We start from the raw sequence: 115,231 nt of genomic DNA on the forward strand, positions 1-115,231 counted from the left end.
CTCCTTTCAACCAAGGAGAACATGGATTAGGGCTCAAGCCTTGAGGAAATAAACGATTAAGTAAAAGGTATTTAAAAACAAAACAAAACAACAACAACAACAAAAAAACACAATCTGATCTTGCAATGAAAAGCTCTAGGTGGTAGTTTAGGACGGGTGAAGCAGGTGGGTGAGGTAGGTGTGCCTGTGTAGCAGACAGAAGGCATTGCACAGTGCTTGCCCACGAGGAGCTGCTCAGCCCAACAGCGTCAGGCCACGTTTAATACAGCTAAAACCTGTACAGCCTGTGCCAAAGGGAAATTAAGCATTCTCCTGCAGTCTGCTGTCTCCTGCACCCAGCTGAGCTGGGCTGTGTAAACAGAGTGAGTAGAATGCAGTACGGACGTCTCAGGCGGTTACCTGACTTATTAACAAATGACACTAATTGCCTTCAGAACCTGTTTCTGAGGGCTTCTCCCCACCTCAAAGCAAGGAAGAAAGCAGCACTAGAAAAGGTTCAGTACAGGTTCAGGCAAGTACAATGACTGGTGTCAAGTATGGAAATACTTCTGTGTAGTATATGGAGAAGTTAAACTGGCTAGGATCTCCAGTTTGGAAAAGAGGCAGCCAGAGAAGCACTAAGGATAAAAACATGACATTAATATTTCCAGAGAAATATTTCTAGGATAATTTCTAGAAATGGCACAGAGGAAACGAACAATGTGTAATCACACCTTGGAACTGCTTTTTGTAAGAGAAAAAAGTTGAGGACACACAACTAACGTCTTAGGAGCATTAAAGACAAAATAGACCTTTTCCACATAGCATGTAATTAAATTACGCAACTCACTGCTGCAGGGTTTCATGGACACCAAAAATATAAATGGGTTAAAAACGACATTTAAAGGAATTCACAGAAATCCAAAGGCGAGAATCAAACCCACAGGCACTGGTTAAGCTCCATCTCAAGAGGTCTCCAAACTGCACGTTGCCGTAAGTGAGGAGGTATACTGGAATCTCACTGTCCGTGTGGGCTGCTGCTGGTATTTTTTGCATGTGTCCACCACCAGTCACTGTCAGAGACCTTTCTTGAATCAGCAGATCATTCACCTGGCCTAGGATCAGCGTCTGTTCATGAAGCATAGCGCTTCTTTTTTTTTTTAAGTTAGTGTCTTTTGAATGCAAAAACCCCATGAAGTACACCTGTCCACATAGGGTTTCCTTAATCACACTGCTCCTTCCAGTTGCTTGAGATAGGCAGAGGATTATCTAGGATGTTGTAACTAAATTGGCAATGTAATGTTTCTGTTGTCAAGATGAGTCACGTTTTCATGCACAGATCTGATTCCAGAGACACAGTTGCAAAGGCATCTTTTCAAACTGTTCTCCTTAACACTGAATTCAATTTTTCATCTGAGCTAAGCTGTCAGCAAAAACTGCTCCGCAGTGAGTGGCAATCAATACAGTCTTGTCTCTCAACAAGTTAAGAGTTTTGATATAGCGTGGTTCTCACATAGAGGTTTCCTTGTGAAAAGGACTTTTAAATGCTTTTTAAAAGCATATTTATTTTTTTTTAAATTTAAAATCATCCACTTTTAGAAAGAAAAGCTCTATCTAAAAAAGTAGGCTGCTTGCCTCAGCACCTCTTGAAATGCCAGTAATATTGCCGTGGATGCCCTTGGGAAGACGCATTTCTTCAAGTTTCACTTGACATTTTTCACTCCCTACTGTAGAAAGAAGTGTCAGCCAGGAGTTGCCAGGAAATGTTTACTGATACATGGCATGCCGTCCCAGGGAAGCATTATTAGCTGTTCAGCAACTGGTTGCTTATCTCTTACATTGCTTGAACAACAATGATTATGAATGATTCAGCTGTGGTATGAAAGAGAAAAATACGATACATTTCACAGATTTCACAGAATTTAAAACAGTGGGCACAGAATAAAGGAATTACATGATGCAGAAGGGAAAAAAAAAAAAGAACAGGCTCAGTACAAAGAAAACATTTCCTAACAAAGATGTCTATTAAATGGCTGAAAAGTCCCTCAAGGGAAGTGGTGGAGGCCTTATCACTTGAGATATTTAAAACCAGACTAGAGAAAGCAGTCATCTCTACGGGGAGAGAGGAAATGGATAAAATGACTTCTTAGGCTTTTTTCTACCCATCTCTGATTTTTATGATTTAATATATTTTTAAATGCAAACCACATTCATATAACACAAGCAAGAGGCAGAAATACAATAAAATGATTTTAGTTGTAGCGTTGCCAAGAACAATGAAACTTGATTCAAAATGAAATTTATGCTACCCATTCAAGCTGCAAGATGACTTCCCTTTGTTTAAGGTCTAGCACTGAAAGCTTTGTTACTGCCACACACGTCTCCAGAAAGATGATTTAGCATCCCTGTACTGGGGATTTATCCTCTATGTCAGAACTCTTTAAACAGTGAAGCTTCAACTTTTGACAAGGCGGGCTGATGCAAAAGACAGAGAATGGTGCTGTGCAGGAAGCAGAGGTTTTGTGCCGAAGGTCTGACAGACTTAAAAACTCCATGAGGACTTTCCAGCATTAAATATTTACTGATGTCACTCAAAAGGATAACATCTAATCTGCTTGCGTGAAAGTAAAAGTTGACTCTCAGAAGTCTCTTTCCATCACTTTGAATGTCCTAAAATGATTTCACAATTCTCAGTTCTTCTTGCCCCATTTTTTTTCCTGCTTGAAGGCATTGCTCCATGTAAATAAACTGCACTGTCTTGCTTTTATAAAAACATGAAGAAATCCTGCAACAAAATCTGAGAAAGCTTAGGACGGTTAAAACAAGCCAGTCTGAGAGCAGAAGGCTGTGGACCTTTCACTATACCGGTCATCCACACAGGAAGATGAAATCATGACTTACACCTGCTGTACCAGAAATCAAGATCCACAACCGCAGTGAGCTGCCACAGAGGTAAGGCTGGGGAGGGTGCCAAGTTGTGGTGGTCCTCAGGCGTGGGGCAGCCTCGCAGTCATTTCGGACCAGCCAGGAGAAGGCAAGACGTAGCCATAGGTTTGGCCTGCTTTGACATCAAAATTGTTTCAACAATCTGCTGCCATTTCCCCTCTGCACCCCATTGACTCTCACATCCTGGCTGCAATTTGCCATCTCTTCACTCCTAATCTTTTTTTTGTTGTTGTTGCTGCTGTTTTTTTTGTTGGACTGAGCTATAAACTCAGTGCATTAGGAAAGGTTGTTTGATTTTGTTTGATTTCAAAACACTCTTTACCTACACGGTTCCACACCCTAATCACAAGGAGGTCCCTCAAACACATCAACTGCTCTCCTGTGAACCTTCTCAGTTCCCCTTCCTCTGGTTAGGGTGATCAATAGCCTTTTAGCTGGAATGCTGTGCTCTCCTCTTCTGTACTTGTCTATCTGGCTACGTGCTGCTGGACCCATTGCTGTCTTTAGATGATAAAGCCCATCGGGAAGAGTGTCTATTCTTGGATGCACCATAAAATGCTGGCAGCCCCACAGTTTGCCGATTGCATTATTTGGGTAAGATTTCACCTATTTTATTGTGTTTTATATTATCATATACAGCTTTGCAGGCATATAATCAAATGTAGTAGGACAAAGCTCACAATGCAACTAAACCAAAGACATCAGTCCTTATTTCGGTCAATCGTGTTCACAAGATCAAAGCTTTAAGTTGTTAACATCATAGAGGGACTGTGTCCAAATCTAAGGATATTTTTAACTACAAAGGCCAATACTTAGGCATTTGGAAAATGAAAATATTCAACTGGAGTAGCAGTACCAAATAGCTTCTGATTACCAAATGAACTCGAAAAATAAAAGGGTCAGTATGAAAAACTTTGAACTGCATTGGCAGTTCTCTCTCTAAATCCTTTAAAGCACATCCTCTGCCCAGGTACAGGTCCCTCTCTGCTTTGCACAGCTCCACAACCTCAGCCCTGGGACTCCACACCCTTGTCCCGCAGTCCCTCAATCTCCACAGTTGTCCCTAAACTCCCAGGCTGGACCCACAGCCCACTGCCCCGTAAGTCACAGCCCTGATGTTCCTGCACCGTCCCATTTGCTCCCTGCAGCCTGCTCCACGCGTAACACGCTTTCTGGTCACTGCTCTTCAGGCTCTGGGCTCAGGCCGTGCTTGCAGGAGAGCTTCGTTCCTCACGGGGTCCTGCTCAGAGGAAGGTCCACCTCAACATCCTCATGATAGTGTGTCCCGTGACTGCTTCTGCATCATTCAGCCCCAGCCCTCGGCGGACTCTGCTATATCGCACTGTAAACTAGCAGTCTGCATTCACAGGGTAAGATAAGTAGGAATTGAAAAACAAAACAAAACAAAAAACCACACACCTTTTAGGGTAAAATAATCCTGTGGTAATGAACACCTTATTTGGGGTAATAGAGTCCTGTAGTAATGAATTTATAACACTGTCCCTTGTTGAGTCATGTCTCTGGGCAAAGCAGGAACAGAATCCCACTCAAAGAGAATTCTCTTGGCATAAATGTAGCAGTATTTTACCATTACAGGAGACATAACTCTCCATGGAGAACAAAAGCCACAGAAAGGGAGGGAAACACTGGTGGGCAGGATTCGGTTCTAGCCCCGTTTATACAGACCTCAGCAGAGCTACTCCACCGCAGAGGACACAGGTCATGAGTTTTCAGTTCTGAGTCTTAAGGGTGATAGAGAATGCAAACAGTTAAATAGTATTAGCTGAAGTTCTTCTAGCCTCAACCTCACAGCAATATCTTCTCACGTGTTTTCTACAAATAATTGAGATTTAGACCTCCTGGCAATTCTCAATGGCCATATTATAAGTCATACAGGAATTTTATGAGACTGAAGCTTTAATAACGTGCTCTGGCTGAGCAAGGGAATAGCTACACAATCAGTATGTTTTCCTGCACTCACATTTTTGAGTGGATTAGTATTGCAGCACAGTCTAAAATAACAGCATAAATTTAACTGTGTGGCAGTCTTAAAAATAGTGAAGTATAATAACAAGTGTATTTATTTGTGCTGTGATATGTAACCAGTGCAATCCTGCCAAGATTAGGCTCTGTTTTAAAACAGAGTACAAAATAACTGATGATGGAGCTAAAATAATCATAATCAAATGGAATAAAAAAAAAAAAGGGAAAGACAACAGGTAGCACTGCAGACACATTGTACAGAGGTAAAACAGATACATCACACATTTGCAAAACCTACTTCCTGTATTAGCCAGCCCTTTATTAGAGATATTATATTCAGACAAATTGAACAAACCCTAAAATACATAAAGCCCTAACACTACAAATACATCTTCTCCCAAAGTTATGAAGTACTAGTAAATCACATAGATTTCTCTTTCTTGCTTTTTTTTTGACATGATTGTTATTGGATATTTAAAATGTATGAGTTCATAGATGAGTCAAACCTTGCAGTATACCTGGATTGGAGATGACAGCTCTTCTAACCATATGTGCTTTACAACAAACATTAAAAACAATTACTTCGGAATAGTCATTTCTAGGAATTCTGAAAGTATTTTAGTTCTAATTGTTATCAAGTTATTACAGAAAAGTCTGAAACATTTCCTTTCATCATTCAGTACACAGCTCTGTAACTCCACACACTTGAAAACTATTATTTTGCTATATATTTTCTTCTTACATATGTGTCTATATATACATACACACACATATATATGCACTATTATAAACTCGAGTGTCAAGAAAAGCAGGACCTTCACATTTTCACATTTTCCCCATGATTTCAATAGGAATTAAACCGTAGACACCACCTGTACCATCTACAAAAATTGGACCAACTTGACTTCAAATCCCATTGATAGACACAACAACCACTTATAATCTCCTTTTCCTGTTGGCATTTCTCATTCTTACCAAAGTCAGTTTGCTCTAAGAATATGTTGTTAGGCCATACATTCAGTCTTCACGCAGCCAACCCGTCTCCCTCTTACATTGCCTTGAGATTACTAAATCGTGCGCCTGATCCAAAAGCTGTGCTTGCACTGATCAACTGCTTCTTCTCAGTTTTCACCCTGCTGTGCTCAGAAAAATGAGGTTGCAGCTGTGGTGTTGACTAGACCTAGTTATACACACAAGCATTAAACATTTCTTATTTTTACGCTCTTCCAGTAGTTGGAAAAAGTAGCCTAAACCATGCAACGTAAAAGCAAACCTTACAGGGCCTGATTGTATTTGTGGAATGGTAAATCATCAGTAATTCTTCTGAACTCAACTAGTCCAGTCAGGCTAACTGCCATACCTAGGGTGCTGTCAACTCACAAGGGTGACAGAGGGAGTTCAGGGTATTAAACATTATGGACAACGCACTAAACAGAATCCTCCCCAAAGTCACACTACCTCCTTACAGTGCCTATTCTGTGAGCTCAGAAAGCAAACAAAACAACAAAAACAAATAAAAAGCCACGTTAACCATTTCAGATTTTTTCTGAAATGTGTATTAGTCATTGTAGGTTCATTTCCTAATGATGAGGAATAAAGATCTATCGTGACAGCTGAAGTCACATAAGGGAAATTTTCCACATTAACTACCCAAAAGTAGTTGCGCATGAAATTGGTCAGACAATCTATCACAAGGACTAAAGGGTTGGAAATGTTGTGTGGTGGTGGAAATGCTGGGAGGGAGGGTAATCATTATGGAACACAGATGGAGAAGCCTGCAGATCTCTGAACCCTCAAAGAAAAACTAAGGTGTATTCACACTTAAAAAGCACCCCTAGAAGAGAGCAAATGTGTGGCTGGGTCCCTAAAAGTACTCTTTATCAGGAGTTTCTCAGATGAAGCTGCAACTACAGTACAAGTAAAGTGGGCTTCTGTTTGAGCATGGGGGGAAAAAAGGTTCCTCATATATCAGAACACAAAAAATCTTTGACCACTGGGCATCCCACAAATATTTTTGCTATAACAAGAACTGGAAAAAGAAACGATAAGTTCTTCTTCTTCTATATTAACTAACAAAGTGACTTCATTTGCTACCAGAAATGACAGATATTCCAGAGCATGAGATGCTTTGCATTAAGAGATGCTGTACTCTGAACTGGAAGGTGCCTGTTGTACTAATTTCTTCTAGGGCAGATCCTACAGCCTTAACTTACATGATCAAGCCAATACAAAGCAAAGAGCTACTCATCCGAATAGTGGCAGCAGCAGCAGGCACCAAATTTCCTTTATGCCTTTCTACAACCCAGACCATTAAAATCAGCATGTAAATTTTATGCCCAACACTTAGCTAAAACATAAAACAAACAAAAAACATTAAATAATCAAATAAAAAAGGACCATGTAAAAAGGGTCACTGCTTCCATTTAGTGGGATGGACAACAATAAGAATAGATAAGAATACAGAGACAGGCTAAATCAACGATGCTACACGTGGCAATGCATCTTATTTCACTGTATTTGTTATCAAGAAGACATGCAGTCTAGAAATTCATGGCAAACACACTGGCAAAAGCCATAAACCATGAGAATAACAAGGCTCGAAGGAACAAGGCTTACAAAGACAACCCCAAGGGTGACTTTCTTAGATACCAGTAAGTAAATCCCTAAAGGCAAGGAACTAAAGTACAGCAAACCTAGCAACCAAACTAGCACCCGAATTGAGGTCTGGAAGAGCAAAGATGTGCAGTTCCACACTGTCCAGTTGTGGGACACGGTTGCAACAGAGTCAAAACTTGTAGGCCTGTAAAATTCCACCACAGGCGTTGAGTTCAGAGTCTGGGGACTTTCTCTTTGTACTTCCATGATTGTTATAACCAGGCAATTAGAAGAAGTGTGAGAAGGGCTGACCAGAGATGCCAACCTTTTGGGAGTCAGCAACAGTTCTGTTGGGTTGTCTGGTAGGCACTTCTTCCCCTTTCCCCCGCAAGCTAGATTCAGAAGGATGTTATTGTCATCAGGAAGACTACTAACCTCATCGTCTGGCAGGCACGTTTCAAACCTGCAAAAAGGGCACACTATGACTCCTTGAGGAGAATCACCAAAGTCTATGATCTTGCAAAGGCATTTGGCACACACTCTGTGACAACACTCCAGCACTTTTGGTTTTCTCTGTCGCAGGTTGTAGCGGTTGTAGCAGATCTTGCACTCAAGCTCATCTGAGCTCTGGGTTTCCACAGACTCCTCTGGTAGTTGACTGGTCATTTCTTCTGGTGATTTGTAGATTTGTGGAAAGAGGAGTCAAGGGATAAAGATGTCACTCAGGCTTATTTTAGAACTTTTTCCTGATGGTCGTATCACCCATCTCAAACAGGAAAAGAGGAGATGAAGCTATCAAAAAGCATCAGTAGAAGTCATCCATTTTCAGCTTCTGCTAGGGATTTTGTACTGTATGTCCTCTCTTAGCCAGTCATCCATTTGAAAAAGACAACATGGAATTTCTGTGGGAATAAAAAAGGGAAAAAGCAGGTGAAACAAGGGAGTTATACTTTTTATAAGCTTAGCTTCCTTTGCTAAATATACCTCCCCAGTCATTTTTTTCCATGGCATATGAGACCTATGTGGCAGTCATGCTGATAAAACTTCTTTGTGAGTAACTTAGATTCCCTCAGCCTACGAAATTCTCAGCAGAAGATGCAATCTAATTACGGACCTGTGACTGCTTGTTTAAACCCTGGTTTCCTAAGGAAATGAGATCTAGCCTCTGGTGCTTTTTGTCTTTCTCAATAACTTTTGAACCTGCTGTCCAATTTCAAACAAATTGGATGAGGTGCAGCAGTAGTGAAGATAATTAAGTTTCTAAAAAAGTAGTGAACACTAGAAGTTGGGTAGAGGAGGGAGGAGAGGTTCAGAACAATCACTCTTCCTGGAGGGCAATGGTCAATCAGCACACAGCCAGCTTCTGCTCTGAACAGGCCATGTGCTGCCTGATGTTCAAGTAGAGAGCACAACACAGGAGGAAACTGGTGATATTCTGGAGCAATGAGGAGTTTTAGGGGGAGAAGGGGACACAGAAAAAGACTGGAGCTACTGTAAGGAAGTATATGGGGAGATATGTCAAATTTGTAAACGATCAGGCTTTACTAATTTTGCTGCTTGAGGAACAACTCCTTTTTCTGTCTATTCACATAGCTGCTAAACACAGAGCTGATCATAGATCATGAAAACGCTAGGGTGAAGACTAACGTGTCTCTCAAGGGCATTTTCCAGATGTACTGGCTTCCAAGAGTTTTATGGCTGTGACAGCTGTTTCACACCTCTGCTAAGGAGTGGCCTGTGGCATGCTTGCTCTGCTGCACTCCCATCCTGTGCAGTGTTTTTGCCACCAGACACATCAGCCTCCCGTAACAAATGTTTTGTCATATTATGTAACCACACATTTTCGTGACTTCAGGAAATAATCCGTGTATTAAAAACAAAACATTAACCAGGGCTACAGGGAGCTATAATTACCAGCATTCACACAATGGCAATGTCTGCCAGAGGATTAAACTTCTCCCAGATTCAAGCAGATGCTTCCTCACAAAGACAGGTGTGGCACTGCAATTTTGCAGGCTTTCAAGCTCTCTCCTTCACTGCCAGGGTACTCTTTGTAGCAAGAAACTTGCCCTGGTAATGGGTCAGCACTTGGGTCCAACTGCCTCTTGTATTACCAGTAAACTGCAGGCACATGCAATATGAAAGAAGTGTCTCTCTTTCAATAAACTTGTTTCTTGACTCTTGGTTTTAGTAAATGGTTGGTTCCTTCCAGTATAATTTATGACCTCCTTAGTAAATTTTTACTCACTCCTACAAGGCAAAAAGTTCCCTCTTTCAAGCCATATGCTCTTTTCATCAATGCATTTTACCTGCCAACCACAATGTATAGTAAAATTTCTTTCATGGGCTTTTTGTTTTTACTGTGCTTGGAGTATTTGCCATTCTGTCTCTTAATGCTCTGCACAATATTAGGTCTATTAGTGACTGAATTTTTAAAACTCACTTCCTGGATTTTAAAACAAAGATGTTAACACTACAGACAATGCACTGATGAGAAGAAAAAAAAAAAGGACAACATAGTGAAGAAAAAACATATTTCTGTAAGAATTTATAACAGACATTGCCCCCATCCCATTCATTAAAAAAAAATCTGCCTCTTCCACCTTATTTTAGTGTTTTTAGTTTTCATCTCTACCTCACCATTGTTTTTATTATTCATACTGTGGCTATATTTGTAGTGTGCTCCACAAATTAGGCAATGCAAACATAAGAAGGTTGATCCATAACTTTCAGAGTGTAAATATCTTCTACAAGACAAAAAGTACGTCTCCTACTGTTCTTATAACCTACCCTTTATCCTTCGTTACACTACAGGATTCCTTCTTCATTCCACTACCCTTTTTATTTCATTCCAAATATCATCTTTTAGACAACTTTTCGGCATATATAAATGTCATCAGATACTAACATACCAAAGGATGAAAAAAAAAAAAAACAAACCACCACAAAACAGACCTAAGAAAATGAAATGCCAACCCACATGAAGGCAAGGTACTGCTGAAAAGTTAAGAAAAAAGCCAACAAACAAAGCTATAGTTTTGAACTTTCACATCATTATGTGTATGAGTATCATTAATTTTCTGTGCCTGAGGTGAACTCAGATCAGTAACATAGAATCATTTAGATTGGACAAGTCCCTTAAGATCAACTCCAACCATCAACCTGACCCATTGTGTCCCACTAATACACCATATCCCTAATTGCCATGTTCACACATTTCTTAAATACTTCCAGGGATGGCAACTCCACCACCTCCCTGAGCAGCCTATTCCAGGGCCTAACCGCCCTTTCAGTGAAGAAATTCTTCCTCATATCCAAAGCAAGCCTCACCTGACACAACTTGAGGCCCTTGCCTTGCCCCTTATCGCTTGGCATCTGAGGAAAGGGACCAACACCCTCCTTGCTGCAACCTCCTTTCAGGCAGCTGTAGAGAGCAATAAGGTCTCCCCTCAGCTTCCTCTTCTCCAGAATAAACTGTCCCGGTTCCCTCAGCCGCTCCTCCTATATGTTGCTTTCTAGTCCCTTCACCATCTTCTTGCTACTTTCTGAACACATTCCAGTAACTCAGCATCTTTCTTGCAGTGAGGGGCCCAAAACCAAACACAGCATTTGAGGTGCGGCCTCACCAGAGCCAAGTACAGAGGGACGATCACCTCCCTAGTCCTGATGGCCATACTATCAGCTGGCTGTTGACCAGTAACCCCTGGTCCTTTTCTTCCAGGCAACTTTTTCAGCCACTCTTCCTCATGTCTATATAGCTGCATGGGGTTGTTATGACCCAAGTGCAGCACCTGGCATTTAGCCTTGTTGAATGCCGTGCAACTAGATGTGGCCCATTGGTCCAGCCTATCCAGATCCCTCTGCAGGGCCTTCCTACCCAACTTGCTGTGCTCTGCAGACTTACTGAGGCTGCCTTCGATCCCTTCACCAAGATCATTAATAAAAATGTTAAACAAAACTGGCCCCAGTACTGAGCCCTGGGGGACACCACCTGTGACCAGCCTCCAACTGGATTCAACTCCATTCACCACGGCCCTTTGGGCCCCATGATCCAGCCTGGTTTTCACCCAACAAACAGCACATCAGCCCAAGCCATGAGCAGCCAGTTTCTCCAGGAGATGGCTGTGGGAAACAGCATCAAATGTTTTGCTCAAGTCCAAGTAAACAACATCCACAGCCTCTCTCTTGTCCACTAAGCAGATTATCTTATCACAGACGGAAATCAGGCTAGTCAAGCAGAACCTGCCTTTCATAAACCCATGCTGACTGGGTTATCTGATCACCTGGCTGTCCTGTACGTGCCTTGTGATGGCACTCAGGATTATCTGCCCCATGAGCTTCCCTGGCACTGAGGTCAGACTGACAGGCCTGGAATTCCCTGGATCCTCCTTCCTGCCCTTCCTATAGACTGGCACCACATTGCCAAATTTAGCATTAATAGAAAGAGTAACGACTCTGTTCCAAGTCCCAAATAGCAAATTAGGATCATTTCCTTCATTTCCAGACAACAACGATCCTCGTATTGTAGTTTCATTCACAAGCTATTCTACGAATTATTTTCAAACTTTTTACTGTATGTACTGTACAATAAAGAGATACTTTCAGCACACTTCTCTCTTCACAGCCTCTTCAAAACGTATTAACACATTAAAACATCATTGATCGTTTGCCTTTTTCTTTGATTTAGATGTTGCATTTTTCCTTATGTGTTCTAGTGTGATTTGCACTGACTACTACTTTGCATTTAAACATCCTTTCCTTTGAAAACAAAAATTTGTCCACTAATTGCTATTAATATTCAGACTTCTTTTCTTTTTACCCTCTCAGATCTGTTATGTTTAGATGCTGCTTCCGTCTTATTCTCTTACCTGATTTCTTAGGCAATTTTCTATTTTTTTTCCTCAATACCTACTTTCCCACTCATTTTTTCTATGTTGAAGACTGACACTTTTTTGAGCTTAATATGCCACATACCCTAAAAAGCTCTCCAACCAAAGACATGGAAAAATATTAGAAAACTGAAAAAATTAAATGAAATTTGACTTCAAATTGACCCAATTTCTTGAGAAAATTAGAAATTTCTTGAGAAATATGGCCAACTATTATTCCTTCAAGCAACTTCTATTCTGTTGTCTAAGATTTTCTGCCTTGTCTTTTAGATGTATCCCAGGTGAATATTTACTAGAAACTGGCAGAATAAGGAATTAAAATAGGGAACAGATCAACTGGTGCTCCTCTGAATTCCAGTTCCCCACCAAAAAGGTAGCAATTCACATACATCTGCTTGTTGCGTGTATTGAAAGCAAGAGAAGCTGCAGTAGTATGCAGAAAAAGGGAGCGTGTTTGTGTTTTGTCTTCCTCTTCTCTTTAAGACACTTTTTTATTATTATGATTATTCCATGATTCAATGTTCTGGTATCCTTAATTCACTTTATGTGGTCTGTATGAGCAGCTTTTTCCCTTTTTTGACTGCGGTATCAGGCCGACAGTTGCTTGTGTAGCTAAACATGTCTTGTAGATGATCACTCTTTCATTTTACATATGAATTCATTGCTATACGAAAGCCTAGATACCTTTTGCTATTCTGTCTTCCACAGAACATTTCTGATGGGATCAACACAGTCCAATTGCAGAACCTTTCATTCCTGTGGCTATTATGAACAGCAGCTTTCAGAGCAAAATATAAAAAAAGCTAGATGTGTTCAATGATAACAGCATCCATTGCACTTTACCCAAGAACAAGCAGATCTATTATTCTGTGACAAGCACTTGTCTTTTGTAAGAGTTCTGTCTTGGTATGGATTGCAGCAATGAATCCATCATTCCTGTTCACTTTAGTCCTGGTGCTACTCCAACTCCCTCTCTTCTCCATGCCACCTGGCCTGTACCTTGAAGTCTGATCTACTTGACCTTTTTATTAAAAAGGGAGAAAAGCTGAAGACAGAGAGGCAAGCCAACCAGATGGCAGAAGAATGACAGCAGCCTCTGCAGAGATCCAGCAGCCTGCTGGAGGGCTGTCCCAGAAGCAGGGGGAGTATCACCCCCTTAGAGCAAGAGAAGGCCACCCACAGAACCAGACTGAATAAAAACAGCACGTTTTTGTGTGCCACCCCAGACATGGCCAGACAGAGCGCAATGGACTACACCAGCCTGAACGAGCCGTTGTCCATCCGTCAGTTTGCTACTAATCATGGCTTGGAAGCAGGCTGCAGGGTTTCATTCCAGGTGTGGAGTGAGGTGAATGGGCTGTGCAGTGTGTTACAGCTGCTCTTTGCACTTGTCTATCAAACATTCTGCAGGCAAAATGTGCTTACGAAGGGCCAGAAACAATTAGTTGTAGATGAAACTCTCAATATCAAAGCTCAGTCATGCTGGCCTGGCAAAGAAAATGGGAAATTCGTGCTTCCCTTCTCTAATGAAAGATCATCCTTGCCCAGTTTATCAAGCCAACCTTTTATCCTTTATCTCTAACACTTCTTTTCTGTTAATGTAATCATAGGTTATATGTGAAATATTCGCAAATTAACACAAGGTCAAAGATTAACTTGCATATGATATCATCATCCATAGAGCTACCCAAAGTGATATTCTGAAAGGTTTTCAAAGTGTTTCTTCTAAATGCAAGCCAAGTGTATTTAGGGAACAGGAGAAGGAAAAAAGTACAGAGAGAGAAATAAATACATAGAGACTTACTTTCCAAGAAAAAGAAGTCCTTGCAAAGGTTCACTTGCAAGGAAATGTCTATTCTCCTCCACACAGGGAAAAACTGGTGGAAGGGAGGGAAACAAAATTAGTAGTAAAGCAGGAATACAGCTGGGTGACCTTTCAGTCTGATTCTGCTAAAAGAGAGGAAGTAGTCCAACTTCTCTGGTTTGGATGGAAATACCCATATGCTAAGATTTCTGTTTAGAGAAATATATTGGGTAAATCCCATTTACTAAAATTACTTCTGCTAAGTAATCCAGAGTTATCTTTACAGATCTGTTATTTTCTAGCCTCTTTCAATATTATGTGCTAAACACTCTGAAGTGCTATCTCTTCCAGCAACCACATATTCACAAATGTTAGAAATTCGCTTGGAAAGAAAATACAGCAAAGCAGCTAAAGAGAGAAACTGTGCTTTGAAAGAAGGGTTTTAGAAACATATCAAAATACTTTCCTTCAGAAAACTCAAAGAAGCTCTTTGATCACTTCTGGCTTCCCCAAACAAACTGCAATCTCTTCTCCAGCATAGACCAGGAAACAACCATCTCCAGTGGACCACTGCACTCACATTCAAACAGCTTTGCAGCATTCTGACTCAGCAGGAAATGACCATTGCACTAGATTTTTCCAGCTTGTGCTAAGCACAATGCAAAAAAAATCCCAAACAAACCAAAACAAAAAACCCAAACTGCTTTACTAATCTCACACTTGAATAGAGTACATTCAAAGTGCCAGCAGCTATCGCATGTCCAACCTGTTTCATGCCACATTTCTACTAACATTGGATGGGTTTTAACAATGGGCATTTCCCTGTCAGCGCTCATCAACGTGTGACTTTACACAAAAGCTACAGAATGTGGCATACTGAGCCACGTTTAGTTTATGGTCAGCTGTATAAACTGTTAGGAAAAATGTCTTTTCATGAAAGCAGTTTTTAATGGGATAGGCAATGAAGTAATTTCTCAGAGAAACCCCCAAAATACACAGAAGAGAGATTCTGCAATACACACAACAAATATTTCTATATTATTGACTGCTTCGCAAGTAACTAATATCAAATACAACTATTTTTATAAGAAGTTTTTGTTAAAACTTTTAGAGTCTTTGCCTGATCTCTTTTAATCCTCTACCATACTATAATATGAAAAAAATACCAAATCTGGGAGATCAGAGCTTTTCACGTTCAAAGCAGAGTTAATGGGGCTCTGATCATTTAGCATAAGAAGTCATGGAATATAAATGCATCATCTAAAATAGTAATAATAAAAATAAACAGTTAACGTGTTTGAGTTTTTTCTTCCTGCACCCCCACCAATCTGGAAAGTAAGCAGAGATATATTTTCAGCTAACACAGGGTTCACTCTGTTCTATATTGTGGTACTGGCTCTTAGAGTACCTTCTACAGCCTTTGCATGTACACATTCAATATCACCAGACTCCATTTCCTCTTAGCAATATCATTTGCAATACTTTTTTGTTATTCCAATAACTTGCATTATGGGTCAGGTAGTAGTGGAAAATGGTATGAATAAATGGCGAATGCCTTATTGAAACCACACTATTCCTGAATGACTTTCATTCTAGCTGGAGGCTGCTACAGTACCGATATGAATCTTAAAACTGACTATGATGTAGAAAAGAAATGCTTTATTAGTTAGGCTTGTAGACACAAGCAAAACCTCTTCCAATAATTCTTGGGATGTTTTTTTTCTCATATATAATTCATGAGCAATTTATATAGCAATATGCTGAATGACTACTTAATGTGACATACGGCTGTGGGTTGCTTTGTGGCCTCTTTAAGAATAAAACCACTAAAGGACAAAGGATCTGCTCTTTTAATAGCTGTCCATTTAAACAGACTTAATTATACTAAATGAAAAAGTAGAAAGAAAAGGCTTGAAATTTGTATCTAAAATTGTAACAAGTTTAATTCTAGAAATATGCTTGTTGAACAGGATTACTTTTTTAACATGTCTTAATTGATTCACAACTGCTTACTTGGGCTGGTCTAGCATTTTCTCTTGTACTGTTTTCTTACTGACAATTGCTTTTCCTTTATGACTCTGAAGCCAAGAAGTGATCCATTCCGATACGAAAATATTTCATGTCGCAACTCATTACCTTAAGATCATTAATTTAGAGAAAGGTTAGACATTCTCTACTTTGGTAGCAGGGGTGTTTTGGGGCAGTTTTCTCAAATAAGATGGAGTTCCAATTTTTTGTTTCAGTTTTTGTGTGTCCTTTAAAAGCTCTTCTGAGAATTGAAGAGCCTGTAGGACATAGATTGTAGAATATGACTTGAAAAGATACAAAATGATAAAGTAAAAAGCTTCCCTGTATTTCCCTGTATTTCTTATTATAAGCATATTTAAATATCTGACCTCCACATGTGTCTACGATTTATCTTTAAATTAGACATTATTAATAGACATTGCGATTTTATATTAGATTACAGAATATCTGGAAGTTTACCTCCTTGTTTTGCTTGCTATTGTATGTTTGAATGTAAGCAATTAAAAGAAGTCCAGAAGTACAAACGAATAACTTAAAAAAAAAAATACGGTTGCACTAGAAGATATTGAGTGACATACAAAATCCCTCAAATATGATTGAACTGGTTTTCTTCTCTTAGGGCATATTTTCTATGTTATATACTTTGGTAGCAACCAGGTGAGACAAAATCACAGAAAATTAATCTTGATTACATCATTCCATGAGAAATTCCTCTTCACACAGGGGAACCATTTTAATGCATTATATTAAGTTCCAATTAACCTTCAAAATAAGATTTAAATAGGAAATGTTACATTAGCTTTGTCTTAACGGAACTAAAAATAATCCCAGAATAGAACAAATCTGTACTTTTTTCTTCTTCTGTTGCCATTAAGAGCAATCTGCGCAACATTTAAGGATGTTTAAGTTGGTTCATTCTGTTTCAGACATTTTTGAGGATATGACTATATAAAAAGACTTTATTATTCTATTTTATCTAGATAGGCTATTATAAACAGAAAATAAAAAGGGTGGGGGATTATACAGGACAGTACTGACACTGAAGGTTACGTGTCACTTAAATATAATTAGTAACAAGTTTTTCTGCTTCAATTAGTTACTTCAATTAGTTTGAAAAACACAGGTCAAAATAATCCATATTCAACTGAGATTTACACTTATAAACAATTTTTCCAGGCCTAGTTCTCCACCAGCATTATAGATTGTTCCAATAGTTTGAAAAGAAAAGGGATGGGTCTCAGGAAACAATAATTTAACCTGGATATAGTGAATTGTTATTTTAGTATTTAATTTAGTTCACTTAAGGCACATATCTAAAAATAGGTATGGCTGGGATTAAAATTATTCTGGCAATATAGCAATAGTTGGCATGTCAAACAACGGCATATATTCTGTTTTCACTCAACAGCATTATGTAAGATTAGAATTGCAATGATATAACTAAGAAAAAATGTTTAAGAATACTATTTATATATTTTTTAAAAGAGCGAACACACAAAAATCCAGACATTATGAAAAAATACAGTATTAGTAGAGCTTTACCACTTGTCAACAAGATAAATTGTATGTCTTCATCTGCGTTCATGGAAACTGAATGATCCCAACATACAAGTGTCAATTGGGAACATTAGCTTTGACTATAACGTGTGTATCCCTCTTACTGAATATCTGCAGTAAAAGGGCCATTTGGCCTGATTTATGTACAAGGAAAACGATATTACAAATGTAATAAACTCCTTTTAACTGCCTATTTTTTCCAAGTACTTGATATTATTACCCTTTACCAAGCAGCCTTATTTTCAGCTAATTTTAAAAAACATTTTTCTTTGGTAATGAAAGTTCCCTGAAACAATAAAAAAGAAAAATTTCTTGTTATATTTTTATACTAACAGTAAGCAAATTACCATCTATGACCCGTATGGTCATAAGAAAATTATCTTTTTTTTTTTTCTCCTTTTTTTTTTTTAAAATCTGAGTGCTTCTGCTGAAAATGAAGAAGTATTACAGGAACTCCACTTCTGTCTAGCAGTGATTCACAGTTGCATGGTTACTGCATGTAAAGAAACTAGAAAAATACTCAGAAAAGTTACTGCATGCACGCCTGTAATTTTAGACACTGGTATATGAAAAAATAAAGAACCAACATATTTAAAAAACACAGATGAAAGGAGTTGAATTGATTTGTGTCAAATGATAGACACAGCTTTTATTTTATGCCACTGAGGGATATAGGAATCCTCTTAAGCAAACAACAGCAGCTTAGACTGTGCATCCCTCTCACGTGTTTCTGATCGGAATATACTGCCACAAAGGCAGCTAATCCAATCAAATCTAAATCTGATCAATTTGAATCTGCAAAGCAGTTGGAAAAAGTGTTTCAGCAAGAGTTGCCTAATTCTATTTTAGGACAAGGACAACCTGGGCTTTCCTAATTTTCCATCATCCAACAGAATTAGACTGGTCAATTTTCACTAAGTGAGTGGAGGGTATGAAATTGTCATTGCTTTGAGTAGAGCTCTATGGCATTTTGATCTTATTTGTAACTATATAACAGTTGAAATGTTGAACTAAATCAAAATGTTTGAATGGTGCCTACTGAGTAAATTTAAAGTGTAAAAATATAGAAAAGGAAAACATTGCTTCAGGAATTTTGGATGTAATCAAATCACACTCAGAAACATGGCTTGTCTGTTGAGCTAATTAGAAAGGAAATAAATAATAAAAGGGAATTATAAAGGTTTAAAAAACAAAAATAAAAAAGTCCATTGAGATTTACTACACTCAGCTATTTACCTGGTTTAGTGTGAATTAATGGCTGAGACCAGATCTTGGTGTTTTCTCAACTGCACATGATGAACGGAAATTTTAGTGCAAGTTCAAACTAGAAAATAGACCACAAATTCTGGATTTCCCTTAACATAATAAAAATCCCAGCAACAAAGCAGCTTTTTAGTCAGTATTCCCGAGGTTATCAGTTTTTCTAGTACTGTACCACAACTGAGCAGCTTGGCTGAGGCTTATGGAATAAAGCAGGAAATTAAAAACATTTCTTGCCTTCTACTAACTAAGAAAAAATATTTTTATAGAACAGAAACATTACCAAGAACATTTTTAAATACCAATTGCTTTAAATGACAACCTTTTTTTAAAATAATTGTATTAACGAAGCTCTTCTGCTCTCCTTTTACATAAGCAACTTGACCATTCAAGAGACTCCTATTTACTACATAGTCTCTTTTCCAAGAAAGGATACTAGAAGGATGAGTTAGTGACCTTATTTGCTAGATGTTACAGGATAACACATATTTCAATATGCCTTCATTTCCAGTGTGCTGAATTCATATAATTTGCAAGAAAGTGATGATTTAGAAAAAAAGAATACTGAAGCATAGTATCTATTTAGCAGGTGAGAAGCATTGGTTTTCATTTATGCTATTACTTTTCCACTGAAAGCTCCATATTTGAAGCACCAATATAGCATATTGCTGTTTGATAGCCTACTAGACCATGGCTGATAAGGTTATGAGTATTGCACTAATAATCAGTTCAAGAGGCAGCATAGCATCCACTGTGACACTATGACTTTCTCACATCTCTGCAAACATGGACCACAATTTATAGCAAGTTCAAGTACCTTTATCCTTGGGCTTGGCTTCTTGGCAGAAGGAGCTCAGCGAAATTGAGTAAGATCCAGTTCTGCTGTCTTCTCCAGAGTCAAATAATTATTACCTGAGGACATCTGAGCTTATATTTGTCCTTTACTTCTGTGCTTGTTATCTGTCCTTCTCTGCTTCTGGAGGGCACCCTCAGAAAGCACACCCTAAAGGACATTTCCCATTAATTGTGGTGGGCATATTTTGCAACAGCAGGTATATCTATGCTTCAAACTGCAGCGCGGTGTAGATATAACTGAGCCAGATCTGGTACTGGAAGTAACCTAGCTGTAACAACACACTGTCCTGCATGAGCTAAGTTAACTTGGTCCTTAGGAGATTCAGAATAACTCGGTGTGTTGGTGTGCTTCCCACACTCCCCACCCACCTTCAGTCTGGCCACTACCTGGCACAAACACTGGCTGTTGTACCCAAGGCCTTGCTGATGCAGAGACTGACTACAACATCAGCTTAAACTGGGTGCTGGCGAAACTGACAGACATCTTGCTTAGTAACTGAGGGCCAACAGAGCATGCACCAAAACCCAGTATGACTATCAGTCCATCATCATACCCCATAAATAGTGAGCAGGCCAAGAGCCCTTTGAGCTCTTCTGCATGGCAGCTGGCTGCACAATAGGATCTCCCCTTGAGCAGGGACGCCTCTCAAGGTCATGTCTGCTGCAGAGATCCCTTACTCCTCATGAGAGATTCCTTGCCACAACAGATCCTTGGTAAGTGATTGATATGGAGACTTTCATCTGCACTTACTCAAAACTTTATACTAACGTTGCTGTTCATATCATGTCTGGTGGTGTTCCTCCATTCAGATGCCAGATTTCTAAGTTTTGTCATGCTAATTAACGTCTTGCGTATTTGAAGAAACAAGGCTTGCAGTAGAAGGTTTGAGAAACTTTAACTGCTGCGATTTTTCCCAGACAAGATGCCGATTTCTGCAGGCCATTACAGAACACTGCTATATGGATGGATCACAAGACAAAAGGTGGATTGAGGGAGAAGCAGCTGCTCAGAGAGGGAACGTTAAGTGGATTCATCAGACCAAATGATTGCTGCAAAAAAACAATCACATGTCACACAGCAATGACCACAGCTTTATATGCCAGATCAGGACAAATGACTAAACTGATCTGTTGTAGTTATGGCTTTACAGGAGTAACTTTTCTTTGACAGGGTTATCTCTAAACAAGTTATCCAGTCTCCAGATTAGTTGAAAATGCCAAGTTATGTGTTTAAACAACAAAAAGTTCTACATACACATCTAAGATTGACTGCTGAGGAGAAAGCTGCTTTCTTGTTCTAAATGCAGTGCACGTATTCTGATATTTGAGTTATCTGCATGCAATTATATTTTTTTATATATGCACATTATGAAGTCTTGCAAACATCTGTGCTTTAAAGTATCTAAATCCGGCCAGGAAACATCTTCAGTAAAGAAATGTGATGTCATTTAGTAATTCATAAAAACTGGGGAATGCTGCTCCCTACCCAAAAAGATAAACCTGTTTTAATACACTGGGACACGCAGAAGGGAACAGACAAGATCTCACTGATGGTGTTTATGAATACACAAATTGTGGCAGCCTCACTGGCAGGATATCGAGTCTGAAGGACTTACTTCATTCACTTAATGTTCGATCAGTATTTGATGCACTCACACAGAACTGGTATCATGTCCAAATGAAACACTGGTCTCACTTGTCTCATATTCTGTGAATATACCAGGTGGAACCACTGTAGCACTACACCATTGGCTTTTGAAAGATCCTACTCATCAGCGGTAGCAATCCATAACCATTTCACCTCGTAAGCTTTTGGCTCATTTAAAAAAAGGAAACTAAGTATTATGCTTTACAACTGTCTTTAAAGATTGGACGACATCTTACAATGACACCTTAATAAGAACATCATTAAGCACTGAATTTAAATGGAACAAAAAAGGCCCTTCAAAGTAAATGTCCACTATTTTTTCTAACCACTCTACAGTAATTCTTACCCTTGCTTATACCTGTGCAAAGCCGTGGAACTCATTTCTATTGAGTAACTGATGCTGCATGTGTGCAACACCGAACAAAATACAATTTGCAAGATTGCTATCTCAGATTCTTGGGATCATAACAGAAGGGAGCCTTGAATCAAGATAAAACAGACAGCAGTGGTATGATAAATCTGAAAGAGGTTTATGTATAGAGTGGACAGAGGGAGGTAAGTGCAAGTAAAGAACATCTACAGAAATAAATTTCTAAATCAGCATGCTAAGGAGCAGAAGCCCATACAGTGAAAGAAGGCTTGAATGTAATAAAAGCAAGTTTGAGTTGATACACAAGATGAATTTATGGGGAGTTTTAAAGATTCAGGATTACATGGTTTAGGAAGATGGCCAGACAAGATAGAAGGGTTTTAGGTATGTGGAAGGGGAGCAATAAAAGTGTCAAGCCAGCTGGTAAAGAGTAGGTTACAGGTTCTGTGCTACAAGTTACAGGAGTCAAAGTAAAAAAATATTAAGCCATAGGCAGAGGTGGGAGATGAGGAAAATTTTGTGTGTTATACAAAAATTGGTAACAGGAAAATCTGGTACTGAACAACGTAAAAATAAATAGAGAAATCACATGGCTTATGTTGCCTACCATGCGGATGAGAATGAACATGATAAATAGCAACATAATGATAAAGCAGGAGAGGACATAGGAACAAAACCTAGAATTCATTTTGAAACTGGAAATACCAGTTGAAAAAAAAAAAGATACAGTGAAATGTTAGAAAACTAGCCAAAGTAAAATGCAGAATAAAGCTGTTTAGATTTCGTTGTATAACCAAATTCTCTCACCACCAAACCAAGCTCAATGACACAAAATAGTAGGTATAAAAAACAAAACAAAACAAAATAAAAAGCAGGAAAGACTAGGGGTGTAAGGGGAGTGATGCAGGGAAGAGACACATTCACAGCACTTACTCCCTGAGTTGTCAGGCCAACATGACAAATGGCTTGGTTCTCTTAACAGGAAATTCTATTAAGGGTGAGGAGTGGGCAAGGAGTGGATGATGGGATTCACAGCAAGACTTTTAGTGCTTGTAAAGAAACAGTATTTACTCAAACATCCAAACTAACAAGCACAACACCTGGGCTGCAGTGGAGCTGACAGACACGCATGATTCCGAATAACACGGGTCTATTACAGCATTACAGCAGAGACCAACAGTGGAGATAATTTGTGGCTCCAGCCTCAGAGTCAGCCCAGTACAATGAACAACAAGATGAGATGAAGCCTGCAAAGTGAGGAGTTCAATCTGGGCACCATATGAATATATATATATATATATATACACACATATAAAATATATATCATATATAATATTTTAAAGAGGCTACATAATCCTCATTGTTTATGACTGATCCCATCACAGGAGGCAATGACTGAGATAGCGTTTCAGTCCCAGCTCCCTGAACTTCAGAGGTTTACAGCTTTCTGATCAAAAAGACCCATTGAATGGAATTTTTTCAAGTCTTGAGATTATTTAACAGATGGTTAACACAACCCCTTTTGGGAAAATGAAACTGTAACTTTCATGCTCTGAAGATGCTTCAGGATTTTTCTTATACCTGCTTGACTCAAAAACATTTTTAAAAAAGAAAAACAAAAACTATAAGTGTTTCCAGTGAGGACACAAGTATTTGGAACAAAAGCAAAATCCCAAACGTGAGATTTAAGAAAGGACCATAAAGCTTTACTGATCTTACCTCCTGTGCTGTGGAGTCTGTGGAACACACTCCACTAATTCCTGCAGTTAAATCACAAAATGACAGAACAGTTTATATTGGAAGGAACCTCAGGAGGATATGTTGTCCAAACATAAAAAGTCTAGAAAACAATATTGCAATGCTGTGTAACAGTTGCACGAAGATGTATGTAACTAGGTAGTCTGCCCAACATTCAGCGTGAAGACGCATTCCTTGCAATGACATGGTGGACGAGGTATGCCAGCTATCCAGTCCTCATCCTATCTCCCAGTTTCTTTTCGATTGGCAACCTGCCAATCGCTGCTCTGGATGAGCATTTTGTCCTCTTTAGGCACCAACAGTGAGCAGCCTCTTTGCGGGGTCCCACCTCTGTGAGTCATCAGGATTTACTCACTGACTTTTGTCTCCTGATATGGGTGTCTGGAAAAACTGCACCTATGCAGATGTGTGCTGTGATCTTGATGATCTGCTAATCTGGGTGCCATCATCAGCTGTTCTTACAACTCCTGCTGTTCCTCCTGGTGCTTCCACGTCCCATTCATACCAATCAAGGTTCTCATTGCAATTCTCTACGGAAGTAGAGACAGTTCTCAAGGTGTATTTGCTCAGGGCCTTATCCATTTCAGTTTTGAATGTCTCCCGTGATAAGGTCCATAATCTATCCACAGCCCCGCTAGGCACACATTCCAAAGCCTGACTCACTGAAAAGAACCTGCTCATATCCCCACTAGCTCTTTCACTGATTCTGGGGGCAGATAAAAGGCAGCTCTCATGCCCACACAGCTACCTTTCACACAAAGGAAACAAGATGATGAGGAAGGTCTTAAAAGCCACACAAGGCTGTAAGACAGCAGGAAGTTGAATAGAGTATATGAGAAGTTTGACAGGTATTGACATCTGCCCCCTGTGGCCAGTACAGGTCACTTTGTGCTGTTCTGGAGAAACAAAGCTATCAGAAACAAAGCTATCTTAATTCACCCTCATCTTCAATAATCCCTAATTAAGAGCACACCAGCTTGGAAGTGTCTGCTACTGCTCCTAGATTTATTAAATACACCCCAAGTCCATCTGGCAGATGACATTTTCCCCTTTAACTATATGGAATTGCCAGCTGGGTCACTGCCACACTCAGGGATGATTAGACTCCAAGTTATCCATCTCCTTTCTACCTCTAAAATGAGGCTGGCCATTAAGGGAGTGCCCTCAGCTTTAGCAAAGATAGAGTTTTTGTATGCCTGTCTTTATCCATGGGCCTTTATTCATCACACATTCATGGTACTGTGAAAGAACATTACAAGATGCACACAAACAAGACTGAGCATTGATTATTTTTATTTGGATCATGCATGAACTGCACTATCAAATAAAGGTGTTTGTGTGTGTGTGCATGCATGTGTTTTACATGAATTCTCATATTTTCAGATATTTTTCTTTGTAGTATAGGACTTCTTTAATGATTCTGATTTTCAAAAGCAGATCTAACATACAATGCATTTACAGGTAGGGTTACAAATGAGGAAACATGTTACCTCCTACACTCTACACTTGTTTCTGATTACCTTACTGTATACTGGGGAAAACAGATATACAATACTCCAGGATAAAAACTGAGATTGTTATTTTCTCGTTGAAAATGAGTACTACCATCTCCTCATAAAAGAAATCACACCAGGTAGAATACTGTTGCTAATGCCCGCTGTTCAACTGGCATAAAACACAGCATTTCTGAAAATGCCAAAGTAACTTAATATATTTCTTTAAATGTTACCTTGATAAGCTAATGTTTTCATTTGCAAGTAGCATATAAAATTCTCTAGCTAAATGTTATTGTATCTGACATTTCATGAAAAGTATTTGGTCACAGTTGTGTACTACAATCAGTTCTCTGAAGGGATATTGAGGGAGACATGCACACAAATATAGAAACCCATCCCCTACCCAAACCCACTTCAGCCAGAGGACATGAGATGTCTCTATTTAAACGCTGATTCAAGACTGAAGAAAATAAAGATTTAACAGAATTATCAGGGAGTTACTTAAGTAACATAGAAGCTGAGTGTTAACAGTTTAAAGCTGGGATGCAATGTTGTTATCACAGTGCCTTGTGTTAACTATGATGATTGCTCTTTCCGGCCTGCCAGAGTGATGAACAATAATGATTGCACAACTCAAGATAACCACCATTTAGCTAATTCACTCAGTCTAGGTGGGGGAGATCAATGATGCCTCTCTGCTCCTCTCTTCCTTAACAACTGCCCTTATAGGCTCAAAAGGTAACTAAGAGAAACTCTAAAAGTGGTACAACCGGTGCATATATCTGCCTAGCGTGCCCCAGAGCCTAAAGGCCAGCTGCAGTAGCGCAATGGCCACAGCTTTCATCCCCAGTCTTCCCAGTGCATGCGGTGCTGCAGAGCAGTGCTATGCCACTGCAGCTCCCAGCTCCAGACCTCTGGCTCTCCACAGACCATCTCCAGCATGACAGTGGAAGTGCCCTTCTTTGCTACTGTGAAAGAAAAACTGGACAAAAACGGACAGCTTTGTGGACATCTGGAGCTGCAGGCAGGAAGGGAGCTCTGTCAGTGTCCTTGCTGGAACCACAGAGCTCAGCCGAACAGGCCTCGGGCCTTTGCCCATTTCCTACCAAGACAATTCCCTGTGGCTCACCCGTTATAGCTTTACCCATTGCTGAAGGCACACTGCTTGCTGTCTGCTGCCTGGCATGCTGAATTTCTTTTGCAGAGGGCTGAATACCCATTCACGTGTCTGACTGGAGCCTTTCTTTTGCTGGAGATAGGCTGCTGGGTTTGCGTGGGGCAGCTGCTCAGTATTTGCGCTCCAGTCTGAGTGGCCTTGTGTGGACAAATGACGCCATTTCTGGAGCAGGTTTTGCAGGAACTGTGCCACTGCTTAGTGCTATGAATGCTGATGAAATTGCTTTCCTAAGACATGTTTCTCCCCTCAGAACAATATGATCTTGCAGTCTATGGATTCACTTTGAATTTTTCAACAAGTCTTTCAGGCTTTGTCTATTATCTGAGAGCTCCACACTCCTTCAATGTATTCTCTACAAAATTTGTTATAATCATTGCAGTGTGTACTGGTTGTCCAAAGTTAGACGTTTTAACAGGCATACTGCCAGAACAGAAATTCATTCTCATCCACACAGCAGTCCAGAAATCCCTCTCCCCCTCTCCTCATCCATATTTTTCCCCCATAGACCCATTTCTTCCATCTTTCCTACAGAGAAAAAACCAAAAACACAAAAACAAGAACAAAATGCACAAAAAAAGAGAATACCGTTCCAATCAATTTCAACTAAAAAGTGACGCCAAATAACGTTAATCTTCTTTGCAACTTCTGACATATTCTACCTGCTGTACTTCTGTCTGTTTAGACCCTGAATTCTGTACAGCAAGGGCTATATGCACACACTCGAATTTTTAATTTTATGCCTGTACAGACATCAAAGCAAGGGTTCATTGAAGCTCTCTCTCACCCCAATTCTCCAAACTTTCCCATACAAATTTAACTGTTCAAATAGAGCTCTGGGCCAGAAGCAGTGGGGCAATGTTGACCTTACTTCTCAATACAGACAGTCATACACTGACCATTGTATATTTTCTTTCTGTCTTGGGAGTTACTATTGTCATAGCGTTATATTAGGTTTCTTTTTGCCCTTTATGAATGTTTTACTCAACTCTGTTAGTATGTGAGCAGCAAAATACAACATTTAAAAGAACTCTTGGAAAATCCTTTCCAAAAAAACCCTGTTTTCTAATGAGTTTGGCTTTCCTGCACTCACACAGACCACAAATGAAAAGAGTTGTGACAAAAGTAAGTTTAAAGACACAAAACTGCCATTGAAATACATGCAGAGTGAAGCAGTAAAGGAGGAGGTAGCAAATATGCAGCAGGATTGGATTATTGCTTGTTACAAGTTATTACTATTTTAAGGTCAGTGGGTAGACACTGTCTTTTGGACATCTACATAGAATTACATCCAAAGCCACTCATTACTGGTCATATTGTGTGAAACTGTTTCTCTGCCTTGAGCAACAAGTGTATCTGTGATGTCAATTGATACCCTTAGCCTATCTGGCAAATATAAATGTGTGCATACACACGCACTAGTATTTTAAATTGTGCAAATACAATAGATCTCTTGAGAGGGTAGCATATATAAATTTGTATGTACTTGTGTCTGTGTGGACTATAACTGCAGAAAAGCTACCTCGCCCTCTCAAGAGACCTACAGAACTTCAAATATACACAAACATATATATATACACACTCACAAGACATACAGCAAGTCAAGTATCGTGATATTAATGTTATTAAAACTGAAAAACAAATTACAAGACCTGTACTACTGACAAACCTTTTTTATGAATAATTTTACTTCACTGACACAGAAAAATAAGCAGAAGACTTGATTTTAACAGAATGAATTCAGAAGGCTGTTTAACTTTTTCATAGCCACGTCTGAATAAGCAAACTGCATGAAAAAGAATAACCCCAGGAAGTTTCTTTCTACTTATTATGATGACATGCTTCCCTCCTCCCTGTCTCCAAATCAATGAGAACTTGTATTTTAATAAGACTATATCAAGATGCATTACTGAAGCATTATATTTATACCGATAGAAACATTGAAAATTATCCTCAGTCCCTAACAAACACTCTTCAGCATAATTCAATTGTGTTGGCCACATTACAACAAATTCATAAAAATAATCTTTATAATGCAAACGTTGCTAAGTCCATAAGCACAGCATACCACTGCGGGACAAGTTGTCTTGGGAGTTACACCAAGGGAAGGATAGGGAAATAGCAATACACTCAATTTTTCTCCTTTCCAGGATTATAAAATGCTTTAACTTGCCTGTCAGGTGACATAGACAGGCAAAGCAGTCATGTAAGACAGATTCATTTATTCTTAACAGACAGATGACATAAGATTTACTAGAAACTTAATTCATCTAAGAATTTTGTGGGATCCATCAACACCCAATATTACTGTTCTGTTTTTATATCACCTGCATGCCATTAATTTTTCATTCAGCTTCACTCTTTTTAAGTCTTGTAAGAGTTGTTTCTCTATCTCCCCATCCAGAAAAGCATCCTTCTTCAGATTCTTGAACACATGTACAAGTATGCACGTGCTTACGTTCCACTAAAATTATGGAATTGTATGCTTAAGTATGATCTTATTTCCTGAAGAAGATGATTTGTATTCTAGGATACTATTTGGCAAAATATAACATATAAAATAGAGACATGATTCTTGAGAACACATTTTGGTGAGCTTCCAGGGACTTACCTACCAGATGCCGAGCTGGCTTACAGATCTGGCCTCTATCTATTCATCCATCCATCACCACATTGCCTGAATGACTGATAATAAAAACAGATGATTCATCCTTGGTATGTTCTCTGCTCTCTCTTTGTCCTGTGGAAGACATTAACACCTTAATCATAAACTGCCATATTTCAGGCTAAGGGAAACTTAGAGCATAAAGAGGGAAGTTTTTGTCTTAGTAGGTAGATGTTTATTCCTAATTTTTAGAAGGCAGAGATGGTTGGAAATGAAGTTTTCATCATTAGCTGATCTTTAAATGAGCAGGCATCCATGCTTATCTTCTCAAGTGTAAAATACCACCTGATGGCCAACGAAGAACATAAGCTATACAGTCAGAAGATGCTCTCCTTTTCTGTCTTTTTAAATAGATCAGACTAGAAAGATCATTTTTCATGTCCATGTACTTAACAACTGCTATTCAATGTGTCACTGTTAATAGCATAAACATCAAGGACTTATCTCAGACACCCACAGGGAGGATGGGACAACTTCAGGTCTACCATGGAAAAAACAGGAAGAAGATTTATTTCAAAATATTGAACAATGCTGAGGGACCTTATATCTAACTTTATGTATTGGATTTACACGACAAGGATTTGGTAGCAAGGGACTGCAGGGGTGGCCTCTGTGAGCAGAGCCCAGCAGCTGCCCCATGGCAGACCAGAGCCAGCTCCAGCCAGCTCCAAAAGGGACCTGTCGCTGGCCCAAGCTGGGCCAGGGAGCAACATTGTTTGTACCTCTGTGAGAACAGATTTAAGAACGGGAAAAAAATGGCTGGGCAACAAGCAACTGGGAGAGCGAGGAGTGAGAACCAGCCCTGCAGCCCCCAGGGTCAGCGCAGCAGGAGGGCAGGAGGTGCTCCAGGCAGGCAGCAGTAGTTCCCCTGCGGCCTGTGGAGAGGCCCCTGGTGGAGCAGGCTGTCCCCCTGCAGCCCATGGGTCCCACACGGAGCAGATCTCCACGCTGCAGCCCGTGGAGGAGCCCCCGGTGGAGCAGGTGGATGTGGCCTGGAGGAGGCTGCGGCCCATGGAGAGCCCCCGCAGGAGCAGGCCCCGGGCCGGAGCTGCAGCCCGTGGAGAGGAGCCCACGCAGGAGCAGGGGGCCTGGGGGGAGCTGCCGCCCACCCGTGGGGGACCCGTGCTGGAGCAGTTTGCTCCTGGGGGATGGACCCCGTGGGACGGAGCCGTGTGGGAGCAGTTCCTGAAGAGCTGCTGCCTGTGGGCAGCCCCTGCGGGATCAGTTCGGGAAGGACGGCATCCCGTGGGAGGGACCCCACGGGGAGCAGGGGCAGAGAGGGGCAGAGAGGGACCGTGAGGGAGCGGTGGAGGCGAAACATCAGGGACTGACCATAACCCCCATTTCCCTGTTACCTTGCGCTGCTCGGGGGAGGATGTGGAAGAAGGTAAATGGGGGAAAGGCGTTCTTAGTTTGCTTTTGATTTCTTACTGTTCTAGTCTGCTAGCGATAGGCAATAAATTACATCAGTTTCCCTACATTGAGTCTGTTTAGTCCACGATGATAATTGGTGAGTGATCTCCCTGTCCTCATCTCAACCCTTGAGTCCTTTCCATCATATTTTCTCCCCCCCCTTTTTTTTTTTAATTTGAGGAGGGGGAGTAAGAGAGCAGTTGTGGTGGAGTTCAGCAGCCCAGCAGAGTAAATCCACCACAATTTATAACAGCTTAGCTCTAGTGATGCTCCTGAGTGCAAGCAGATACAAAGTCTGGAATTATCAAACCAGTCCTTGAGCATGAGGGACTCTCTACTGGAAAGCAAATAATCCGAAAGTATATAGAAGTCACACAGGACAAATCACCAGATATGAGAGCTTAACAACAAGGATTCAGCAACATTGGATGGGTGAGGGGGAGCAAAAAACAGCTGCTTTTCCTCTAGATACAGTACCATTCATGCTTGGGTGAGGGTCAAACTAAGATATTTTGCACAGTTCTGTTGTTCACACACTTAAAAGGTTACTGAATGATTGGTCAGGAACAGTGAGATCAGTCACTAAAAATTATTCATGAGCTGAAAAAACCTCTTTTCAGTGAAGGCTTTAAGAGCTCAATCTGCTTAGCTTATCAGTGAATGAGAGGCAACTTGATTACAGGAACAAAGCATCAGGTACAAAAGCATTCCTTGATTTAGTGGACACAGTAAAATGGCTTTAATATTTAGCTGTGATTTGTAAAGCAGAGCCAAGTACTACTGAGTTACAAAACATCAGCTTTCTATTGAATGTATGCATTACGATAGTTTCAGTCACACAATCACACAACATTTTCTTCTAGAGGAGACTTCGCTGAGCGTGCAGGATAACTGGTGGTTGTTTGGTGAATGTTTTATTCTCTTTATTTGTGGCCCCACAACTCACTTGTTATACGCCATTTAAACCTAGCACCAAACATAACTCTGCTTCTTTCTGCATTGACTTTCATTTGGCTGTCACTTTAACAGCCTATGAATGTAATTCAATGAACTGAAAAAGATACAGGAAGATAAAAGCCCTCATAACACGCATGTTATACAACGCTTTACCTGGACAAAGGGCAATTCAAATCCTACCTATAATTTCTCCTTCAAGTGTTCATAAACTTCTAATTACCTAAGCTGAGCATTTTCTACTGTGGTAGAAGCACTGACAAGCCTTTTCAAGCTTTTCTGAGAGTTACTTTAAAAATTATTTTAAGAGTGAAAGGCCAAGATCATCTTTAGGTTTGAGTGGGTTTGTTTCCACCACATAATACTGTTGTGCAGATGATACTCCAGATCCCCCAGCACATCAGGAACCAAATGGCTTCGGCAGGTTCCTGGCAACCTCTTCCTCTCAGTACCTGCATTGTAGCTGCTGCAGGGTCTACCCATACTTTTACATGCAACTGTTCTACGCAATAGAAGCTCCAAGGTCAGATGCCTTTTCAAGGAGACTCTGATCAGGTCACTGCTTGTGAGTCACCAAGGGTGGAATATTTCCTCTCTGTTCATAGCAGCACATCTGCATGAGGTTTACAGATTGGCTATCCATATATCATCTGAAATGGGATTTTTGTCTCTTTGCTGTGAACTGCCTGCCAAAAATGGTTCCCCTGCCTGGAGCACCACCTGCCCTGAAACTATCACGGAAAGATTTGGGTTTTCTGACCAACACCTTTTGCTACAGATGTTACTTGAATGCTTGCAATGGGTTCCATAAAGACATCAGAAGCCTTCAGCCCCTAACCAGGCCACACACTGGGAAGAACTGGAGCACACAACCTCACACTCACGTTTTTTTCTGGCCAGGCCTCCACCAGCCTGCCCCTGATCCAGTACCACCTCAGCCTGACTCCTCACAGGTAGCTAGCTCTCTCCCACCATGCTCTGTGAGTCCAGGGCTATGTCTCCATCACAGGCTGCGCATCTAACCCTACCTTGCTCCTCACTAGAACCCCAAAACACCTTTTGCCTTTTTTCAGGTTTTTCTACAGCTGTTCTCAAACCTAGACTGTTACATCCCTTTCTTTCTGCCAGGTTGCCATTTCTCCCTACAACCTAAGCAACTCCCAGCTGAGGCAAGAAAGCTGAGATATCCATATGTGCCCCTTCCAATTTCAATTCCTGAACATGGCAGCACCAGTACTAGTAATCCTTATAGACATTGCTTTCAAAACAATACATGCCTACAAACCACTTGTGACCCTCTGAAAGTCTTAGGTTTGTAACTTTGCTACACTCCAGCTAAACTTCCCAGAAACTGCAGGAGACATCAGGAAAACCTGTAATGAATTTCAGGTCTCTGCTCAGCGCTTTGCAGATGCTGGAGCATCACAGGTTTTCATGCTACCTGGATGAAACTTACATTGCTGCTGAGCAATTTAAACTTTTACTGAATGTTTACATGGATCTTGTCTGGTGAGTTAGTAAAGATTTCTATCCATTTGCCAATTTACTGAAGGTAAACCTTCACATGAACAACTATCCACCACTCTCTGCAAAATAATTTAGCGTAAGCCCCACCAGACCTGAAAAAATAGATTAAACTGTGAAAGAGATGTGAAGAGACTGTGAAAGAGAGTGAAAAAGATAAAACGGAAAAAGGAAAGTTATGCTTAATGATGGCGGTTTTTGTGCCTAAACTGCTGTGCTGCATCTTCTCTGCAGGAAAAGAGTGAAACCACAAAGGATTTGGGTTAAAAAAATGTAGAGCTGCAGTAGGTTAAAAGCTGCACATCTTTGTGAAAAAAGCTTGTACTTTTTTTGTGTGTCATTGCAAATGAATTTGAAACCTAAGTTACATTTTCGGGAGGCCTTGGTTCTTTGCAGCTTACAACATCATTCTCACACTTGAAAATGTTTTCTTTATATTGGAAAGTCACAACTATTGTATGGTAATGTATCATGTACCTATGCTAAGGTACACATCTGCCAATATTCCATTACTGTTGGAACAGCATTTTATATCGGATATAAGTGTTTCAGCACACATTGCATGCGAAGGCCACAGGAGAATTTCCTGAGCTTTGCTCTCAGAGGATGCCTGGTACTCCTTAGCAACCTTGCTGGAAGGACTGAAATCACAACCCCCTAGGCAGCAGGTGATAAGTGTCTCTGTATACCTGAAATAGCTGCTGGCTACAGCAAGCATACATACATCTCCAGCAAATCCACTTAACATAGTCATCAAACCTAAAATATAGACGAACATATATTAAACTGAGACTGATTTAGGCAGGAGAAATAGTGGTGAGTACTGGTTCCTGCAGTGAGTGGCATTATATCACTGCTGGAGTGCAGAGTTTTAGAGGGCATTGTCATGACAATTTGAGAAGAGGATTCCTATAAACCTAGTTTGGATGGAGAGGCATCCGATCAGGAAGGTGTGAAATGACACAGTCTGAGACAGGATCTAAGTGCTAGAACTGCTCAGACCACTAGAAGCCCTTATACATGTTAGGCTACACTATGGGACACATCTACAGCGAGCTGTCTTGTTCCTTTCTGGTACTGCCTCAACTACTGTATTCCCCCACCCTAAACTTCATCAAGGGGAGTCTGCAGTTGTTCCACATGGAATAATTTCAGGACTGAAATGTCATGTAGCTGTGTAACCATAAATATTTTGCCTGTCGTTTTAGCTTTTAAAGCAGGATTGTATTGAGTTCTGATGTTTCTCTCACTCTCTGCCATGCAGCTAAGGGAATAGAAGTCCCCAAGTCTTTATTATACACAGCTGACCTTTTATTTCCTGCTAGGTGCATTCAATTTCAGATAGCCCAGGGTATGGTCTTGAAATACTATTTTCCATCATGCTAAACTAATCCGAGGTCTACATTTTTACACACTTAATAAACTCAAGAGTTTGCTTTTCAGTGTTGCATGAAAAGCAGAGGTCGTTCAGAAGGTTATAACTTTTTCCAACAAAACAACTGTCGTGACACTTCTGCAAGAAGCAAAGGAGAAACACTGATAAACACTGCGCAAGTCATTGCAATCCAAATAAATAAGAAACTCCAGAATTTTTCTTTTAAGAGATCTGAATTCTCAATATAAAATTTAAATGAGATATCATAGCAAATAGATACAGTAAAAACACTTAACCTTGATTAACCCTCATTTAAAACTTAATTTCAGTCATACATTTGCAAGAAAAGAAGGCTGAATTTTATATGTTGCTTGTGCTCACGATTGCTGAAGAGAGCTGTATCTTCTCTTTCTACCCAATAACATATTTTCACCTTGTTTACTGAAATGGTATTTGTAGCCCCACCTTTCATTCAATAGTCACTATTTTTTATGTCTCTCAAAAACTTCCTCCAGTTGATACTTACTTAGCTTTGGGGTTCCAATATCCTGATATTTACTTACATAGAGTTTTAAATCTCAAAGGATCTGATATTTAGATCACTTGTTACTTAAAATTTCAGTTCTCGTCTATCCATCAATAACTATGATGGACACACCCTCCTCAACTCACACACCGGTCCCAGTTTGTTTCTTGTTCACATCTCAAAGATCCTGTTCAGAGGGTCCTCCTGGCTGCATCCATGTTATGGTAGAACACTGCCCTGGACCATCCACTGGGTTATTTCCTAAATCACTCATCAGTGAACCACCATGGCTTCTCCTTAGGATCTTATCATGCAAGGATAGCCATTCTGTTATCATTGGGAAGTTGCTCTGAATTTCCAACTCCTGCTAAAATGCGTGTGCTACAGACGCATATATGTACAGACACTACAAGCACTGCTCAGGCAACCGTCCTGCTCATGACCTTCCCGTCGTCCCACTGACATTACTACCTCAAGAGCACAGAATGGCTAATTCTTGTCTAACTTTGGCTGTCCAAGAGAAGCAGACGTGATGTTTTGGCATCTCTACCATCTTACCTCAACTCGGTCTTCTAATGGGGATTGACTCTGAATGCTACAAACTCATCTGGCATAAAACCTTTTTGCTACAGTTACTCCTAAAACCAAGCAGCAATTTCATGATTACTCCTCAATATCAACGCTTTAGCTCTGTAACAAGTAACACATTGAAAAACTACCATCCTATTCCACATTACTTTATAAAGCCAAACAAATTAAACTTCGTGACCCCACGATTGCCAGGCGGGGGCAAAGCGTATTTTTTCAGGGTGGGTCACGGCAGCAGTAGTAGGAATTCTCTCGTCGCCAAGGGTAATCCTGGCAGGGCTGCCCTCAGGGAGGGGGTACAAAGCTGAGACCCCCGTTTGCAGAGCAGGGTGCTGAGCCCGGGGCGCTTCCCCGTGCGCCCCCCTCGGAGCCTCGGCCAGGACATCAGGTCAACCCGCCGCCCGACGGCACCCAGCGAGCCGCTTCCATGCCGCTTCCATGCCCCTCACCGCCGCCCCTCGGCCGCCGCCGCCCGGTCCCTCAGCCCGGCGACCCCCATGTGCCGGCCGGGGAGCGGGGCGCCCCTCGCTGCGTTACCTGCCTGGGTGCCGCGGCGGCGGGCGGCCTCGGGAGCCGCTTCCCCTGCGTGTCGGCGCGGCCGCGGGCAGCCGGCTTTGTTACTACTCGGAGGAGCGGCGGCTCGGCGCCGTCGCTATAGAAACTGGCTGCGCCTCGGAGCGGGGCCGGCGAGTGGCGGGCGGGAGGCGGGCAGCGGGCGGAGGTGTGGGGTGAGGAGGGAGGGAGACGTTCATTCAGGAATATCCTGGCCTCTTCCTCCTCCTCCTCCTCCTCCACCTCTTCCACCTCCTCCTCCTCCTCTACCACCACCACCCTGCAGCCAGGCACCGCCCCGGCCCGGCCTTCACCCTCACCTCAACGTGCCTCCCGGAGCCGGGAATAGGCTCTTCAGCCCGTTCCTCAGGGGAACAGTCACCCCAAAGCACGCCCGCACTCCCACCCGCCCGGGGAGCAGCCCCTCAGACACCCCGGGGCGGCGGGGGTGCTGGGCGGTGGGTGCCCGCGCCATGAAATGTCGGGGGTTGACCTGGACTCCCACCACCCGGCCTTCATGGCCCCTTTGGTCTGAGGCCTCCTAACTTATTTACATTTCATTTTATAAGTGATTTAGCTCCGAATCCTCTGCTTTTGGGCTCTGCTGGGACCCCTGAAGATCATCTCTCAGAAGTGAGAACTGAGGATGCAGTTTTTGTTCACTGCTGCCTGTTTCATCTGGTGGCCTAAGAGATGGGGAGGAGCAGGGCTGGCTGTCCTGGGTGCTGTGCAGGCAGGCAGCAGGAAGGGAAATGCGTGTGGTAGAAAGGAAAAGGAGGGAGAGGACAAGCATGCATCACGATAAAATGGATAGTGTTCATCTGCTTGGCCAGCGCAGCAGTGCCTGGGAAGGACAAGCTTGGAAACTTATGCAGCTGCCCCTTCTGGTAGGGGTCTTAACGTTTCCCTCATGGCCAGATGGATGGGAGGTATTGTCGGGTCCTGACACTCTGAGTTTTCAGGTCTCTTTTGTTTTACCTGGAGGACGGCATGCTTTCCCACAGCCTTCTCCGTGTCACAGACACCCATCTTCATGTCCTTTCTTTCTCCCTGCTTTGCACAACAGACAAAGGCTGAGGTAGTTCTTCCCTCTTTCATTCTTCCTTTCCTTCTCGCCTACCGAAGGCTCAGTGGTATTCGTTTGTTGAATCTATTTTCACACAATTTCTCTCAATAACAGTAAAGTTGATAAAACATCCTCCAAAGTGAAAGATGGATCTCTGGTTTATATAGATTAAATTGGTCTTCCAAGTTTACCAGACAGGAGAAACCCAACACGCGAGATGCAGATCAGAGACTGCATTATCAATCTCAGCTACTGCCACTGCTAAGCTACTGGGGATGACTATTAAGTATCAGCACTGCAAGTCACTGTGAGCTGATGAATCTGTGCCAAAAGCTGCTGGCACACTGCAGAAATACTCTTTAGGAAGAGTTTGCCAAAGACAAGAAAGACTCCTCCTCAGGAGCTCTTCACAAAACAAGGCGCTTACAGCAGAACTGCTGGCAGATCACAACACAGCCAAATGACAATGACAGCGCAAGTGAGGGAGACGGAAGGTTGGGTATAAAAGACAGGGGGGGTCACCACATTATTTATCTGTCTAATTTGCATGCTAAATACTAATTCTAGAGTTAAAAGAGATAAGTCCAGTCAGAGCCTAGCACAGCTGAATGAAATAATTTACCTTAGCAAATCCACTTTCTCTGAGGTGGAAGAAGCATTAGAGAAATAAAAGACCTGCCACATGCTGACTCCTGTAGTGTAAGAGATGTTCTGCTCTTCTTTCCTTTATATAAAATATTTTCATCCTTTTAATCACATGGGAGAGCACTATTGATAATGAATATGTTTCTTTAAAAAGCCTGAATTCTGGAAAGCAATTTATATTCTAAAACCTTTTGGAAAAGTAAGGATGCTATTTAACTTAACATGTATTTTGAAAAGAAAGAGTTTTATCAACACAAATGTCGCTGAAATAAATGGTCATTGTTTTGACAGCAAGAAACAGTGCCATTGATATGATGCCTATTCATTTTTCTTACAAAAGATTTTCATAGCACTTTCTTCCAGGTAGAAGCCCAGGAGAGGCTAGAAAAATGATAGGACAGACTTTCTCTCTGGTCTTCATTGATACAAAGCACCTAAATAGTGATACTATTTCACATGTTCTTGGGGCTTTTATTCTTCAGTGCAGTTTTACACGCATGCTTCTAAACAGGTTTCCTTCTCTGGGCTGAAAGTAATTAAAAAGATTTCCAGAAGGTGCATTTGAGACAATTGGGTGATATTTAAAGGACTTGCAAGCAGGCACAATCAGATGCATCTTATTCTTACTACCGTGCAGATATCTTTGCCTTCTAGATTAATTTTCATATCAAGTTTATGATGATATTTTACTGAAAGAGATGAGCTGTTTCTGTAGATGGATGTCACCTGTAGCTTTAGGACAGACCCTTAGTTAGCTCACCATTCTCGTTCTTGTAAAGTATTCAACTGTTCTTTAAAACTCTACTTGAAATGTATTTAATTTTAACTAGCTTTATGTCGTTTGGAACCTAACTTTTGGAACACATTAACAAGGTAGGGCACTAACTGCAGATAGGCCAGTTTGATACTCAAACTCTTTGCAGTCATGGTATTTCTATGGTTGGGGGGTTGCAACAGAAAAAAATACTAAATTCTTGCATTTCAGTAACTAATCACTATTGACGAACATCACAATTTTCTAACATTTTAACACTAAGCTATTGTGCATTTGTGTTTTAACATTTTGTTCCCATTTTTCCCAGTTTATGTTGAAGATAATACTTTTAAGTCAACAACTGGAATGCCTTCTGGCAACATTTTTTAGAGAGTGTATACTTCCATGGGGGAGGGCAAAAAAAAAAAAGAACATTTGAAAAAAAAAGTGTGCTGATATGTCCACTGCCAACTTCTGACTCAGTAGTGACATGTGCGTCTTTCTCAGCGTGGAGGATTTTTTCCAGTAACGCAGTGTACTGAAGGAGTTCATCGTGGAACATTGAACAAGCGTTAACATTCACAGAAGAACAGCTTTTGATGGTGTCCCCTCTCTCTTGCCATTTGTCCTCTCTCTGAACACCATTCATCCCACCAAATACTTATTCCATTGGACTATTTGTTCCCTGTAAGCAGAGCAAAGTATTCCTAGCACAGCGCTAAAACAAATAAAGAATTCTTCAACCAAAAGAATTACATATGATCTTAGGACACTATACCAAAAAAAAAAAAAAAAAAAAGGTTGGTAAGATGTGGTAGAATTGAAATAACAATATTTAATACTTATATTAATTACCATTACTTATATTTTTATTAGGATTGTGGTGCAGCTGCACTGGTGAAGGACCCCAGTGCCATTGTATTCCCACAGAACAAAAATGTACATATTTTCTGCCCCAAGGAGTTTACATTAGAATTAAGTGTTTTTCCCGAGGGCCTGGAATACCATTTGTTACACATTTGTATAGTGGCTAGCACAATGGGGCCTAATCTAATTGTGGCCTTTTAGACATGTATAATGTAAATTTTAAATAATGTAATAATTGTAATAATAATTCTGTCAGGAGACAATGAAAAGCCATTTTCCTGTGTCTATTGGCTGGCAGTCCTCTTGGAAATTAGAGACTTCAGTCCCTGGAAAATGAGTTGAATTGATAATTGAAGGAAGTAATAAAACATGAATATGCTATGATAGGGGATGAACCCCTAGGCTCCGGCTTTGTAAAAGAAAAATTTCCTTTCTGCAGGGCTACGTTACATTTTTTTACTATATTGAGGAAATACTGGCATAAGGAAAATGAGGTATCTGTAAATGCATTCAGACTTTCAGCAGATCCTTTAAAAAATAATTATCAGAGGTTTATAAAGGCGCCTTGTGGTGGGAGAGAAGGTACTGCTGAGCATTCAAAACTGCTGGAAAGCAAATATTAGTACTATTTGGTTGACTTTCAACATGACTAGGCTCATGTCTGCCCTTCACAATGTAGTGCCATGCTGAGATACCGAAGCGACTCTAAACAAGGCAGCCAGGTCGCCCGCTGAGAAGCAGGCAGGGTATGAGTTGAAGTGTGGTGCTATACCATTACAGGCATGCTTGGCTGCGTTTGCACTCACTGTGGGGGGCAGCATAGATATGTCCCAAGGGTATGCACATACAGGCTGCCTGTGACAACCTGGCATCTTGAGGAAATGTGTGAGTTAAAAGAATATGTTAAAAATATTATTGGTTTGGGAAGGGGTAAAATGATATGGTAAAATGATACAGAACACATGCCGTAGTTTAATTTCACTTGGTGTGAAAGAGGCTCAGAGATAGTGAACAAAGACCTCACCTAAGAAGCTGAAAAAACACCACAGCAGCTAAAGGGATTAATGGTTGGAAAACTTAAATCAGGCTGGAATATTTTGTGTTATTCACACAGCCTACTGGGATCTTAATTGAGCGCAACTGCTCAGAAAAAGTGATCCTGGCATTACTGTGGAAAGCTCAATGGACAGCAGTGTTTAGAAAGTGAAGAAAATGGTAGTGGGGAAAAAATCAGACTGGAAATATTATAATTCCCACAGATCAGTTATCTGCTACATCTTGAATTCTTTGTTCAGTTCTGGGAACTCAACAGCAAAATAGATTTTTGCAGATACTGAAAGTATCTAGAGACAGGATATGAAAATGATTAGAAGCTAACAGAGAAGATTTTGTATATGGAGAAACTGAAAAGATTAAACCTGTTTAGGGATGGCATGAATAAGAGAGGACATGGCAGAACTTTATAAAAAATAATGAATGGCAGGGAGAAGATAAAAGCTGCATTTCTAGTTCCATTTTTTTCATAATTTAAGAACAAGAGTTCATCTGGTGGAATTAAAATGATACAAATTTTAAAACGATGAAAGGAAATATTAGCTATTAAAGTGAAAGCATTCAGCTACATGAGATAGAATTTAAAGAAAGGATTAGATTATATAAAACATGTATAAAGAAGGGATAGAAACCTTCACGAGGCCTGTAATTAAGCCAGAGGTACGAGGGACAGGGGAAGGAGCATTAACAGAAACTCCTCTTGGGCAAATTACTGAATTTCTTGAAAATTCTTCTGAATTATCTGCTGCTGGCCATTAGTGGGAGAAGATACAACAAATTGGCTCTCATCTGATATGCAGATTCACTTTCTCATCCAGGAGGGATTAACATTCCCCCCAAAAACAGGCACACATTTGTGCCTATGTGAATATCCTCTCTGGCTGCACAGATCATAGATCATCGACGTAGACTACACATATCCCAAGATGTTTAGACAGCTGAAAACTACTTATACCTCACACAGACATTACTTATAGATGAACTTGAATAATGCTTAAATTTGATGGTGAATTAATGATGCCAGTGCTGCAGAGCACTACTTCACCTATTACTCTCTTATTTATAAACTACATCATTAAAACAAGTCCTCAGACTGAAACTATCTGTTCAGTACACAGGAATCACTATTTTTCCATGCTATTTGTGTGATAAACCAGACTGAGATTGTTCGAGTAGATTGACCAACCTGTACTACATTTTAACAGATTCAAAATGTGCCCATCTTTTCTTGACTCACACAAAAAACCAATTACTGTCTCACAGCTGGAGTCTGTGCAGTAATTTGGTACCAGCAATAGCTGTTTCCCTTTGCATTTCCCATCCACATCATGAAAGATGATGGCACGCTAAAGCAACTGCAGAAAAGTGTAGCAATTGCATTTCAGTAGTCATTTGCCACCAACACTATCTATGTAATGTTTTGTTCTGATTTTCTAAACTAGGATGAATTTCCATAAAAATGTTCATGAACCATTACTCCCCACCCCTGAACCCAAATAAAAGTAAAGGAAAAATACCAGTCTAATGGAGCTCAACTTTTCCCTGGGTTGTGATTCTATAACTGTAAGTGGCATGAAATTTGTAGATTTCACATTATGAGCTACCATCTTAGTTTTCTGTAGGTATACTAGTTAAGAGAGGAAGAACATATTCTGTATTATGCAAAGGAGTTGGTAGGGTAGTGCTAATTACATTGTGAGAGTAACAAGAAGCCCTAATGTTTACAACCTGCATTAATCACATTTTGCTGCTTCTTAAGGTTAAAAAAAAAAAAAGCTGCAGCTTTGGGGTTTAAAATTCTAAACCCTGAAAAACAATCAAAGACACTTCAGCTTTTCCTGTCAACTTCGTCTTTACTTTGAATTCATTCTTTTCTTGTTCATTTGTTAACTGCACATCGAGGAGTTAATGATGTATATAGTAAGGCCACTGCAGGCAGAATAATATTGAATAAATGTTTCTGCATCACTGAGATCTGTAAGCCCCCAACAGTAATTTCAAAATTTGAATCAATGATTTGTCATTAATTAATTACTACTCTCCTTAAACTAGTTTTGCAATATAATAAATTTAACTCGTGTTAAATGTTGCTTGCCTTGTGGAAAAAAGTCCTTATGGTAATAGACTATTGGAGAACCAAAGTGAAAAGCAAAGACAAAATTTTTGAAGAGAGGCCATAATTCTATGATTTGAAGTGAATTTGAGGGTAGGGAAAGAGTTTCAGAAAATTAGGCATTGGTTAGGAAAACAAAACACAACTTTGTAGTACTATTTGTCTGTGAGAGAGTCAACTGGTGCACTCTAACTTTAAATGGGAGACATCCTGTACTCCACTTTTTTCATTTAAAGATTTACCTGATAAGTATAAATAAATAAATAGATAAATAAATAAATAAAAATAAATGAATAAAATAAATATAAAAATAAATTTAAAAACTAATATGGGGGGGCATAATCAATAAAATTCTTCTAAGGTTGTTTTCGGTATATACTGTCCTGTTCCACAGCTTGTGGAGAGAGTACCATATACATCCACTATTAGACTAAGAGAGGCTGTACTTTTCTACTCATATATACATCCACTATTAGACTAAGAGAGGCTGTACTTTTCTACTCATCTGAAATAACTAGGGTTGTATTTAGAACTGTAAATCACACTTAATTTGGAGGGAAGTATAGAGTACCTATTTGAAAGAGAATTATGTCCATGATGAGCAAACAGACAAATGCCTCCTTCTGGAGCTTGTGCCATTCCCACCAAAGGCTGTTGTATTCCATGATAATGGTGGTCTACCAAATTAAATATGGGTAACCCAGTAGCAGATCAAGAGCTCCTGAAAATGTGAAAACTGGTTTGCTGAACAAAACTTCTTTTGAAAAGGATACAGCTCTTGAGTGTAAACAAGGAATGAAGTGACTTTCTTTATGGGGACACATAGATGTTTGGTTTTATTTTAAATGTTATGTTATTCCATTTGTTGACTATCTGGGACTGCTGGAGCTGTAGAGAATGGCATTTCATATTACACCTAAACAGTGGCAAACTGTTTCATGGCAAACAGGAGACAGCTCCCTCTATAAAATAAGATACCTTAATCTGTACCACGTAATGTCTGACCTTATTAGAGTAATAATAATAATAATAACGTACTAAAAACTATTTTTAAAACATGATGCTTTATCTTCAAACATAACTTGGCATCTGACATCATTTATGGTTTTCATGTTTCAATGGCAGGTTGAAAAAAACAAAGCTATTTTATACAACTTCATGGCACCTTCAGCTTAGGTGTGATGTGGTAAGTTTTGGTTATGTGACCTATTCACACGTTTCAGGGAAAGTTGCAATCATCACTGGGAAAAGCTCATTGACATGGATGAAAGCTAGGGGGGGAGGGACCCAGAAAAGGTAAAGGGTGGTGGTAGAGACCCCATACAGTTTTATACTGAAGAGTTAAAGAATACATGATTTAGCAGTTATCAGTTCCCACAATTTTAATTCTCACTGTCTGTAGTCACGTTGATTTTGCCCATGTCAATACTGGATAAGACTGTGGTGAGCTGCTAGCATATGTCTTAACTATCTCTATCTGGAAACCTGTTGGCTTCCAGCAAGCAACACATTTCCCCACATTTGCATCAGAGACAGGTAGCATTTTCATTACATTTTGTTAAAGCTCTGTGGATCAAAGAACAAGCTGATGGCAGAAAAGCACATTACTCTCAATGCATTACTCATTTTAGCTTGGCTGTGTAACCCAGTTGTGTTCAAACTGTTGACACCTTGAAAGAGAAAGAAGAGAAAGGAATAAGAGATAGGAGGAAGGACAAAAATTAGAAGGGGACAGACAAAGCAAAGGGGGAAACCACAGCTTAAGTACAGTAGAGAAGGATCAGCAGAGCATTGATATGGAGAGGGGAAGAAGGCTACAGAAACTGGGTAGCAGGTTGATGGGAGAAGCCATCAGGGTGGTAAACCAGTGTAGAGATTATTAGCGCACACTCAGCTTTTTGGGAAAAGATGTGGAATGTGGCATGAAAATACTGCTTCTAAGGAGTGTGAGATGAGCCTACTCTGGCAGGAGAGTGGGAGAATGGGACACCTTGTGTGAGAAAATACAAACATGCACATACATGAGGGAAACGAAGGCTGCAAACATGTGAAAGTAGAGGTGACATATGGGATGCCCGTGAATAAAAGAACAGAAGTGAGAAGCCTTGTCTGGTGCAGATGCCTCAAGGTGAAGGACTCCTGGAAATAGCAATAGCGTGTAATGAAAGTGCCACTTGTTGCATTTGAGGGTTACCATGGATTAATGCGAGATAGGTGTTGCGATAGCTATACCCAATGATACTTTATCAAGAGCCTCCTCAAACTGTGTGGGAGACAAGCTGAGAAGCATCTCAGGGCCTGTCCAAAATGAGTCTTTAGTGCTGTTGCACTCAATACTTCAGGATGCAACACACCTCAGATCTTGGGGCGGTATCTGTGCCTCTGAGAAACAGCCCTAGGATCTTGATATGAAGTGTGGATTCCTCCAAAATAAATTGAAATCACCCACCATAATTAGCAGGGTTGTTTTCACACACACATAAAAAAGGTATATTATGATATGCATTTGGACAGTATGTCACAGATATAACCAGATTTTCCAACTGTGTTTCCCTTGCATTTGCTCTTATATCCCCACTTTTTGAAAAATGTATAGTGAAGCTACTGCCTAATTGAAAGGAAGAAAAACTAATAAGAATAAGCATTACACAAAGTAGCTTGACACTTAAAGGGTTAGTGAATTCTACTTCTCCTTTTCAAAGCACCCTTATCCCAGATAGGTTTACGTATTCCTAGCTATTCCTCAAATATTAAGTATCATGTTATTATTAGTGTGATATTTTCTCAAGTGACAGAAATAGAAGTTTCTATTACATCTCTATTATCCTCTCTTATAGGAAAAACAGTATTTATCCATTTTTAGTTCAAAAATGTTATATCTACTAAGTATTTATGCATAAGAATAATTTTCTGAAAACAATCAAGTCACTGGGTGGATGTAACAAACTGAACTTCGACTAAAGTAAAGAAGATTTTTAAACAAAGTAGGAAGAAATCCCAATTCATTTATACATATTTATTTAAAATATCAATCTACCAGGTTTGTGGAGGGTTGTAAGATATTGATTTTAAATACTGTAAATCTGGAAAGCTGACTCAGTCTCATTTAAAGGGAGTTTCCACACTTCAGTAAGAAAGGAAGAATTGCCTCCAGATGATGCATTTCTACATTTTGAAGGACAGTTCTTCTCTTTGAAAGCAGATTAGAGGTTTGCAATACTGGAAATGGACCCAGAGGAGATTAATCGAGAACAAGCAATTGAATGGGTCAATTATACAAAGCTCATTTAATCACAGGGTTTCACACTTTACCACTATGACAGAGAAGCTTATCATATCCTGTAGATGCCACCAGACACTTTGGCCTTACTACAAATATGATGTTATCACACTTGAAAGATTTTCTGTGGTCATTATTAGTATACAGTATGATTACATTGGCAGTTCTTTGCTGCAATGGGTAATGAAAACTATTATTATTTTTTTCTCTGCTTTCTCCCTGTGCCTGTGAACACATCGATAACAGATTTAAATATTTTAGGGGTCAGTGGAGCTAACAGTTAAGCTGACTTTTGAGAAAAATTCCAGAACACTGCAATTCATCATACTCAAAAATTTTTATAGAGTGCAAGTGTTTGCTTATCTACTGCTAAGCCCAGGAAGCTGGATACATAGTGAAGAGGGAATGAAATAGGGCATTACGAATCTCTTGGCAGATAATACTGCTTTACACAGAGGATGTGGCAAGCATTTCTGTAGGTATGTGTGTGGCTGTTTTTTGACGAGGTGATGAAGTGGGATTTCAAGAGCATCGCTGGTGAATGCTACACAACTGCATTTGTACATATCCATCTGTGCACTTTTACAGGCATCATTAAAAATCAGGATGCGCTTCCTGAGATTGCCCATCCAAGCGGGATAACCAAAAGAGAATAGTTTGCTAATTTTCCTCTGTACACCTGCAGTGTTATGTCTACAAAATGAAACATGCAGCATCTTATTCAAAATACATGTTGAAATACAGGGCCTCTGTTACAATGAAAACTCACAGAATCTGGAAATGTTTCTAGCAATTTGCAGCTGGTGCAGTCAGCTGGAAAATTTTCTAGAAGCGTTACTGAAAATGCTATATTTTTTTGCCTCTATGTAAGCAGCATTAATAGTCTCTGACTGACTAGGAAGGCTATGCAGCGTGTTGTTGCCACCTAGAGTTGGTTCATCAAAATAGAAATTCTGCATGTTATTCTTTTGCCTCCACTTAAAGTAAAAGGAATCCTCCAACATACCCAGACAGCTCCCATCCTGCCACTTAGCGTCAGTTTTTCCACTAGAAAAAAAAAAAAAAAAAAAAAAAGAGGTATATTTCCAACGTGTTATGTACCTCAAAGTGAATTTCTGGAGAATGCAAGCAGCCAGCGACCTTGTTTTCATTAGGGTCTGCAGATGGACCACTTGCCCCCATCAGTGATTTTGACCATCTTTTGACGGTGGAAGCACAGCTCTGTCTTTTCAACAAACTGAACTCACTCAGGAGTGGTAAGTGTGTGCAACACAGTGCCACAGTGCCAAGGCTAAGTTCATGGCTGCTGGGGTGTTTTGCTGGTAGGTAAAGCTGAATCTAGGGCCATGAAAAGAATGAGCAGGTGAAACATGAATGTCCAGCGTTGCCCTGTTCTGAAATGGACCACTGGGAAGCCTGGAGAAATGTAGCTCTCTCCGTGTCTGCTCCTGCCAGAATTCCCCCACTTCTCTCCTGACCCCATTTCCCTTTTCCTTCTTCAGATTGTTGCTGTTGTCCACACAGAGATTTTGGTGCACTGCAGACAGGGCTAGGAAGGCTGGTTGCTGTGTTAACTCACATGGAAAGGAAAACTGGTGGAAGGTAAAATCCCAGTGAGGATTCAACAACCAGTGCAGATTCACAACCCTTCTTTTCTGTAAATGTGGTATCCACTTCTACACTGGGCAATAAAGCACTGACTTCTGAAACAAAATTAGGTTATCCACTTATATATTTTTTCACATTTTATAACCAGAGTAATTGGAAAACAGTAACTGAAGAGAATTGCGTCTAAGATCCCAACATTGTTCTCACTGCTCTCCTCTCACATCAATTGCTAATAAAATCTGAGAAATGATTCATACTCAAATGTCACCTTGGGGAGTTCTAGAGCAACTACAACTGGTGAAATCTTCAGAAAAAAGGCAAAAAAAGCACAATCCAAACAAAAACAAAACCACAGTGATATTCATTCTGAAGTGCAACCATTCCTAAGGCAGAAAATAAGAGAGAAAAAGGAGATTAGAGGTATTTGGGCCCATTTCGCTGACTGGGCCCTCTCTCTTCTCCTGTCTCTATCAGATAAAGAGCATGAAACATGAGCTTTTGTAACCTATAGCTGCCCAACCAGGCAATTCACAAAGATAACTTACTTGATTCAAAACTTTAGAGTGGCAAAATATCTGGACAAATATGTAACAAGGGTGAAGTGGTGGTTGAAAAAGTTAGGAAGTCATCTCAGGAGAAATTCAGATCTTTCAAATGCTTGGGAAAAATATTACAGACCTGTATTTAGAAACTGCAGATGAAAGGAGAAAACCAAGGGCTTCTGAAAAATATCAGTTCCATCAATTTCTTCAGGCTCAGTATGCCTTTCAAAATGGGTTTAGAATTTCTCTAGCGTAGATTTTCCTCTAGTATCACTTGTTTTTGACATTCATCATTCAGCGCCATCAAGAATAATATATAATCTAAACATTCTGCTTTGACTGCCAGTAGGAAATGTCTCAGTCTGCATGGCATATGTAGCTAGGTACTGAAATTATTGTGGTATTTTAAAATTCATGTAATTCTGCTTTTTTGCTGAGGGAAGCTGACATTTTGGGTGGCCACTTTAGATAGATGTAAGACAAATGCTGTGCCATTTCCTGGGAACACGGCCAGACTTCCTGCGATTTGTTAAGCCCCACCTTCATTTAAGAAAATCACTCACACTGACCAGCTAACAGTTGCTCTGTCTTTGGATGAATGGCAATAACAAGCTCTTCATTGTAAAAAAAGTACCATCTCCCTTCATTCCTCAGCAAAACTGCTCTGACCATTCCCAAAGATAAATAAACCATATCCTTAGCTTAAGATACAGTTTACAGTTTAGAAGAAGCTCTAAGTAGAAATTATCATAAACAAATGACACATCCACTGCTTGTTTGACATTTTAAATGCTCATGCAACATTGATTTCTCTTCTGCTTTTGAAATACACAGCCTAAATTGTAATACCCACGTGGATTCAAAGGGTGAGGAAGGAACACAGTGAGCTTTTCAGTAATTCGTCCCAGCCGTACATGGTGACAGATCACTGTTTTTATTTCACCAACACGTTTTTACTACTCTGCTTGGGGCCAGCATGGAGCATTTTGAAGAGATGATTTTCCCTGACGTAATTGGCACAACTCTCTCTGGAGTAACCAAGCCTCCCATGGAAGAAATGGAGTGCTTGTCCTAGGCATGAACACCATCATTTTTAAAGCCAATGGCAATGAGATTAATTAAATGAGGTGCTTTACAATAAGAGCACAGTGGCCCAAAGATATGGCAAAGCCATTTCAGACTTTAATTGGAAAGAAGCTCAAGTCTTTAGAGAAATAGGCTTCTCAGAAAGGCAGAACTGTAGGCACAACTGGTACTGGAAATGACTCAACTTGTAAATCTGCTGTGAAAGCTGCCAGACCAATTTATTGGAAGACTTGGAATTTTCCAAATTAAATAATACAGTAGGTAGAAAAACAGATGTTATCCTCTTTTGGGCCACTAAAGAAAAAAAAAATTCCAAACATATATTTCAGTAGTTTGTAAAAGTTTACATAAAAATAAATAAAACATAATTTCTTTACAATCTACTTTACAAGCCTTCATTACCAAATTGAAAAACCACGGAGCAGTTCATAGCTGGCTGTCATGCTGAGAAAGCTTGACCTTTGGTTCAGGTGTGCTCTCTAGAGTGTGTTTAATCTGCCTCAAAGGAAACACACAAACAGCATCTGTTCTTTTTCAAAAAGAAGTAAACCAAAGTTCAAATCAATATCAAATGTAGTTCTCATTCTATTTTAAGTATTCCTAAGCAGCAATTACTCACAAATTTTATATCTAAAGCTTGAACTTCTCTGAGAAACAAATACCCACAAAAAGCAACACAGCTTTTTAGCTAATGAGAAGCTTAGCATCAGTAAAATAACCTCTGCCCGTCAAGTCTCAAGGTACAAGAAGGTAAAATCTAGCACGGAAAATGGTGAGTTCGATTGCGGGTTTAATTTATAAAAGGGGGCCAGGGGGGAAGATGATCACTGCAGCTTTGAAGATGATCACTGCAACTTTGAAATATCTGGAATCAAATGTACATAGCCAAACTTTTAGTGTCTGAAAAATATTTATACAAACTCTCCTGCTGAGTCCTGGCCATGCAATCACTCCTTCCCAGAGAAGGCCATCAAAGCATAAAGTCTAAGCAAAGAAGAAATGGCCACTTTCTAAGTTTGTTTAGCTCTCAAGCCATTAGGGAGGAAGACTTGTGTAGGAATGCAACATAATCCTCAAAGTAGTAGCTGTCTGCTGGATGTTAACGTGGTTTAAAAATCTATGTTGCTATAAACTTGAGTGCTTTCCTAATACATTAATGCTTTGTGTCTGTCTCTGTCAACATCTGCACAACCATCTAGCTATTCCTAATAACTTGAATCCATTGGGCAATTTCAGGTAGTATTAGTAGAGGAAGAGAGGTTTCAAAAATACTAAATTCCTACCAGTTTTGTGAAAATAAATAGCTAAGGAGAGTAAAAATAATGCATTAATGTTCCCCACGGAAGTAAAGAGGTGGAAGCTCACCCTTTATTAAATGGTTGATTATCTAACTGAGCAGGAGCCATTAGCCATGACTCTCGTGGGACTACTTGCCATTTAGCAGCAGCTCCTCCTACCACATGCTGGTATAGCTGCAGTCAAAGCTAAAGCAAATCTCCAGAAGCAGAGCTGCCACCAACTGCAGGGCTGGCATCTTTTTGGCTTCTAAGTGGGAATTTGCACTGAGCAAGGTTGTTTACAGTGGATTCAGCTTAGTTATGCTACTCACCTGTTTTCTGGAACAGGTTTTTCTCTGTAATTCTCCATACAAGCAGAGATGATCAAAAGGGCCAATCTTGGTCAATGCTATTGCCATTGCCTTGAGGGTACCACCAGCTCCAATACCCCTGACCACTCCAAGGAGCTCCCCACACCCTGCCCGTGCCCCTGGACCACATTTCAACCCCTGGGGCCATCAGCTCCTGCCCCAGTGATGTCGCAGCGGGGCTGGCCTCCAGATCCTCATGGCCTTGTCCCACTCATGGACAATGTGGTGGGATGGGCCCTGCTCCTGGGCCAGGCCCTGCTGGCCTGGGGTTGCTGCCCAGCTCTGAAGGAGCTGCTGGCCTTCACTGCACTAGTGCTCTTCTCCAAATCATATCAAGGGGTTATATCCTGCCTGCACTACTCAGCATGAAAACAAAAGACTACAGAATCAAACCCAAACTTACAGGGCTTTTGTAAACCTTCCACAATGCCTTCTGCAAGCAAGAGTGACAGATGAGTTTGTGAAAAGTACAGGAAAGGAGACCTAAAACCAAGCAAATTGGCTAAAATGGTGTCCAGGCTCTTCTAGTTCTCTCTTGGCAAATCTTGGCACTTGTCTGGTTAGGCTGTGATGGCTCAGGAGGTTCCTGACCTCAGCTGGTGACCTGTTGCACTAAATCTGACAGGGATCAGCAAGAGCCCTTGGCCACCACAGTCCTCATCTTAGTGAACTGAATTAGCTACAGCCACCTCAGCTTGTGTCAATATATCAGTCTGGTGCCTACAGCATGGGTGCACTGCCATTTCTGATGAGACAGTGACACGGCAATAATCTGTGGCAACGAATGGGCAACTTGGACAAGAAGCATCTTAAAATCACCTCCGCATGAACCCCCAGAGCTTAAGAGTCTCAGGACATAGGTCAGTTTAGTATCTTCAAATGTATGTATGTCACTCCTTCCTCTTTCAAAAGGCCACGAGATTGTGTCTGCCCACTTTGCCGTCTTGTTCCATTACACTTAGATGAGCCTATATTTGTCACAGCTCTAGTGAAAACTTTCTATTTTTCATTTCTCCATTTCTCAGTGCTCATCCTCCCACCATGCGTCACCTGTTTCCTTAACCTCCCACTCAAGAAACAGTGCTTCCCCTTTCCATCTTACATGCATCATCGTTGTTATTAACAGTTTTGCTGACGACAGCTCATATGCAGAGCCTTGGGCTGAAGGAAAGGGGGAGGCTGTCTGAGCTGAGGTGTTGGAGAGCCTGATATCCTACTAGGGCAAAGGGGTTCTTAGGGATTTCATAGGAATGCAGATGAGCAGGCTCCCTTATCTAGTTTTCCTTGTCCTTCATCTCCAGACAAGCTGGGCTCCATCCTAGGACACCTCCAATGAAGTTGCTGTTCCACTGAGAACAACTACATATCTGGCAGTTCACAGTCCTTGTAGCATGATGACGTTTTGCTGTTGCCGTCTCAATCTTGTTGTCTGCCACAGGTGTGGAGCTCTCAGGCCTCAGGGAGCAGGTCTTTGCTTTAAAAGCTAAAGCAGAATGAAGGACCAAGTGTCACCATACAGAAGAAGTGTAAGCAAAGAGACTGAATACATTTAAACCCCTAAAATGCTGTTAGCATAAGGTCTCATATTTTCAGGTCCTAATTTCTGACTCCTATGGAATGTCTCTGTTCAAAGCAGTTGAACCGAAACATCAGTAAAATGTCTTTCCAATCTAAAAAATGGAAGATCTGAAGCATACCTGAGGGCAAAACAATGTAACAGTATGCATTTACAAATGGCCATTTCCATCAGCATTCCTGAGAGGGCTTCTGGAGGCAAAATACATACAGTCAGATAGTTAGCTGGATGCCAGGAGCTCCATAGCAGATTCAGCTGGGATGCCTCCCATATGATGAGCAGGGCTGAACTGGAGGAAACAGATTCTCAGTGAGTGGTTGAAGACAAAGTATCTGAACTCGTTAGAAAATGGGAAAACTTTCAGAACACATGTAGTTGGATTCAAGTAAACTAAAGCAAAAGCAGTGATGGCAGTTAAAAAGGTGTTAGGATTTTTATTTTTTTTTAATTGAAGAAAGGGAGAATCTGACAATCGCTAAAACATGATTCAGAATGGCAGATACCGAGTGAAGGAAGTCAGGGAAGCTTTATCCTCCAGTGAATAACAACAGTTTTGTGAAACAGGAGACAACAGCAGAAGAGAAATAGTAATGTATATTAGAGAAAACTTTATGCCAAATGAAAGTAATAAACTAATTGTGTTTACAAGCAGCAGAGAATCTATATAGTCTGACAGCCCAGGCCTAAGAAACACTATTCCAAGGTTAGATCAAATGTCTGTATCTATTACATACTGATGGAGATCAGAATTGCTGAAAGGGCTAGAAACGTAACAGTGGCAGGAGATACTAATTTTCCAAGTGCTTATTAGGCAAGCGTCACATCAGGGATTGATGTTGCTGAAGAAAAAAAAAAAAAGTGTTGCTACATGAAAGAGCCTACAAAAGACAAAACTTTTATACCAGCCCTGAACAACATGCAGAACCTGTTTCAGAATGGTTCTGCTCAAGAGACTCTTTGTAACAGTGACCATGCTTAGATTCAATAGTCTTGCCTATGGAACTAAAGCCAGAAAAACAACTACAATGGAATTACATAGGAACAGAAAGACTTGTTAAAAAGAAACTAAAATGGATGCCTGAAGACTAGAATGTTTGCATGGTGACTATTTCAACATGACATGTAGGCGTACATTTGCTCTGAGGCTTTGTGTATGGACAAAACCATTGGAAAGACCAAAAGGGAAAGCTGACATGTCTAACAGCAGAATAAAGGAATTTATTAGAAGTGGAAGACTTTCTTCAGAAAATACAAACCATGTCCAAGAATGGATAATAGAGAGGATCATAAACTCTGGCAAGTTAAATGAAAACCACAACAAGGTCAGCCATTTAGAATCGCAGCAAAAATTTTCAAAGACATAAAGGTCCATCACTGATGGCTCTGAAAGAAATTAAGACACTATGGGACACAAGGAAAAGTCTTCATGTGAATAACCTATTAAAAGAGGAGGATAAATGGTCAGTTTTTACATTTGAGGGAGGTCTCCAGTGATGTTCCATAGGGTTATGTTCCTGGTCTCCTACTGTTGAACCTGTTTATAAATGAGCCAGAAAAGTAGGCATATGGTGAGAAGACAACTGGGTGAAGTCACAAAATTGTTATGCACAGTAGGGGTGAGATGCCTTAAATCTGTTCATGCTAGGCCAGTGTTCTGTTAAAGTATATGCTTGCACTGATCTTATGTTCTTTGAAAGACCCTGAGAAAGCCGAATGGGGACAACAATGAGGAGAAGAGAGGAAGATCAAGGTCAAAGGGTCAGAAATGTACTGATGGAAAGCCAGAGGAGGATGCAAGGCACGCCACCCTGAAGATATCTGAGGAGCCAGTGCTCAGTGGTGATGTGCTGGGAGACCTGAGAGTAAAAGGGAATGGATACAGGCCTGCAGTCACCAGGGTCCCCGCCACCAGGCTTCCTCTTTCTGCTGCTGGGGATGGTGGGGGAAGTTATCAGGAAGTCCCATGACTCAGTGGGACCTCAAAGGGGGTAGATATAAAGAAAAAAAAAGAAAAACACACACACACAAAAACAACAACAAAAAAAACCCAAGAGGTTCTGGAGGCAGCAGGAGAGGGCCTGCACAAGTGGTCTGTGTGCATGGTCAGGTCCCTGTTTGCCACCCAGTGATCAGGGCCCCCTGTGAAACACCCGTGCCCCTGCTCCCAGGAGGATTTCCTGATCTATGCACCTGGGGGGCCATGGGATCAGCTAGGAGTGACCCACTAGTATCCTTCATTTTCTTCTGATGTAAGAAGTCCCATAGCATGTATGTCCAGGCAGGACATACAGGGAAAGGAAAAGAGAGAGGAGTACCAGCAGGAGTAGGTATTTCAACAGCATGATTCGGGGACAAATCAGTTGAATGTTAGATCTCTGCTAGAACAGTGCATGGCCAGGAGTGGTAAGGAGATGAAAAGTCCAAGAAGGAGCTCTGCAAGGCTGGGATTGTGCGGGGAAAACTCTTGCAAGATTCACTAGAGACAGCAGGTGGAAATCTGTTCCTTACCTCCTGGGGCAGGCGGCCAGAATGACCCCATCTGGAAGTTAAGCAATGGAGGGTCCACCCAGATCTGCAAACCGTGGTCCAAGATGTCCCTAGTCCCAGCGACACAGGCACCATCTGGCACACTGATGATAAAAGAGAAACCAGGGATGTGTCAGAAATGAAATTTCAGTGCACACTGCCAGTGGACACTGCAGTTTGAATGCAGCAGCTTGGCCTGCTCGGCCACCCAGTAGCTCTCTGCCTCTGCTGGACACAAGATGCCAGACGAGGTGGGACTTCAGTACAGCCTTACTCCAATTCTTACTCTCTTCTGTCTCAGAAGAGTGGCCATTTGTGTATAATTAATTAGGTGTTATTTATTCAAGTGGCATCAGAAGATAGTCTGTAGTACAGAGCCTGAGCTGCACAGCAGATCACAGGGCCAGTTTTTTAGGTTTTAGTATTGCTGGATTGCCACTGTTTAAACAGCAACGACAGAGCCTGAATCACCATCTGCCATGAAGGGGCAGAGAAGGGAACTTTGTCCTTAAAATTTTCTGACTCCAGTTTATGAATAATCTGCCTACCTCTCATTAGCTGCAACCTGGAAACTCTCAGTTGATTTTAATTGTTGGCATGGTCAGTGTCAAGTTCCCAGTAAGAAAGAAAAGTGTCTGCATCTCTGCTGGGCCCCTCAAAGCTCATGACTGCTCTTCATTTGTTGCTCTGCATTCTTTTGTCACCTTTCTTTTGACTGACAGCACCTAGGATCTGACCTTACGCACAGTATATTATTTAAAAAAACAGTTGTCTGCTGAAACATAAAACCAAAGCCTTCCTGTTTTTTGTCGGTTGAACTGATACAGTTTTTATTGCTGCACAGGAGATCGATAATAATAAAAATAAACAACCCCCTCCTCCTCAGTAGCTACATAACAAAGGTGAGGCACATGGACGAATCACGTTCAAAACAGGAACCTAACTGCAGTGGAACAGCAGAACTTTGATTATCATATCTAATGCAGAAAAATCTGTGCCTTGCCAGAAATGCTAAATGCTGTTTTGACATCTCTGCCTTAACCTTTGGTGCTTCTCTGTGGAGAGCTCTGGGCACCTTGTGGAGACGTAAGGTTTTTGTTTATTTGTTTAAGAGATAAGGGAATATCCAGCATATTTAACTCTCCAGGAGAACACTCTTTTCCTCCTGATGGACACTGGCAATGAGGGACAAATGTATGGAATAAGAAAGACCTTTTGCAGCCAGGCACTGGAATAAAAAATAAGACTGACCCACTATCTAAGTATCTGAGGGAGCCAGAACCTATCTGGTTCACAGAAAAAGGATACGATTCCACAAACAGCATTCTCAGGACTCCAGCAACACTGGGAAAAATATTGAGCCTTGACTTTTTAACCTTGTCCCATGAATCCATCCTACATCCTTGTGCTTCTAGCCTCATTTCCCACAGAGAATGAAATTTCTGTGATCATGCCATCTGGCTGTCTATCAGCCAGTATGTTCCGAACCTGCTTTCTATCAAGCTGACAGAGGGATAGGGGCTCAAAGAGAATTAAGTGCCTATGAAATTCATGAAAATCAGCAGCTGGGTCAAAGACAGAGACCCAAAGGAGCGCCCTTGCTAAAGGAAAGGTAGGCATAACGCACCCGCTTCACACGCTGCTTGCTAATGTCAGTCATCACGTGCAGGGCTCTGGACTCACCAGAGCAGATGGTGCTCCTTGCTCAGTGAGATCCAGGGCTTCCCGTTGGTGTAGGGAGCAATACGGAGAGGAAAGGGGAGGAAGATGCAATAGGGCACATCTGTAGGAAAGCAGATCTCATTAGGCCCACAGAACGACATGCTTAACAATAAACTTCCACTTACACAGCCATGCAGCCCCTGCAGTTTCTGAGGGCCCTGCAAAGATCACAGATGTGGATCTATTTCTCACAGAGAAGCCTGACAGGCAGTCATTACCTCCTCCCTCCCACACCCACACCAGTCCCATGCTTTCCACTGAACTCCAGTGGAGAGAAGCTCAGGGTAGCTTCCAGGGCTCTGGAAATCACAGGCATGCTCTCTGAAACCACATGAGTTATTTGAAGTTAGAACGGAAAGTACAGCCCAGTTCAAAGTTTCCCTAAAGAAAAATCCCAGCCAGGGAAAGTTTAGAAGTGAAATGGTTTCTCCTCCCCCAGCAAAGGGAGTTTCAGTTTTTGTTTTTCGTGTGTTGCTCTCTAGCTTCACATGTTTTTCTTTGGAACAGCAGCTGAGCTCAGAAAGACTTTTGGAGGAAAAGGGCTGTTTTGCTTGAAGCTGTGCCTGTCCTAGAGGGAAAAACCATGTGTTTTAAAAGTCCTAACTCCTGTATTTTAGCAGAGAAATAATGTAGTTTAACATCACCTTGGCAAGTGCATGTGGCATGTACATTTCCCAGATCAAACCGTAGCTTGCCCCTTTATGCTTCCCTGTTATTGTAATTCTGTGTGGGCACATTTGTGACCTCAGATTTAAGCATGCCACAGACCCTCTAGACTACATCTGGTCAGGTCATTTTCAGAAAGATTACCCTGGGCTGACCCACAGCAGGGGCGGCAGCTCGCTGTGGTTTGCTCAGCATGGGTTTCCCCACAGTGGAAGGGGAGGTAGAGGAGGTCTTTGCCTCTAGCTTGGTTTGTGAAGGGTAAACATGCAGCTCTGCAGGACTGACAGAACGAGGCACTTGGATGAAAGCTGAGTGCCCTTCTCAGAGGTAGGCTTGATGTGACTAACTCATGGGGGCAGAAGAGCCATTATTTTAGCGAAGGATGGATGTGAAATATATTAACTGGAGCCCTCTTCTCTCCAAGATTTTCTTTAGCAAAAAAATCCCACCCCTCACTTCTGTCTTCTCCTCAAGGGCTCTAGTGTTTCACACAGGAGAAAGCAGCGAGGGCTCAGGATTTTCTCTCCCTCTAGAGAGATACACTGGGATTTACATTTCACTTGTATCTATCTTGTGGCATGAGGTCCTTGAAACTGGGAAGCACTAACAGAAGAATAAAGCTCAGAGCCTGTTATATTTACCACGTTGGCCAGTGAAGACAGAAGCCTTAAAAATAAGTAGGCTGCTTCAGCAGCGAGGCCCCCAGTGAGATTGCTGCCTGACTTCACTCACAGAGCAGACCGGAGTTTCCCAAAGCATTACCCACCCACGGAGCTCACCAGTCTGAGATGGACTTCTGCAAGCTGAGGACACCTCAAACACACTTGTCCTCACAAAGCTTTCTGGAGGTGATTTTGCTTTAGGATGCAAAGCCTGATGTGTCTTCCAGGAACCTGGTTTTCAAAGGGGGATGACCGTACATTGTCCACCCATCAAATCTAATCAAAAAGCTTGTAAATGACTACTCATCACCAGTAGCCTAAAGACAGCAGCCAGAACTATTTTCCAAAAATAACACGTCAGCAGCTTTCAGAGTTTCGTGATTTGTAAATGCTTCTGCGATCAACCTCAGACTTCCTCAAAAATTCTCCAGGGGGAAACAGCTCTGACAGATCACAAGGAAAGGGCTTTTTTTTCTTTTTTTTTTTTTCTTTCTTTCAGATATCAAGAGGGGATGTCCAAGCAGTTCCTCTGCTGGGAGCTGCCTGTTTTTCTTTTCATAAGGAAATTTTTCAGCATATAAGTTGGAATTATGTCACTCTAGCTGCCCCTGTTTGTTTTTACAGTGACAGAATACACTGGAAGAGATGCTTCTGCTAAATCATGAGTACCTACGCGAATGCTGTAAGTTCCCGATTAGCCCTAAGAGTCGAGTCACTGTGCCCTCCTGGTGTTATGAGCTAAGGGTTTACATGTGGTTTCAGAAATGCCACCGCATATGGCCAACCTTTGCACAAACACTCTCCTGTTAGACACACATTAAAAAGGCTGAGAGGGGATTTCAGGAGGCTGGCATTTCACCAGTCAAGAGGGAGGTTCTTCCAGTGCCAATTTTTGGTGCCCTTCACGCTGACCCACAGCACCCCATGATCAACAATATCTCTGTTGAGATCAACGCAGGAGGGGGGGAAATAATAATAAAAGGGAGGGGAGGTGCTACCAGTGCAGGCGGTTAGAGAAATGGGAGGGACCCGACTGATGTGATGGGAGGAGCACTGGCTCCTACACGTAGGGATTTTCCCTGTGACATGGGGCACCTCGAGATAAGTTCTGTGGGGGATTCCCCAGCCCGTCTCCAGAAATATCACTCTCGAAGCAGTAGCAGTTTCACTCTGCTCTCACAGTCCATCCTGTGAAGAGGCACAGTGCTGCTGCTCTCTAATTTGAAGCAACAAAAGCCATGTCTACAGCAGCCTACGCTGTGCTCATCACCCTGTGCAATGGTAAGTGGGGAGCATCACACTTCTCATTATGTTTTTTCTTCTTTTTTTTCCACACTTACTCTGTGGGGTTATGTTTTGGGACGACGGGAAGCATTACATAGGCAATCACTTTTAAATGCAATGTGTACCTGTGCTTTGCAGTGTGGTGCTTGGTCCATGGGGCTGCTGTAGCTGGCCCAGACGTTGCTGTGAGATGTGCTGAAGAAGCGCTGCTGCCCTGTAAAGTTCTTCAGGACTCCTTTATCACCTACCAGACAGTGTCTTGGTACAAAGTAAGAAAAATCCTAAGTTACTTGAGCGGTCTGCTTCGCTTTCCTACCTGATACTGGCTTCTCTTGTACAAAATGGGTTATTTTATGAAGTGGCATCCTCCTGTCAGTGCAGCAGAGATAAGGCAGCAATGAGAGCATTTGAGCTGATCACGGGGAACAGGAGTTTTCCATGTCATTGTAGACAGACTGAGCGTGATCCTTGAATTGCTCCTGGCCTGCTTTTCTATCTAACTATTGCTAACCTGCAGGGATCAGAATTCAGGGGATGTCCCATGTACAGCCTGCCAAATACGACTCCAAAGAGGAGTCTTTCCAGGATTTTTCTTGAAACCTTACAACATTATTGATATTGTCGCTTGGTTAATCTTCCCCCAAACAGGAGATTATTTTTTTCTTTCCAATGGAAGAACTAAACAAATAACTGCATTTCTTTAGAAAGATTTAGCTAGTTGGTATGGGCATAATGGAAGAAAATGCAGAACGTAGACAGACAGCAAGAAATTCTCTGTTATCTGCTTGTAGTCACAAAGTAAAAGTCACATCTCAGCTGCCCTGGCTCAGAATCTCCATCTCCAATGCAGGAGTACCCTGCTTGCCATTTATTTGTGGGAAAGCTACAAGGATCCATCGGCTAATGAGCAGAAAACACTGTTTACCACTTTCAAGATGAAATTTCTTATAGAAACTAATTTGTCCACTGGTTGAACAAGCGGTAGCTGACTTGCTGCACAGCACTGTGTGCTTGCATCTCAGTGCATAGTTTCAGTTTACAGTGTGCCAAATTAGCACGCAAAAAGGATAGCTTTGCTGTGCCCCATTCCTCACTCCCAGCCATGCATTCCTGCTGCTTACTGTGGGCTAGCCCTGATGGTCCTCTGGTTGCCTGCTAATCCAGCTCGCTGTTGATTGTTGTAATAGTGGAAGATCTATTTGGGAATTTAAAATGGTGTAGTTACAGAGTTAAGTTATTTTCCCATCTGATGGGAGAGCAGTGGAAGGGAGGAAGGGGGAAATTATCCCCCCCTCCCCTCCCCTCCCCCCCCCCCAGTAAATAAATAAGCTCTGTCATTAGGTGGGGATTCTGTGGCTGCAACTTGCAATGCATCTGAATTTCAGTGTTGTTACAACAATAAGCATCAGCCTAACAACTAGATGATACCTGCAACCCAAAGGTGCCTACCTCTGTCAGATCTGTTACAAACAAGTGTTGGTGAGCCCCTCAGCAACTGCAGCATCTATAGTCTCCTTTTTCCAAGATGCTGGGTTCAATGCAGGTGAGAGACATATAGGAGAGGACCTTTGGTTGAAAATCACTGTAGAAGCTGGGGCAGACATCAATTTATTCTTGTTTACCTTCTGCTTCAAAGGCTGGGTAAGGACGTGTATTTTCCATACCTCTCTGCTTGCCCCAGTTTGGCTGTGTGCTGTTGTCCCCATCCCAGATCTCACAAGGAGGTTAGAGGAATGACAGGGTTTGACTAGGCTACCCAACACAGAATTAATCTTTTATTTAAAAAACAACAACTGCAGGAATAATCAATAAACACCACATTTACCCCCAAAGGGCTAATTAAAAGGTAATTCTGACAAATAGTATGAAATTTCAGACAGTAAAGTTCAAACAGCTGTTAGAGTAAATCTTTTGTAAGAGGTCACTTTGAACTGTGCAGTAAATGCAAGTAATTAACCTTTGCTCCTGCTGCTTTAAAAAAATTATGGTGACAACATTACGGTGCTGCACATGCAGCTGTTTGCACAGGGTGAATACGTGGTAAAAAAAAACACTTTTTCCCCACTGGCACCTATGCATGCTCCAATCAATTCAGAGATACTTTTAAATAGCTTTATATGATATGCTTAAAAAAAAAAAAGAACAACAAACTGCCATTTTAAAGTACCTTCTTTTTCAGTTCTGTGTGAAGGAGTTAATACTCTGGTGTCAAAATCCAGCTGAAAGTAAAAAGGAAGCTTTACATTTAACAGTTCCTTTGCTGTTGCTAGCGCCGCGTACTGCAAATAGGCATGTATGTGTTTAACCTGTCAAACGCCCAGTATTCTTGGAGCCAGCAGGATTATTTGTAGGCACAAAATCAAGCGTGTGAGTAATCCTGTGCAGAATTAGGATCAAAGTCAGTCAAGCTCAGACAAAATGATTGTTACTTTGAAATATTTAAAGCAAGCATGCCTAGCGCACCAAGAAGGTAGAGAACCCAGTCCTCCTCCTCCTCTCCAGCCTGCTGCAGGTCTCACCCCATTCACTAAGTGGCCTTGAGAAAATTAGTGAGAAACTTCTCATAACGATGGTGCCCACCAAGGGTGGTCCATTCTTCGGGGCATGGAGCAACCCGTGTGCCATAAAACTATCAGCATTGCAGACATTTGCCAACTGAGAAATGAAAACTAGGGCATTTTTGCATAAGCACACAGGCATTGGCAATTGCATGTGGAAATACTGGTTTGAGTGTCTATGGCCCATCTATGAAACAAGAATCTGGGCAATGAAACTTTAGCTAGCTTTCTGCCTCACAGGGCTATTGGAAACTGAACAGTTTCTCTTTGTATAGTACATTGAAAATGAGAACCACTTCATAAAAATGTGTAATTATCACTTTATATCCAGTTCGAAAATCAAGTTGAAACACACAAATGAAGTCCCAGTGGATATTTAGCTATGTTGCTCATGTAATACTCAGAACAGTCTTAATTTAAAACAAATTTTGAGGAAGAGGATAGAAGACTGTACTACAGTGGAGAGAAGTCTGTTAACTTTATAACACTTCCCCGAAAAATATAAAATTGTGGCAAAATTAGAGGGGAAGTCATATTACAAAATGAAAAGAAACTTTATAGATGTTTAACATTAATCTCACCTTCCTTCAAAGGAAATTACTTTTGCAAAATGTGCATAGTTATTATCTATTAGCATAGGTAAATAGTTGTTAAATTACTTCAATCTATTTCGTAACATACCCAAAGAAACACAGTCAAATTCAGACATCTATCCAGCTTCAAGTGGTTCCTACATGTTCATGATTTAGGCAGGAAGAGAGCAGTGGAAGTGATTTCATGACCAAAACATTTCTGTTGCCTGACTTGAGCTACGGCATCCTACACAATAGAAAGGCTGTTTGCATGAGTCAGAGGGCTTTTCCAGAGGGGCTGGCTAATGCGGCACAAGCAGTTCCTTCACTGATGCTTTGGGTTTGGGTTTGTTTTGTTGTTGTTGTTTTCCCCTAAAGCACAGGCAGAATTCACTCACATGTGCCCAAAACTTATATCAATTTTAGAGAAAAAAACTTTTTTTCCTTCAAATTTAACGCTCATATCTCTACATGACAGCATATAGGAACCATATGGATACACCTTCAGCGCTAATCAAATGTGAAAGTGCTTTTGTGCTGCAAAACGTACCTATTAAGTGGTTTCAGCTCAGTTGCAATTCATTATATGTTGGCTATCAGGCGTTGCCAGAATTCTAGATATTTTACTTTCAGAAAATAAATTCCTTCTGGCTGCATATAGAGTTTTTAGATCTCTTTAGCAGTCAGAAATTTCAACTTGGCCTTTATTCATGGTAAATTTTAAACAAAACCATTTTTACAATCATCCCACCCTCAGAAAAAAAAAAAAAAAAGATTTCTGTTAATACATTCCACCTTTAAACTTACATCAGTTTTGGGCCTGGACCATTTTGCTTCAAATAAAAATTTGCTTTTATGGGAAAAGTGGATTGTATTGGCAGTTGATTTACCTGGGAGCCAAATAGCCACCTTAATCTGGGAAAAGTGTGATGAGAAAAGGTGTTTAATGAGAGCAGAGAACATGAATTGACTTAAAAACAGCTTGCTTTCACACATACATGGTAAAATTAAGATTTAATTGATTAGTTGGGTGCAAGTGCTACAGCATGGGTGAACTGCCTTTGTTTAGTGGCAAATCTTGGAGGCATTATTCTACTTATTTCTCAGAATTCATCCAGTCAGAAAACGGAAATATATCAGCTCAGCAGTATTTTCAGTCATACCTATCCCATTTTAATATCCACAGTATCACCACTCTTAACCAATACGTTCTGGGCCAGGAGAAACTTACAGGAATCAGTCAACTGGCTAGAGAATACATATAAGAAAATCATAACCTCTTTAGACCAAATGTTTCCAAGCTTTTGGGAAGTGGAAAATCTTTCCGTTAAACTCACAAAAATAAGCCAACTAGAGAAGGTTTCTCAGTTCCGTGTCCAGTTGTGTTTTGAATAAGTCCAAGGATGGAGACTCCAAAACCTGTGCCAGTTCCACCACCCTTACAGTAAAAAATGGCTTTCTCATGTTGAAGTTGAATGTCCCGAGTTTCAATTTATGCCCATTGCCTCTTGTCCTGTCATTGAAGGCCACTGAGAAGATTCTGGCTCTGGTTTCTTTATCCTCCCCTCTCCCCCTCAAGGGGTATTTATACATAGCAGGATGCCTCAAACCTTGTCTCCTCCAGGTTGAACAGTCCCCACTCTCTCAGCTTCAGTTTGTACATCAGATACTCCAAGTCCTCAATTAACTTTGAGGCCCTTTGCTGAACCTGCTCCAGCATGTCCTAGGGCGGCCCAGGAGGCTGTTCGCCTTCTTTGCCACAAGGGCTCATCACTGGCTCCTGGTCACCTTGGTGGCCACCAGGACTCTCAGGTCTTAATTCTGGTCCCTGCTTGCTTCCAGCCCCTGTATATGTGACAAAAACAAAACAACAGAAAAACCCCACATAAACTTGCATTTCTTTTTCTCTGTTTAATGTTCTCAGTGCAAATAAGTGGAGTGATAGTGCCTGCCTACAGGTCCTCGCTTCCCAGCAAAACTCGTGCTTCAGTCATCCCCAGCAGCCAACGTGATTTTGAGACTCTTTCAATGCAAATAGGTTCAGTAGTGTTCCTATGGGCCCCCACATGTCTCATGATTTGCCTTTTGGATTTTGGTAAAGCCACTAACAACGAAGGTGGCAGCAGGAAAAGACCAACTCCCCTTCCTCCTGCTGGAGGTGGTGAGCAGTGGGAGGCAGCGTGCTGTGGCTCGCTCGCCAGCACAGCAGAAGGGAAATGAAACACAGACATAGGCAGAAAGCATTTTGTCACTGATTAAAGGAGGGGATGGTCCCTATGCAAATGGATTGCTGTCACCAACAGCATTCGCTTCGATCCCTCTGAGCTCTTGGGGAATGAATCGGGTGAAACCCCTAGAAATTACCTCTGGCTGTTCCTTCACCTGGAGGAGACTTGGCATGAATTGGTGCTGGGTGTTCATAGGCACCTGAGCTGGGAAATGGTCTGTCTGGTGAGAGTCTGCCAAGTAATTTACAGGGGGTGGCAAACGCAGTGGCAGTTTTGTAATTTTAATTTGGTTTGGGGAAAAAGTAAGCTTCAACAGAGCGAGAGGCAGACTGCTGAATGTTTCTAGGACTTCCTTTTAAATGACTGAGCCATCCCGTGCAAACTTGCTGTTTCCTTGCTACCTGTGCAATTTAAAAGGGGAGGGCTTGATGCTTTTTGATGAGATAGCAGGAGATGAGATTGAAACGGAGAAAAGCTTGGTTCAAGTGTCAGAGCAAGGATCGCTGTGAACCTCTGAGTAGGGATGGATGCGCTGCATGTAGAGGCTGGGAAAATGCCACCAGATGTCTCTGTAGCCTCAGAAATGTAAGGGAGGCTGCAGGGCGCATGGTCAACACCAGGCCTGCTTGCCTTTGCTCCCCACTAAAGTGGAGATTTAATGGAGAACAAGCAGCACACAAACCCAGAATTAAACCTGCACTCATGAACCTCTCCTCCTCCATCCCGATGGCAAAGGTTTGTGAACATCCACATCCAGGTCACTCCTGATTTCTCCCCAAGTGAGGGAGCCAGATTAGGCCACACAGTAACTTTGTCTTCTATTTTGGGGAAAGGCATGTAGTTCACGCAGCCCTGAGAACGGTGCTTTGCCTTACACAGAGGGAATCCTTCTGGCTTGCCTGTCTCCATGGTGCTGTCACAGTACTTGTGACTGTAATTGTGCTTAAACCGAGCTCCTCAAAAAGCTTTGGAGGTAATAATCAAACCTCAGTGCCCCCATAAAAATAAGGAAGATAAATAATATACCAAAATCTCACTGGGAGTAAGTGCACGGTCAGGCATAGGATATGTGGACTTTGTTTACCTGTCCCTTATACCAGCAGTGGTGATTACAATTGCATACAGAAAGATCAATGTGTTTTCTGACTCCCAAGTCTCAGCCACAAGAAATCACTGCGTCATTTACCACCCAGGACAGCAATTATTTAAGCTATCAGTGTTTTTTTTTTGTTTTAATAAAACAAAAAAAGAAAACAAGCCAACAAACAAAAACCCAGGGCAGCCAGGCTGGTTCTCCTTATTGCCCTATGGGCAGTTTTATATTTCAGTGAGGAAGGGGATGGTAAAGGAAGTGAGAGTGGTGAAAATTAGATCTGAGGGAGGTCAACTCTATCCACTTAACTGCTATTGACCCACTTGTAACCAGAGCTGAACCCAGCACTAGGACTGCTCTGGCTGCAGCTCTGACAATGTGCAGGGCCTGAAGATATTTCAGTCCCTGTAACAAAGTGAAGTCCTGACAGCCTGAAAACCACCATAGGTACTGCTCGTCTCTTAGCTGCTTGGGGTTGAGCATAATAAGAAAGAGAAGCTGGGGTAAATTTATGGGGGGATTAAGAGGAAGAAGGTACTTTCTTCCCTCTTGCTGTATATAGTGTGGAAAGTCCCAGGGAATTACTGCTCCTTTTTTCAGTTGATGTGCTTCAAAAAAAAAAAAAAGACAAAAAAAACACACAAAATTTTCTGAGAAAGAACCTTAACAATCAGGAAAATCTTGTGCTTTTGTCCAATTCCCCAGTTCCTGAAAAGTTCCCCAACTTGTAGCTTATTTTACACCACTTTTGGTTTTCAAAGAACAAAAACATATGATAGAGCATCAGGCCCATATTTCTCTCCAGATTCCCAAGTATGCTTTCCTCGTGCAAACACATGAAAGAGAAACCAGATACTCCTAGCCTTGTGTTAATTTTAATAACTTGCAGTGTAACTGTTATACCCTGATGCAGTAGCTATAGCGGCAGTAAGTAAGCACTGACATGCAACCCAAAAATATGTATATTAAAATAAAAAAATAATAATAAAAAAGCTTTGGCTTATGTTAGTTATAGGTTTGGCTGAAAAGCTGAGCCTTGGACTGTATGAGCTAGCTCTGGCTCTGCTGGTCCACAGAAAGCCTGAATTCATTACCAGGAAACCTTCACAGAGGGCAGGCTGCCTCAAATCCCAGGGAGCAGCATCAATGAATAAGAATGGACACGGGCTAATTCAAACCCTTCTCCCATCTTTCAAATCAAGTTAGGGATTCCTCTCTCCTTAGTGGTTCCCAGCCAATTGTCATTTTCAGCGCATCCTATTGCCCCACAGTACAAGCTGTTCTGGGAATATGCTTCATTCCTCCAGCAGCCTCTCAGCAACGCCAAGGAATGTAGCTCTTCTGGTTACAATTAAGAAATTCAACATACAAATGCTCCCAAAGCACACCAAAAACCTGCTTGTGACCTTCACGCAACTGCATCCAAAGGAGTCAAAGCAATTTGTGCTCTGTGGTTTCAACAAAGAGCTGAGGGGAGAGGAGCACTCCCACCCCTCCGGAGAGGCACCGTGGTTTCAGGGGCCGGGGTCACAAAAACCAGTGTAAGGCAATGCAAACCCCAGGCCTGCACTCCCTGCCACCCTCTCCTGGAGAGGCCTGGTCCCTAAAGCCACCGCTCACAGCCGGGTAGGCGGCCTCCTTCTGCTGCGGCTCCCTCCCTGTGTGCTGTCTTTTACTCCTGGAACCATGCTGGGGCCTCTGCTCAGAGTCTTTGAGAGCAAGTTTCTACCACTGCCTTTCACCACGTTGCTTCTCGGCCAGCATTTTGTCCAAGTGAGGCAGGTTAAGAATAGTTCTGCAAGTGTTCTTAAGCACTCACTTTCTTAAATGCAGTGTTTATTTAAGCAAAAAAAATCAAATACTTTTTGGTTGGAATGTGAATGTATTGAATGCTTTTGAGCTTCTTTCCCCACCTCGCTTTAGCCTCTGCATTTTCAGGCATAAGCCAGCTTTAAAACCCTTTCTCCTAAAGCTCGGGATGACGTGGTTGCCCAAGACAAGAAACATATTTGTGTTTTCCAGATGGCTGGAGATGGTGACGGAGTAGCGTGGAAAATCCTTGATGTGGAATCTCATTATCCGAAAGGACTTGGAGGGTCCCTGGAGCTCACCAATGACACTTTTTCGCTGAGGATCAGAAACGCTACCAGCCAAAACAGTGGCACATACAAATGCACTTGGGGAGAACAGGGAGGAGAACACAATCTAAGTGGCACCGTCACACTAAAAGTAACAGGTATAGTTACGGTTCTTGGCTGATCCATGGTCTGCATGGCGTTTCACAAAGACAACAGTTCAAAAATATTTTACAGACACCAGAACAGTGTAACACCTTATTTTACATTTTAGGTTGCCCTGGAATAGAAGGCGAAAAACTGAAAAAATATAAAACTGAGCTTTTCATGCTGACTTGCCTCGGGATTTTTTACTTGCTGCTCATCTTTTTTACCTGTGTAAGTAATTCTCTCTGTCACAAATGTACCAACCAACCCAAACCACCAGAAATGCCCTGCTTGTTTTCTCTGCTCACACCACCTTAACAAAGCCAGCCAGAAGTTGGCCATCATACTTAATTTATGACCATATCCTTTAAATACTCACACAGTATTTTCGAGGCCAGACAGAAACTCAGGTGCACAAGTAACACAGGATGGAGCCCCAAAGAGATAAAACATTTCACTCCACCCTGAGCTAACTTAAAACAGACAGTTATTTTCCTGCACCCTGCTGCTCATTTCTGCTTCCAGTTACTCCAAGTGCAAGTTGTTCTCTAGTTTAAGAGCTAAGAGTTCAACAGCACTTCTGGTTTGGTACTTGGGAGCAGAATTTGCACAGACAGAGGCACAGATGTCTGGGATCCTCTCCCCACCTATGACACTGCTTTGTGTGACAACCTAGTGAACAAATTCAAGTCCATCTATTTTTTGCTTCAGCTCCTACACCTAAAATAGTGACAATCCCATGTCAGATGGGCATTTTTTATCAAGTTCTTTGTTCTTAAACTTTTGTTTGAGATCTTTCAGGGAGAATTAATCTGGAATTGTAAATTAACATTACAAGAAAAGGCAACCATTAATAGTTCAGCAAAGCATGCCATCCATGTCCTTAGATTCACTTGGCAAAAAGCTGATGAGTGTACTGAACAGAAAAGCACCAGTGTAGAATCATCAGAGGAATATATGGCAACATAAATACCCATTCCTTCTCTGAGGAGGTTTTATCTCTACCCTTAATTCTTACTGGTAGTTCTGGAGAAGGTTAGGAGAAGATGGACTATGGAATGCTAGTTCACAGAAGCAAACCCATGCCCTGTCTGTGATAACAGGGAAGTCCCCCCATCGTGCACAAAGCCTGGCAGGCCTGTGGTTTCTGACTTAGGGGCATCATGTGCCTCGGGTTTCAGTGCAGTGCAAAGACTAGCTCCATCTCTAAACAATGGGCTTGTTCTGCCTTCCCCTTCTTCTAGAATTGCTATGAGATGGAGTTACAGGTAGGCGTTATCAAAAGCAAAACAACACCAACATTTTGGGAGGCCAAATTTAACTTTTGTTACCTATTTCATATTTGTCTTATTGTTTTGTTCATCAGCAGATGAATCATAACTGTTGATTGGAGAATATCTAATTAGCTGCAGCTAAATGTAGCTTTTCATGTACCTTCAGGGAGCAATTAAATTTATGCCTGTCTCCTTTTTAGATTGACAATCCTGCCAGTAATTTGTGCCATTCAGACTAAAGTTTGACAAGATAAATCTTGTAGGAATTTGTTAGGATGAAAGTATGAAAGCAAGGATATCACTCAGAAAAAGACAGATGCCTCAGTTCTGCTCAGTGTCCTGAAAGAATTTCAGATCTCTAAAGAAATCTCCCATTCCCATAGATAAAAAAAAATGTCCAGCTTTAGTGGTGCCATTAAAAAAAAAAAAAAGCAGAGCCATATCAGAAGATAAGCATTCTGATGGGATTACCTGTAACTTACTCTTGGGTGAGAGTCCATTCTCAGGTGTCAACATAGCTTTCATCAATGTTTAATATTGCTCTGTTCTCACAAAGGAGCTTCATTATTTAAAACGTCTGTTAAGTTCTTACAGGTTGCCTTGTCCTCTCCATGTGCCTGATCTCCACTAAATTCAAAAGTGGCATTAAGTTTAAGATTGGTGGCAAGACTCAGGCTTCACCTTGACAACTTGATGAAAATACTTTGGAGACAGGCCTGTATTGAGGACAGGTGCAAACACACTTAACGCAAAACCTATTCATTTAAAAATATGAATTAAATAGAAATTGCCCTCTGTGACTAAGGGTTTTGCCCCATAAAGCTCACTCACTGCACAAGAAACAACAGCTTTTCTTTATAGTGGGTGCTTCTGTTGACAAATAAATTTAAAAGGTGTAATGAGCTATGGTTAGCAAGGAGAAAAAGCAAATTTTTTGAACTTGAAAATTTTGTGTTTCACAGGAACTCTAAATTTTAAGCTTTCTTTTCTGATTTTTGTTCTAGACATGCCTAAGAAAAGAGAGTATGTCTACCAGTTATAAGAACAGCAAAGATGAGAAACACGTGCTCACCCTCATCAACGCACAAGAAATGAAAACTTTCCAGGTTTTAAACGGTGACAGCATACGCAAAAATGGGGTTACTTCAAGTTCTGTCTAAGTTGATGTTGTTGACAGCACCGTGGACTCATCAGTAAAATATGACGTGAGATGGGTAGCTGGGTGGTACGGAGAGGAGAGAAACAATGACGTACGGCCTCTTCAGGACTGCCTGATGGCATGGGTAACCCATCAGTTATGTGCTTGTGCTGGACAAGCCTTCAAAAAGCACTGGTATGCACTACAGTAACTTTTGGTGCTAGGTGGCTAACAAAAGCCATTACAGCTACGCAATGGTATCATGATGCTGTTAAAGAAGCTGGTATCAACATTTCTCACTCTGCCATGCAGCCCTCTTGTTCTGAGCAAGATGGACTACTCCTGTGATATGAGGACCAGGTTGTAGGGACACCATGGCAGTGCAAAGCCTGGGTGTTAGGCCTGCCAATGAACTAATAGTCCTGCAAAGGCAAACACCGCAGCTGCTGCAGTATTTTCAGAAAAGCTAAGTGTGCAGGGCTTTCTCTGTTCCACACTACGAGACTGATCGTGGGAGGAGTTCCTTTACTGCAAATGAGATGCGACTTGTACGACATTCAACTGTGGTGAAGAGGTAGCTTCGTGCTGTTGTCCTGGATGATTCAAATCAACATGCATTTTTAAATCTTGGAGTGACAGACAGGCTGAAGCATAGGAAGGGAGAAAATATTCTGGGAATCTTTTTGGATTGAGAGGAACTTTTTATCTCTGCAAGAGAAGGGATGCACTTGCATAATGGGTCCATCAGTCGTTTCCTAGAGACATCTCTAGATAGGTTAATCCATAGGGAGCTTCAAGAAGACTGTTAACCTTAAGGAAACAAAAATAAGAGGGACGCAGCATGTGATGTTCAGGATACACAAAGACAACTAACTTTGTGGTTTATAAAATAAGAAGCCAAATACATGAAATGAAGCCTATGTCAGTCAAATTACACCAGTGGTGACCAAATTCACGGCTTGGAGGAAATCAACCGTGAGTATCTTTGGGATGATTTGGGTCAGCCACGAGATACAGGAAGAGAAGATGGGGCAAATGAACTCCAGATTTTGGTGCTGACAGTGTGTAGTTTATGTGAAACAAGGCTATGAGAGAAGCTGAACTCAGACACGCAATATAAGGGAGAGAAGACTTAATCTTTTGGGCTGAGGAGGACAAGAGACATTTTGGAGACTGAAATCAAGTACCCCTACTTCCTGTGCTGCCAGTGCAGAAGGCCAAGCAAGAAGGATCGAGAGTGACAGTGGGTGTTTATGCCACCACATGAGAATTTGTACCAAAACATCAGAATTTGCAGACACATGAGAACACAATACCTTCTACAAAACAAAGCAACCAAGAAAACAAAAACCCTTTGAAAGCTAAACTGCAGCTCTGGGATTTTTTTTTTTTTTATTGCAGTTTGGAATTCCTGGCTGTGACAAAGAGGCTCTTTCTATAATATTTCAACTAATTTTGAAGTGTTGATAGGAGGAAAGCACCGTGCATCACTAAGTAGCTTCTCTGTGAGAGGGGTAGATGTCTGTGTTGATGGAGTCCAAGGAGCTCCTGACCAGAAGAATGGTTACAAGGAATATGCAATTTACTTAGGGCATGGTGAATTAATGTCACATTTGCTTTTTTATAATCAATTTTTACATATAAATGTGTGTAACATACTTGAAATAAAAATTCAGAGGTAACCTACCATTTGTTTTTCTGTGCGCCACATATGGCAAATAATCCCAGCAGTACTCCGTATCAATTGCATTTTATTTTACAACCAACTTAATTACATCAAATAATGTAGATGCCTGATCCAGCCTCTTCTGTGGGAGATGGCATGCATGTGTGAATAATTGATTAAGCAATGGATAATTTTATGCATTTCTAAGGAATTAAGATCATTTGAATTTTCCTCAAAATTTCACTTTCTGTCAAAAGTACATTCAAAACCACCTGTCCCCTTCTGACAGGCAAAACATGAGGACTGTGCTCACTTTTTAACATGGGTCAGCATCATGGATGACCTGCATGTTTAGATGGCAATAGTACGAGCTGAATTATTGTGGATGTGTAATAACCCCCTAACTAATGTAGATAATTCATGATTCTCCATGTGGTCAGAAATGCATAATGACTGACAATCAGCTTTTTTACTCTTTTTTTTTTTAGGAGAGGGGACAAGGGGAAAGAAGGGGTAATTCACTTGAAAGGGGCTGATAATAGTTGTTTCAGCAACAAAGGCTGAAACACTTTTAAAATTGTTTCTACAGATGTATAAATAGGATCAGATCAGAAAGGACTGAATGAAAAATGAGACTTTGTGTAAACAACTATGCCCCCCCCTCTTTTTTTTTTTTTTCCTGAGCCAAACTGTCTGCAATACAGAAGATTGGTCCTGAGGCTAAACACTGGGAGTCAAATTTCAGGCTCAGAAGTTTCAGGCTGGTTGATTCTGGAGATTTGCTGTAGGCCCAGCTGTGCTGAAGAAGTGATAATGTTCAAGGCCACTTAAATGTGTTAAAAGAGTTTAGAAAGAGTAAGCAGTGATAAAGCCTTATGCTTGACTGAATCACAGAGCTGGAAAGAAACAGGCAGCTTCCTGAAGTGGTGAAGGTGCCTGGACATCTGGGATGTAAAGAATGTAAAGAAACTGTTAATGAATGTAAATGAAACAACGAATGTAAAGAAACTATTGAAACTATTAATTATGAGAAACAAACACCTGAAAGATAAAAGCTAGTATATTAGAGGGGCTTCAGTGCTAACACACACAAAAACCCAAATGCCATGCCTTGGCTGACAGTCTTACTGAGTCAGCTACACATTTCTCAGCATTCTATCTCAGAAGTGATGTTCTTTTCCTTGTAATGTGGACCTGTGAAGCTAAATAGCCTATTTCAAAGTTACTGACCCAGCTAGCCCAGCACATAGGCATGAGCACATGCACGCATTTTTCAGACTTTTAACACCCCAGTACAGCGCATCTGTCTGTTGCACAATCTAGAGGCTGTTTTGATTATACAGAATAATTGCTTTCTTGGACAGACACATTTGTTTTCTTCACCACCACTCTTTTTATTGATGCCTTTAGTTTTGTAGATACTATATTAACATACGTGCATGCCAGAACCATTCTTTGTACTACTTTCTTACAATACTCTTTAGATCAGGAAAAGATCTTCAGTTGATCTCAATAAACCCATGAGGTGGGAAATGCCATGATCTTTGTTTTTATAAATAAAAGCTAAAGACACCTAGAAATCAGAATGCTTACGAAGGTCTGAAGCACCCTGGGTCAGAATCCAGAAGCGATCTGAGATTGCCTGACTCTCCTGTGAGTGCCTTTGCCACAGAAGCTTTCTTGTTAATATTTCTTCCTGGTTTTATACCTTTTTCATTGATTTTATTATTCCCCACCCCCACCCCATAACCTGTATTTTTGTATTTTTTGTCCAAAGGTGAACCATCTGCATTCAAAGATAACAATAAGCATTATGCGTAAAATCACACATACTAAGCTAGTTTGTATGCCTGTGATTAAGGAATACGTAGAGAAACAGTGCACCACAAGGGGAAATTTACCCAAAGAGAAAGTGCATCAGTCGTACACTGAACCGAAATGAATATACAAAATGTCAATGAGGGAAAGCTAAAGGACATAATCCACAGAACGCCGGGTATAAGAATTATAGCCCTTAGCTAAGCCTGATTTGTGTGTCTGGCACTTACACAGCAGATAACCTAGGCTGACAGTGACCTTGAGCACTGCCACATTATTATTTGTGGTGAAGGACACACTGTGCACAGTTTTCCACCTATTTCTCCTGAGCAGGAGCTACAAGCGGGCTTGTGCTCAACCACGTGTGCCAAAGCAGTCCTTGGTACATGCCTGTGAACAGTACAGAGAGCATGGCGCTTTCTACATCTGAATGTCCCTGTCCCTCCTTTTTTTTTCCTGGGACAGCTTTGGAGAGCATGAAGATCATCTCCCTGGTGCCCATGGTCCCCCTGCTTCCCCATCCCAACGTGGAGCTGAGCAGCAGAGCTGCACAGGCAGGGTCTTGCTCCAAGTCTATTGAGCAGCCGAGGGTGTTCAGTGACCTTCCCAACCAACACGGCTGCACTTTGGGACCCGTGATTGATTTTTGTCATCCCTATACATGAAGACAACAACTCTACATTGTGCTACAGCTATGTAGTTAAAGGTAAAGTGAAGGTGCTTTCCCCCACATCTCCTTTTTAAGTGAGCATCAGCAAAACCCTAACTCTTAGTTATTTGTAGAACAGTCTACTGGGGAGGTTAAAGTGTTACAAACAAATGCGATATCAAGGTTTTTTTTGGTTAACGGTCTGTTCCCTCTCATTTCCCTGCCAAGACCTGTGTTTGCAGTTCTCAGCTTTTCGCTGACTACAGCTGATATTATTTCTGTGTAAAGCTGTGGGAAGAGTGCTGCTGGATCTCTAGAGCAATCACGTAAATCCTGAAAAATCCACCAAGGGAATGGGTGGTGTCGAGCCTGACATGGGTTGCTGCAAGGAGTGGTGGGTCTTCTGAAGGCTGCATCTCACATCCAAGCCCTGCAAGTCTTCCCACCCTTTGATGGAAAAAGCCAAGATAGATGTGCATCTTTTGTGCCATAAATGGACATTCTTTGCTGATTTTAAGCCTTCACTCTGTTACAATGCTTCCAGACAGATGTTACAGACAGTGCAAAATAAAACAAGTAGCCCACAGACAAGATTGAAGGCGAGGGGCAATGACTAAGAGGAGAGACAGGTCCTGAGGGAAGCACAGACTGCAAAAACCCAGCACAAACTTGGGATTTACTCCCTGCAGGTTTTCAGCTGCCTCTGTGAAGGGAGTAAAAATACACTATAACATTTTTGTTTGTTTTTTAAAATTTTGGATGGTGTGCCTCAGTTTACCTACCTACAAATGTGAGAGAATGAGCTGAAGTGTTGTCTCGTGCAAAGGGCAGGGAAACTGGCAATACTTACACCTTGTTGTCTACTTGGAGATGAAGGGAAGTTTATTCCCACATTGTCTTTCAGGTGAGAAGACAGGAGGCCTGAAAAACTGCATGTTGCATGAAGGAAAAAAGGTCCTGCTGATCAGAGAAATTGGAATAATGGAAACTCATAAGAATAAAAGGCAGGAGTGTCTGCAAATGCTGGGGTCTAGAACAAGCACCTGCAAAATAAACGTGTGACAGTTTCCACCCACTCCCTTTTGCTATTTTCATCCCATATGAATTCCAGCTCTGCCAATTCACTCTCACATCTGTTCTCAGACTTGGTATCAACACCAATTTAATCACATTCTTTCCATCTACCGAGCTGTTAGTGCAGGTTTACATGCAAGCCAGGAGAAATTAACCCTCTGTCTTTGTTAGCCCCAGATAACACTCCTCCCTTGCAATGTGGCTGCTGGTGGGGTTGAGGAGGGCAACTGAGCTGGTGGGGAAGCTCCAGCTCCCCTGATCGGTCAGTGTGCTGAGCACAGCACTGCTCAGATGTGTCTCATACGGGCTGTGCAGTCTCCATCCCTGAAGGTTTTAAAAGCCTAAGTGGATGAAGCCCTGAGCTACCTGGGCAGCACCACAGCTCACCCTGCTTTGAGCAGGAGGTTGGACTAGAGACTCCTGAGGTCTCCTCCCACCTCAGTTATTCCATAGGTCTATACTCTTCATGGTCAGAGGACCATTATTCATCACTACTTTGGGAGATTTCCATCAGGTATAGACCACTCCAAGACATCTGCTCGCTGCCACTAATGACCAAAGGTATCTCAAAATTGCGTAGACTACAGTACAAAGAGTAGCTGCAAGATAGAAAAATGAACAATAGACAATTTTGTGCCTCAAAAAAGGACAGCGAACCCTTGTCCATCAGTTAAAAACAAGTGAATGAAAATGCAGGTTAAAAATGCAGTATTGTTTACAATAAACTTGATTTTTAAACTCCACCTCTTTGCTCAAGGACAAACATACAAGAAGAAAAGGGACACTAGCAGAGGCACCTTTCTGTATTCGGTCTTTTTTCAATATGAAATACTCTTTTTGGTAGCCCTTGCAGAAATTCAGTCTCCAACATCTCTGCACTTGAATTTTGCAGGAGTTCATAATATGTAACACTTAATAAAGACATTTTTTCCTGCATCCCATCCCTAGATTTCAGAGCTGTACAATAGCAAAGGGCAAGAGGCTACAAACATATGCACTGGTTTATGCAACCAGGCGATTGCTGAGCCACACCAGTTTTTACATGTCGGTAAGAAAACCCACAACCTGTAGCTCAGGTGTGGTGAGTGAGCCTCCTGCTCACAAGCCAAGGACACTTTCCCTACACTTGTGGTGCTCTACATGGCCTTTGTCCTCATAGACATTTGTGCTCAGAGACCGCAGCCTAGTGGAGCAGTGCAGCAGGAGGTCACTGATGGAGCGGGACACAAACTGCTCTCATCTTTCTCTGTACTGCCTCACACAGCTCCCGTCCTATATGAACACCTGCTAAGTGTGCAGAGCAGTATCTACAAGCAAATCAGGTTGATGGACCCTTTGTCCTACTTACTATAGAAATACAGTGGAGGGAATCCAGGCTGTTGTGACCATCTCACTACCCTCTGCTTAAAAGGAGGCTAAGACACTGGTTGAAGTACTCCTTCCCTTGGAAAACAAAAAAAACCAACTCTCCCTCTCCACACAAGAAAAGCATCAGCCAAGACGACATGAAGCACTCCTACATTTACCACCTTTCCTAAAAAACAGAGTTTGACAAAGTTTGCAGTGACCCTTGAAGAAGAGTGTCTCCTCTTAATTCATGCTTCCTGTCACCTAAAGAGGTGTCAAATCTCCCGGGTTTGTCTTCTCACAGCTTCTTTCCATTTCACTTCATCTTAACAGCTGTAAACGTCTCTGGCAAATTATGCTAGTACATTTCCATTAACATTAGCAAAAGAAAAAAAGTCAACTCTGCTGACAACAATTGTCAGTGTATGAAGATTAATCTTTATATAGCACGCAGAGCGAGAGTCTGTTCTACATCTTCCAGCACAGCCCATACCTTGATTCTTCTCAACAATCACTTTCATGCGAGAGCCGCTGTATTTTAGCACTAATATGTTCACACCACTATTCTCTCAGGCTTCACAATTCATGTTGTGGTTGGCAAACTATTTCTCTTCTGGCTCGCAGCACAGAAGACAAATGAAGTTACCCAAATTCCTAGGAAGCAAAATACAGCTTTGTTCCATTTTGCAGCAATACTCACTGGCTCAGCCTATTTATGGCTAGTAGCACGGAAAGAGTTAAAGCTTTTGCTGTATTAAATAGCAACACACAACCGAACATGCAGGAGGCCTACCCTGACATAGATGCGATGGCATGGCAAGCGTTAAAGCTCTGTGTATGGTAAATTAGGGCTTTGAAAACCACCTCAGTTGGGAGCAATTTTGGTAAATTTTTAAACATGTATTACCAACTCTCCTTCTCCTCCCCCTTCAAAACAGTCTTTTAGGATTGGTCACTTTGGAGAAAAAAAATAAAATAAAGCGTTGACACTTGACATACTCGATCCGTCCATAAACGTAAACATGCCTGAACTGCAGTGGGATTTTTCTTTTACTAAAGAGCATGTGGAAGCAATTACCTGAATGTAAATGTGATAAAGAATGGATGAAATGCAAACCAAATGATGCCTTATTACTTAATATAAAGAGACTGTTCTGCGAGATCAAAGTTGTGCAGCACAAAATGTAATGGGCTTCACTAGAGAGAAAGGCTTCAGAGATTTGTTTAAAACATGGCTGCATTTTAATGAAATGCTAAGTAGACAAAACTGGGATAGGTTTAAGGAGTTTACCAGAACCTGACCTATGGTCTTCAATAACATCTTTTCTCTCCTCCTGCTTTCTCCCACTCCATGCAGTTCCCAGATGCTGCAAGCACAGCAACGAGAAACTTTCCTGGCTTCATCATGGTAGGGGATGCAAACCCCCCTATGCCAGGGCATGAAAGAAACCTCACCTCCAGCACCCCTTGGGCACACCAGCAAGGCAGAGACCCAAATCCTCCATGCGTTTCTACAGCATCCCTTGTGCTTGGAGGCCTGCATCCCCCAGTGACCACTCTGTGTCCAGGCACTGCCTCAGCACATATTTGTCCGTTGAATCACTAGAAATGAGGAAAAGCAGTGAGATAACTTCTCCCAGGAATAAAAGAACTGAAGCAGAGAAGAAACCTAGAGGGTCATTTCCAAAGGTTTTCCCACCTTATACCATTTAATAAAATAAATTCCCATCAAGAGCCTTTTAGAGAATAATCTCTACCACCTTCTCCAGCATTACTTTTACTTCCAGCCTCTTTGTACTTATTTATCTTTTTCAAAAGCTGTATGAAACAGGCAAGGAGAAGGGATACTAGGAAAATGGTGTGGTGGTTTCTGCAAAACTCCACCACAACAGCGGAACTTGTCCTCTTGGCATTTCCTCCCATGCCCCTCCCTGCCAGGGAGCTGCTGTTTATTGCTTTAGCCCAGCTGTTGTTTCCGATCATGTAGATTGGGCCATCATCTTTGTCAGAAGTCCACAGAGTACACAGCACAATGATTGATAATGCTGGGTCCTAGCAGAATATAAATCAATGAGCAATAAAGTTATGCATCCAAGTCACGCTTTGGGAAAGTGACCTGACATTGGACTGTAAGCATTAATTAAAAAAAAAGTATTAAGCTAGGAACATTGGGTCTTGATTTACTGAAAGGATTAAAAAATAATGCAAGTTAAAAAGAGCATGCACAGAATTAATGCTTCCTATCTCCCAAAGCATTAGCTCTTTCAAAGAAATTCTAAATGTTAAACTCCTGAAGGGACTACTTTCTTCTGTTTTTCAGTTACACACAATAGTAAGGACCATTTTGTGAATGAGTCTCGTGCTTACACTTCCTATAAAACCACAGTACTACACCTCATGCTAATTTAACAAGCTTGTAAAGAAAACACCCACCATAACAAAATCATGATTGAATCAGACATTTTCCTTTCTCGTCAGTTACAAATTATTAAGTATTGTTATTAAAAACTCCTTGTTATGCATTATTTTTGCAGCAGTCACAGAGTTCAAAGAAGCTTAGGGAGCAAATATGGAACATACTCTCCGTGTCAAAGGACACAGAGTTTAAGGTGGTTTTGATCCTGTGAACACTATTTCTTTCATTTTAGATTGGTTGTTCATGGGAATAAATATCAAAACGATACCAAGCACGTGCACGGTCAGAACATAATTAGATGTGAGCATGACAGGTTGCAAGACAAAAGAAAAGGGAGAAAAGAAAATGGAAAAATACAGCAATAGAGTACAGCTCACCTGGGTGAGTTACGTGCTCATCCTGATGCTCCGGCAGATTTTCTGGTTTCCCTTCTTCCCAGTTTGCCTGGGGCTAGAAGCAGCAGAGGGTTAGGAAAAATGGGATGGGGTAACTGGGCCAGGGCTGAACCAGCAGAGCAATTCAGGGTAACAGTGGTGTGGCAGACTATCAACTGAGAGACTTCCCCTCTTACAGCAGCAATCCAGCTTTCAAACACAGCCTTACATTTTTTAAGTGCTTATTCGCCCCATCCCACCATTGTTCACACCCCACAGGAAAGTTAACTTAGAACCAGACAAATGCAGGGCTCGGGGCTGCTCTCCCTCCAGCAGCTGAGCACCTCATCATCCTCTGCAACGTGAAGAGGGTTGGGCCATCTCCTACAGGAGACTGAAAGTTGGTCAGCAGCTCCTCATTACCTTGTTATCTTCATCACGTGGGGGGAATGGTCAAGGCAGAATAATTTGATAGTATGTGGGTCATACGCTTGGAAGCTCATTTTCGCATTCAGAGCATCAGCAGTCCATTATTTCACGGACTGCTCATTTTTAAAAATAAAACCTGTTACCACTGCCACACAAGCTAACTCTGAGAGACACAGCTGGTCCAAAGCATCCCACATGAACACCCTTGTAACAGCACAGTCCAGTCTCTTCCTCACTATGGTGCTGTATAAAAGTGGATTTTTATTTTTTTTAATTTTGGCATTTTTGTTATTTTCTCTAAGCTTTATTTATTTATTTATTTATGAGATAATGATTGGGCTGTGAGTTTTTTTTTTGCTCTTCTAAAACTTTTCTAGGAGTCTCACACACATGGCAGTGCTCTCAGTGAAAGGGTAAGATGCTAGCTGTGGGGATGGACTTCAGTTTAGGATGCTTGCTACATGCTTGGTGGATTTGTACTATTTTAGGTATATTCTAATTATTTTCTAGGGCAGGACAGATCCCTTGCTAAACAAGCCCATATAAACAGAGCCGCTTTTGTTATGCAATTCCCCTTCCACTTGCAATGATACAAACGTGTCTTCCTGCGGGATTAATTCACACCTTCAAATTCATAATGCCAGAGCCTACTCTGTGCCTGCAACACCCAGTAGCGCCGTTGATTTCACACAGCTGTAACTGTGAGCAGAATCTGGCCTTTGAATTTCTGATGTGTGCAGATGGGCAAGGGGACCAGGGCTGGACAGCGCTCTGGAGACAGGGTTTGACAGTTCTGCTCCCAGTTAAATAAGCAGCAGCAGGCTGCTGAGGCAGCTGGAGAAGGTTCTCTGTCCTCATCTGACACACACCGCTTGTTTCTGTTCTCAAGAAGGCCCCAGTGCCTGGCACAGCATTTGAGTCAGCTACTAGATCCACTTCTGCCACCAGCCACTCGTCAATCCCTAGTGTACAAAGGGGAGCTGTACTATCTGTCCTCCTCGGCCACGGACACACACTTGGATTGTGGAGAGGTGATCTTTAGACTCTTGAAATCCATGGTTTCATTTCCTTTTAAAAACATGTTCAGGATTTTTCTTTCCTTTTTTTTTTTTTTCTTTTTGGTGATGAGCACTTTCTTTAAACTAAAGTAAAATAGGTTCATCTCCAAGGAGACGTGGGAAGCTGTTTTTGGAAAAACTAATTTTGAGAAGAAGTCAAAGCTAACAACAGGAATGCATGAAAAAATGCTGTGGTGGCACATGTGTCATCTCTGGCTCTGACACCAACTCCCCCGAGACCTAAACAAAGAAAAAAAGCAGAAAAGTGGCCATCCACCCCTGTCATACAGCCTCGATTCCTTAGCAAGGACAACTTGCTTGGAAGTGCTCTTTGTCCTGCCCACACACATCACAGATGGTCTACTTCTGCAGAGCAGAAAACACACACCTGCTAGAGCACACTCAGGGCAAGGGTGTGTGGGAAGCCCAGGGCATGCACCCAGCTCCAGGGTTGCTCCAGGTGTCCTTTCAGGCCATCCGCTTCTCCCACCTGCTTTTATTTGTTTCAGAGAGTTGACTTTGCCCTTTTAAACAAAACCTGTGCTGCCTAATCACATGAGGACGTAACCTGGTGTCTGCAATATCGCAGCCACTTCCATGATGAATTGGATTTGTCAGCCTCTGGGCTGTGGTCTTATAATGTGCTATATTATTAAGTTTCTGTGCCTTAAGATGCCAGTTAATGGAATAACCTCTTTGTCTTTATTAGAAAGAGCCCACAGCTTTATTAAGTTACATAATTTACAACCAATAATGTAATCAATAAAACATTAACAAACATGTAACCTTAGACAAACCTCCCATATTGATTTATTTAAACATTCTCACAAAGCCTGCCTTTGGATGAAAAATAAACCATACAGACAGGTGGCAACCCCAAAAAACACTTGATGATTTAAGGTGTGGGCAGTGCAGGACAAAACGAATGGAATTGGAAATACACCTCGTCCTCCTCCGCTCTCCATGAACCCCCGTCAGAAGGGTCACTGTTTGCCACTTGTACACAGCAACAAAGCTGCAGGCTTTCCTGAAACCAGCCTGCAAACGTAACCCATCATACCATTTAACCCAGGGGGGTGGAGGCCCCAGGGGGTTGGGGGGAGAAGGAGGAGGTATCAGAGCCCCCCGAGGCAGTGCCCTGGTGCTGTCCCTCACGCAGGCTGGATGCAGCCTCTCCTTTGTTTCCTGCTCCTGCCCTTGAGGTTAGAGATAGACTTCCAAACTGAAATGCCCATGACAGGCACAGAGAATTTTCTTTGCATCTTTCAGTTTGGAAGGAAGCTCCACTTTGCTCTTTAGTGCCCCCGCTTTATGGGGAAAATAGTGCATGTTGCAAAACACAGCAGTCACCGCAAAGTTAAAAACGAATGAAAATATTCTCTCAACACAGACAAAAATGGATGCCTGAAAAGCTGTATTATTTGGTTGGGCTTGACCCTGGGGTTTCTCAGGCGATCTTTAACCAGCTGTGGTGTTATCAAACTTGACCTAGACCTGCGTCTGCATGAGGTAGTAAGTTGTATTTAACAGCAGGTAAGCAACTCATTTCTCTGCTGCAATACCTTATGTACATATATTTTCCAACCATGCAGAAAGCTTCTGATGTTTCATGAGCGCAGTTTAGTGGATGATACCTATATACCTGAAGTTATGGTTTTGATGCAATCAGGAGAGCTAGTATTTTATTATCCCTACCTCTCTATTTTCAAGACTGTGAAAAAAAAAAACATCAGACACTGTCTGCTAGGGAATCTATGTGCATTATAGCATGACAGAATTGCATCAATGATAATTTCACAGGTAATTTAGAACTAGGCTGGAGAAAGCAGCAGAAAAAGCATCATGGGGAACATTCCTGCACAGGAAAGGACAGAGAGCAGCCATGCATCTTCTCTATCTTCAGTTCCAGTGATTTTCTGAATGCATACACGTAATTTCTGGAACACCTAAATGCTTAATCTTTTTGTAACCTATATCCTTGAGTGGTACGTTTATATAAGAAAACTTTTAAGGACATTGCTTTAAACAACAGCAACAAAAACAACAACAGAAAAATGTATTCATTTTGAAAGACTTTGAAAGGTTTCCTTTTCAAAAGGGATGCAGTTGAGATGGAGCAATAAAGCTTCCCAGCAAATATTGGGGACTGGTGTGCAGAGTTCCCACATCCCCTTTGGAGACTTTATCATTTAACAGCCACAACTCCCCTTTATTAGATCACTATAAAACAAGTGCCTGGAGGGAGTCAGAAATGAATTGAATTTTGTAGATTTAAATGATTGTGTGGGACCTTTTTGGTTTAATATATACCCTGGAGAGGTTTGCTACTAGAACTTGGGAACTTTATAATAAGAATAATTCCTTAGCTAGAGATCTTTATCTTGTTACATTAATGATTCACTGGGGGGTTCTACTGCAAAATGAAGGGAAAATTTTAAAAAGGCTATTAGATCAAATGTTCTTATGGAGACGTGTGCAGGGATGGTCAACAAAGATTTATAGGCTGGTGAGATAAGGAGTTTACTGTCCTTGTGCTGTATGTACAGGACAGCTTGCGGCTTCAGCATTTGGTCCTCTCTGCACTGTTACTGTCAGTGCTGTCTCCAGCTCACAACCAGCACGTAGCAAAGTAGAGCTTTGCAGATTGCCTCCCACTTGTGCACTGCAAAGTTTGCGTGTAACAAGGAATTCACATAACAGTAGTTGTAACTACCTTAGCTTCAACAATACAGACCAAATTCTGCATCTGGACCAATTTTTTTTTTACATCTTTCCCTTTATCCCAGAGGTTTTGCAGTACTAGCACTCAGCCCTGCCACATCAGTTCCAGCATGTACTATTTATAGTGCCTGCAGTTCCTGCTGGGTTTGGTGACTGTTCAAGGTCTCTAAATAGCAACTGTGAGGTCTCCCAGGAGGTGCCATTTGGAGAATGCAGATTCTGATCGTACTTTGTCCATCCAAAACATTTGCCACATTTCAACCATTTATAGTTGTGACTGTAAAGGGCTTTGAAAGCCAGTTTCCTCTATCACACCTGCGATCACGGCCCACCAGTTTTAATAATAATATCAGAGAACTGCAGGATCAACTGCAATTCCCATGGCTGAAGCTAAGCACCCAAAAATAACAAGATGATTAGGAACACATGGAGTGAGACTTTAGGCCTGAGGAGGGTGATTTTTTCATCCAGAATGAATTCCCATTGACACTCAATGGAATTGAAAAACTGAACACCCCTGTAGCCATTGCAAGTACAAGCTCTTGAAACAAAAATGGAAAGAAATAGGGAACGCCGGAACATACATTTGCACTTTGCTATCAAGTCTCTACCAGTATCTGAGAAGAAATTGCCCATAATGGATATATTTACGGTCACAGCCAGCACCTGGAGCTTAAACCTGACAGTAGAGAAGGAGAAAGCAGGCTGGCTTTTAACTGATAGCGGCTGCAGAGACAGCTGCAACCATCAGAGATGTCCAAGGAGCCCAGCTTAGCCCATTCACTAACAGCATCTGCTCCTGCTTCTGGAAAAGTGTGGGTATCATCCCAGGTGCCGTATACCAAGCTCTCCTTCTCCCCTTCTTTGTTGTTGACACCTCGTCCTATTGTCCATGATGGCTGAAGGTTATTTCCCGTGGCCACTTCCTCTCTCCTTTGCCCAAATGTCCCAAGGTAGCTGTTAAGCTGCATGTAAGAACCTCAGGAGGGTGGAGGAGAAGGGACCAAGGCTAAACTCCACTGCAATAGATATGAGGACAAAAAAAATCTGTAATGCTCCTTTGAAGCTCAACGGGAGCTGCAGAAATCCTATACCTCTTGGGATCAAATCTCCTGAGAAAGATTTTGAGTTAATCCTGGACAAAGAGCCCTCTACACTCAACGTTTTTATGAAGGCTGAATGAGACAGCATTGTGAAGAGTGTAACGTGCACTTTACTCAGTATAGATTTGGAAAAAAATGTCAAAGGAAGTGAATTTAAATTCCTCTAAATGCAATTAGAGTTGACAAGATTTCTCATGGCGAGAGACTGCGTTAAAGCAGGAGCTGAAAGTTCCCATCCAGTTCATAAAGCCTTAGGTAGCTATTGGTAATATGAATTAAATTAATCAAAATGGGTAAAAGCTAATGATCCTCTTGGGAACAAAATTAGCTCCTTAATGAAAGAAATGGAGTTCAGAAATTATAATAGAATATTAGCAGATGTGCCCTTTGGAAATTATAAATTTGCAAAATCCCCTTATGTAGATATTAGTTTGAGTCAAATTATCACTAAATCTGACCCTAGAGATGTGATGTGAATGTGCACACTACGGTCTGTCTGTTCAGGAGGGCTTGAAACCCTCTGTCAGCAGTTCTGCTGAGGTAGGCTGGGTGCCACAGGGCACTTTCCCAACTTAGTAAAAGGGCACAGTCAAAACCCAAACTTCTACTTGTAATCTGCTAAGCTCTTTCTGTGGAGCCCTACTGCCTCTTGTGGACTTGGGGTTGCTGAGAATAATTATCCCACAGGGGAGATTTTAAGGAAGAGTCACATCTCAGTATGACACAGGTGGTCCCTGTCCTTGGGGCCATCCCAGACAATGGAAGTTCTGCCCTCGATGTCTGTCTCTACCTTGACATTACAGCATGAAGGAGAGTTTATCTGCATGGGCTGTTGTAGTGAGGAACAAGAGGCTCATCAGGGATCCGAGACATAGCAAATCATAGCAAACAAACAAAATCCCAGAAAATAAACAAACAGAAATATGATGAATTACTAATGTTGAGACTACAAAGAATTTATTACATATTTTTATGGCTCTTTCCAGTCAAGAACTTTTCTCAGCCATTTATGGAAAACATAAAAGCCACTGGGAATTAAATAGGATAAAAACTAGATTTAAATCATCCTTACACATGCTGCTCACATCAGCATACAGCTGTTTTTCAGCATTTGGAGTCCTTGAAACTTTTAAGCCATTTAGAACAGCATGTGATTGGTATGAAAAATAGCACAGGCTTTCTTTTTATAAAAAGAAATCACGCTCCGGGGTGCTGGATACAGGGACTCCAGAAGCCAAGAAAGATGTTTGAAGTGCTTATTGGCATTCCAGGACCCAAAAAACTCTTCCTGCCTCACGCTATCTCATAGCAATCCTGATGCTTCCATCCTGGGAACAGAAGGAGGAAGAAATTCCCTCTGGTGCAGATGGCTAATGTACAGCACAAAGCATTCTTGAGTCTCTCTTTTGAGGACGTAATGTGCATAGTTTAGGGAATGAGGTCTTCCTTTTATTTTTGTACCGATGGCACAAGTGGCGGCACTGTCAGCTTCCTCATGCTGTCCTGCCAAAGTTGATTCAGCTCTGCTCAGGCTGCCAGGGGTTTGCACGCTCCCTTCAGTAAAGCACCAACCACAAAAGCATCTTGGACGAGGGAAAATCCAATGGCCCTCGGGAAAGTAACTCCCACCAAAAAAGGGAACAATTCCCAGCTTGCACAAATAAAAAGTCAAAACAAAAACAAGTACATTAGACAAATACAAAAAGAAAGGGAGAGGGCCCAAAATGTGTCAAAGGCAGTTCTCATAGAAGAAATATGCCCTATCATCTCATTCTTTTGAAGTCTGTGAACAAATGACTAAGGGAAAGAGCGGCACAGCTGAAAGCAGTGGGATTGGGATGGTGCCTGAGATCATGTAATGTTAACCCAAAACACAGAAATGTGTGATTTTTTGGTGCTCGGATGGAAAATGCTTTGCAAAGATGCATCCATGACACTATTCCCCCTTTCCAAAGAGGCAAATTGAAATATAAAGAAAATAGACTGACTTTGCCCAAGCTTTAAAGAACAGGAGTCCTGTTTTATAAAGGTTTTTCAGGTTTCAAAAGCTGACTTTATTCTGAATTGCAATCAGACCCCCAAAGTTTGCAATTCTCAGCAAAAGTGAATAAAAAAATTCAACATACTTCAGGTTGATTGACAGGTTTTGTTGTAATTGAAACTGAAACATTCAGTTTTGACTTCAACTTTTTAAAGTTAATATTATGTTGTAGCAAAAAAAGCTAATACAAAGTAAAAAATAAAATATAAAAAAAAAAACAACCAAAACAAAAACAAAGACAAAAACAAGGCAGAATGTTTCAATTCTAAATTATCAGTACTTTTTCTACTGATTTTCTTCCAGAAATCTGCTGAAAGCAATTCTCTTTTGTGAAGTATTTTGATTTCTGATGGCATATAGTTCTTTTGCAGTTTTTCTGACCAACTGTGCCAAGAACAAAACTCTGACAGCTCTCTTTGCCATCTAAGGACACATTTTAAGAATACTTTAAGACAAGAAATAATGTTTCATACCATTAGTAAAAAGATATTAACAGCGTGTTGAAACTACCATACTGAGTCTGTCCTGAAATGTGTTCACGCCCATGTGTCTCAGTCATTCATAGCCCTAAGTTGCCTGATCTGTTCTTGAACCTGTTTTTAGTTGGCATCTGCAATTTTTCTGTAGCAACAAGTCCCACAGTTTAAGAGTTTATATCACTATATGAAAAAAAAAACCACCTTTTGTTTGTTTCAGTCTTGCTGCTTCGTTGTTCCATTGGGTTCTTGTACTGACAGAAATAATGAATCATCATTCATCATTCATCTGCTCCACATCACTCTTCTGATTTTCTCCCTCAAATGTTGTTTCATATTTTGTTATTCCAAGTAATTTTGTCTTATTATTCTGAGCAATTTTGTCTTGTTTGCAAAATTGGCCACTTTGTGATTCACCACTTTTGCTGGATAACACACAGATATGTGGAGCAAGAGATTTGCTGCCCAGCAACTCCCCCTCCTCACGTCCCTTGCCTTGTAGACTCCACAACAGCCTTCCTTCCATAAAAAACGATGGTGAGAGATCTTGTCAAAATCATTGTAAAATATAAGTTCTCTATACCAATCAAATAAAATTTGTTAATGTGGCTACCAGCTCCACCAAGGCTCTCTGATATATTGTAAAGGTAAAACTTCCCTTTACAATGTCTGTGCAGTCCCGTGTATTTATTTTTGTGTCTGAGAATTCTGATAATGATTGTTTCTACAAATTTGACTAGTCTTTAATGGAGATTTACTGATCTGTAGTTCCCAGAGATGCTCACAGTCATTTCTAAAGACTGGTGATACATTTGCCACCATACTTTTGTTATTCTGGGGAAAAAAAATAAAATAGAATGATAGGTTACATACCACAGTTAGTTGTTGAATAATTTTATATCAGAATTCCCTTATAACTCTTGGATGATCTCTGTCTTGTTCTTGTGATGTGTCCAGGAACCTCTTCTCTTGACAATTCTGTTCTAGGTAGCTTCTTAGGCTCCTCAGCATTGATTACAGTTCTGGTGTGAGACTGTCTCTCACAGGTAGTGAATAGTGAGACCAATAATTCATCTCCTCTTTCCTTGATACTTTTTTTGCCTGTTTATCATCTACTAGTTTCGTTAGCCCTTTGCTGTTTCAAAGGTGGCTAAAATTGTTATTGCTGATTATGCTACTTTTATTATCACTACTACCTTTTAAGTTCTTAGCAAAGCTCCCCTAGACATCTCCTTGTCCTACAAAATTTAGTTTTACATTTAGCATTTAACATGCAATAATTTATCTTTTCTAGCTCTGTTATTTTAACATATTTTAGTGGGGAGAATATATATATATATATTTTTCTAATAGTTTTCTTTTGCTACAAACCAGGGTGGTTTTCTGAACGGTTGTGTTTGTATTTAGCATGGTATCTAGATCCATCTTGCTGTCTACAGATATTGTACCTTTTCAGTTGTTCCTTCTACTTTTCTGTGCATGGGTGGCTTCAGTATTAAACAATATTTGGTGACAAATACTGAAACTTACTGTTGATACTCAGCACATGTATTAGTCAAGTGTTATTTTGTGACTAGTACCACCTGAGAAGAATAAAACAGTAACAGCTACTGGGTCGGTTTAATTTCTTTGTCAATTGTTGACGTTTTTATTTCAGCACTGTAAGCTGTGAATGGGTAAATGCAATAAATCCCTGATAGAACACTATTTATAGTCTCCTAGTCTAGTGACTTATCCTCTAAACCATAACATTTTTTAACCCCCTAGCTTGCTTTTCCTAGGCAAGTACTCATGAGATCTAGATTATTTTCTAGTATTCTTATACATTTCTCATCTGCAAATCATCAAATGACCCATGGATAAAGTGAGAATGACAGAACTTCTACACTTTAGAAACATGTGAGATGACTCTAAACATGAACCATGAAACTACCAACTCAGTGCGTGTTATACGTGAGAAAGCTTTTCTGCTCCCTCTTATGTGATACTTATTTTCTTTGGAACTTTCCAAACCTCAACCTTTTTATTTACTTATTTTGTGAAAATGGAGTCTCCTTGCTGAGGCGTAGGCCCTGATATTTTTGAAATAGATTCACATCTACTGTTAAGGATTACCTATGATTCCTTTTATTTGGGAAGATAAATCAGCTTTGTTGAAATAAACAAACTTGCTCTGAAGCCCAATGAAAGAGAAGAGAAAAGTTTTTGCATAGTGGGAAGAGTTAAGCCTCCTGGAGTTTGAGGTGTTATGATTCCTATGAACAGCCTTAGGGGGAAATTTGAGCATTTGTGAGTCTGGAGTGAACCCATAAGCAACATCTTATCATTTAAACACGAGGACCATAGATGAAGCGCATGCGACCTATTCCAGAAGAGTGAGTGATGGACCAATTCCACAAACAGATGAGGAGATGCCACCCCTGTGCCCTGCTGCTGCCCCACTGCTGGGATTCAGATGCTTTGGAGAGCCTAGCCAAAAATACTCATTAAGAAGCACTTGCCTTCACAAGCCTGAGACATGAAAGAAGTTTGATGCACTGCTTACCATAGCAGGCATGCTCAAAGTGTAGTCTCCAAGGAGCTCTGGGCTCCTGTTGCAGGGCTGGAGCCCCCCTAGTGGTTGTCTAGGTCTGATACAGGGCTGACAGAGTGCTAACGACTGTTTCTAGCTGTGTAAAACCATCCAGAAAGAGTCATTTGCACTAGGAAAATCTCCTTGTCTATTCCCATTAGAAACAACACTGTATTTACACATATATATCTTTTTTTTTTTTTAAACACAAAAATTGTTTTTAAAAGGGTCAATAACTCACAGACACAGAGAGAATAATTTATTAGAGTATATGCTGCTTTGTTCATCTGGAGACCCTCTGGGCAAAAAACATCAAGGATAACAAGCACGCTAAATACTAATAGTCACAATCATAAAAAATTACATGCATGAGTAAAATGTCTGTTTCAAGGCACTTTTACATTTGCTAATAAAAGTCTCCTTGTGAATATCAAAATACAATTTCCCATATGAAAAAGACAAGCAAAAACCAAATGGCATCTTAGCCTTATTTGCAGTGACCTCGTGAGATTTGTAAAACCTGACCTCCCCATCTCTTAAATGCATTGAGTCGTGGGGAATGTATGTCAACGATTCAGATAAGAATGTCAGATGTGAGATATATCAGCATTGCTCGATTGTACCAACACTGGAGAGAGAAAAAGCAAGTAATGAAGACCAGCATAACTGGATTCAGGGGGAAGCAGATCTTTTGGGCAACTGAGCCAGTAAGCAGAAAATGCAATCTGAATTATAAAAATATTACATCATAAATCCAGAAGCAGTGAACAGAGACAACGAGAAAACATCTGAAGCAGGAGAGTAGTGCAGAGTGACCTGACCACTCTCCTGACCAGGAGAGGACTCTTCTCCAGGGGCTATTCCAGTGATGCCAGCCAGTCTGAGGGCAGATTTTTGGAAGATGACTTATGAAGGGTGCCTAGAGCAGGGGATCTGCTCAGGGGAGAAGCAAGCCCTTTTCAGTGGCAACATGAGATCCCTGGGATGATGAAAGAGCAGGGCCGTCCCAGGCGCCCTGTGGTGAGGGACCTGTAACCAGACCTGATGACTGTCTGCTCCAGGCACGGTGCTGCTGGCTGCCAAGCAGTGCGACACCAGGACCTGGAAATCATAGGCTGCAAATCCCTCAACAATTTTGCTCTGAAATCCATGATAAAATATGTCTTTGCATCCATTAGCTCAGGGTTTCACCATATGATTTCAGAAGCAGCTGTTTGAGGAGAAGGGGAGAAGACCAGACACACAGACTACGGTCAGTCTTTGCTTTCCTCCCAAGCCCAAGGCTTGAGCTTGAGCAAAAGCCTTGGTTTGACACTCAGACCACAAATGCAAGCACCACCATCCTCCTCCGGATTCGCTGTCAGACATTTTAGTGTGTGTGACTGCAGTGCAGTCTCACATTGGGACATAACGGGGCATATAAGCTACTAGCTGCTACTTGCTAATTGCTCTTCCCCGTTAGCCCAAACAGTGGAGACCTCTGCCAGGCAGCCAGGGTGCATCCGAGCGTTATACTTTTAGCATATGGACCATTTAAATTCCTAGCAAAAAGAACAGTTTAAACCGCTTGGTGCTCTAGTAAGATTTCTGCCATCTGGTACCCTGTCTCCTCTGCTGGCAGAAGCCAAGGTTGGATGCAGCTCTAGGATAGTAATTGCAGTGTCATTTCCATACAAATGGTGAGTTTGGGGCAGGCCCGTCAGAAAGCATTTGCCTTGTAAACAGTATGTCCTGCCTCTTGCAAGATGTGTATCAGGAGGCCAAAGGAAATAATTGAGAGGTTCCTTCTCAAGGATATTACTGGCATATCCACAAAGTGGACCTGGAAGGGGTGAGCCAGAGATGTCGATGTTTATTTTGTTCATTCTTGCTGAAGATGGAACCAGGGGTGCTGCAAATATCCCTCTTTTCTGGGGAAGGATCAGGCAGCGAGAGCTGTGTTACTGACTGGTCAGCGGTGAGGTTTAGGGCTCCTGTCAGAAGCAGTCAGATCACTTTATGACAATGATCAAGAAACAAGTCTATAAGAAGATGATGAAATTATGAAAGGAATGTAGCTGATACTTATTTAACAAGTGGAACAGACACAGATTTCATAATAATAGCTCCTACCTTCCCTTGAGTAAAGCCTCTACCTACGGTCCTAAGCCACTCTCTGTCACAGATCCCCACTGGACACGAACCTGAGCCCCAGCACATGTGCAGCAGATGCATGTGCATGCTCTGGGGTCTCTTTTGAACAAGGCTGTTTTACTTCTTTAGGGGCTACAGCAAAAAGACGGTCTTGCTCTCCTGAGGTTAGTGAGGCCATCTCTGAAACCCGGTCCTCAAATAATTTACACAGGTAAAATTGAGTTCATAATTCTTCCTCTTTTTAGGCTGAAAGGTACAAATATTCCTCCTCCCCACTCCAGAAAGGATCTTTGTACAAAACTGATGTCACTGTCTATGTAACAGCACTATTTTCCAGGAGTTATGCTGAGGATGCCAGGTGAGCACTAGAGGTGTCCTCGCAGAATGAGGGCAGCTGTGCTCCACACTGCTTCTCAAGGACCTGCATCCTCCTTCAGACACATCTGATGCCCCAGGGAGACACGTCCTCAGGTGATGCCTATCTAAAAGCTGCTCTGTCTGCAGGTGGCTACAAGCACATTCAAGGGCAGTTCTAATATTTTATCCCTCACCAGCTGTAGGAGTAACACCACCATATGGGATGCTCACACGTACGCCGCACCTGAAGGCATCCTGTTCAAAATGCAGATCTTTCCAATATCTAAGTTTAACTGAATAAATAACTTAAGAGCCCCCTTTTGCCTTTGTTTACAGAGGTGGGCTCTAGGGGGCTGCTGGCTGAGCACATCTCTGCACTGCAGCCCCAGCCTGCTCCATTGCCAAAGGCTTTTTTGGTGTAGGCAGACAGAGAGGCCTGATGGGTGAGCTGTCTACACCACGCTCACTGCAAAAAAGATGCTTCATGGAGCAGCCTCCATTTCTGTTAAAATCTTTCACCTATTCTAATATCTATGTAGTTATTAAAAGCTCCAGGGTTTTGTCGAGTATTTTTTATTAACAGATATGAGAGAATGGAGCCTTTGCTCAAGCACTAAAACGTCCAGGCAAAATCTGAAGGACCTTTGCTGCTGATGCCTGTAAGAAGTTTTCCACCAGAGACAGCTGAACAACAAAATTGACACAAATAATATTGCTAAAGGTAGAGAGGTGGGAAGGAAACAGAGCCCTGAAAATAGTCATTCACAAGTCTTTAGACCCCAACCCCAATCAAGTGGCAAAAGCATAGAAAACACTTTTTCCCACTTTTCCTTTGTGTCCCATATAATACTAGGTGTAAAACTGGCACCTGAGCAACTGCAGATACATCTGCATGCCAATTGATTATCACATGTGTTTTGCCTTCAGCGTGGTATCATTGGACCTGCAGTAAGAAAGCAGGAATGACTTAAGCTTTTATAAATCCACCCTCCAGGCTTTTCTGTTTACTTTTTCAACTTCTACTGCCTTTTCACTGAGGTGCAGCAATGCCGCTTATAATTCCCCCAGGGTATGCTAGATAAATACACGGCTTATTTAAGCAGCCTTACCATCCATTCGGAGGAGATGAAAGCTTAACCTCCCAGACGGAAGGTGTTTGCGGCAGCCCTGTGCCCAGCCTCCCTCCCTGCCCTTCAGAGGTCAGCATGGACAGGGAGACCAACGCCTGCTGGCTCTGGTAGGGTTTTCACGAGGCATCTGCTGAGGTCCTTGCATGACAGGTTGGCTGGAGGGAAGACCTGCACCTTGGGTGCTTGGAAGAGCAGCTGTGGCTCTGTGCTTCCCCAGTGGGTATTTTAAAACAATGTTTTATCTGTTTGCTTACAAAGAATTCTTGCCTTTTTTTTTTTTTTTGAAAATGTGATTTAAAATCACATTATCAGTCCCTGAGTGGTTTTCTTTTTCTGTGGTAAGTCTAAACAAAGCAAATGAAATGATCCTCAGACCTTCTCACCTCAAATCCTTTCACTCAAAAGACCTTAGGTGGCTTCCCTCATCCTCGAATACCTTGAAATAATGTGTTATTGTGACCTGAGTCTCATTATATTTGTTGTTTTTCCTTACAGCTCAAGTTACTGGAGAATCTCAGGTTCCATTTAAAATATTTTTGAAGTAGATAAGTGCTTTCAGAGAACAGTCTGAAAGCACAATTTGAGCACAAGCTAGGAGATCAGCAGCCAGGACTTGGAATGCAGTCACACACAGCTTTTGGCTATTAAGACACACTTTGCAGCTGTCTCTTTGCTTTCAAACACTCTCTGTCAGATCAGCAATCCCCTCCCTGCCCCGTGCTTTGAGAAGCTGTTCTGCTCGCAACCCAGTGTTCATGGGACAGGGGCAGTCCCTCCCCAGGGCTTCCTCAGCCACCTCTGCCAGGGGAGCCACCAGCTCCACCATGACACATGGAGGCCAAGAAGACATTGCCTCTTCTTCATCTGCCGCTGCACTGACCGAAGAACAACATTTTTGCTCCGTGCTGAAGGTGCCCAACTAATTCCCTGGTGCTGGGGAAGTCGGTGAAGGTTGTGTGGCATAACCTGGGTACGGCAGTTGTGCTGCCAGTCATAAGAATTTTTTGTGGACTGGGTAATGACATGGGTCTCTCAACTCCCACACACAAAGTGCATAGCGGGAGAGAGCACCCACTTGATTTGCCAGAACAGTTTGGAGAAGGAGTTTCCTATTTGTGGGAGCTAATAGCCTTCTCCAGAAGATGAAGTTTGCAAGGGAGGAGGCAGCAAAAGTCCTGACGTAAGGAGGCCAGGGTATTTGACTCAGAACCAGGGGAAGATTTGGTAAACTGGCTGTAAAAATATCCCTTGTGTAAGCAAGTCTCTGTAGAAATGAAAGTGCTATCAAAGCCTTCCTGGCTACATTACTTTTTTCCCCATAAATTAATACATTTCTTACACTTGGATTTAACGGGAAAAAAATTCCATCTCCAGTCTTGACTCACTTGTGGCTAGGTGGTTATTGCAGGTTCCCTATTAAATGCCACACACTCATAGACATTTCTGTGGAGCTCTGCTGACTTCACACTCCCAGCCCTTTGGCACAGCCTTGATTTATTCTGCAGAAGCACGCAGCTGGCTCGCTACCTTTGCACCGAAGCTCATTCCCCAGAAATACTGCTGCTCAACCTGGGCTTGATATCAAGCTTATTACTGGCTTGTGGTGTGTTGGTTTTTTTAAACCCCCTTCCCCCCATCTTCTCTTTCCCTGTCAGTGACAGTCACCATCCTGGGGACCTGGCACAAAGGCTGGAGCAGCATGACATGCCTGATGCAGGCAGGAAGCCAGCACATTTTGTGTAGGTTAACTGTCCTCCTAGGCAGAGCGTGTCCCTCAGCTCAGACATATGCCAGCAGCCAGCCATTCCTCCACTCCTCCTCCACTCCCCAGTTATTCCTCCCACTTAGACTTTCATGCTCAGCCCAAGTTGATTAAAACATTGCTGTCATTAAAAAAAAAAAAAAGTAGGGGGGATGGGTTGAAATTTCCTTGCAGCTGCTGCTTCTGTCAGCCAGCAAGTTTCTTTTAAACTCTCCGTGATAGAAAGCAGCAGCACGCTCTGGTTTTCCTTTCCTCACTGCTGAAGGGCTCCTGCACGCAGACATCTCCGTGCCAGAGCTGCCTGCAGGAGCCTGCCCTCTGTGTGTGATGGAGAGTGGGATGCCTGCCTGCATCCTTCCCTGCTGGCTCCTGCTGGATGCCCATGGCTGGGTGGTGGGGTCCTGGGCCCCTGGCAGAGCCCAGAGCAATGACATCAGGGTGTACCATGGTGGGACAGGTGGAGATAGATGGTGTGGCCCCATGAAGGCTGACTGGTGGGGAAAGCCAAGGCGGTGGTGGTGTCGCAGGGGCAGAACCATGTGTGGAAGCCTGTAACCCCTCTGCCATGCCGTGTTTCATGCACCTAGGCACAGGTGCAAGTGAAGCCTGTGGCTGGGAACATATCTGAGCTCTGAGAGTGTTTTTTTTTTTTTTTTTTTTTTTTTTTTTTTGTGGAACACAGACTTGAATCTATATGTTGTCCTTGGAGCAGGCCAAACTCCACCACAGACACGTATGGTACCTGGCCATTGCTGGGGCCTTCAGCATTCAATCCAAACCTTACAGCCTGGGACATCTGCTCGTAAGTTTTTATAATGAACACAAGAAAGTGATTTTGTTTATTGTTTTGGCTTGGGAGCAAATGCCAGTCCTCCACTCAATCCAAAGGAACAGCTAGTGACCTCCGAAAGCATGCAAACACAGGAAGCAGGTTGCTGGAAGTGTACCATTGCTTTGACAATCAACTATTACAGTTCACCGAGTCATAGAATCACAGAAACATTAACGTTGGAAAAGGCCTTCAAGATCATCTGGTCATCACCCTAGGGTCATCACCCTACTACCAATGTCACCCAGTAAACCATGTCCCTACACACCAGGTCCAATGTTTCCTTGAACACCCCCAGGGAAGGTGACTCTACCACTTCCCTGGGCAACCCATTCCAATGCCTGACCACTCTTTCTGAGAAGAAATGTCTCCTAATTGTTTTAATTGTTGCAGAGCAGTGCTTACACTGAGTCAAGGACTTTTCAGCTTCTCGCTCTGTCCTGCCAGCAGGCAGGCTGGGTTTGCAGCAGGAGCTGGGAGGGGACAGACCCAGGACAGCTGACCCAAACTGGCCAAAGTGGTATTCCATACCACATGGCGTCATGCTGAGCAATTAACATGGGGAGGCTGGCCGGGGTGGAGGGACCAGCTGCTCGGGGATAGTCTGAGCGTCGGTCAGTGGGTGGTGAGCAATTGCATTGTGCATCACTTGTTTTGTACACATTATTATTAGTAGTGCTATTGTCATTATTATTATTATTTTATTTTCTGTCCTAATAAACTGTCTCTATCTCAACCCACAGGCTTTCTTTTTTTTCCTGATTCTCTCCCCCACCCCAGAGAGGGAGGGGGGAGTGTGGATGAACAGCTGTGTGGCGCTTTGCTGCCAGCTGGGTTAAACCACAACGGTCCTTTTGGTGCCCAACATGGGGTTTGGAGTGGCCACTGGGGTTGGAGTAGCTGCAGGACCTGTCATAGGGGTTGGGGTGGCTGCAGGGCTTGGAGTAGCTGCTGGGCCTGTCACAGGACTTGGAGTGGCCGCAGGGCCTGTCACTGGGGTTATAGTGGTGTTGATTGCAGCTTGGTAAGCATAGGACAAGCCTCAGCACATTGTAGTGATTTGTGTATCTCTGGTATTGCCAGAGTGATGACACAACTTTTTCAAGCATTCTGACAGTTTTTTAGGATTTTACACCTGTTCAGGGGTGAATTTACAAAGCACTGGAGGTGCCCACTGCTCTAGATGCCTGCCTGTATCCTCCCACACTCCCTGCCTCTCATAACTATCCTGAGGCAGAGCAGATCTCTGGATGGCTTTCCTAAGTAGTTGCTTAACCCTGAACAAAACCTGAAGCTCACTCAGGAGACATAACAATAACAACATGCTGGTCTGAGCATCCCAAGGATATTCAAAGACCTGAAGAGCTATTGTAACTAGCCTGGTGGAGAAGAGGAGGATGAAGGAGAAAGGGAGAGTGAACAAGTGAGAAAAAAACTCTCCTCCTGTGTCTCCATAGATGCATGGAGCATCCAGGCCAGTCACAATAGGATGCTTTTGCTACTCATTCTCCATTAGGCTCATGTTGGTATAGGCCTCGGGGAGTTATTGATGCTCTTATGGTATCTTCCTCTTTGTCTTCCTGTTCCTCTGATGGCCCAGCCACTTCGGAGTAGCCTATCTTGTCGTCTTCTTCCTTCCCAGACTGAGTAGGAGTTCTGCTTTCTAAATGACCTGACTTTCTCGTCCCTTTTTAAAAAGGGGCATGATTTTTCCCTTTTTCCACTCACCAGAGACTTTGCCCGACTGCCAGGACTTTTCAGCTATGATGGAGAGGCTTGGCAACTACATCAGCTAGTTGTCTCAGGATCCTGGGATGCATGTCATCAGGTCCCATAGACTTGCACCTGTTTAGATTCATCAGGTGGTGTCAAACCTGCTCTTCACTTAGAGTAGGTGGGACTTTGCTCGCCCAGCCTCCATCTATGGGTTCAGGGAAACAAAAGACTTGGGAAGCCCGTCTATCAGCCCATCTTCTTTGCCTCTAACAGAGCTGCACACCAGAGGTCCCTTGAGCACTGGTGTGTGTTCTTATGATGCAGGTGCAATCCCTCTGCCCATGCCACTTTCCCTTCCCGTCAGGTGCCTTCTCTCTTTCTGTTTCCTTGGACTGCATCACTGTCCTCTCACACCGAGGAGGAAGCCTGCTGCTTGCCTTTCTGCTCCTGGTATTCTTCCTGCCACACAAGTTGGCTGTCAGAGTGCCTAGAAGCTCAGCGAGTGGTGGGCCAGCTGCAGAGGTCCTGTTTTATAGGGCCTGGAGAAAAGGCGGGGCAGTGGTGGCCACTCAACCTCAGCAAGCCTTTGTGATGTCCAACTTGAGTGGCCCATGCATGGCCAAAGGTGGCCGTGTTGGGAGCAGCCTGGAAGATGCCTTCATGTGGAAGAAGGAGGAGGGTCGGTGGGGCTGAGGGCCCCTTTTCTGGGGCTGGCTCCCCTGGGCCATTTGGCCTGCCAGACAGAAAGGCTGCCCCTTGGCCACAGGGACTGCCCTCCACCTCACATCCTGTGCTCTGGGTTTATTTTTAACACTGTTTTTTAGGTAATTTCATTTTATTTTTACAGAAAAGAACAGAAGCAAGATGCATCTTCAGCCCTAATTCCCATGTGCACTTTGCATACATGCTTTCTGGTGTAAGCGGGTAGGTGCACACGGAAGTTTTCATGTTCCAAAATGGCTATTTTGCAATATAAATAATAACAATAAAGAATAGGATTGTACCTACCACACAATGCTACTTGTAATAACAGAAAAATACTTAGATTCAGAAATTCAGTCCTAATATAAGCAATTAGCCATCTGTAATTGCTTACACACTACTATTTTGAATCATCATAGAATCATAGAATCATTAAGGTTGGAAAAGACCTTCAACGTCATCTGGTCCAACCATCACCCTACTACCAATGTCACCCACTAAACCATGTCCCTAAGCACCACGTCCAACCTTTTCTTGAACACTCCCAAGGATGGTGACACCACCACCTCCCTGGGCAACCTGTTCCAATGCCTCATTCTGAGAAGAAATGTCTCCTAATTTCTAACCTGAACCTCCCCTGGTGCAACTTGAGGCAATCCCTCAAGTCCTATCCCTCTAGTCCTATCATTAGTTACCTTTGTGAAAAAGCTGACCCCCAGCTCCCCACCACTTCCTTTCAGGTAGTTGTAGAGAACAATAAGGTCTCCCTTGAGCCTCCTCTTCTCCAGACTAAACAACCCCAGTTCCCTCAGCCACTCTTCACAGAACTTGTGTTCCAGGCCCTTCACCAGCTTTGTAGCCCTTCTCTGGACACATTCCAGGGCCTCAATGTCCTTCTTGTAGGGAGGGCCCCAAAGCTGAACACAGTACTCGAGGTGTGGCCTCACCAGAGCAGAGTACAGGGGGACGATCACCTCCCTGGTCCTGCTGGTTACACTATTCCTGATCCAAGCCAGGATGCTGTTGGCCTTCTTGGCCACCTGGGCACACTGCTGGCTCATGTTCAGGCAAGCATCTATTAACAGCCTCAGATCATTTTCCTCTGCACAGCTTTCCAGCCACTCTCCCCCAAGCCTGTAGCGCTGCATGGGGTTGTTGTGGCCAAAGTGCAGGACCCAGCACTTAGCCATGTTGAACCTCATCCCATTGGCCTCTGCCCATTGACCCATCCTGTCCAGGTTCCTCTGCAGGACCTTCCTACTGTCTGGCAGATTCATAAATAATAACAAAATATGCCCAACAAAAAAGAAAGGAAAATACAATCAGGTTCAGCCACCATCCCAATCCTGTGCATGCCTTCACCCTCCTTGTTCCTTTACTGTTTCTCAGAAAGCCCTTCTTCCTTTTGGCCTGTCCCCATGGCCCTGGTTCCCTTCACAGTGAAGTGGACAGAGCTACATAAGATTTGTTTTCACAACTCAGAAGGCCCTGATGTACCACAAAATGCATTTATTAAATAGTCTTTCAGCCCTCCGCAACTTAAAAGTCTGGAAAAAAAAAAGCAAACACCCTTTTTTTTTTCTTTTTTTTCTTTCTTTTTTCTTTTTTTTCTTTTTTTTAACTTTTACAATTCAAGGCACAGAAAAAGCACATTTAAGACATTAGGAGATTTAAGCTTGGTACTTCATGTATAGAGATCTACTTTTTCAAAAAGCAATAGAAGAACATGGGCTCTTCAAAACAGGCATCTTGAGAGGAACTTAAGACTGGGCAGACAACTGTCCTAAAAAGAGATTTAATTTATTAAGAGATAACTGTCCATTAAAAAAAAAAAGTAGATTAGTTTTTCCATGATTAGCATGATTAGTCACTGCAGACTTTAGGTCCAGCTATTTTATAGCATACCACATATAAAAAAAGAATGAGCCATTTAGTTGGTAGAACAGGACTACCAAAACCTTTTCTATTTCTTCGTTAGTCTGCTAATGGCACTTGGGTTTCAATGTGTCTGTTACATGACTTTCTAACTTACAGCTGAACTTCAGAACTTTTCAAATCAGAAATTAATAATGAAATAATAGGAAAATTTCTACGTACTCCATCAAAATGAAAATGGATTCAAAATTTCTCCTGAGAAGATTTTCCAGGGAAAAAAATCAAATCAAATGACAATCATTTTTTTTTTTTGGTATGAAAGTATGTTTCATTTTCTTTTCAACTTTGAAAACAAAATAAAAAATATCTTCTAGAGGACAAGAAAATGAAAACTAGGAATACCTAGTTCTAAAATACTTTGAAATAAAGTGCTCTCACATCCAAGATTGTTTTTCTTTAATTATTTTTCAAAGCAAAGTATTGTCAAACTGTACTGACAAAGTCTCACAGAAGATTTTGTGTGAGTTTTTTTTTGTTTTGTTTTTTCCCCTTACCTCCTCGGCCCCCTGAAACAGTAGTTTCTTCAGGTAAGAAATGGTACTTTGGGTGACACTGGATGTGCTGAAACTGCACATGTACTGGCAAGGTTGGGCATGCATGTCTTACTAAGAGGTCACAGGCCAACATTTGCCCTTGTGGGATCCAAACAGTTATATATATATATACTGGAAAAATGGTTAATGTAATTACTAGCTGACCCATTCCAGCAGCAAGCACGTTGATGTTAGAATTATACAAATGACTGCCTGCTGAAAGGATGCATTTGTTCAAAGCATATTTTCCTAGCTCACTAATCTCTGTAGATATCCTGTTGGGAAATCCTTTGAATCCAATACCTAATAAATGAATTTGGCAAGTGAATAAACATTTCACAAACCTATTACAGAAGTGTTATGCACCTGTTACAAGAATGCTGCCATGCATTTATTTTTGCACAGTACCATTGCTCTTTAAAAATGTTTTTTCACGATGGAGTAAGAAGAGCTGATGCTGAAACTAAGCCACCATCTCTACATTGTCCTGAGTGCAGAGTAAGAACCCACGTGCTTGGATGCGTCTCAAGAAAAGCTTGCCTTCAGTGGGTCCACCTCACCGCAGGTCCCTCTGCTCAGGGCATAAGTCCACTGGAGTCAATGCCCCTGCCCTACACCTGGACAGACACGTCCAGGAGTCCATCCAGCTGCCCATACTCAAGGCCTGTGTGAATTTTGTTTACCCTAGTTGTGAAAGTCAGACACAAAGGGAAATACTCTGAAGAGAGTGTGGCCATTTAGAAGTGGAGGAGCAGTAAAGGTATGCCTTAAGGTTTTGTGCTGATCGTAAAATAACCTGTAATCTTTACAATGAAAAATGGTAGGCATCATGAATGCTTCTTGGTGAATAAATATCCACCTTGCCAACAAGGACTTCAGCCAGTAGGAATCAGCTTATTGGCAATGAATTTTATGACTTTGACTTTAACAACTGCGCTTCACGGCTGCTTTGATCAGGCAATTGATATTCTGGAGAGGTTGCCTCAATGTGTAATAAGCTTTAGTGGAGGACTCTGCACAGGTCTGGTGAAGGAGAAAGAGTGGAAATTCCCTGAGCACACCAAAGGGGAAGGCTAACAAAGGCACAGCATGTCAGGCACAGGAGGGGAAGCGCTGGGCAGACTTTCCAGACTGTTGTTCTAGCAAAAGAGTTGCCAGGCAGAGTTATTTCTACATCATGGTTAATAACGTTCATGGAAGGTGACCTCTACACTTGCAAAAATGAACATCATTTTTTTAAGAGGCACATATTAAGAGCCAGTTGTTTAATCAATGAAGAACATCAACTTCAGTTCACTGAAAAACTAGAAACCAGAGCTTACATTTCAAACTGTGTGGGGGTCAGCTACATGCAGAGAAATCATTCACTGTCTAGCAGCTAAATGCAATAAAACTGTAAACTTTTCATAGATAATTTGCAAAAGAAAAAGAGGCTAAATTAATTGAATAAATTATTTCCTGTGAATCATTCACTCTGCTCTAATTAACAGGTGCTTGTATACTCAGCTCTTTCTGCAGTATCTCCATGGCTGCCCCTATGGGTCAGAGTCCTGGAGAAATTCATCATCTTACTTTCAAATGTATTTTCATTAAGTTATAGTTGGAAATAACAAAAGAGATAGCCTGAAGAAGAAAGGAGAAGAAATTATCACAAAGACTTAGTAGCAATCAAACTTCAATTAGGGTCGGCATTCCAGTTCTTCACAGAAATATTTGGGTGCTTATCTGAACTCCTGCCCACACCACCTGGATGAAGGACTTCCCAATAGCTCACCCATTCCCAGATGCCACAATTCCCCTAATTAATCCTCCCCTGGACCCTATAAGCTCAAAGCTAGCCTGCGCACTGATGTCTCTCAGGATTGCTGCAGACATGATTAGCCTGTACATTAGAACAGTTGCCAGGAAATTAGAGGGCAGGCATAGATTAGCTGCAGCGGAGGCACTGGGGAATAAGGGAACATCAGTTCCATCATGGGCACCAGCAGATGAGTGCGTGCTTAGGCTGCATGTAACACAGTCATTGCAATGCAGCACCTTCCCTGGCCGCACTTCAGGTTAGGTTAGAGAAGCATCTGCCTCGATACTGTCATTGCAGAGAGGTTAGCTGCAGGGTTTTTTGTTCGTTTTCTTGAATAGTAACATCCAATATGGGAGTCACTGACTGCCAGCAGAGTACAATGGTGAGCCAGTCCAGAGGACTACAGTGGAGAAGCAGGCAGCCCAGCTTAATGCTGGAGATGAGAAACTGCTACTGCAAACCAAAACCACATTCCTTGTACAGGACTCAGTGGTGGATACGGAGAGAGGGAAGAGAGGAGAGCAAGAGGAGGGGCTGGTTGAAACTACTGCTCTTCAGTCAGGAAAAGGAAGTAACATCAAAGAGTTCAGCTAAGGTCTTAGATTTCAAAGAACAGTTTGCTCCAACTTCAAGCCAGTAAACATTGGAGAATTTGGGGGGGGGATTGTTCCATCCTTTCTGCATGCCTTTCTTTTTCTTTCTTTCTTTTTTTTTTTTTTTTTTTCTGGACATATTAATGACTTCCAGCACATTCGTTTAGTGCCTGAGGGCCCTAACCCACATCAGAGCCCCAGAGTGCCAGGCACACAGCAGCAGAATGACTTTACCCTGAGGAACTCACACAATAATTAGGCAAGGCAGAACGCAGGCAGAAAGGAGACATGGTGACACAGAGCAGGCCTGGGGTCTCAGCAAGGTTGCTCAACTTGTCAGTGGAGTGACCAGAAGCAGGAAGCCATCTCCTGTCACTGTGCAAGGTAGCCTCCTCTGCCAGCACCAGCACCTGCTGGTCACCACAAAACCCTCTGCAGAAGTGGCACCACGAGGCATCCTACCTGCTCCCTGCCCTAGGGAAGAGCCAGGAGGTTGTGTGTGTCGACAGCTGACTGCAGCTCGACAGCCAGCCACCTATTGGGAGTCTTGGTTTTGCATAGTTTGCCAGCACACCAGAATTTTGTTTCTGTCCATCTGATGGAGAGGAAGTCTGAGGGGAGACTTAAAAGGAAAAAAGTCCATGCAGAAGGATCATTTCCTCTTGTAAAAGGACCCTTGGTACAAGCCGAATATTACACTGAGTGGAGAGAACCAGAATTAAGACAAAAGTCATTCCCCTGGAAAAATGACTGGGATTGTGTTCCTGGAAAAAGCTACCTCTGTCCCTGTGTAGTGACAGTCAAAGAGAGGTCAAAATAATTAATATTAAAGTATCCATGTAATAGGATGTGTAGAATCCAGTTATAAACATAGATTGCATTATAAAAACATCTTCTGACAAGAGACAAAATTATAGTTACAGGATTCAGAGCTGCTCTTCCAGAGGGTATGCACAATTACCTCTGGTCTGGGCAAGCTATTGGAAGAGCACATTAGTCACAGAGCAATTATAGATAGGCCCACTTGTTTCCTGGCTTCCTCTGGTATTATTTTGTTTACTATGACAGAGAATTCTCGTACTTATAGAGGCATGAGAGAAGAGTAGGGCCAAATGTTTTGGGATAAATATGCAAGCATACAAGCAAAGTAGAAACAAGTGTTCTCATTAGATCTCCTCTGGCTGTAGTTTATATTGCTCTGAGCTCATTCTGAATTGTGATGCCACCATGTTCAGGGCCTCACAAACACACAGGATGACCTGCCTCTAGTTTAAACGTGTGGGATTTTATTTTTTATTTTTTAGAAACCAAGAGGCACAGAGTGGTACCAAGGTATACCCAAAATTTCTCCATTTCAAAGAGACTCAAAAAGCTGAGGTGGGTGGGTGTACATGCTTCCAACATTGAAAAAATAATTTTTGGGGAAAATCAAACAAACAAAATAAAACTTTGGTCAGCTTCCCAGATTGAAGGTTTTATAGCAGGTCTAAGCTTAATAGAGGTCTGAGGCCTCTGCTTTGTAAATAAGAACAAATCCATGCATTTTCTTTTGCTTAGAAAGCTCCCTGTATTCTCAGGTCTCTACTTCCCTTCAGGCTGGTTGGTGCTGATGTTGAAGCTTGTATTCTGTAGGTTAACACCATAGCAAGTATCATTCTGCCTAACTCAAGGGATGCGGGAGAATTGTGCATTGCACCTGTCAAAGGGCAGTGCTTTACATGAATGTTTTTCCTTGAAAGCTGAAGTGGAAGCTGCAGGGATCAAAATCAAGGAGTATGTAGAAATGCCTCGACTCACATTACGAATAACACTCTATAGGTTGTTACTTAAAATGAAGTGTTCAAGAGGGAGGGGATCTGAGTTTCTGAAGAGCCAGGCTCAGTGGTCCTTGATTATTGTAAATCATATTGCTACAAACCAAGTATGTACAAGCTATATACAAGTATATCAAGCTGTACAAAGGTGCATCAAAGATTGGATGGAAGCCTGATTTAAGACATTTTTCAAACAGCTAACTGGATAGGCAACTAAAACTCCCCAGTACAAAGGTTTAAATAAAAACACATTTTCTTTCATATTGGTTTTGCATTTCTTGGTGCAAAAAGTATATCAGATTGTCCTGTTCTATTTATTGCCCATGATCTCCTCTGGGCTGAAAAGATAATAGTATGCTACAGGGGACTGATTTTACTTCTTTCCAACCATTTTCTTTCTTTCTCTCTTTCTTTCTCTCTTTCTTTCTCTCTTTCTTTCTCTCTTTCTTTCTCTCTTTCTTTCTCTCTTTCTTTCTCTCTTTCTTTCTTTCTCTATCATACAATTAAATGAAAAAGTCTTGGAAATATTTCTAGTTCACATTTGGTTTTAGAGAATTCAAGCTGTGTGTACAGGAAAGTGGTTTTCCATAAATTTACTAATAAATACTGAGTTTGATCCAGTTGCTCTAGAGACATAAGATGTTTTTAATACCTGCCTAATGTTATAGAATGTGCATATGTTTTTTTCTCATTGGGAACAACCTAGAGCTATTTAAGTACTTTCTTCAACACCAACCTAAATGCATAATATAAAAATAACAATATCCATTATGCTAATGCTCTTCCTAACTTAACAAAAAAGTTTTTGTGCCTGCGTCTTCTCAGCTATGGAACAACTACTTTCATCTAGACTGCTGCTTATTATCTTCTTTTCAGAGCCAAGAAATCTTTCTGGGCTTGGTAGTTAAACCCATGTTAAAAGGCTTTTGTGGTTGTCCACAACATTTGGTGTTTACTCTTAACACCCAGAGAGATGAAACTTGACTCACTTAATGCAGATGATTTAAGGGACATTCAAGTCAAAACTCCTGTGACTGTATTAACATGCTTCTCCTTACTTTTTATCTCATCAGCTTGGTGAAAGTGTGGCTTTCATTATCCTGCCTTTGACTTGTGTGATTTTGTACTCAGGCATATAACATTTCCAATGCTGGCCACATTTTAAAAAACAAAAACTTACCACATTAGTAAGAAAGTCTGGAAGAGATTTTTCAGATTCATATCATAGAATTTTTCATCTCAACTTCATAGACTAAGGCCAGGGGCAAATCTGCCCCTCCCACTTGGAAATGATGCAGAAAGTCGCCAGGCTCCAGGACTGCTCAATGTTTCCTGCCCTTCCTCACTATCCTGATCCTTGCTACATCTAAAGGTGTATTTGACCTGTGGTATCTTTGGCACCAGGAGCCAGGACATAACTTAACACACAAAATAATTGTTTAATAAGGGAAAACACATTTTGAGACAGAGCAGCCTATCTGCATGAAAAAAGCTATGCTAAACTCTGTATATTTGGGTTCTGGCAACTGTGGCCCACGTTCCTCGCTTGTGCAGTTACCAGCTCCAGGCTGCACGGGATGGGGATCATTGCACTTCTGGGCCAAGGTCCTTGCTGACCTTGCAGCACCAGCAACCATGCAACTTGCATGGCAGCCCCTTGGCAGGCTCCCAACTGCAGTCCTTCCTCCCTTCTGTTCAGTCCCACTTTCCTTTAGGATTTTATATTTTTCTTCTTTTCCGGTGTTTGTCTGCCCTCTCATTTCTGGTGCCCCAGGGCACAAAATGCTGACCCTACCAGCCCTTTGCTAACACCAGCCTCCCCCGTCTTAGTTACCCAAATAATCCCACCAAAACCTTGGCTTAGTTGGAGCCTCTCTTGAACCAGAGACCACTGGAAATAAGGAAATGTGATAACAACAGAGTTGCCTTAAGGTGGCTATGGCTCCACTTACTACAGCCTGCAAGTGGCAGGATGCTAGACACTACTACACACTGCAGCAAACCCAGGGTATCTCCAGTAGCAGGACAGCTGACATTCAGAGCCACCCTGGGATGGCATTAGGCCAGAAGATATGGCTCTTTGCAGTGCCAGGTGTCCTGAGTCAACAGAGTACAAAAACTGTCTTATTTTTCCACATCAGTGAAGACACTTGGATAAAATACATTATAATTAAATTCCCCAGTTTGATTTTAAGACACACTTTGTTGGAACAAAAAAAAAAATTGCCCACAAGACTTCAGACAATAATCAGGAGTTACGTAAAGCATTACATAGAAATTACAAATACCCCCATGTTAGTTTTTAATCATGTATTCAACAGTTTTTGTACTGCACCATCAGACATTTTCAGCAACAGCAGTTACACAGCATAAGCAACAAATCAAATTAAATCTTCTACTCATTTCTCAGGTTGCCTTCTTTTTTCCTGCCCTCTATTGAGCAACTAGAACAGCAGTAATACGGTATCTGTTGGCTTATGCTTTGACAAAATATTTGGAACAAGATGCCAAAATACAAAGCTGCCTCTTAAAGCATCAAGACGCAATGGCAAGATCCTGAAAAGTTAATTCCTAGCATTAGGAATAAAGTCAGTAGGTAGCTGGAGAACAGTGGTCCCAGCTGTGAGTCTTACTGCTTGGGAAGAAAACATCTGGAGCCATAACAAAGACAGGAGGCATTTATAAGAAAACCATGTCTGTCCTTGATGTGTCATGCATTCCAGTTAAGAAAAAAAGATATAGATATATACATATATTCAGATAAATTACTTGATATGAAATAGGGATGTACTACTGTTTATTTATAACCCAAAGCTTACATATAAATTAAATGAGATGTGGATAGATTGATAAAAGAGAAACCATATTTGACATCCCTCACCTGGAACAAAGCTGAACCAAAGGACCTTTCTGTCAAACCTACGGGGTGGCAGAACGGTCTCACCCTGCTGCACACAGACCTTGGGGGTGACAGCCCCAGGAGCGCCTTGCTTTCTGCAGGACCACTCTGTGCAGAGCCAGTCACTGCAATAGGCATCACCAAGGGAACACTGGCAGCCCAGAAACCCCTAACGTGAACCTTTCCTACAAGAACAAAGCTCATTCTTTCCTACTGAGTAAGGCATTTTATACTGACAACGTTTATTCATCCCAGCTGCTCTGCATTCTTGTAACAAAGTCTTGATTTTTTCCCCCCCATTTACCTGCAAAGTACAATTTCTGGTGCATTTCTGCAGAATATTTGCATCCAGACTTTAGCAGAGCTAAGGCCACTCATCAGTAGGGTGGATTATTTTATTTATTATTTATATTATGGAAATAAATCCAGTGATCACCATCTTCCTCTTGTCAGCCCCTTGCTTGCAAAAAAAATGTGGAGCCATTTCCTCTCTTCCCCCATCCCCTCTCAGAACCCATTCTCCACTTTTATTTCATGTCTGCCCTGTTAATATTAGATGACACTTTGAAAGATAAGCTTTACTGAAACAGAGATGTTTGCCAAACACCCCCAAAACACCCCTGATACCCAAATGTAGAGAACAATGTATTTGCTAGACTGCATAGAAAACATCTCTGTGATGTCCAGACATAACATGTTAAGAAGATTAAAATAAGAGGCAAAAATAAATTAAAGGGAGTGCAGAAAAAGTGAAGGGGCCTGGATGTCTCAGGGGTGTCTGATGGGATGGAGAGACCATCACCTTGAGATCAGCCGCCTGCATCCTGCACGAGCTCACGGCAATGGAGCTTGGATGCTGCACGTGATTGACACTGACCAGGATGGAATAAGTCGTTATCCCAGGTTTATCCCCAAAGGAATAATGGTCAGAATTCCTTATCCAGAAACTCAGCCTCCTGCACCTCCTGCCTTCTCTTGCAGGGGCAAGGCAAGCCCTCATGTACCGGCTACCCAAAGCAGTCTGACCCAAGTTCCTGTCACAATGGCTCATGTGTCATTTACAAACTGTGATTTCCAGCCAGGCAATAAGAAGGAGGCACAGCAGAGGTTAGTCCAGAGCCCTCCAGTAGCTGGCTAGGGCTGAAAGGGCATCTTTTATAGGGAGACAAGGAGAGGGGGATGACTTGCAGATACTGGACAGGGATGCATTGCTGGTCTCTTCCAACTCAAGATATTGAATGAACTGGCTGGAAAGCCAGAAATTCTTCATTTTGGGGGGAAAACGTGAGAAAAGTATGATTGGGATTTTTTTTTCCTCCAAAGTGGCAACACACAAATGCTGATTTTTTTTTTCTTTTTCTTAAGTGCAGAAAGTCTGAATGATTTCATTATGGATGTAGTGAAGTTAAGTACTGCATGTTGAAAAAGCTGAGGTGATATTTTTTGTTCTCATTTTTTAAACTCAGTGTTCATTACACCCACTCAGGAAAGCAAGAGGAAGTTCAGGTGTTTCTGACAATAGCAATGTGGCACAGATTTCAGAAAAAGATTCAAACAAAAAAATAGCAATCTCATAACAAAATGTAACAAAAAAACCCCACTCTTATTATGAGTTGTTCTTGAAGAAATACATTGACAGATTAACATAGGACCAAAAAGATTTTTATTTCTGCAAAGAGTGTGTTTCTTCAAAAAGGACAGATGTTTCAAATGGGCTCTTTTCCCCAAACCAATGTTTAATCCCATAATACACCCCAGACTTTCTGTGTGATACATCACACAAGTGATTTCAGTTGACACCCCATTCCTGCTATGTCAGGCAATCCACGGGCTTCAGTGCTGCCTGGATTCCTCTCTAAATCCTGTGCTGCAAATCCCTGAATGTGAAGAAAGGGTAATAGCCCGAGGATGCAATTTAAAAAAAAAAAAAAGAAAAAAGAAAAAAAAAGAAAAAGCAAACGAACTAGGAAAGACATTTTTACCTTGCATTGCTTGTATGGTCTGGTATTGCCCATAATGTTGAAGGAAAAAAAAAAAGTCACATCCTTTCCAGCATAGCCCTTTCCATTTGAGGCTGGATTTTTGTGGCTTAATACCTGCATATCCATGCTGCTGGAGTGCCCCTAACCAGCGCTGAGAGGGATGGAGGGGTACTTTTTTCACTGTAAATTTAGGGCACAAATTTAGTGGCAACCAGGTGTCAGCACCCTGCCTGGCTGACTGGTTGGTGGCAACAAGGTGAACCCTGCAAGATCTATGTATAGGTGACGTGTAAGTGATCTAAATCAGACAAAAAATTATATTGATGTTAAGAAACTATGGCTCAGTGTGCCCACATGTCTATATGCATGCATATGTACGACTTTGTGTGTACGTGTGCATGTGAGACTGAGCTGTGCTACTGCCTCTCTTCATTCATTTTTTTTTTTTTTTCTCATGCACTGAGGTACTGTGATCAATTCAACAAAAATGAAATTTTTGTGTTGAAGTCTTCCAAGATATCCACTAATGCTGAGTGTGACTCTGAGTGATCAAGAGCTGGGCATGAGATTCAGATCCCCTGTTGTCATTCAGAGGAAACTGCCACTTGCTGGAAAGACAGCAGGACCCCTGCAACAGAACAGCCTGAATTAAACACTACCTCTGTGATTTGGGCAAATCTGACCAAACCCAAGTGATCTTGCAGATGTTATCATCTCTCACTGTTGTTATAACACTGGTGCTTCCTATGACAGAAAACCAGGCAAAGCAGAACTCACTGAGACTTTTAACATGAAAACTTACAGTGTGTTTTGAAAAAACCTTCCCATATATTGCAGCCAGAGTCCTTGAAAAATGATATGGTGTTTTTTTGGAAAATTTCATAGCTTTTTTCCAGTTTTTTGTTCAAAGTGGCATGGAAAAGAACTCAAGTCACTGACATATAACAAATCAAGTTTTCAGCAGGTAACATGGTTTGATGATAGAGTTGAGAAATGGAGTTGAAAACAGGCCCAATTTTTATCATTTGAGACAAGCCCTTTAGTATATAACTAGTTCAGCATTTATCTGATGGTAAATCTCTGCCATATTTAGCATCCACAAAAGCCTTCCCGTGTCGTGTGCAATTTTAGCAAAATGACAAAAGGAACTGCTTGTTTCATTTATTTTTTCAGGAGCTGGATATAAGTGATTTTAATCAAGATCCTGTGTTCCCAAGTCAAGCATAGCTCTGTATAAGGGAGGACAAGGATGGCATTGGTACTGATGTGCTCCCTGCCGAGTTCACAGATCATAATCTAAAGCTGTCTGCACATTGACAGCCCCATTTCCCAGTAGCTTTCAGGGCCTTGAAACTGGTTTTCTTCCTTCCTGGGAACAAAAATATAAAAGGCTTCCACTTTTTTTTTTTTTAATGGAAAAGTAATAGCATCAGAACAGCCATTTGGGGGTCAAAATTTTCATCTTCTCTTTCAGAAAAGGAGGAGGTCAGCACAAGGAGAAAGGTCATGAGAATCTGGGTTCTTGCCCTTGCTCTCCTATATTCGGAGTGGCACTAATGCGGTGAGGAACCTGGTTTCCTAGATCCACAGCTTTTCCTTAAATCTCCAGTTTAGCAAGAAAGTTCCTGGTTTTGGTCTGTTTCTTTTCTTCTATCCACTAAATGAGAAAATTAATCAAATCCAATTAATTGCAGGAAAAATTCACTTGGCTGTGTGCATTCTGAACTGCTTTGCCTTCAGCCCAGCCCCGGATGATAGGATTATCCGTGCTTATTAATGTGAGTCCATTTAACTCTGCTGCTGTGTGATACTCTGGGGTGCAAAACTTTGTGCAGTGAAGCCTGTTTCTGGGTGAAAAAATGCCTCTGCTTTATAGAGTCTTTTGCATGCTCTGAGATTTACAGTCTTTTCTTTCCCTATGCATCTTAAAAACAGGCCTAAGCCTTTGCAGGACTGGAGCCAACAGTGCACCAAATTCCTGTGCAGTGCATTGACATTGCTGACACACAACATGCTCCGGACTCGTGCCAGCCCATGGATTCTCAGCTGCTGCCCTTCGTGTCCCCACGTACCCTGCTGCTGAGGCCCCATGGACTAAGAAGCTCAGTCTCCCAAGGCTCTTTCCAGCCGGGAATCATATCTCCAGATCGTCACCAGATGGGCCATTTTTTTACTTACTTGTGTGATAACATTAATCTGGTTGATTTCTTACCATTCACTACCCAAAGATAAAGAAAAAATGTCATAAATTACAGCTGGCCTAGAAAAATGAAATACTCTTGAAAAGATAATCAGCAGGATTGGAAAGCAAAGATAAGCTCCAGAAACCATAAATCTACAGATTCTCGCATATGTCTATGCCAGCCTGTGAAGTCACTGTCACACACGTCATTGTAAGCCTCTGTGCCTGGAGTGTGAGTGTGATGGGTGCCTCTGGAGGCACCCATCCTTCCCACTCCATCCAGCACAGATCTTCATTATGTGGAAGGAAAAGACGGCAGCTGGCACGGGATTACTTTATGCTATTTACAGGGCGATAAAGAAAGCTCAAGCTGTTTCCTTAGCAGACCAGAGACCAGCTGATGGGTCCGTGTAGCCCCATGTCATCTCCTAATTAGCAGGGGAAGAGCTGCGGGAGTACTTTTTCTCTCCCTTTTCTGTTGTATGCTGTTCTTCAGTGAGCTGGACGTGACTTATGGTTTGGATACCTCTAGCCCCAAGAATAAATGTACATGAATGTTTGTAAGTTCATTCCTACAAGCTGTTTCATATTTAAATATCTGTTTCAGATGCAGCAAAATCTGTTTAGCCCAGGCGTTTTTGGGAAGGTACTGGATGGAAGGATGCTTATAAGAACTGAGGAAGAGACCTTGTGGGATCAGTACTGGTAGATCTTCCAGATCTAGTGAAGGATCACCTTGGGCACATCTAGGCCATAGCTAAATAAGGAATTATGGAGACATGTCAATGCAACAGAGAGGAGAAGGGAAGTCAAGAAGGAGATCTGAAACATTCCCATGCCCTCTGCACTCTGACCAGGAGAAAGTTGCATTTAAAGTCTCAGTCTTCCTATTTATATAATTGGGATAGTACTACAAGCTCATATTTGCTAAACCCTGGGGTTAGAAAGAAAGGGTAGCAAATAAGAGTAATCTACTTTGACTTAAACAGGGCTTTTCAAAAACATTTTCAATAACATTCTAGTGCACATTACATGTCTCTATATATTCTTCACAACAGCTTTTAGAAATACATGTCATAGTCTTTATTTATGATTTAATTGTGCCGGTGTCACTGTGACGTGATTTTATTTGAATTATAACTCCAGTGGGAAATCAGCATGTCACCTCAAAGACAAGGGAAGTCTTTGGGGAACTGTATAAGAGAGGGAGGTAATCTGGGAGGGAGATTTCAGAGCTGTGGTAAAAGTATTATAATTTGAGATACTGTCTGGAGCCAAATGACACGTATGACTTCCTGCACTGGTCAATAATGATCTATGATAGCCCAGTTTTAAAACCTTCTTGCATTTTTTTTTTGTCTTACCAGATTATGTGGCTCTACCTCCAGCTGCCTCATCCTTTATCCCATGGGAATCTCCCATCTCATTTTCAACACCACTATTTTTATTGTGTAGTTTGCTCACCACTTAGCTGAAAAACTTAATTGTATTTGACTTCTTATTTAGCTCACCCAAAGTTAAACCAGTATTTTTGTGTGTCTCCAACAGAGAGTAAAAAGGAGGCAGAAAGAGGCAGGGTCAGTCTACTACTAGTCATTCATATCAGGAGTAGATGATGGAAATAAAAATCTCACATACTACAGTGAGACTCTCAATAAATACAGATTTTTGTCCTTTTTGCCATGCATTGATAGACACCCAAGAAAGACTTCAGGAAAAAAAATATAGAATGAGCTCGAAGAAATTAAATAGGTAAAAGCTTTGGTAGCATTTCACTATCAGATATAGCTACTGTATTATTCTGCTTCTTACTGTTATTTCTTTGTCTATAAATTCTGTAAGAATTCAAACTTTCAGAAAGAGTTTTGGCTTAAATATAGTTAAAATGACAATTAACTGGAAGTGATCCTAGGCAGAGGAGTCTTTATTTCATTTCTCCTTGAATGGGTCACTCAAGACACAGGTTGGCAATGCACACAGCTGTGACATGAAATGCTTTTTTGTTTGCAATTCTATTATTTATTCTATAATATATTCTATATATAAAATGTATTCTTTACAGCATATCTGGGGACATATAAAAATGTAAATCTATGAGCATTATAGACCTGTTTAGGCTATTTCCTTGGAAGAAAACTCTTTATATTTCTCACAATAGCTGTTCCGTAAGTAAGAAACAGAGGAAGCAGACAGGCTTCGTGTCATGTGCTAGTACTTGTTTCAGACCAATAGGAAAAGGAAATTCCAATAATTGGGGCCACCCCACCCCAGAAATGCCTCTTTTAATGCCCTGAATTGTAAGTCTAAGCTGTAATGCTCATGGTTATAATGATTGTTTTTATGATTGGCCATCATGTACCGGTCAATGCAACTCAGAGCGTTGCAATCCCCAGCTTGGACTGCTTCTATAAAGACCAGGAGCCCAATGCAGTCACTGGAATACTGATTTAGCAGTCTTTTTTAATTAACAGTGCTAAGTAATTGGGATAATGGACTCTGAGTCTTGTGCTACCCCAACTGAACTGTAGTTGTCACAGGTAGTAAGTTGCAAAGGAAAGACAAAGCAGGAAGAGACTATACTCAGAATGGACATCAGTTCTACCTTGGGCACAAGGAGCAGACACAAAATCAGAGAATCGTAGAATCAGCGATGGTGTTAGCTAACTCCTTTGGTTTAACAGCACTCTCAAGAAAAACTGGCCAGAGATGAACAAGAAAAGTTGTTGCAATCATCTTTCTTGGCATACATACATCTGTTAGCAGAGAAAACTAACTTCCAATTATCGTCAGTTCTAACGATCTGATGAATCTTTGTAAATGTAGGTCATGTTTAATATTAGTTTTGTATTTGTAAGTATCTGAGGAAGATGCCGATAAAAAAATCAATTGTTACTAAATGGTACAATATCTTAAAAATGGACAGGGGGGCTATGTTGACATCTTTTGGTTTTTAGCAACCTGTAACATGTTACTTATTCCTGTAATATCATGACATCT

The 115,231-nt window shown here is 41.7% G+C and overlaps 2 protein-coding genes and 1 long non-coding RNA gene across 9 annotated transcripts; 1 reads left to right on the plus strand and 2 right to left on the minus strand.

Moving 5' to 3' along the window:
* Nucleotides 1–2,278: 2,278 nt before the first annotated feature.
* On the minus strand, nucleotides 2,279–37,639 carry RNF182 (ring finger protein 182). 6 transcript variants are annotated; one of them, XM_048058030.2, is made up of 4 exons: nucleotides 35,925–37,639; nucleotides 28,954–29,082; nucleotides 19,859–20,044; nucleotides 2,279–8,405 (listed from the first exon to the last, which is right to left on the minus strand). In XM_048058030.2, exon 4 carries the CDS (start codon nucleotides 8,167–8,169, stop codon nucleotides 7,432–7,434), a length of 738 nt encoding a protein of 245 aa, XP_047913987.1. In that variant the 5' UTR covers nucleotides 8,170–8,405; nucleotides 19,859–20,044; nucleotides 28,954–29,082; nucleotides 35,925–37,639; the 3' UTR covers nucleotides 2,279–7,431. The 6 variants fall into 6 exon arrangements, with proteins under 6 accessions (XP_047913987.1, XP_047913985.1, XP_066848189.1 ...); XM_048058028.2 differs by lacking the exon at nucleotides 19,859–20,044 and having other exon boundaries at nucleotides 28,958–29,082; XM_066992088.1 differs by lacking the exon at nucleotides 19,859–20,044 and having other exon boundaries at nucleotides 35,929–36,462.
* Nucleotides 37,640–49,550: 11,911 nt separating this feature from the next.
* Nucleotides 49,551–56,856, minus strand: LOC136790070 (uncharacterized). 2 transcript variants are annotated; one of them, XR_010829299.1, is made up of 3 exons: nucleotides 56,387–56,856; nucleotides 54,686–54,807; nucleotides 49,551–52,466 (listed from the first exon to the last, which is right to left on the minus strand). It is a non-coding gene; the product is annotated as an uncharacterized lncRNA (long non-coding RNA). The 2 variants fall into 2 exon arrangements; XR_010829300.1 differs by having other exon boundaries at nucleotides 56,331–56,856.
* A 1,968-nt stretch (nucleotides 56,857–58,824) lies between these two features.
* On the plus strand, nucleotides 58,825–71,808 carry CD83 (CD83 molecule). Its single transcript, XM_013190302.3, has 5 exons — nucleotides 58,825–59,034; nucleotides 59,176–59,306; nucleotides 67,511–67,724; nucleotides 67,838–67,941; nucleotides 69,989–71,808. The coding sequence occupies exons 1-5, from the start codon at nucleotides 58,992–58,994 to the stop codon at nucleotides 70,142–70,144; spliced, it is 648 nt and encodes a 215-aa protein (XP_013045756.1). The 5' UTR covers nucleotides 58,825–58,991; the 3' UTR covers nucleotides 70,145–71,808.
* The last annotated feature ends 43,423 nt before the right edge of the window (nucleotides 71,809–115,231 follow it).

This window comes from Anser cygnoides, chromosome 2 (genome assembly GCF_040182565.1).
Source record: "Anser cygnoides isolate HZ-2024a breed goose chromosome 2, Taihu_goose_T2T_genome, whole genome shotgun sequence".
Lineage (NCBI taxonomy): Eukaryota > Metazoa > Chordata > Aves > Anseriformes > Anatidae > Anser > Anser cygnoides.

What these genes read in the sequence shown, in the direction of transcription:
- RNF182 (XM_048058031.2), bottom strand. Translation starts at nt 8,169, where the DNA reads ATGACCAGTCAACTACCAGAGGAGTCTGTGGAAACCCAGAGCTCAGAT.
- CD83 (XM_013190302.3), top strand. Translation starts at nt 58,992, where the DNA reads ATGTCTACAGCAGCCTACGCTGTGCTCATCACCCTGTGCAATG. An exon ending in GCTCATCACCCTGTGCAATG is followed by an intron (nt 59,035 to 59,175) that starts GTAAGTGGGGAG and finishes TGTGCTTTGCAG; the next exon opens with TGTGGTGCTTGGTCCATGGG. An exon ending in AGACAGTGTCTTGGTACAAA is followed by an intron (nt 59,307 to 67,510) that starts GTAAGAAAAATC and finishes TGTGTTTTCCAG; the next exon opens with ATGGCTGGAGATGGTGACGG.